General features: G+C 37.0%; 6 protein-coding genes and 2 long non-coding RNA genes across 10 annotated transcripts; 4 read left to right on the forward strand and 4 right to left on the reverse strand.

The window, feature by feature from the left end:
- Positions 1-851: 851 nt before the first annotated feature.
- LOC145627328 (trypsin inhibitor DE-3-like) lies at positions 852-1472 on the reverse strand. Its single transcript, XM_081679723.1, has one exon. The coding sequence runs from the start codon at positions 1470-1472 to the stop codon at positions 852-854; it is 621 nt and encodes a 206-aa protein (XP_081535849.1).
- Positions 1473-27952: 26480 nt separating this feature from the next.
- Positions 27953-41717, forward strand: LOC145641122 (uncharacterized). Of its 2 annotated transcripts, none has more exons than XR_014115193.1 (4): positions 27953-28276; positions 28568-28652; positions 28865-31692; positions 41105-41717. It is a non-coding gene; the product is annotated as an uncharacterized LOC145641122 (long non-coding RNA). The 2 variants fall into 2 exon arrangements; XR_014115199.1 differs by having other exon boundaries at positions 28865-29092.
- Positions 41718-54919: 13202 nt separating this feature from the next.
- Positions 54920-62358, reverse strand: LOC145639765 (protein DETOXIFICATION 29-like). 2 transcript variants are annotated; one of them, XM_081691172.1, is made up of 9 exons: positions 61918-62358; positions 59302-59497; positions 58778-59012; positions 58214-58300; positions 58053-58109; positions 57702-57940; positions 57137-57255; positions 55231-55317; positions 54920-55111 (listed from the first exon to the last, which is right to left on the reverse strand). In XM_081691172.1, the coding sequence occupies exons 1-9, from the start codon at positions 62293-62295 to the stop codon at positions 55061-55063; spliced, it is 1449 nt and encodes a 482-aa protein (XP_081547298.1). In that variant the 5' UTR covers positions 62296-62358; the 3' UTR covers positions 54920-55060. The 2 variants fall into 2 exon arrangements, with proteins under 2 accessions (XP_081547298.1, XP_081547252.1); XM_081691126.1 differs by having other exon boundaries at positions 58778-59123.
- A 21334-nt stretch (positions 62359-83692) lies between these two features.
- Positions 83693-92004, forward strand: LOC145641138 (amine oxidase [copper-containing] zeta, peroxisomal-like). The gene is made up of 12 exons (XM_081692256.1): positions 83693-84335; positions 85543-85652; positions 85768-86073; positions 87635-87747; positions 87863-88193; positions 88326-88541; positions 88663-88899; positions 89381-89566; positions 89868-90008; positions 90643-90911; positions 91152-91233; positions 91669-92004. Exons 1-12 carry the CDS (start codon positions 84122-84124, stop codon positions 91792-91794), a joined length of 2331 nt encoding a protein of 776 aa, XP_081548382.1. The 5' UTR covers positions 83693-84121; the 3' UTR covers positions 91795-92004.
- Positions 92005-114564: 22560 nt separating this feature from the next.
- Positions 114565-116840, forward strand: LOC145639880 (uncharacterized). The gene has a single exon (XM_081691220.1). The coding sequence runs from the start codon at positions 114667-114669 to the stop codon at positions 116587-116589; it is 1923 nt and encodes a 640-aa protein (XP_081547346.1). The 5' UTR covers positions 114565-114666; the 3' UTR covers positions 116590-116840.
- A 3114-nt stretch (positions 116841-119954) lies between these two features.
- Positions 119955-124542, forward strand: LOC145641170 (uncharacterized). Its single transcript, XM_081692258.1, has 4 exons — positions 119955-120089; positions 121093-121203; positions 122512-122779; positions 124098-124542. The coding sequence occupies exons 2-4, from the start codon at positions 121120-121122 to the stop codon at positions 124241-124243; spliced, it is 498 nt and encodes a 165-aa protein (XP_081548384.1). The 5' UTR covers positions 119955-120089; positions 121093-121119; the 3' UTR covers positions 124244-124542.
- Positions 124543-124667: 125 nt separating this feature from the next.
- On the reverse strand, positions 124668-129436 carry LOC145641154 (F-box protein At1g70590-like). Its single transcript, XM_081692257.1, has 4 exons — positions 128813-129436; positions 125885-126018; positions 125532-125714; positions 124668-125188 (listed from the first exon to the last, which is right to left on the reverse strand). Exons 1-4 carry the CDS (start codon positions 129360-129362, stop codon positions 125021-125023), a joined length of 1035 nt encoding a protein of 344 aa, XP_081548383.1. The 5' UTR covers positions 129363-129436; the 3' UTR covers positions 124668-125020.
- A 4338-nt stretch (positions 129437-133774) lies between these two features.
- LOC145639940 (uncharacterized) lies at positions 133775-134832 on the reverse strand. Its single transcript, XR_014114940.1, has 3 exons — positions 134564-134832; positions 134012-134089; positions 133775-133920 (listed from the first exon to the last, which is right to left on the reverse strand). It is a non-coding gene; the product is annotated as an uncharacterized LOC145639940 (long non-coding RNA).
- Positions 134833-144179: the final 9347 nt, after the last annotated feature.

Here is a 144179-nt window from a genome sequence, read left to right on the forward strand (position 1 = left end):
GCCTTAAAAACCTTGAACTTGTTTTCCGATTTACGGAGTCACCAAACCACCACTACCCACCCAGCGAAACCACCTTCTCCGACAAACGAACCACGAAGACGACTATCGATGATGGTTGCGAAATTCGTGTTCTCTGAAAAAATGAGATGCAGGTTCTGGGCTTGGAGAGGAAGAAAAGAGGAGACAGAAGAGAAAGGAAAGAATTAAAAAAAAAAATGTGGCAGTGTGGCTAGCTACATATTTGTACTTAATTACAATTATTACTCAAGCTTAATTATTTTTTATTAATATGCGCTAACAATATGTTGTTTACAATTGGATTATGCAACAACCATACTAGAAATTTAAGAAGAATTCATTCGTGATTTTCCATCCTTGGAATTTGATATTGCTCAACATAATTTTGCAATTACACTTATATTTTTCATCTCAATATGTAGTAAAGTGTGATTGTGGTGCATGCTCATCACTTACGTAAATATGTTACGAGCAACGTTTTGTCGAGCATGCGTGCTTATTTTGCGAATGGGTTTGGTACTATGGTACCCTTTGCAAGTTGTTCCATGTACATATCGTATAGATTATCTGATTAGAATTTGGGTTTAGATTTGGATCCTCATCTCCTAACCCAAAAATTATATTTATCGTCATAACATAAATAAATACGAAAAGAAAAAGAGTAATACGAAGTAATACATAATTAAAAGATAGAGAGTAGAATAATTCATAAACAACAGGAGGAATTTATTTATGCGTGGACTATATAATATATATATTATATAGCCACATAATACCACGTACACTTACACCGACACACAGTTACATCTTACACAAGTGCCAAATCAACTTAATCAAACATAAGAAGCTAACTTAGGATCAGCTTTGACGAAAGTAACAGGATAAGGAGAATCAGGGACGACTGCCAAAAGCTCGTTAACATATGAAACATCGTTACACTTCATTTCCGAAACTCTAAAAAATTTGGACTCGATTGTGTGACAAAACTTTATATTGTACACATACTTACCAGTTTTAGCTTCTTCAATTTTGAATGCATAAGTGTCCTTAAATTTACCATCAGCACCAACAACAACGTACGAGTTATGGTTTTCGTCTTCTTTGGCTACAAACCAACGTAACTCTTTGTTGCAAGTGGCGTACTCACGATTAAAGTAAAATTCAATTGGCATAGAGGTCATAAGAAACCCAATTTTCAAAGGGGAAGACATTAATACAGGTAAGCCGTTAGAGTAGAGTTTTTGGGTGATAAAAAGAGGGCATGGTGACGACGAGTTACCTTTTGTCAAGGCTAGGCCACCAACGCCTATTAAGCGTGGGATGATGTAGTAGCTTCCCCCGTTTTTGACTAGGTCGCCGTCCGTGTCTAGGATAGGGGCGGCGACACTAGAAACGGGGGACAGAACGAAAAGAACAAGAGTAACTGCAGCAACTGGGAGGAGAAATGAAGCCATTTCTCTATTTTGGTGAATCACTTTTGCTAGGGTTATATTGTTTTTTTTTTGTTGAGCTTTGTGGGTTGATGAGGAATTGAAATAGAAGGCTGCTATTTATAGAGAATTGTATTGAAAATACAGGTTTTTTTTATTTTTATTTTGGGTCCTTACAAATAAGCGTAACATTGCATGGTGTATGTGCATGAATATTACTCCTTCTGTTCCTAAATGTTTTTTTACGTTTTTATTTAGAGTTTTCCTTTTTATTCTTTATATTTAGTATCTTTCCTATTTTAGTCATAAATTTTGGATAAAATTACCCTTGTTTTACAATTTTTATATTCAAAAGTCCTTAATTTTCCATGTGATATTGTACTTTTTGTACTATTTTAATAGTTTTTCAACACTTATTATTACTTTCACTCTCCTCTCTCCTCTAATTTCTTCACCCCACATGCTCAACATTGATTTTTCATTGAAATATTCCAACATGCCTCTTCATACAATTTCTTAATAACCGTGCATAATTCCAAACGTAAAAGATAGATTCTCAATGTATAGTCTGTAATACAGTTGTTTTTTTTTTTTTTTTTTTTTTTTTTTTTTTTTTTGATGGAGTGTAATATAGTATTACTTTGGGTCCAACATTATTGGGAAAAGATAGTATAGTATGACATGAATCATGTCGACATAACTATAAATTTACAAGCATACATTTTGACATGATTTTTATAGTATTTTTTTTGTAGTACTGAAGTTGACAAAAGAGAAATTAATTACTTGGACCATTTGTGGTCGTTGAGAAAGTAAATTATAGCTACATGAAAAAAAACAAGTGTAAAACTATGACCACTAATATAAAATTGGCTCAAGAGACGCCTTTAGAGGCAGTCTTGTGTCTCTAGTTTAAGTTGTCTCTTCATTTGATGATGTGGCCTAACTAATTTCATAGAATCTGATACCTGTTATCTAAAATATGAGGTCTCCACCATTGACCAAATTTCTTGGCGTTAAACCACCTCAAAACACCCCTAAAATGTCAGTCTATTTTTAATCCAAAAACCAACACAACCTGTTTGAAACCGACTCCACAATGCTGAAACCGCCCCAAACCCAAAGCCGATCACCACCACTTATCCCAAAAATCACCATCTTGTAACTCGAAACTACTCCCACCAACGAGCCTACAATTGTATATCTTGGCATCCCCCAAAACGGTAGCGGTCGTGTTGTTAGTAGAACGGAAGAAAGTACAAATGCCCATTTTTTTGAGTCATGTCTTGAAAGCTGCGGAAAGATGATATCCTCTGGTAGAGAAAATTGCATATGTAGTGGTCATAGCTGCGCGAAAGTTGCGGCCTTACTTTGATGCACATACTATTGAAATCCTAAAAATCAGCCGTTACAAAAATTTCTACAAAAGATGGAAACTTCTGGGCGCTTGCTCAAATGGGCGATAGAGTAGGGCTGGCAATCGGATCAGACCAGGTCGAGTTCGTGTTCGGGTCAGCTGATTTCGGGTCACCTACCCCCTGACCTGAACCTGATCCATTTAACATTTTGGGTTGAAAACCTCAACCTGAACCTTTATTATTTCGGGTTCGGGTCAACCTGAAAATGACCTTATTTGATCTGATTTTTTGTTTGGGTTTAAATAAGGTTATTTCAACCTGAAATTAACCTAAATATGACCTGAAACTGACCTATACAAGTGAACAACCAAAAATTTCAAAGTTTCAAATCACAAACATTCAGTGCTTCAAACATTTAAACCAAACAAATAGTCCAAAATAAAACAGCATAATCTAAGTACGGTACCTAATTATCAATTACAAACCAAGAGTGTACTAACAAATTACAAACCAGACAAGTTCAAATATTCAAGTTCTCAAATAACATTAGAGGATTCAATAGGGCTTTCAAGTTTTTCAAAGTCGGGTGATGTATGTGGCGTATCATTCTTGTTCTCCATCTCCATACTTCACAAAGCATTTCCAATTGAGGATCCATAGAGTGGTGGACATAATTACTTCCTGCCAACACTCAACAGTCACAAATTGGCACGTTATTAATTTATTAGCAAAAATAAACAACAAAAATACATAAACTAGCAAAAAATCGATACTATGTATCATGAACAACAAAATTCCATAAATAAGCAACATAAATTCGTATACTTGTAAATAAACAACAAAAATCAACACAAAAATTCACATATTTACATAAACTAGCATGAATAATTCGCATAAATCCATAAATTAGCAAGATCTATTCGTATACTTGTAAATAAATTAAACAACAAAAAACAACACAAATTAGCAAGATAAATTCACATAATTACATAAACTAGCATGAAATTTCGCATAAATCCATAAATTAGCAAGAAATATTCGTATACTAACAAAATAACAAAATAATTCGCATAAATTCATAAATTATGAACAAAAAGCATGAAAAAAATTGTACAATACCGTATGAGAGTGAAAAGATAGTGAAGTAGTCAAATTCAACAATGGTTAAGAACTCTGATTCAACAATGGTCAAGGGATTTAGGGTTTTTGAGGAGAGAGAAAATTCAAAAGAGAGATTGAGAGAAGTAAGGGGAAAACGGCTGATGAAAAAAAATGAAGGGAACAATCATATTTTAGGGTTTTGTCATTAGAAGCCTCTTTAGGAATTGGGTTGGGCTAGGGGTAATTATAAGCCTTTTTACATTTTTTTTAAACTTAAACTAGCTCGGGTTATCAGGTCGGGTTCGGGGTGGCCCGACCTGATTTTGACCTGAATTTTTTTTCAGGTTAGGTGGATCATTTTCAGGTTGAGATTTTCAACCATAACCTAACCCATTTAATTTCGGGTTCGGGTTCTTGTCAACCCATTTAAGTTTTCGGGTTAAAAAACTCAACCCTAACCCGCTTTTTCGTGTCGGGTTCGGGTCGGGTTTTTGGGTCAAATCAATTTTTGCCATCCCTACGATAGAGTTATCGGAGTATGTAATCATCTACAAGCCGAGATATCCCCTCGGCGATGGTCTCGCCGGCGCAACGGAAGGAAAGTACTCGTAGAACCAGATCTACAAAGAGTTAAAAGCGTGAGTAAATGCTAACTAATATATAGGGCTAAACTTTATAGGGAATAATGTTTACCTCTACGACCTTCCAGAAAGCAGACAAAGCAACATTCGTCCTAAAGGACCGGTGTCGACACGAGTCCCTCAGCGCACGGACGAAATCATCGTAGGCCAAGCTGGCCCAGTCATAAGTCCCGATCCGCTGGAGATCACGGACAGCAGGGAGGTAGTAAAGCAATGCCCTACTACCCCTGTCAGGGGAGAATGTCCCTGACAACAACATCTGCACAAAGATGCGCACCCGCTGCTCTCGGGTGGTCACATCATCATCAAGAGCCGCTGCCAGCGTCGAGCGGCGAATCCCTATAGCACTGAACTGAGTCGTCTCGACCTCAGCTCGGGCCCAAACAGAAATCGGCCCCAACAACTCCTCGACCTCTGAAGAAAAGACGTCGATCCCACCGTCGAACAGCAGCGGCACGGAAGTGAACTCCAGTCCTGTGATGAGACTGAAGTCTGTAGGGGTGACCATCATCTCACCCCAGGGAAAATGGAAGGTGTTGGTGGTGTCCCAGAAGAACTCCACCAAAGCGCGTACTACGTGGTAACCCCCGCTGGAGGCGACCATAGCCTCGGAGGTGTCGAACAGAGTAACTAGGCCGTATGACTCCCATAGGAGTCTCGTCTCATGGTCTCTGGCGATGTGCATCCTATACAAATCGCCTAGACCATCACAGCCAGAGCCGTGATGCCGTGTCCTCCCGGGCTCGGTTCCCCGTCTCACCCTCTCAGAAATGTGGTGGACAGGGGCAAAGAACAAAGTCTGCTCGTCCCACTCCGGGAACCGACCAAGCGAATTGGACGGTGTGGCGTCGTCCTCCACGGGCTCATGCTCCCGTCTAGTGTTTCGGGACCGTGAACTTGAGCCTCGTTGTCTAGCCATGCTACATTGTGCAGAATCATCATGAATTAAGGTTCTATAGTATCTAAGGTTCGCCTAGCCGCATGATACTATGTTCGCAAAATACATAGTACGTAGTACTAAAACAGAGCACAAACTCAAATTGAGCATGACAACATTTTTCAAGCAATCAAACAATTTCTTGCAACACTATAGTGATTATTGTGACAAATTGAACAAGAATTGCTAGCAAAAACATCAAGAACAAGCCACATTGTTCTTCACGACCTTAAGAGGTCCAACAATGGCAGATTGCTCATTTCTTCACCAAATTGAGTCAAACAAGTCTCAAATTACTCCCAAGGCAATATACAAACATAAACAAGCAATTTCATGGCATAAAACTTGATAAACAAAGCAAATTGAGCATTATAAATTTCGAATTTCCATAAAATTTGTGAATAAACATGCCAAGAATTCATAAAAACCGGTGTGAGTTTGAGGAAAACTTACATAGATCGGGAATGTATATGAAAAGAGCTTTGATTTGCAACAAATTTGAGCGAATTCGATTGAGAAACGAGTGAGCAATGATCAATTAAAGCTTTCGGTTTCTTTGAGCAGCGTTCGCGATAAACAGAGCCAAGAAATGAACTGAAAACGGGAATTTAAAGAGATTCCCGTGCTGGCGCCAGTCCCTAGGCATTGGCGTCACTTTCTGGGCTTGGCGCCTGGCGCCAACGCCAGCGCCTGGCGCCAACGCCAGCGCCTGGCGCTAATGCTATCAGGCTGGCGCTGATGGATTTTCAGCGACGCCAAAGCAGCCAGCTACCTGTTGGGGTTGTGCTAGCCATCTGCAACATATTTTTGGGTTCCTTGGTACGACAGTTAGCCCCTCCAAGCAATTTGACGTGATTAAGTAATCGGCTTGATTACGTAAAGTGATCGACCTGATAAAAGATCGTCTCACTTAGCTTAAAGCGCCTAAGCATTGGCTCATTGGCAAAGGGCACCGACATATAGGTTCAAGAGCAAAAGGCGCCGACATACAGGTTCAAAGCAAAAGAGCGCCGACGTACAGGCTTAGCAAAGGCAAAGTTCAGGCGAACTTTCAAAGATCGACAGGCGTGGATCTTCGGTAATTTCCTTTGGAAAATTATCGCATCAAATGAGGATGACTTCAAAAGAAGATGTCTTCGACATCATTCCCTAGCTTGCGGAAAATTGTCACAAACAACTGAAGGTAATTTCAGGGCGAAATTGTCTTCGATCATAGTCCCTTAGGCATGGAAGATGATCAATGCGGATGAGAATTATTTCAAGAGAAATAATTTTCGATAGTATTCCCTTGGACGTGGAATATTATCAATGCGGATGAGAATTATTTCAAGAGAAATAATTTTCGATAGTATTCCCTTGGACGTGGAATATTATCAATGCTGATGAGAATTATTTCAAGAGAAATAATTTTCGATAGTGTTCCCTTGGACGTGGAATATTATCAATGCGGATGGGGATTGTTTCGAGAGAAATAATCTTCGATGATGTTCCCTTGGACGTGGAATGTTATCATAGCGGGGAGGATAGTTTCAGGCAAAGAGATCTTCTAATTTGGAAGCAGTTACAGGCGTAGCGGTTTTCAAGCGGGATGGCATTCTATAGCTTGCAGGAGGTCATCAAAACAACAGTACAGCAACAATCGGTTACTTTCAGAGACGTGTGCTCGACGGTGCAAGATACGCGTTTCTTAACTCTTTTATCTGTTTAACTAACGCTAGTTTTGCAGGTATCGGCGTTACAAGAGTGATTTAGGATCGCAGAACGTTCTGAATCATTCTCCGTCCCTATCAATACTTTGACTTTCGTTTTCGAAACTTGCGTTTCTCCAAACTCAGTCAAAGTGGGGGCTTCTGTAGACACCCATTTGTGTCTCCCCAAAACCAAACCCGGTGATGAGTGCCTTTCACGTCGAATCATAATCGAATGAAACGAAAGTGTGGAAAGGTCTAGTGTTGCGGAAAGTTTTATTTCTTTTCTTTTCTCCCCGATTTTAAAAACTTTATTTTAAGAAAACAGCCAATCCAGTTTGGTTGGTCCATGATATGGGTCCAATAGTGGTGTAGTTGGATGGGGCTTGCAAAGACCTTTCCAACGATATATTATAAGCCCAATTCCGTTGAATATTGAGGAAGTTATGGCCAATTTACTAAACTGGGCCCGGTTTGAGCTTTATGTGCGGCCCAATGATCTAGGGGAGGGCCTAATATGATTTATCATTCCTAATGCAATTAGGAATGGTTTTAGTCTTCTAGAATATTCTAGAAGGTTCTTTTCATTCCTAATTCAATTAGGACTTTTCAGAGTTTTAATCAAGATCAAATAGCATTTTCGAAGAAATTATATTATTTTATCTTCCAGTACGGGAAATTTATCAGATTTTCGAAAACGCGTTGAAATCCAATTTGGCGTCTAACCCCAGGCCTTGGCGCCAGGCGCTAGCCACTGGTGCCTGGCGCCAGCTAGCCAGGGTTGGCGCCAATCCTGTTTTGCGATCTTCAAACTCTGTTTTGTTAAATTATCTTTTTTGGATGATTTTCTCTATAAATATCGTATCAAAAACTCCGTTTTCATTCACCAAGATTCACCAATTTTTTACCATTCATCATCTACATTCACCAACTCTCTTCATTCTTCTTTCTTGCTTTTTCATACAAAATTCCGCATTCACAAGATCTAGAAACACCTAGCCATATTCGAAGTTGCCTTCGCCTTAGACGTGAAAGGTTTTAATTTCTGAGGGTTTGGTCCCAAATCTCTCTTTCAATTATTTAATTTAATTGCTTTGTTTATTATTTTCCTTGAAGTTACTAACGTGTGTATTTTGTTATTAGAAAGAGGTACGAAGCATCAAAGTAAGTACTTTAATTGATTTATTGATTTATGATGTAGAAATCACGTTTAATTGTTATTATGATATTCCTAGTATCATGTCTAGGGTAATTTTAATATTAAATATGATTGTTATGATGCCTTCTATGTTCTCTCTAATATTTATGATTGTTAGTATCATGTTAGGGTTAAAGATTTGATTTGTATTGCTTAGCGACATGCTAGGGTTTGTTATTAATCTTGTTAGTATCATGCCTAGGATCTTGCTATGCTTTAACATGATTATGCTTATGATTATGATTGATATTATTATTATTAATGATGTTGATTATTTATTATGTTGCTTGATATTTTATTTATTGCTTGATCACCTTTATTGTATGTTTAAAGGGAATTTGTACTTGTAACCACGCTTAATAAGATAATTAATAATCTTGTTAGGTTAATTGTGATTATTTGTGCATTAATGTTCAACCAACATAGATTAAACAGGTTTAAGGTTAATCCTAATGATTGTATGTTAGTCAGAAAGCGCACATGAATACGAGCATAATAAAGTAGAGGCCTATTATTAGGGCAGATTCAATCTCTTTTAGGTTGGATTTGTACCTTCATCCCCGAACCCTTATTTGGTTCATGACCTTATGGAGTTGATGATATCTTGGATCGTTAAGGGGTGTAACCTTCACCTCGTGAACGGTTTACAAGTTCCTTAAAAACTTGTTAGCGACTCTTTTGCTCTATCTTCTTCCCTTTTGGACGCCACCGTACTTTAGTGTATAATCACAGTGGGGTTCAAGCTAGTGGGATTTTTAAAGGCTTGAAACTATTCCATACACAACCGTTTTTAATATTTTCAACGACCGCAAGGAAAACGGTCGCAAAAATTAAAATTTACGACCGCTTTTATAAGCAGTCGCAATTTTAAGAATTAACGACGGCTAAAGGCGGTCGCTAAAAAGTTTAAAAAAAACAAAAAAAAAAAAAAGAAAAAAAAACCACCCACATCCTGTACCCCGCAACCAGTTATCCCACCACCCAAACCAAATGTACCCAACACTACTACCCACCACCATTAGTCCATCACTTCCCACCCAAACCACCACCACCACCACCACCCTAAAAAACAGACCCACCATCGCCGCCCACCCAAACAGCTACCACCGCCACTTCACCTCAACTCGAAACACCCTCAACACACAACCAATTGCCTCTCACCCGAAATACCCTCAACCCACAACCACCAACTGCCTCTCACCCGAAACCACCTTTACCCACCAAACACTTGATCTGACCCAAAACCACCCTTACCCAGTACCCACCACCACCGGCAACAAAATTATTAAAAATTGAAAAAAAAAAACCAGAAAATCAGAAATAAAACAATCAAAATACATAAAATTACCCATAAATTCGAAATTAAACAATTATACAAAATACAAAAGATTACCCATAAATTCGAAATTAAACAATTATACAAAATACAAAAGATTACCCATAAATTCGAAATGAAATAATATTGAAAATTTTTCAAAATTTATAAACAAAAATTACAATATAACAATTATACATAATCAGAAATAATTAGAAACAATAAAACTAGATCTACAATCTAACTAATTTAAATATCAGATCTAGAAAACCTTGACTTGTTTTAGGTTCGTTCTTGTGACGGTGGAGGTCGTGACGGTGGCTCGAGTGTGCCGTAGTGACGAGCAGCGCGGAGGTGATAGCAAGCGTCGGCATCAACACCAAGCAAATTTATCAACTTCTGATTCTTCAAATCTTAGGAAAGAGATGGAGGATGAGGAAAGAGAAAGGAAGTAGAGGAAAGAGAAAGAAGAGAGGAAAGAAATCAGAGATTTAGAGGAGAGAGGAAAGAAAATGGAAGAGGGGAGAGGAAAGAGAAAGAGGAGCGGCGTGAGGCCGGATACGGAGTAGTAAATTAGGGTTGGGTGAGATGGTGTCATTTTATACCTGAATTTTTTTAATAAAAAAATAAGCTTTTTGCGTCCGTCTTTGACGGTCGCAGATTATGATATTTACGACCGTCTCTATGACAGTCGCAGATTATGAATTTTACGACCATCTCTGACGGTCGCAGATTATGACATTTACGACCGTCTCTTTGACGGTCGCAGATTATGACATTTACGACCGTCTTTGACGGTCGCAAACTATTTATTTAAATTTAAAATTATTTTTAATTGTTCAAATGTCCTAGCGACCGTCTAAAAGGCTAAAAACGGTCGCAAAACTGTCGCAAATTTGCGACCATTGTCAAAGCAGTCGTAATATTGCGACCGCATAAAAAACGGTCGCAATATTCATATTTTGCGACCGTTTTTCAGACGGTCGTAAAAAAACGGTCGCAATTTAGCCGAATTTTAGTAGTGCTATACTGAAGAAGAAGAAGAAGAAGAAGAAGAAGATGTCGGAATATGGAAAGTCTCTGTTGACGGCTCTGCAGCATCAACAGGTTTAGGGGCCGGTATCATCATGGTCTCCCCGCAAGGAGACGTATTTGAATACGCCATCAAGTTCAAGTTCAAGGCCTCGAACAACGAGGCCGGGTATGAAGCAGCCCTGGCGGGAGTGCACTTGTGCATAGCTGCCGCGGCAAAGCGAATCGAGTTGTCAACGGACTCGCAATTAGTGGCAAATCACTTTAGCGGCAAATACGAGGCTCGAGAACAAACAATGATTGCGTATTTGGCCAAGTTAAAGGCCATAATGGCAAATTTGGAACATTTTGAAATCAACTTAGTTCCACGTGCTCAGAATGCATAAGCAGACGCATTAGCGAAGTTAGCTAGTTCAAGCTTCAACGATCTGGAACGCACGCACTGTAATAACGGTTGAAATTTTGGAACATAAGAGCATTGATGAGGAAGCTCCGAATGAGGCCAATTGTGTTAATGGAGGCCGAGAATTATTTGATAACATAGTGGCCTATAAGGTGCATAATGTTCTCCCCACAGACAAGGTTGAAGCACAAAAGGTCAAGAAAGATAACATCTGGTAATTTATCATGTTCCGAGGTATGCTATACAAACGAGGTTTCTCGTTACCGTTACAAAGGTGCATAACGGCCTATAAGTCTGCCAGGCTAGTGGAGGAAAATCATGAGGGTGATTGTGGAAATTACACGGGTGGACGGTCAATGTCCTTGGAGGCAATGAAAAGAGGATATTATTGGCCGACAATGAATGCAGATACCATGGATTATGCCAAAAAGTGCGACAAGGGCCAGGAGTTTGGGCCGGCAATAAACCAGCCACCAAACGATTTGACACCTATTCTTTACCCAATTCCTTTTACACAATAGGGAATGGACATTGTCGGACCTTTCACATCGGCTACAGGAGGACGAAAATTCCTAATAGTGGGGATATATTACTTCACTAAATGGAAAGAAGCAGAGCCTGTAGCGAAGATAACGACGAACAAAGTGAAGAAATTCATTTGGAAAAACATATTCACTCGTTTTGGATTGCTGGTAGCAATGGTATTTGATCATGGTTCCCATTTCGGGTGCAGCCCAGTCAAAAACTTCTTAAGTGTATACAAAGTAAAATTTGCATATGCAGCAGTGTGCCACCCGCAATTGAATGGACAGGTTGAAGCCGCTAACAAGCAGATTTTAGGCGCGTTAAAGAAGAAGGTAGAGGATGCCAAAGGCTTATGGGCCGATTTTACCTGAGATATCATGGGCAAACAGGACGACAACAATAGAAACTACAAGGGAATCGCCTTTTAACCTTGCTTTTGGTTCAGAAGCAGTCATCCCTACTGAATTCGGCCTTCCTACATTCCGTATTCAGCACTATTGTGAGGAGAAAAATGACCTATTGGTTAGGCAACAGTTGGACTTCTTACCTGAGATAAGGTTGAAAGCTGTCATTAAGTCTGCGGCATACAAGAATCGTATGAGTCAAGCATACATGAAACAAACGTGTTAACTATCGGCCTCTAGAGGACGGAGACTTGGTTCTGCAGAGAACTGCCGCAACCGGTAAAGGAAATGCAAATAATGGCAAGCTCACTACAAACTAGGAAAAGTCATACCAAATATACGAAACTCACCCGACAAGGGTCATATAGACTTATGACATTGGAGGGGGTGCCGTTGAAAAATGTTTGGAATGCTAGCTAGCGTTCTGAAGAAGTATTATGCTTAAAATGTTTGTTTAGTATCGGAATCACATGTGGTCATATGTTGTACACAATTGATTAATATTTGTTGCTGTAGTGTCGTACTTTGTAATACATTTTCCAGTTCGGCTAAGGCCGTTAATAAAGTATCAATGAATAACCAGAAATACAAAACCACCCCCTACTTTCGATATGACTTGATAACAACCTGGCTAGCTGTCTCACTCATTCAAGTAAGGAGGGAGGTTGGATAACAAATGGGCCTAAAGGCGAGTTGAAACGACGGTCTGATCCATTGTCTTTACTCGGCATGACAAAGGTTGCATACTCAATCTTGATATGAATTAATGATATTGAGAACGACGTCGATTAATACTAAAATTCCTTGCTAAACTAGGGGGCGTAAGTAATACATAAATAATGGCCTGAATGTCTCCCTATAAGGTCGGTATCAACCCTACAAAATTAAAGGACCGGATTTTACATTTTGGAAATCTTTTAAATATAAGTAAACGGTTATGCATACACAGGCATAAAGGGAAAAGGAGATATCAGCTACTGTAGAACAATATAATATAAAATATCAAATAGATAATGAAAGTTAAAAGTGTTCACAATTGAGCAAATTGTTAAAAGTGCAGACATAAAAACAACAGCCATCACCCAAAAAAGGACAAAGGGTCAGACTGGCTGAAACCCACAGCAGAAATACTTGTTTGACAAAACAAAAAATAAAGTAAATTGTTCAAACAGACAACCCTAACGACAATCAAAATAAAAAGAAGACCCACACGATTCTAGTGATGACTGCCAACCCCATTAATCTTTTTTCGGCTCAACTCCTTTCTCAGGAACCTCTCCCGAGTCCTTCTCGACTCGTTCCTCGTTGACAGGATGGCAAGGAGGGCATCGTCAAACTCCTCTTTCGGCAAATCGCGTGGGGTCCAGGTTGATCATTATCTCAAACGGAGATGGCTCGGCGAAATATTCCCCTTTATAGCTGGTAGAAAAGTGATGCTTTTCATCGCCATAGGCAGTCTCAGCAGCCTGCCATCTCTTCGAATCCTAGTCTTCAGCCTTGCAGACACAGCGATGTGCTGCTACCCAGTGTAGACGCCCATTTGTGTCTCCCCAAAACCAAACCCGGTGATGAGTACCTTTCACGTCGAATCATAATCGGGTGACACTACAAGAAAACAGCAAAATTGCGACGGAAAAAGTTCGTCGTAAACTATGTAAATTCCGTCGTAAAGATGGTTTACGACGGAATTCCGTCGTAAATGGTTGTCGGAAAACCCTTTGTAGGAAAATGGCCATTTTACGACGGAATTTCCGTCGTAAACCATCTTTACGAAGGAATTTACGACGGAAATAATATCGTCGGGCTTGGAATTGGCCTTTGCTGAAGATCCGTCGTAAACTTCCGACGGAAAACGTTCCGTCGCAAACCTTAGATTACGACGGAATTTTCCGTCGTAAAATATAATTTACGACGGAATTTTCTGTCGCAAAATATTATTTACGACGGAAAAGTCCCTCGCAAAATATTATTTACGACGGAAATTCCGTCGCAAGTTATTATTTACGACGGAAATTCCGTCGCAAGTTATTATTTACGACGGAATAATTCGTCGCAATGTATATATTTGCGACGGAAAAGTTCGTCGTAAATTATATTCTACGACGGAAAATTCCGTCGCAAATAATATTTTGCGACAGAAATTTCCGTCGCAAATTATATTTTACGACGGATATTTCCGTCGCAAATATGTACATTACGACGAATTATTCCGTCATAAATTGTATTTCTAGCCCAAAACAAATTTTTGTAATTTTCTGCATTTTCAAACCTGAATTTTTTTAATGATAAATCGACAAAAAAAAAGAAGCTAAATATTGAGTCCTAAAAATTGTTTTTTTAAAAAAATTAATTACCGACCTACGAAATTAGGGTTATGTACATATATATATAATAATTATGTCCTAGTACAAAAGATAGTCCACATTTTGGTATCCATACCAAACAAAAGCTAGGTTAGAGTGATTCTATGCTAGACTAAAGCTAAGCTACGCAATCGCCTGGAAATCCTGGCCTGCTCCACCACCACCCGGGTCGTTCCTAGGGTCTCGATGCTGAGGATGAATGGTGGAACATGAGTCGTTGTTGGTGAGACGACTCATCATCTCATCGAAACTCTCCTTGTATCTCCTCTCCATTTCAGCCATTCGGGCTTCCATTTGAGTTTGGAGAGTTTGCACCCTGTGTTCCATCTGGTCTTGCATTTGAGAAATGACAGACGGCGTGTATTGCTGTGAAGAACGGGAACCTCGACCCTGTTTGCCATAGTACAGCTCTGCACTTTGGCCAAGTCCCTTCACACGCCCCTTCTTATTGCGCCCACCCACCGACTCCCAGTACAACTCATTGGGACTCTTCTGAATCCCCTGACTCCTTGTTTCTTCGAGCTTCTTCTGGTAGGTGTCCTACAAAATATTGAAGATAAAAAAAATATTGTTAAAAAAACAACCAACAATATAAGGTAAGGTTTCTTTCTTCTAACATTCCAATATCAATTGCTTTTAAGTGCCTAAGGATAGAAATGAAGAGAAATAAGCACATAAGTCAATTTTCAACCCTAACTCATCCAAAATCATCCAAATTTGGCCTATATGGCTAAAACCATGCCTATTTTCTAAGTTTTCAAGAAAATGTAAGGTTTCTTTCTTCTAACATTCCAATATCAATTTCTTTTAAGTGCCTAAGGATAGAAATTAAGAGAAATAAGCACATATGTCAAATATCGACCCTAACTCATCCAAAATCATCCAACTTTGGCCTATATGGCTAAAACCATGCCTATTTTTTATGTTTTCAAGCAAATGTAAGGTTTCTTTCTTCTAACATTCCAATATCAATTGCTTTTAAGTGTAAGGATAGAAATTAAGAGAAATAAGCACATAAGTCAATTTTCAACCCTAACTCATCGAAAATCATCAAAATTTGGCCTATATGGCTAAAACCATGCCTATTTTCTAAGTTTTCAAGCAAATGGACTCGTTCTTTCTTATAACATTCCAATATCACATACTTTTAAGTGCCTAAGGATAGAAATTAAGATAAATAAGCACATATTTCAATGTTCGACCCTAACTCATCCAAAATCATCCAACTTTAGCCTATATGGCTAAAACCATGCCTATTTTCTATGTTTTCAAGCAAATGTAAGGTTTCTTTCTTCTAACATTCCAATATCAATTTCTTTTAAGTGCCTAAGGATAGAAATTAAGAGAAATAAGCACATAAGTCAATTTTGAACCCTAACTCATCCAAAATCATCCAAATTTGGCCTATATTGCTAAAACCATGCCTATTCTCTAAGTTTTCAAGCAAATGTAAGGTTTCTTTCTTCTAACATTCCAATATCAATTGCTTTTAAGTGCCTAAGGATATAAATTAAGAGAAATAAGCACATATGTCAAATATCAACCCTAACTCATCCAAAATCATCCAAATTTGGCCTATATGGCTAAAACCATGCCTATTTTCTAAGTTTTCAAGCAAATGTAAGGTTTCTTTCTTCTAACATTCCAATATCAATTTCTTTTAAGTGCCTAAGGATAGAAATGAAGAGAAATAAGCACATAAGTCAATTTTCAACCCTAACTCATCCAAAATCATCCAAATTTGGCCTATATGGCTAAAACCATGCCTATTTTCTAAGTTTTCAAGAAAATGTAAGGTTTCTTTCTTCTAACATTCCAATATCAATTGCTTTTAAGTGCCTAAGGATAGAAATTAAGAGAAATAAGCACATATGTCAAATATCGACCCTAACTCATCCAAAAACATCCAACTTTGGCCTATATGGCTAAAACCATGCCTATTTTCTATGTTTTCAAGCAAATGTAAGGTTTCTTTCTTCTAACATTCCAATATCAATTGCTTTTATGTGCCTAAGGATATAAATTAAGAGAAATAAGCACATATGTCAAATATCAACCCTAACTCATCCAAAATCATCCAAATTTGGCCTATATGGCTAAAACCATGCCTATTTTCTATGTTTTCAAGCAAATGTAAGGTTTCTTTCTTCTAACATTCCAATATCAATTGCTTTTAAGTGCCTAAGGATAGAAATTAAGAGAAATAAGCACATAAGTCAATTTTCAACCCTAACTCATCGAAAATCATCAAAATTTGGCCTATATGGCTAAAACCATGCCTATTTTCTAAGTTTTCAAGAAAATGGACTCGTTCTTGCTTATAACATTCCAATATCACATACTTTTAAGTGCCTAAGGATAGAAATTAAGAGAAATAAGCACATATGTCTATGTTCGACCCTAACTCATCCAAAATCATCCAAAATAAGCATATAATGAGTTATACTTTGCTAATTTGCCATATATCAACTCATATAGTAAGTGTTTACCGCAATCCTTTTTTCTTTGTTGTTGGCAGCCACTTGGCCTTTTCCAGGCACTTCCTTGAAGTGTGTCTTCAAGAAAAGATCATGGGCATTTGGTAATTGGCCTTGGTTTTTTGCATCCTTTATATGTACGTGCAGAAAATCAATGAAAACATGTTAGCCCACCAAAATTCATTAATAGACAAATGACATAATTGTTACTGGACATATTGTAGGAACCTTACCATCCTTTTAGCATGTTGTACAGATGACATTGAACCTTGAAAGTGGGTCGGTTCAACGACATTTTCCATGGATCCGCCTCTTCGGTTCTTCTTGTTTTGTTCTGACCGCTTCTTATATTTTAGATCGGTGGCAACAATTTTCATCATGCCTTCGTGGACATCCTTATTAAGCCATCTTGGTTTGCGACCATTCAGCCTGTGTGTGATGTTGTAGAACGTGTCATGTAGGCGATTTGCAAACTTTTCTTCGAAAGTGTCCTTCACTTGGTTGTTTAACTCAGGTGCCCACTTGAATTTTTTCTGCAAATCAAGAAAATGTCTTTATTACAAAATTCAACTCCATCAATATAATTTATAAAACATGTATTATGTTAGGTTAAAGTTATCATACGTTGAACAAGTTCCAAAAGTGCTCTCTCGAATCTTCATTAACCTCTCCATAATTCCTCCAAGGCTGAACATAGTAGCCGGTTAGCAAGTCGGAGAGCACATTCTTCACCGGGATATCATCAAACCTATAATAAAGGATAGACATTCATGTAAGTAGATAATCAACAAAAAGTGAACAAAACATGGTTAAAGTAATACAAATTCACTTTATCAAAGTAAATACGAATTTAAGGATATTTCATTATACAAATACATACGCACCAAAGTGTGGAAGGGTCCAACTCTAGCAAGTCATTAGGATGCGGGTCCTGTAGCACATGTTCCTGATGCTGCTGTTGCTCCTGTTGCCCTTGTACATTCCTGATGATTTCTTGAGAGGCCCCCAAATCATGTGCCTCCTCTTCCTCCATTGACTCATCCTCGTCAACACGTACAACCTGAGATTTCCCTTTAGACTTTCTCCTCTTGGACGTTTCTCCTTTATTTCCTCCTCCCATGATGACCACCTGAAAAAGTTGTTAGTACCATAATCGCACATTGTAAATTCATAAATTAGATCCATAAGACATTAAAATAATAAAATGAGACCAAAAATGTAATGTAATATTACAAGTCCGAGTAGTCATTAAAAACTAAACATTCGAAGACAATAGTTAAAGGAGTAACTACATATTCTCCTCTTCATTACTCTTATCACTACTACCAGGCCACTATCATTATTACTATCACTAGTGTCATCTAAAAATACATCGATGTCCTCTTCTTCGTCACTGTCACTGGAGCCAATGCTTTCTTCATCGCTTGAGATAATAAAGCCATCGTCATCATCATCATCACTATCAAGTTCATAGTCTGGAATGTCATTTGGTGGACAAAGCGTTGCATGTACTTGTGGTGAAGGACCCTACAAAAACTCTAAATCCACCGGAGCATCAATCACCGACCTTGCTTGAGTTCTAAATACAGCCCACCATTGAACCCGATCACGTTTAAGGCTAGGGTAAGATGCATAATACACTTGAGACACTTGGTAAGATAATACAAATGGATCATACTTGGGATACTTCTTAGTATGATTTACTTCGACAAGCTTGTATTGTTCATGAATGTTCATTCCTTTACCACAATCCATCCAACTACAACTAAACAAAATAGTCTTGTACTCTTTTTCGGGACCGGTGTAGACAAGTTCAATTATGTCGTTTAAAATGCCAAAGTACTCTCCACCATCCTCACTTGAGACACACACCCCGTAATTCATCGTAGATTTGTGTTTGCCATAGGACTGTGTGTGGAAATTAAAGCCACCGACAAATATCTGGTTCCAAGTTCGAACACGCTTGAAAGGCCTAATAGACAATGCTCGCAACACATCGGAACTTGGTTTTTGTTCTCTCACCTATAACCGTTACGAATACAAGCGTCACACTAATTGAAATGAAATATATTATATTATATTATCACAAATTAATCGAGATGCAATGTTCGAAAAGTATTATCACCTTGTGATGAAACCAATCAGGGAATTCACTTTCGCATTTCTCCATGACATCTTCTCGACGCAAATAAGTTCGAGTACTAAGAATGTAGTCCTCAAACTGCCTAATAGATTAATGACACATGGTTAATCATTGAAGCAATTATATTAATTTAAGGGATTTTCAAAAGTTTATCGTAAACATATATACCTTTCGTATTCACCAAGAATGCCGGTATTTCTTAAAACGAACAAATGAGCACGTTCGAGTTCCTTGTCATCTAAATACCGAGTTTTACCCAAATTTGACACACAACCCTTATCCACCGTGAACAGCTCTGGGATTTCATCGTTGTCAGCCGGGGATTCCACATCAGCATTCACATTTCGACCTAGATCTCGTGTTTTTGTGTCAACTGAGGGCTGAAAGTAATTGGAGCAGAAGTTTGATATCTCTTCAGTGAGATAAGCGTTGCATATGGAACCTTCAACACGAGCCTTATTACCAATTTTTCGTTTCAGGTGATTGAGGAACCTGTAATTATGTTTATGTAGCCGTAGAAGTATAAGTAACGGAAATCAATGAAAGAGATGAAAGTAAGAGTTGAGAAAGGACCTTTGATTTACCTTTCGAAAGGATACATCCACCGATATTGAACAGGTCCACATAACTTGCCCTCATATGGCAAATGAATTGGTAAATGCTCCATGGAGTTGAAGAAAGATGGGGGGAAAACCTTCCCAAGCTTGCACAGGATCTCAGCTATGTTTTTTTTCCAATCGCTCCATGTCGCTAACTGTAATTGTGTAGCAACATAAATCGCGAAAGAATTGGCTTATCTCTGTAATTGCATTCCATATATGGGTAGGGAGCAATTCTCTCAAAGCAGTGGGCAACAACCTCTCCATGAACACGTGACAATCATGACTTTTCATTCCATGTAACTTACATGATTGCAAATCAACGCATCAGCTCAAATTGGAAGCGTAACCATCAGGAAACCGCAGCTGTTTGACCCACTCACACAAAACCTCTCTCTGAGCCTTGTCAAGAGCAAATGGAGTCTTTGGCATGAATTCTTTTCCTCTATCATCCTCTTGAAGATGTAGCTGGGGCCGTTTACAGTATTTAGCAATGTCATTCCGAGCTGATGGCGTGTCACAAGATAGCTTTTTCACGTCCATTATAGTGTGAATCAACTGATCAAAATTTTTTTTTTCAACGTGCATGACATCTAAGTTGCGACGAACAAGCAGATGTTTCCAATATGGAAGGTCCCATAGAGTGCTTTGCTTGAACCACCCTTTTTTTGCATTCTTGAGACGTTTCAGTGCCTCGGGGCCATCTGTTGCTTTCGGGAGGTTTTTCACACATTCCCAAAGTTCCTCTCCTGACATGATGTGAGGTGGTGAACCTTTTTCGACTTTGTTTTTACAAAATGCATTTTTACTATTTCGAAAAGGATGATTTGTCGGAAGGAATTGACGATGGCAGTCAAACCAAGAAACCTTACCACCATTTTCGAGCCAAAATGCTTTGCTTTTCTCCATGCAATATGGACAAGCCTTCTTACCGGCTGTGGTCCAACCAGATAACATACCATAAGCCGGGAAGTCACTAACGGTCCATAGGATGGCTGCTCGAAGATTGAAATTTTGTTTTCTCGAAATATCGTAAGTATTTGCCCCAACTTCCCACAACTGTTTCAACTCGTGTATGAGCGCCTGCATGTAAACATCCAAGTTGCCCTTAGGGTTTTTAGGACCCGGAACGAGTAACGAAAGAAACATGAACTGTCTTTTCATACACATTGACGGAGGCAAGTTATACGGGGTCAAAATTACAGGCCAACATGAATACTGTCCCCCAAACTGACCATTTGGAGAAAATCCATCCGTACATAGGCCAAGTCAAACATTACGAGGTTCAGAGGAAAACTCAGGAAAGCAACTATCTAGGTGTTTCCACGCTTCACTATCGCTAGGGTGTGCCATTGTGCCTTGAACTCGAGGATTTTTAGCATGCCATGTCATTTCCTCAGAAATGTTTGTAGTTGCAAAAAGCCTTTGCAACCTAGGTGTGATAGGGAAATAAAATAGAACATTCAAAGGCACTAAGCTACCTTTAGAAGTCTTCTTGTATCGGTCGCTGCCACACACCCTACATGTAGATAATTGAGCATCATCTTTCCAAAACAACATACATCCTTTCGGGCATGCATGAATCTTTTCATGGGGCAGCTCTAACCCCTTAACAATTTTCTTGACCTCATAGAATGTCTCGGCCATGTGGTTGTTGTTAGGAATCGCTTCATTAACCAAAGAAGCAAATCCATCAACACATCTGTGCGGCAAATTATACTCACACTTTAGGCTAGTGATTCTAGAAGCCATCTCTAACACAGACAATGAACTCCCTTCGTATAACGGTTGTTCAGAAGCCCTTAACAAATCAAAAAATGGCTTGGCTTGTGCATTAGGCTCCTCCTCTAATGAAACAGGTGGCTCTTCGGAATGGCCTTGATCTTGAGACTGACCAAAGGCATCCAAAACCATTTCACGATATTCATTTGACTCCCTTCTACGAGTTCCTGGAAACCCTTCCCCATGACACATCCACTCGTAGTAATTAGGTAAAAAACCGCTGCGATACAAATGAAGTTTGACCGTATCTGGATCCCAGAGACGTTTGTTTTTGCATTTAAAACATGGACACCTAACTTCATTCGGGTTGCTACTCTCGGGATGATCTTCCACATATTTAAGGAATTCATCTACCCCCTTCAAGAACTCAGGATTAATAGAATTCCCAACCTTCCTTTCGTACATCCAGCTACGTTCTTTTCGTTTCATGATTACAAGTTCTACACAACTAACACATATGCCATTAATCACATTAGTCATAAAGCACAATATATATTCATTATAGATCAAACTGTTATGGAAATGCAAAGGAGAAGATAAATGATTTCCAAGGGTCCTTATCACTCCAACCTAACCCATCCTTGTACGTTCAATCTCACTAGTGAATGTATGCCAGAATTTCAATTCTATGGAAAATCCGGCAGCATCTCCCTACAGTTCCCCGAGTACACAATATAGGCGATTAGAAACACCTATATATGTACCTAGAGAACATTGTAGAGAAATGACAAGCAAGGATCTTCCTTAGAATTAAAACAAAGGAATACATTCACCACCTAAGTGAGAATAAACGTACAAGGACAGTCCCAACCGGGGACTATTCAAGACATACTCCTAATGTGTATGCCTTGAATGGGTATCTAGGCATATGATTATGCAAATGATTTTTAAAAAAATATATATACTTAACTAACATACATAATATTAAACAAATATATCAAGATTAAACTAAATAAGAGAAACAAATCAAACCAAACCAAAGTAAACTAATATATCATATTAAACTAAACCAAACCAAACTACCGTTTTATATATTAAATTAAACTAACATATTTCTAAAAAAACTAAACTAAATTAAGATACTTTATATTAAAATAAATTAAACTAAAACACATTATATTAACATAATATTAACTAAACTACATTATGTTAAACTAAACTAAACCAAACTAACATTGTTTTTTTTTTTTAAAGATCAAGGGAGCAATTAATTAATTATAAGATTAATTTTAAAAAATATATACTTAACTAACATACATAATATTAAACAAATATATCAAGATTAAACTAAACAAGAGAAACATATCATAACACCATACTATTAATATAAACCAAATCAAACCAAACCAAAGTAAACTAATATATCATATTAAACTAAACCAAACCAAACTACCGTTTTATATATTAAATTAAACTAACATAATTCTAAAAAAAACTAAACTAAATTAAGATACTTTATATTAACATAATTCTAAAAAAATTAAACTAAAACACATTGTAATGTAACTAACCTTTAGATCTGCACTTCTTTTTAACAATTAAACCAACAAAATTGTACAAATCCTACAAAAAATTAAAAATAAATAAAATAAGTAAGGGTTTATAAGTAAACAAAATTAAATTGAAAAAAAAGGGGGGAAGCAAAGGACAACTTACTGAATTTTCAGCCAATATCAATGTAGGTGCTTCAGTCACGGCGAGGGGACGGAGGAGCGGCGCAGAGGCTGCGTTGTGGTGGTTAAAGGTTAGCCGGTGGTGGTTTTTTTGCAAAATTAAAAAGAAAAATAAAAATAAAAAAAAAACCAAAATTTAGAGGGCAACACTTACCTAGACGCGGCAGTTGCGTCGCCGGAAACAACCACGGCCGTCAATCGGCGGAAACACTTCCTCGAAAGCTCTCTCTTCCTCCTTCTCTTTCTCTTTCTCTTTCTCGTTCTCTTTCTCCTCTCTCTTTCTTTCACCCTTCTTTCTCTGTTTCGTTCTCGGCGGCGGGTTTGCGTCGACGGCAGGCGTCACCGTCGCCGGTCACCGTCGCTGGAGATAACGCGCCGCCCTCTTTCTCTCTCTCCTTCTCTTTTTCTCTCTCCTTCTCTTTCTCTCTTTGCTGCTTCAATTGCGTCTTTCCCCCTTTTTTTAGGTCGAGCCAGATTTTTAATTTAATAAAAAAAACGCATAACTTGCGACGGAAATAAATTCCGTCGGAAATTTATTTTTACGACGGAATTTATTTCCGTCGGAAAATTTACGACGGATACAGCCTCGTAACTCAACTTTTCCGTCGCTAAATTGCGACGAAACATATTCCGTCGAAAAATGTGAACTTTGCGACGGAAAACGGGGTTCGTCGCAACAATTCCGTCGCTATTTAGCCTATTTCTAGTAGTGTGAAGTGAAAGTGTGGAAAGTCTAGTGTTGCGGATAGTTTTAATTTCTTTTCTCTTCTCTCTGTTTTTGAAAACCTATTTCTAAGAAAACAACCAATTCAGTTTGATTGGTCCATAATATGGGTCCAATAATGGTGTAGTTGGATGGGGCTTGAAAAGAGCTTTCCAACGGTATATTATAAGCCCAATTCCGATCCGATGAATAATGAGGAAGTTATGGCCAAATACTAAACTGGGCCTGGTTTGAACCTTATATGCGGCCCAATGATCTAGAGGAGGGCCTAATATGGATTTATCATTCGTAATGCAATTAGGATTGGTTTTAATCTTCTAGATTCTTCTAGAAGGTTCTTTTCATTCCTAATTCAACTAACATTGATAAATTGACTTTTGTTGACTTTTTAGAGTTTTAATTAGAATAAAAGAGTGTTTTTAAGGAAAATACGATTTTGCCCTCTGTACGGCCAAATTTTATCTGATTTTAGAAAACGCGTAAAAAATCTGATTAGCGGGCACCTAACGCCAGTCATTAGCGCCTGGCGCCCGGCGCTAGCGTTAGCGCTAATTTCATTTTTTCACGTCGAAACTCTGATTTGTTTTTCTATCTTTTTGGCTGATTTTCTCTATAAATAGCCTTCTGAAATCTCCGTTTTTTAATCATCTACAATCGACAATCACCAACTCTCATCAAGAATTTCTTGATTCTCTCTCTTTCTAAGCCTAGCTTTTTACAAACACAATTCCTCATACATTAGCACTAGACACACCTAGCCAAATTCGAAGTTGCATTCACCCTAGACGTGAAAAGGTTTAATTTATGAGGGTTTGGTCCCAAATCTCTCTTTTAATTATTTAATTTAATTGTCTGTTTATTATTTTCCTTGAAGTTACTAACGCGTGTATTTTGTTATTAGAAAGAGGTACGAGGCATGCATCCAAGTAAGTGCTTTAATTGTACTGGTTACATTGTTATTATGATATAGAAATCATGCTTAGATTGTTATTTTGATTCCTAGTATCATGTTAGGATGTTTTATTGCTTCCTAGTATCATGTTTAGGGTAAAGAATAAAATCCTATTTTCTTTCCTATTATTCATGTTAGTATCATGTTAGGGTTAAAGCTTTGATTTTTATTGCTTAGTGACATGCTAGGATTTATTATTAATCTTGTTAGTATCATGCCTAGGATCTTGCTATTATTATGTGTAGGCGTCGCTTGAAGTGCGCCTACGTAAAAAGCATGTGGTGAATATGCTTGGCACTCATAGGAAGTAGGAATTGACATAATACGATTAGGGACAAGGAAAGTAGGGAGCCGCCAACAAGTTTTTAAGGAACTTGTAAAACGTTCACGGATCATAAAAAGGCAACCACGATAAGGGACAACGATAGGCAACAAAGATTGACCCGTGAAGGTCACACCCCATTCATAATCCATGAGATTACTAACTCCATATGGTTCGGAACCACGAAAGGAGGATCGGGGATGATGGTACGAAGTGAGTCATGGAGTCACATTCGCCCGTATTGACCTCTACTCGATTCTTATAGTGAAAAGTGATTCATGTGATCTCAAAGGCATACAAACAATAATTCAATTCGCTCCAAACTATTATTTAACTAAATTGGTTTAATATTAATGCACACATAATTCTAAAATATTAGTGATCACTTGAATTAATAATAAGATTAAAAAGAACCTAAACCGGTTGTCCAAATTATCTTATTAGGCGTGATTTTCAATTGCATATTCCCTTTAAACATGCAATATGGTGATCAATAAAAAATATAATAGAATAAACATTAATATTGGAAGCAATTTAACAATAATAACGTGAGTCAAATCAAATAATAATAATAATAACAACCCTAATCATGATACTAGCAATATTAAAAATAAAATAAGAGTAATTAAATTAATTAATTACTCACATTCTGCAAATATAAAGTAAATGAAAATTAAATTAAATAAAAAGTAGAGTTGATTTGGTCCAAACCCTCAGTTATTTGTACCTTTCACGCCTTGGTTTAAGGACGGAACCTCGGGTTAAGTATAGACTCCTTGGAGTGCTTAGGGGAATTATTATGGAAGAATAAGGAGGCTAGAAATTAGGTTAAAGAGGGAGAAGAGGATAATTTTTGGTGCAAGGTGAGAGAGAATGATAGGGGGGTATTTATAGGGAAAATGAGCAGAGGGAACACACGGAACCCTAAAAAGATAAAAACCCTAAAAAAGGCTACCGCGACACGGTAGATTCTACCGCGACACGACAGATTCTACCGTGTCACGGGGGAAATTAGCGTGACGCGGGGAAAAATAGAGTGACGCGGGAAATATTTGACCTACGGGAATAAAAACGCGTGAAGGGATTACGCGGAAAAAACACGGAGTTGTCCCGTGTCACAGCACTGGCACCGTGACACGGCAGTAATTCCCGTAACGCGGCACAGTTCCCCGTGACGCGAGGAAGTTTTAAGCACCGTGACACGTCAGCAACCCATCGTGACACGGCAGAAAACGCCGTGACGCGGCAAAGTCCACCGTGTCACGGCATATGGCGCCGGGTCACGGTACTTATGCCAAGTCACGGGGCACTAAAAAACATGAAAATCCCCTCCAAATTACCGTGTCACGGGAATTTCTCCCGTGCCACGTCAGATCTTGCCGCGTCGCGGCATTTTAGCTGTTGCGCGGTAATTCCAGTTTTTTTACGCGTTTTTAAAATCATCATAACTTTTGATCCGTAACTCGAAATAAAGCATATAATATATCATTGAAAATCTTATCAAGTCTAATTTCCAACTCAATTAGAATCAGGTCAAAATAATTTGTAGATTTTAAGATATGGCCGTTTTAGTAGAAGGGTGCCGGTTTTGGGCCGAGTTTAGTGTTTTGCTCATATCTTTTTCGTTATAGCTCGGAATTGGGTTTATGATATATGGTTGGAAAGCTTATTGAAAGACCTATCCAACCAAATAATAATTGGATCAAAATTATATAGCCATAAAATCATTTCAGCTCGGTTTTGTAATGTGGATATGGAAAGTGGAAAGTAAGTTATGGTTTAGGGAAATGAGCTAGGAAATGGATTGGTTTATGAAATGTATTGGGTAGAAACATGGACTTAAGCACTCCAAAGATTAAATACTCAACTCGACCAATAATGGCGGTGAAAGGCGTTCATCAACGGGTTTGGTTTTGGGGAGACATTTTTAGGTGTCTACATTATGCTTTAACATGAACATTTTAGGTTGGATTTGTAACTTCATCCCCGAACTACCAGTCATGGTTCCAGACCTATTGGAGTTAACGATCTCTTGGATCGTTAAGGGATGTAACCTTCACCTCGTGAACGGTTTACAAGTTTCTAAAACTTGTTGGCGACTCTTTTGCTCTATCTTCTTTCCCTTTGGAAGCCACCATGCTTAAGTGTATGATCACAGTAGGGTTCAAGCTAGGGGTGATTCTTGAAATATTCCCTACACCCAGCCACCGGTATAACGGTCCACCAGTTTGTTCCGATAAAGATCAGACCGCAAGAATCGATTCACTGCCCGACGTCTTATACCGGGCTTGTCATGCTGTGCCTCCTCTAGTTTCTTTTCAAGCTTCGACTTGGCCTCCTTTTTTGTCTTTAAATTTTTCTCAAGGTGAGAAATCTTCTTCATCAGCTTCTCCTGATTGACAAGTTTTGCTTTTAGCTCTAAATGGTCAGCAACTTGCCTTTCTATAACTTTCATGTCAACCTTGAGCTTCTCACGCTCATTAATGGCAGCCTTGCACTCGTCATCGCACTTCTTGAACTTCGTCTTGGCCTTGTCAGTACAACATTGGTAATACTTGTACATGTGCACAACCTCGATGACAGAATTGACAGTCTTGAAAAGTAACACTACTAAAATATTTGAAAAAGGAATCGCAAATAAAAGACTTGTCATATCAACCAACATGTCTTTTTTATGTAAGAGATCTAATATTATAAATGACAAGTCTCTAACGTGTATTAGGCCCCACCACTACTGTGACAGTAAAAGAAGTAAGAGATCCATTGTCAAACCCAACCGGTCTCTAATGTGTAGTGGGGCCAAATACTTAGATGAAAGAATAAAAAAAGAAAAATATAACAAATCCGTTGTTGGACTTGAACGGCCTCTTAGGCTCTTACCTTGTTTTTTTTAACTTTATTTACTAACCTTTGATTCATTTCTCTCATTCTAGATCTTTCCTCTATCTTTTCTCTATCCTTCCTCATTATTTCCGCCGAACCTTTATCTTTCTCCATCTCACTCTATCCTCTCTTGGCTCTCCAATATAATTCGCCATTAAATTTGTGATTTGACTATTTGTGAAGAATTTTTGGCAAAAATCGTGGTTAGTGGTGGTAATGTTGTATATAAGTGAAGGCGGGTCAATTGTGGTGGTCGATTCAACAGCAAGAAGACTAGAAACAGTTACTAAAATCTAAATCTGATAAAGGTATGTGTTACAATTTTATTTTACAACTTTAATTTGCTGGATGAATTTGCTTTACTTTGTAATTAGGATTTAAGGGAATGATTTATTTATTTATTTTTTAAATTCATGTACACTGTAGAATACGAAGATATCAAAGGTTTTTTTTTTTTTTTTTTTTTTTTTTTTTTGGAATTGCTCATGATTTACAAAGTATAAATTTTCCAATTACCGTGGGATAATTTGCTGCTAAACTTTAGAAATTTTATTTTTAATTACTTATAGTTATAGATCTGAACTTTCTATGAATTACAGATTTTAAGTACGGAGTACTCTATTGGTTTGTTGTTGCAACTTGCAAGGTTAAGGTGCTGCACATCACTTGTTGGGAATTTCTAAGGTTAGCTATATATGCTTCTTGTTAGGAATTTCTAAGGTTAGCTATGATTAACATTGATAAGTTAGATCTTTCGATCTAGAGGGGCTTAGAGATGTCGGATAAGCTACTAATTCGTTTTTTTGTTACTTTACTGACTTGTTGTTTTGATAAATGTAATTTAGATTAATCTTAATAAAATTTTGTTACTAATAAAGTGTCAATTGAACTTGCAGATGATAATTGTAGGGAATATTTCAAGCGTTAATCCCCAAGCTTGAACCCCACTGTGATCATACACTAAAGTACGGTGGCGTCCAAAGGGAAAGAAGATAGAGCAAAAGAGTCGCCAACAATTTTTAAGAACTTGTAAACCGTTCATAGGGTGAAGGTTACACCCCTTAACGATCCAAGAGATCGTCAACTCCATAAGGTCTTGAACCAAATAGGGTTCGGGGATGAAGGTACAAATCCAACCTAAAAGAGATTAACCTGCCCTAATAATAGGCCTCTACTTTATTCTGATCGTATTCATGTGCGCTTTTTGACTAACATACAATCAATAGGATTAACCTTAAACTTGTTTATCTATGTTGGTTGAATATTAATGAACAAATAAATCTATTATTGGCGATCACTTGAATTATCATCATATTAACCCTAAACAAGATTTTTAAATTATCTTATTAAGCGTGATTACAAGTACTAATTCCCTTTAAACATGCATAAAAGGTGTGATCAAGCAATAAAAGAATAAATATCAAGCAACATAATAATCATAATAAAAATAATAATGATCATAATTATATTAAAGCATAATAATAACAAGATCCTAGGCATGGTACTAACAAGATTAATAACAAACCCTAGCATGTCACTAAACAATAAAGATCAAATATATAGCCCTAACATAATACTAACATAAATAAATATTAGGAACAACATAAAAGGAATCGTACTTTTAATCATACTTGATATTAAAATTACCCTAGACATGATACTAGGAATCAAAATAACAACCTAAGCATGAACTCTATATCGTAACATCAATAAAATCCATTAAAGTACTTACTTTGATGCCTCGTACCTCTTTCTAATAACAAAATACACACGTTAGTAACTTCGAGGAAAATAATAAAGCAAACAATTAAATTAAATCAAATAATTAAAAGAGAGATTTGGGACCAAACCCTCAGAAATTAAAACCTTTCACGTCTAGGGCGAAGGCAACTTCGAATATGGCTAGGTGTGTCTAGATCTAATGAATCCGGAATTTTGTATTTGAGAAACTAGTTTAGAAAAAGAGAGAGAGAGATGAGAGTTGGTAGATTGTAGAAAGAACTGGTTATTGATGAAAACTGGCTATCAAAAACGGAGTTTTTAGTACGTTATTTATAAAGAAAATCATCCAAAAAGATAAAATATCAAAACAGAGTCTGGCGCACAAAAAACTGGATTGACGCCACCATCAGCGCCAGGCGCCAAAGCTGGCGCTAGGCGCCAAGCGTAGCGCCAGGCGCTACAGCTGGCGTTTGGCGCTGATTCAGAAAATCACGCGTTTTCTTAAAATCAGATAAAAATTGCCTTACAGGAGGATAAAATCGTATCTTCTCCAAAAAATGCTCTTTGATTTTAATTAAAACTCTGAAAAGTCAGCAAAAGTCAATTTATCAATTGCTAATTGAATTAGGAATGAAAAAGAACCTTCTAGAAGAATCTAGAAAACTAAAACCATTCCTAATTGCATTAGGAATGATAAATCTATATTAGGCCCTCCCCTAGATCATTAGGCCGCACATAAGGCTCAAACCGGGCCCAGTTCAGTAATTTGGCCATAACTTCCTCAATATTCATCGGAATTGGGCTTATAATATATCGTTGGAAAGCTCTTGTCAAGCCCTATCCAACCACACTACTATTGGACCCATATCATGGACAAACTAAACTTGATTGACTGTTTTCTTAAAATAGGTTTTCAAAAACAGAGAGAAGAGAAAAGAAATTAAAACTTTCCGCAACACTAAACTTTCCACACTTTCACTTCATTCGATTATGATTCGACGTGAAAGGTACTCATCGCTGGGTTTTGTAGACACCTAAAAATGTCTCCCCAAAACCAAACCCGATGATGAACAACCTTTCACCGCCAGTATTGGTCGGGTTTAGTATTTAATCCCGAGAGTGCTTAAAAAATCGTATTTTATTAAATTCATATTTTTGAACAGTCCATGGATTAGTCTTGATGTTTGGTAAAAGCATAGTTTTAATTTCAACCCAAACTTATTAATTAATTTTTAGCCCAAACCTTTATTATTTTATTATTATTTATTTTTTGCCCAAACCCTTTATTTATTTTAATTTAATTATTTTCTTATTTTAGCCCGAATAATAAAAAGTCAGAAAAGGTCCGAAATTATCAATTGGCACTTAAAATGCCGAAGGAAATTAGGGTTCAAAATGTATTTAGACGGAAAAACAGGCTGGAATTTCCCGCGCCACGGCAGGTACCTACCGTGTCACGGGAATCCTTCCCGTCTGACGGTGGGATTTTCGCGTAAACCTTTAACGCGTTTTTTATCCCGTTTTCTGAAAATTTCCCACGTCACACCAAAAATGTACCGTGTCACGGGAAAGTGTACCGTCTGACGGTGGAGCTTCCCGTGTCACGGTACAGTTTGACCGTGTCACGGGATACTTTTTAGGTTTTTTTATCATTTTAGGGTTCCGTGTGCTCCCTCAGCACATTTTCCCTATAAATACCCCCTCTTTTCTGATGAACGGGGCACCGAGTAATTCTCTAATTTTATTCTCCTCTCTTCTATGCTTTAGCCTAAACACTAGCCTACCCCTTTTTATTTCAAAATTCCTTCTTCAAATACTCAAAGGAGTCCATACTTTACTCGTGGTTCTATCCTTAAGCCAAGGCGTGAAAGGTAGAATTGTTTGAGGGTTTGGCCCCAAAATCAATTTTACTTTATTTAATTTAATTTGATCATCGTTTTATTATTTCCTTGAAGTTACTAACTCGTTTATTATTTTGTAGTTGCAAACAAACAGAATCAAAGTAAGGATCATGCTCCTTTTATTTTTATTATTTTTCTAACGATTTTATGTTGTTGGAATTGTGATTAATTTGGTTTTAATATTAATGTTGTTCTACTATTTTTATTATGATCACCATATTGCATGTTTAAAGGGAATATGTAATTGAAAATCACGCCTAATAAGATAATTTGGACAACCGGTTTAGGGTCCTTTTAATCTTATTATTAATTGAAGTGATCACCAATATTTTAGAATTATGTGTGCATTAATATTAAACCAATTTAGTTAAATAATAGTTTGGAGCGAATTGAATTATTGTTTGTATGCCTTTGAGATCACATGAATGCTTTTCACTATAAGAATCGAGTAGAGGCCAATACGGGCGAATGTGACTCCATAACTCACTTCGTACCATCATCCCCGATCCTCCTTTCGTGGTTCCGAACCATATGGAGTTAGTAATCTCATGGATTATGAATGGGGTGTAACCTTCACGGGTCAATCGTTGATGCCTATCGTTGTCCCTTATCGTGGTTGCCTTTTATGATCCGTGAACGGTTTACAAGTTCCTTAAAAACTTGTTGGCGGCTCCCTACTTTCCTTGTTCCTAATCGTATATGTCAATTCCCACTTCCTATGAGTGCCAAGCATATTCACCACATGCTTTAACGTAGGCGCACTTCGAACGACGCCTACAGGTTTGGTTTTGGGGAGATACAAATGGGTGTCTACAAAAGCCCCCACTTTAACTGAGTTTGGAGAAACGCGAGTTTCGAAAACAATAGTCAAAGTATCGATAGGGACGAAGAATGATTCAGAACGTTCTGCGATCCTAAATCACTCTTGTAACGCCGATACCTGCAAACTAGCGTTAGTTAAACAGATAAAAGAGTTAAGAAACGCGTATCTTGCACCGTCGAGCACACGCCTCTAAAAGTAACCGATTTGATGCCGTTGTTGCCGTTGTTTTGATGACCTCCTGCAAGCTAGAGAATGCCATCCCGCTTGAAAACCGCTACGCTTGTAACTGCTTCCAATATAGAAGATTGCTTCGCCTGAAACGATCCTCCTCCGCTATGATAATATTCCTCATCCAAGGGAATACTATCGAAGATAACTTCACTTGAAATCATCCCCTTCCACTTTATGACCATCTTCCATGTCTAAGGGAACACGATCGAAGACAAATTCGCCTGAAATCACCTTCAGTTTCTTTTTGACAACTTTCCACAATCTATGGAACGCCATCTTGTTGTTTCAATGTTCACTCGTCTCTGAACAAAGAGCTTCCTTTTTTTTTTTGGATATGTTCACGCGCCTCTGAACAAAGAGTTTCTTCTTTTTTTTTTTTTGTTATGTCCACGCGTCTCTGAACAAAGAGCTTAAAATACATGTTCACGTGTCTCTGAACAATAGAGCTTTTGATGATATGATCTTCTGAATGATGTGTCCACGCGTCTCTGAACGAAGAGCTTGATAATAGGATGCCCACGCGTCTTTGAGCAAAAGAGCTTTGATGGAAATGTTCACGCGTCTCTGAACAAAAGAGCTTGAATAATATGCCCACGCGTCTCTGGAACAAAGAGCTTTGATTGATATGCCCACGCGTCTCTGGAACAAAGAGCTTTGATTGATATGCCCACGCGTCTCTGAACAAAAGAGCTTCGATACTTGAATGCTTGTTGCGATAATATTCTGAAGAAAATTTCTGCTTGCCGATCTCTAAAGCTTGCTTGAACTTTGCTTCCGCTAAAACCCGTATGTCGGTGTCTCCGTGATGAGCCAATTCTTAGGCGCTTTAAGCTAAGTGAGACGATCTTTCATCAGGTCTATCACTTATTGCGATTGTAATTAAACTGACTACTTAATCATGTCAAATTGCTTATATGGGCTAACTGGCGTACCAAGGAACCCGAAATTGATGTATGAGGTCGACATCACCTTTCTGAGAGGCTTCGAGCTCTGTCGTTGCTGAGATATCTCTGGCGCCAAGAATTGACTCTGCCGCCAGACACTAGGGAAGGGTCTTCCCTATTCTGCTGCACCTGTATTTATTTTTTACTATAGAACTTTGCTAATCTCTTTAATTATCTTAGGGTTGACTTAAGGTTTAACGTCGCTTGACTCATTGACTTGACACGACTCAAGGCATAAACTTGACTCGCTGTGATTGACTCGAGGTTGACTCGACTCGAAGTGAGATGACACATGTGACTCATGACCCGTGTGTGCATTATATTATGATTGTGCGCTCGAAAATGCAAAAAAAAACCAAAAATTTTCCGTCATTTTTTTAGAGGGTACCGACTTTCCCCCGAAAAAGAAAGACGCGAAAAAGAAAGAAGCGAAGTTTTTGCATGCATGTTGAATGAGCTTAGTCAAATGTTGTTTGATACCATCTCTCAAGGTGCAAGGATTAATCCATCCTAGGCTATCTCAATGGTTGAATCAAAGATGAAAGTATTTGGGTAACTTAGGCACGGAGGCTAAGCACTTCATACTTCGATGCAATGATGATTATGATTGATGAGTGATGTTACAAGGCATGCTTCAGCGTTAAGATTTCATGACAAAGGGTTCCTAAGGGAAAGTATATTTGGTCATGTATCTGTGATGTGTGTGATAGTGACACTAAAGTTAGGCCGCAAAGGCTAAGTGTGTGGAGAAAATATTATTTTTAGAAGAGTCAAATGATGGTAAGCTAATTATGTAGGGATCAAGCCCCCAAGTCTAGCTCTACATGAATAGGGATGAGCATAGGAGATCCCTTGATATGATCATGGTGTGAGTGTGTGAATGTGAATATGAATGCATGTTTATTACGGCCGCACCTCGATGTGAGGTTGCCTACGTATCTGTTAGGAATCAGGCCGAACGTAGCTCTAGCCGAACCTCACACAAGTATGTGTATACCTCAAAAAGGTCTTTTTAAGGGTTGTAACGTGGTTAGGCTAAAGGTTGAAGAAGAAGGGGATAAAAAAGCTCAAGACCCTACATAAGCCCCCAAGGTGTGCAACCTTGCTTTTGAGTCTTTATATTTTTATTCTTGAGTTTCTACTCTTTTTTAGTTCACTTTTATCTTTTGCTTTAACATCTATTTTATTTTTATAAGTGTGGGCAATCCCGATCATGCGGTCTATCACTCACTTGACATTCATGTTTCTCAGGCAAGGTACCGAGCACTCGACAGAGACGCAATCTGAGACGTGTTCATATCAAAGACATGTTCATGTCAAAGACATTGGAACACTTACCCTTTTGTACACTTTTATTATTTTTTTGTTTTTGATTATTTTTGCTATTTTAATCTTTTGAATTCACTCAAGCCTTTTGAGAATTGCATAAGTTACTCACCATCCCATCCCAAGGTTAGGTATATGTAGGTTGAAAAAAGAAAGGTTTATCGTTAGACGAGGCTCAAAGTGGTTTATGAAGAAAGGATTGTAAATTTGAAAGGTGAAAGGAGATATGATGTGGCTACAAGGGGTGCCTCAAATCATTGGTATACCTTGTGCTTAATTCAACATGGATTTTTTTTTTTAAATGTAATGAAATGATCATATGCAAGAAAATAAATGCTCATTTTATTAAAAAGGGGAAAAGAATGAATCTACAAAATTAATTTAAAGGAAAAGAAGGGTGCCTATGCTTGACTTATTGGGGAAAGGATAATAAAAAAGAAATAAAAAAGAGGTCACGAAATCTTGTCGTTGAAGCTCGCCTCTTGTCTTGTGTTGTTTCCTTTATCATCACTCGCTCTTCTTGTTAACTGGAGGTATGGGAAGCTTGTTATTATCAATCAAATGTTGGATAGCCTCCTTTAGCTTCCAACAGCTCTCAGTAGCATGACCCCTACCTTGACGGTACTTGCAGTGTTCGTTTGGGTTCCAAATAGGCAATCTCTTCTCAAGTGGGGGATCTCGAATAGGTCCAATAGGAGTAATGAGTCTTTTGGCATGGAGTCGATCGAAAGCATTATCATAGCTAATTCCAATAGGGGTGAAATCCTTTCTCAGTTGCTTTCTAAATCCTAAGATCTCATTAAGGTCGAAAGTACCAACACTGTTTCTAGAGTAGGTCTTTTCGGAAGAAGAAGGATAGTCGTTCTTTTTCCCTTTACAGCCACTATTACTATTGTTACTAATCTTGGCCTTCTTGTCGCGCGGAGGAACATGAAGAAGATTTGGATCAATGAGGTCTTGAACACGATCTTTGAGGGCGAGACACTTTTCGATAGTGTGACCGCGACCTCTATGGTATCGACAATAGAAATTTGGATCCCAATTGGGAAAACGTTTTTCAGGTGGAGGGTCTTGACCTTGATCGTGAAGACAGTCAAAAGCTTCATTGTAAGTCATTCCTATTGGTGTGTATTCTTCAATGGTCCGTCTTGCCTGTGGCTTAGGAGCATTGAGTTTTTCATTAAACCCTTGGCGAGAATTTTGTTCGATGGCCATTACCCGATTTGCTAATCCTTCTACCACATTCAAGAGCATGGCAATGACATCTTGCAGTTTTCGAACGTCCTCTTTTAGACTTGACGAGTCTTCCCTGGTATTATCTAAGAAAAGACTCTCATCCTCCCCAATCATGGCCACTTCATCGAGAGAGGTTATATAAGCTGTCTCGATCATGGGCTCTCCTACAGGTGTGATAAGAAGTGATGGATCAAAGGATGCTTGATCTTCTTCGATGGCCAGAACCTCGGAGGGTCCATTGTTATCGATCAGATCTTGAATAGCTTCTTTGAGCTTCCAACACTCCTCAGTGTCGTGACCCTTTCCTTGGTGATATTTGCAGTGCTTATTAGGGTCCCACTTGGGTGGCCTGGCTTCTGGAACTGGATCTTTGATGGGCCCTATGGGCATGACTAGTCCTTTGTGATGTAGCTTCTCGAAAGCTATTTCATAACTCATGCCAAGTGGGGTGAACACTCTTTTTGACCTTTGGATTCGCGCTTTAGAGGCGTTCGCGGCATGTACCTCATTAATGGGAGAGGAAGAAGAAGGATGGTCGTTCTTCTTTATTCTCGCACTATTATCTTCAGAAGATCATCTTCAATGTCAATGCCTATATTATACACAGCCTTGAAAGTATTCAAGTCGTGTTGGTACTTTAAGTGCTTTGAATACTTCCCTTGGAGATTCTTGATAAACATCCTCACAGAATCCTTTTCAGTGGGAGTCTTGATCATATTAGCAGAAGTTTCCCTCCATTTGTTGAAGAAAGAAGTGAACCCTTCGTTTTCTTTTTGTTTTAACATCTCAAGTTGTCTATGGTCTTTCTCGTCTTGGATGTTGCACTTATATCTATCTATGAAAGCGTTTGTTATCGACTCCCAGGAAGAGGTTTTCTCTTTCTCGAGAGAAAAGAACCATTGTTGACAAACGATTTCGAGAGATAGTGGGAACAGAGAGGGGAAAACCTTCTTATCGATACCCTTAATGCTCATTATAGTTTCAAAAGCTCTTAGATGGAAGTAAGGGTTATCCGTTTCCTTGAATTTAGGGATGTCAGTGGCGTTGAATTATGCGGAAGAAGTTCCTTGTCCAGCGAGACCCCTTGTGAACTCATGCCCTGAAATTTATAGTCACTAGATAGCTTGCTTAGACTCTCTTGCATGAGGTCCATCTGTTGTTGCTTCACGGGATCATCGATCTTGAGTGTAAGGAGCTTCAGTGTCTCAACCACGGTAACCAATTGGTTCCTAAGCTCATTGACTTCTTCTTGACTTGCCATTATCTTTTTAGCTTTCCTCTTTTGATGAATTGGTTTATCAAAAAGTGAAACTTGAATAAAAAGGTTGTCCTTGATTAATCGTCATTCTCTCCTCGACCAAGTACTATGCAAAAGGAATTTGGGGATATTCATCGTTAATTATTTGACTCAAACTTTATTCAACATGCAATGGATGGAGGAAGTGAAGAAAGATTGGAATAGAGTGTGAAAGAAGATTTAGATGGAGGGATGTGAAGAATTAAGAATAGAATGTACCCCCAACTCAAATGGCGGAAAAGACCGACTCATGCATGAACCTAAAACATGGTCATGGTGACATATACTCAAAGTGTGTGCTAAGACTAGTGAGTGTAGGTGGCATGTTAAGACTCGTGTCATGACCATGTGGCTAGACTATGTGACTAGACTCAATTAATGACTCGACAAGGTGTTATTGACAGCGAAATTTAACCGAATTAATTAGCAAACTGGTTAATTAGACACTAGGTGATGACTCAATCAATAATCTGAACTGTCGGCAAAACGACAGGACTGGTGTCGCACTGTGTAGTGTAGCGCCAGACGACAGAGCTATCGCCAGGCGCCACACTCCACAGAGTGGCGCTACAGCCCAGACTTTGGCGCCAATGCTGGATCTTCGATCTGGAACTGTTTTTGGTGTTATTAATCAACTGGGTATGCCTAAAGTCGTACTTAAAGCTGGGCATGGGCCGGGTCAGCACGCGGGCGGCCCGGGCACGGCACGGGGATGGCCCGGCACGGCCCGGCCCGACGGCAGGCCCGGCCCGGCACGATGGCACGCCCCTCGTGCCTCGTGCGGGCTGCGGTGAAAAAAAATCCAAAAGTGGCCCGGCACGGCACGAGCCCGGCCAATAGCCCGTGGCACGGCCCGCAGGCACGGCCCGCAGGCACGGCCCGCGGGCTAACGGCTATAAACTGGCGCTGCTCTTGTTTTTTCCCTCCAACGGCCATAAACGGCTATAAACGGCTCTATTTTCACTTATAAATACCACCCTCAACTTCCAATTCTTTCCACAACTCAATACTCATCTTCTCATCTCATTCTCTTACTCTCTTACTCTCTTATTCTCATATATTATAATTTATAAATTATAATCTCTTAATATTTCTTAATCTCTTATTCTATTATAAATTTTACATTTTTAATATTATTAGTCTACTACCAAAAAAAAAAAAAAAATTGTTATATTTACATTCGGGAAATTATAATTTCGGGAAATTATAAATTCGAGAAATTATAAATTTGGGAAAGCATTGAAGCGTCATTGTAAGATCTAACTCAACTTTATTTTAATTTGTTATTGTTATTGTTATTATTATTATTATTATTATTATTATTATTATTATTATTATTATTATTATTATTATTATTATTATTATTATTATTATTATTATTATTATTATTATTATTATTATTATTGTTGTTGTATACTTGGAACTACTTAATTACATAAAAACTACTTTCTATTTTAATTGTGGGTTATTTGGATTGTTGAAATCTGTCTAAGGCGGGATTTGGGCTCTGGACAACGTCGATCCTAACCATAACCTACCTGGGATCTCATTGATTTAGATAATCTACTATTATTATAATCATTTTTGAAAATTTATTAACTTACTAATTAAGTAATAATTAAGAAAAAAAACTTACTTATACTTGTTAATTGTTATAATTTGTTATAATTTGTTACTTTGTTAGTGTTATAAACTTATAATTGTTAATTTGTTATAATTGTTAATATTGTTTAATTATTATTTATTAGTTAATAATCTTAATTAATCATGGCATCAAACCCGAACCAATCCTCCTCTAAAAAAGCCAAATCTAAACGACCATTGGAAGGCTCTTCTATGCCCCCCCCCCCCTACAATGCAAATCCCTACTATGCAAATCCCTACAATGGCCAATCCCACCCACCCCGGGTTTTCTACCGGTTTTCCCACCGGATTAGATCAACAAGGGACATTCCAACCATGGCAAAGCACCCAATCTCCACCTTATTATGCCTCCGCACATGATATGCCTTTTGAATTTAACTATCAAACAAGTCAAGCAAGCAACACACAACCTGCCGGCTCTAGTGACCCATCCGTCCAAAATACTATTCCCCCATCTGATAACCCATTCATTGAATGGTACACCGAAGAAGAAATGACCCTTTTGAAAAACCGAAAGAGTAAATGTTGGCAATATTTCTTGTTAAGTAAAGATGGTGAAAAAGCCAAGTGTAAAACTTGTGGTAATATTTATTCGGCTCCAGCCAAAGGCGGTACGGGGCACCTAAACCGACACAGTGAAAAATGTGGTGCCCCTAGTACTGACCCAACTCAACCAAAAATTTCTCAATTTCATCCTTATGGCTTCACTTACAATTATGAGAGGGATAGGGATGAACTTGGGAGAATGATAGTCCAAGCCGAACAACCTTTTCTTTTTGCTGAAAGTGATCCGTTTAACAATTACATTAAACGAGCACTACAACCCCAACACAAAAAAATCTCCCGAAAAACCGTTAAAACAGCTGCCATGAAAACTTACTTAGAATACAAAATGAAATTAATTGAAGAACTTAAAACTCTTACTTCAAGAGTTTCTATAACTTCTGATGCATGGGATGGTGGTTATGGTTTACATTATTTGTGTGTTACTTGTCATTGGGTTGATAGTGAATGGTTATTGCAAAAACGTATTATTTATTTCAAATTGCTTGAATACCCCCATACGGCCTTTAATATTTCTAATTGTATTATGAGTGCTCTTGATGAATATTGTCTTAGGGACAAAATCATGTCCATGACGTTTGATAATGCAACATCCATGACAGCTAGTGCTAATCTAATTAAACCAAACTTGTATAATGTCATAATGGATGGAGATGCATTACATATTAGATGCATTTGTCATGTTTTAAACTTGTGTGTTAAGGATGGACAAGAAGCAATTGGTCCATACTATTCCAAAATTCGAAATGCTGTTTTGTCTATTATGTCTTCTAGCAGTAGGTATCAGGAATGGAGGCGATATCTTAAGCAAAATAAGATAAAGCCTATTAGAATTAAAACGGATTGTCCAACTAGGTGGAACTCCACCTATGACATGTTGAGTCAGGCACTTTCGTATAGAGTTTCATTTTCATTGTTTTACAATAATAAGTATCCACAATTCATGATAGCAGACTCCGATTGGGATAATTGTGAAAAATATATGCAATTTTTACAATTATTATATAGTATGACTCACTGTTTTTCTTCTGTTTATGTTCCTTGCATTCATTCTTTCCTTCAAAATGCATGTTTATTTGCTCAACTTCTTTATGAACATCGATCACAACAAGATTACAATGATTATGTTCCACAAATGGAGGCTAAATGGCGTAAATATTACACTAAGCTTCCTATGGTTTATATGTTTGCTTCTATTTTAGATCCTAGATCAAAGTATGATGGCACATTTATGCTAATTGATATTTACTATGAATGCATGCAACTCGGTGATGGTGTCGAACAATATAAAAATCATGTGAAAGATAAATTTTTTGAGTTATATAGAGTTTATGAATCTAAATATGGAACCGTCACTCATTTTGCCCCTTCTCAAACATCCAAAAGCGTAAGTAAAACGGGCAAAAGTTTGGCGGCCCAAGCTGCTAACATGTTATCTAAGTTTTCAGGTAGTGGATCATCATCAAGGCGAACACAAAGCGATGTTTCGGAGTTGCAAATGTACTTAAACTACGACTTCATGAAAGGCTTGGACGAAGATTCGAGGTTGGGGATGGACATCCTAGATTGGTGGAAATCCCAAAGCACAAAGCATCCAATTTTGGCGGCAATGGCACGTGATATTTTCAGCATCCAAGCCTCCTCCGTTGCCTCGGAACGAGCTTTTAGTGCTTCGGGAAGGGTTCTAGACGATAGAAGAACAAGTTTGAAGCCCGAAACACTAGAAATGTGTGTTTTCTTGAAGGATTGGATGGATGCCCAAGAACGCATCCAAGATCGTACTTTTACGGCCAACGACAACATCGATGGTTCCGATCGTTCTGGTTCAACTAGCTCCTCCGCATTAGCTAGTGAACATGAAGCCGAAAATGAAGACGAAGAAGATAATGAAGACCTTGATTGAAGATTACCAACAACTCGAGAATTAATATTAATTAGCGAAAATTCTAGTATTTCCTATGTACTCTATTAATTAGTGAAAATGTTAGTATTTCCTATGTTGGCTATGTACTCTATTAACATTAGCCGTATAATAAAATAACAAAATAAGTTATTCATCAATTATTGTTAGTTGTACACTTGTACTTCATATTATCTTTTACTTAATAAATTTTTATGAATGAATTTTTTCAACTTTTAATTTTATGGAATATGTTATATTGTTATTTAATTTTTGTCTAATACTTATATAGTTATATGAATAATATGATATATAGTAAATTATGAATGAACAATAAATATTAATATAATTTAAACAATATTTAATATAACTTAACTCCATAAAAAATTTAATAATTATTAAATTCAAATATTAAATTGTATAATTATTCAATTCAATTTTTTCTTTCATAAAAAAAATTCAAGTTTTTTTAAAGTTTTTTTTAATTTTTTTTTTTTAAAAAAAAAAAGAAAAAAGGGTAAGCCGTGGGCCGGCACGGTGGCCGGCACGGCCCGCCTCCACCGTGGGCCGGCACGGTGGCCGGCACGGCACGACCGGCACGGTGGGCCGTGCCGTGCCGTGGACAGGGAAACCTTGAAGGCCGGCACGGCACGGCACGGCCCGCCTCCACCGTGGGCCGGCACGGCCCGGCACGACACTGTTCATGGCCCGCCTAGGCACGGCCCACGGCAGGCCCGGCACGGCCCATGCCCACCACTAGTCGTACTAGGTCAATTCTGATTAAAATATTAGACTTTATTTACTCAAATTAATTAATTAATTAATTAATTAATTAGGCAAATTTCTTCAAGTCATTAATTTATTTAATCTCAACACAATTCAAACAAACAGTTAAGAAATCATAGAATATATGCACAACAAATAATGCACAATTAGTCAAGTAGGCACAATATGATGCAATGAGTTTGCAACCTAACCATGGCTCTAGTTCTCTAAAGTTCGGGATATGGTTTAGTCAATAGAGGGTCCATGGTTAATTGTCCGTATGCACCGCGCGGAAGCCTAACCGTGAAGGGTTAGCGCGAGTGGATGGGACACCGCGAATTTTAGAAAAACTCGCTTCCATGGTTTAGTGAATTCAACATTCTCGGATGTACCCTTTGTTGCTCAGAGCGTTCAATCAGGTAGATGGAGCATGAATTCCCGAGGGGTTATGTCCATATGTAGAACACATACGGGTTTCAGAAAAGTGAGAAAAAACTCAATCCGGAAGTAGGATCGAGCAAACAATACGAAAAACTGGTCGAAATTAGAACGCATATTTCTGGCTCGGTATTGGAGGAATTTGGCGCCAGCAAACAGAGCTTGGCGCCAGGTTTTAGCTGTAGCGCCTGGCGCCAATGCTGGCGTCTGGCGCTACAGTTAAAATTTTGGCGCCAATGCTCTGGCCTCTGGCGCTAATTCCTACATGCCTCAGCAGCTTTCTATGGTCGATAAAATTTTCCAGTTTCGCGCAGTGTTATTTCGGTCCTAGTTGTGAAGGATATTCCTCAAATTTCCTACGTGTAAAATCCTATGTTTTTAACTCATTACAGATGGTCTTTCCAATGAGATCTTTTTTATGCATATGACAATAATGTTAATCAAAATTACGCACATGAAATACTTATAATGTTTCGAGTCTCATCCGCTCATTCTAAATCATTGCCGAAACAAATTCAGGAATTAAAATAGAAATCCTCCCCAGTGGAGTCGCCAAAAACTGTAGGGAATATTTTCAAGCGCTAATCCCCTAGCTTGAACCCCACTGTGATCATACACTAAAGTACGGTGGCATCCAAAAGGGAAGAAGATAGAGCAAAAGAGTCGCCAACAACTTTTTTTAGGAACTTGTAAACCGTTCACGAGGTGAAGGTTACACCCCTTAACGATCCAAGAGATCGTCAACTCCATAAGGTCTTGAACCAAATAAGGGTTCGGGGATGAAGGTACAAATCCAACCTAAAAGAGATTGAACCTGCCCTAATAATAGGCCTCTACTTTATTCTGATCGTATTCATGTGCGCTTTCTGACTAACATGCAATCAATAGGATTAACCCTAAACCCGTTTATCTATGTTGGTTAAATATAATGCACAAATAAATCTATTATTGGCGATCACTTGAATTATAATCATATTAACCCTAAACAAGATTATTAATTATCTTATTAAGCGTGATTACAAGTACCAAAATTTCCTTTAAACATGCATAAAAAGTGTAATCAAGCAATAACAATAAATATATATCAAGCAACATAATAATAATCATAATCATAATGATCATAATCATCATAAATAATGATCAAAACAATAATCATCATAATAACAATTATAATAATCGTAATCATAATAACAATTATAATAAGTATTATAATCATAAAATCATAATCATAAATCATAATTAAAATAATCATATCAACGTTAAAGCATAATAATAGCAAGATCCTAGGCATGATACTAACAAGATTAATAACAAACCCTAGCATGTCACTAAGCAATAAAGATCAAATCTTTAACCCTAACATGATACTAACATAAATATTAGGAAGAGTAGGAAGCATCATACTTTTAATCATACTTAATATTAAAGTTACCCTAGACATGATACTAGGAATCAAAATAACAATCTAAGCATGAACTCTATATCATAACATCAATTAAACCATTAAAGTACTTACTTGGATACCTCGTACCTCTTTCTAATAACAAAATACACGCGTTAGTAACTTCAAGAAAAATAATAAACAACAATTAAATTAAATAATTGAAATAGAGATTTGGGACCAAATCCTCAGAAATTAAACCTTTCACGTCTAGGGCGAAGGCAACTTCGAATTATGCTAGGTATGTCTAGATCTAATGAATGCGGAATTTTGTATGTAAAAGCTAGTTTAGAAAAGAGAGAGAAAGAGATAAAGTAATCAAGAGAATCTTGATGAGAGTTGGCGAACGAATAAAAGAGAATGAGAATGAAAACTGGTTGTAGGTTAAAACTGGTTTTTTAGATGAAATCTGGTTATCGAAAACGGAGATTTTAATACGTTATTTATAGAGAAAATCAGCCAAAAAGATAAAATATCAAAACAGAGTCTGGCGCACCTAAAACAGAGTTGGCGCCAACGCTAGCTTATTGGCGCCAGGCGCCAACATTAGCGCCAGGCGCCAGGCTTTAATGTCTGACGTTAGGCGCTAATCCTGTTTTTGACGCGTTTTCTAAAATCAGATAAATTTTGCCGTACAGGAGGATAAAATCGTATCTTTTCCTCAAAAATGTTCTTTGATTCTAATTAAAACTCTGAAAAGTCAACAAAAGTCAATTTATCAATGCTAATTGAATTAGGAATGAAAAGAACCTTCTAGAAGAATCTAGAAGACTAAAACCATTCCTAATTGCATTAGGATTGATAAATCTATATTAGGCCCTCCCTAGATCATTGGGCCGCATATAAGGCTAAAACCGGGCCCAGTTTAGTAAATTGGTCATAACTTCCTCAATATTCATCGGAATTGGGCTTATAATATATCGTTGGAAAGCTCTTTTCATGCCCCATCCAACTACACTACTATTGGACCCATATCATGGACCAACCAAACTGGATTGGCTGTTTTTTTAAAATAAGTTTTCAAAAACAGAGAGAATAGAAAAGAAATTAAAACTATCCGCAACACTAGACTTTCCACACTTTCACTTCATTCGATTATGATTCGACGCGAAAGGTACTCATTACTGGGTTTGGTTTTGGGGAGACACAAATGGGTGTCTACAGCATGATTTCTACATAATAATATCAATAAAAACCATTAAAGTACTTACTTGGATGCCTCGTACCTCTTTCTAATAACAAAATACACACGTTAGTAACTTCAAGGAAAATAATAATTAAAACAATTAAATTAAACAATTGAAAGAGAGATTTGGGACCAAACCCTCAGAAATTAAAACCTTTCACATCTAGGGCGAAGGCAACTTCGAATATGGTTAGGTGTATCTAAGTCTTGTGAATGCGGAATTTTGTGTTTTGAGAAAAGCTAGTTTAGAAGAAAGAAAGAGAAAGTAATCAAGAGATTCTTGATGAGAGTTGGTGAGAATTGGTGAATGAAAACGGAGTTTTTAGAAGACTATTTATAGAGAAAATTAGCCAAAAAGATAAAAAAAAAAAAAAAAAAAAAAAAAATTCGAAATAGAGTTCTGACGCGTAAAACGAGGTTAGCGCCAGGCACCAAGCTTAGCGTCAGGCGCTAATGCTGGCGTTTGGCGCTGACTAAAATATTGACGCGTTTTCTAAAATCAGATAGAAATTGTCGTACAGGAGGATAAAATCGTATTTTCCTTAAAACATTCTTTTATTCTGATTAAAACTCTTAAAAGTCAACAAAAGTCAATTTATCAATGTTAATTGAATTAGGAATGAAAAGAACCTTCTAGAAGAATCTAGAAGACTAAAACCATTCCTAATTACATTAGGAATGATAAATCTATATTAGGCCCTCCTCTAGATCATTGGGCCGCACATAAGGCTCAAACCGAGCCCAATTTAGTAATTTGGCCATAACTTCCTCAATATTCATCGGAATCGGGCTTATAATATCTCTTCGGAAAGGTCTTTTCAAGCCCTATCCAACTACACTACTATTTGACACATATCATGGACCAACCAAAATGGATTGGCTATTTTCTTAAAATAGGTCTTCAAAAACAGAGAGAAGAGAAAAGAAATTAAAACTATCCGCAACACTAAACTTTCGACTCTTTCACTTTATTCGATTACGATTCGACGTGAAAGGTACTCATCACTGGTTTTGGTTTTGGGGATACACAAATGGGTGTCTACAACATGCATAGGGGATGTAGGTTCGATTCCTACATAGGTTATGTCTATAAAAAAAACTTTCGAAAGTAAACCATAATAACTTAATAGTAAAACATGAAAATCAATCAAATTATTTTTTCAACTTATGTTCTAAATTATTTTTCTTATGTTCTAAATTTTTTTTCTATGTTCCAAATTTTTTCTGTTTATGTTCTAAATTTTTTCCTATGTTCTAAAATTTTTTATATGTTTAAAATATAAACTCTTCAAAATTACAGAAATGCCATTATATATATATATATATATATATATATATATATATATATATATATATATATATATATATATGTATAATTTAATTTTAGTGGTAGCCAATTAAATACGAGATTATTAATTTCTTTTAGAATTAAATAATTCAAATGGCACGTAAGCAAAATTGCTGAATGAGATTTTCTAGTTTAAATTAATTAAATAAAAAATATTATCTTTTGATATCAGATATTTTATCTAAATATATAACAAATTTTAGCACAAAAAAATATACAAAAAAATTATTTCAAAAAATTCTAACAAACCGTGCATCGTACGGGCTTCATTTAGTAATTTTATAATCCTATATATACACTTACACATAGAATCATTATTAGAAAAAAAAATACTAAATTTTTGAACGCTTAACAAAATAGTAGCATGAAAGACCGATGGTGTTTAGAATTGACCATAGAGTCGAACAAAGCCCTAAAATATCCCGTTTGGATCCGAGCACATAGGCTTAGCTTGCTCGGCGAATACGTACCTACGTTGTATTGTCGTTTATTATCCCGGCTCTTCCGGCTGATAACATTACTCAAATAGCTTAGACAAGTGTGGTGGTACGAACCCAAATTGGAATTGAGAGTTTACCTATTGCATTAGCAAGAATTTGTTGTCAGAAAACCGAACCAAAGAGTACCTAATACTAATACATATATATTGTGCTACTTTTGGGGTTAATGACTAAAGATTGGTTGATTGGAAGCGTAATATCGTCGACGAAGAATATTGTTGCTAATAAATGTTGCTTCTTCCATCATCATCTAGAGTTATATCGTGTGACCAAGGACGGGCTACAAATGCAGCATGCGGGGTGGATCAACATCAGGACCAATATCTTCCCAGATCCCGATCTCGATTGTATGACTTGCGACTTTGCCAGGGATTGAGGATACAAAAGCATGCTAGTAAAGTAGCTAGGAGTTGCACCCAATGTATGATTTGCTTGGAGGGATGGAATACACATATACCCGAAGAGCAAAGTATCCAAGTTTAAAAGACATGTGGTCACAATTTTCACAAGGATTGCTGGCTTTCTTGTTGTAAAGAGGCCAACAAAATCTCTTGTCCTAGACCCGAACTCGGACATGACCCAACTTGCAAATGACCTGACCTGATAATAACCTACACATTATTGTCGTACCGAGGTGCATCAATCTGACATAGCCCGACCTTCTTTAGATTAAGGGTTATTAGCAGGCTAAGATTTAATTTGACGCAAAGAAGAATCAATTAATACTAGCTTATAAAGATAGTGATAGTGCAATTTCAACTCAACATGAGTATTTTAATCATGTATTAGTTGTGGATAGTTTATTCGGTTAATTAATAGATGTAGCTTTGCAATCACCATGTATTAGTTCGGGTAGTTTATCTAGTTGATAGACATATTGTTGCAGCACAATACACTATTGTTGGGTTTGAGAAGTGAGGAGAACGGTTCAAGGAGGCTAAGGGGGTGCATAGCTTAGGAGTTTACGCTATGGGCTATTGCTTGGTGTTAAGAAATGGTGGATGACAAAGGACTGACTTCAAATGCACATATCTCAAGATCTAAAAGTGATATTGAGATTATTCAAAATGGAGGTTATAGATCGTCTCAAGATCTTTCCAACAACTGGTCATAAGCTAAATTTGGCCAAGAAACGAGGAAGATATGGCTGTTTTACGAGACGTTTGGCAGGGGAAGTCGGAGCGACCGCTCCTCTCTAGAAAAGCGCCCGCCCCGGTCCATTGGAGCGCCTGCTCCTGTCCTTTGGAGCACTCACTCCACTGGGTTTCTCGGGGCTCTATTTTATCGCGCTTGAGCCTCGGTTTTACGGTCTTGATTTCTCCTTTGTTAGTAACTTATATTATTATCCCTATGATTATTTGCCTTGTATTGGAATATATATACTCTTGTATTGTCATTGTAAGGGAGAAATAAGATGAGGGAAAGATGTAGAGAGAGAAAGCCTCATGTAAACCCAAACACTTAGGGTTTGATTGTTTGAGAGGGTGAGTTTTGGATGGGAGCTTTCATGGTGATTGAAAGCTAGTAAACTACATAGTTCTTCATCAAATTACTCCATAGTGGATTGGTAGGTTTTTCTCCCGGTTCTCGAGCTTCCCACGGTAAATTCTCCATGTCTCATTTATTACTTGTTTTTCTGTCTTCGTTGTTGTTAATTGTTGTTAATCGCAAACTAGCTAGCACGTTCGTAATCCCTTTCAATTGGTATCAGAGCCAAGGTTGTTTTGGCTGTTTTTTAGGGTTAGATTGTATGGTATGCTTGTTGTTTGTGATTGGAAAGTCCAAAGATTGAATTTTTGGTGTTAAATTTCAATTTTGGTGTTGTGGGTGTTCAAAATTTGAGTCTTTGGTGTGGATTTCAATTGGTTGTTAATGGAATTGAAAAGTCTTGAATTTTGAGTTTGATTAACAATGGAAGATGGAGTAGGAGGATTTAAATCTATAAAGTGTTGATGTTGGAGTTGAAGGATATCAAGGATTTCCCCATCTTGATGTCCAGAAGTAAGCTCAACATTGATGGCTATATGTTCTGTGAGAGGGAGGACCATGGAGAAATTGTTGAGGGAACTCGGTTGAAGTTCATGGGACAATTGAGTGGTGCCTTGTAACCTTGGAAAACACATGAGTAGTCATGAGGGGTGTGTTCTTTGCGGAGGCATGGCTTGGTCGGATTGCAATTGAGGAAGAGTCATGGTTTTGGTGTTCCAATGGTGGAAGATGGCCGGGAAAAGCATGTCAAGTGAAGGGGTCTCACATGGGTGTTGTGAGGTTAAGTGAATCTTTGCGGTAGGCATTGTTGGTTGGATAGTCATTGGAGAGAAGCTATGGTGTTCGGTGTTTCAATGATAGAAGAAGACCGGAAAAGACGTGTCAAGTGAAGGTATATCATGAAGGCTCCCATGGTGGTTGTGAGTGGTTAATGCACATGTGGGTTTAGCATGTGTGAGAGGAAAGTATGGATGTTTGTTGAGGTGGGAGCATGGTAGGAGTGTTCCATCAACAAAAGAAAAATGCCCAAAAGGCTTGTGTTTGTCACGGAGGGTGAGTTCGTGTAGAGTGCGGTTGGAGTTCTCGGAGAACTAGAAAAATCCCTTGGATAACGTGATGTTTATCAAAGTTGGTATAGAATTTGATGTTTGCTTCCTTGTTGAGAGGAGGTGTCATTTCCTTGGTGTAGAGGAAATGGGTGTTTTGTCGGGTTTGGTTGAAATCTTGATGTTTGCATTGTCTTATTGGTGTGTAGAAGGTGGTGTGTTGAAGTTGGTGTAGACTCCGATTTTCTTCCTTGGTGTAGAGGAAGTGGTGCTTTATTGGTTGAGAGAAAGTGTTTTTATCAAGATTGGTGTCGATCTTTGTTAAATTGTGACTCGAAATCTAGTAGGGCTGACTTTGAACAATTATATCTCTCAAACTACAACTGATTTTGAGGTGATTCAAGTTGGAGGTAATAGCTTGGTTCAAGAGATTTCCAACGATAGGTCATATGCCCAATTCCGATAAGAAACGAGAAAGTTATGACCGTTTTACGAAAACCCGACGAAGATGGAAATTTGCAACGAGGCTGCGAGCTATAGCTCTATGCGAGTGAGCTATAGCTTGGCCTTATGAGGACTTGCGGCAGGCATGAGCTAGCTGCCGAGCTATAGCTCGATTGTTAGGTTATTCTGGGATAATTTATGAAATATTTCCTAAAATTATATCTTTTCTATGACGGCTATTTGAGTATACTTGGGGAACAATCTTAGGGTTTTATTAGGGTTTCCTTGTGTTATAAAAGGACCCTTTAGTCGATTAATTAGATCATACCTTATTGAGCCATTAGATTTAAGAATCCTTGTATTATTCTCTTGTTTCTTTCTCCATTGTAGTGAAGAAGCTCTCGAATCCCCCACCCATGGATGTAGGTCTATTTTGACCGAACCACGTAAATCCTTGTGTTATTTGTTTATCTTCTTTATTGTTTTTTTTCTCTGTTCTTAATTTCATTGACTTGTTCCGCATTAATCAAACATAATTACACCCTAATTTCATAACAAGTGGTATCTAGAGCCAAGGTTTTAAGGTCTTAAGATTTAGGTGTTTATAGATTAGTTTGATTAAATTATGCCAATGAAATTTGATATTGAGAAATTCGATAGGCAAGTGAACTTTGGCCTATGGCAATTGAAGATGAAAGCCATCTTGGTTCAAAGTGGCTGTCACAAGGCTCTTGAAGGTGTATCTAACAAGCCTTCGGGCATGACGGTGGATACGTGGGAGGAGATCGATTTGGAGACCCTTTCGGCAATTCAATTATGTCTCTCTGATGATGTTTTGAGAGAGGTTGCCAAGGAGACGACTTCTGCGGGTTTGTGGTTGAAGTTGGAGTCACTTTATATGACAAAGAGCGTGACCAACCGTCTGCTACTCAAATCTAGACTTCGTAATCTTCGTCTAGAAGAAGGTAAACCGCTTAAGTCTTATTTAGACGAATTCTTCTCTATTATTATGGATTTGCAAAACATCGATGTTGAGATCGATGATGAGGATATGGCTATTAGGTTGTTGTGTTCTTTACCACCTACGTATAAGCATTTTCGAGATACTTTATTGTATGGTAGAGATGATTCGAGTTTGGAGGATGTTAAGGATTCCTTAACTCAAAGAGATTTAATTGACAATAAATTGGTTAATAAATCTGATAATCCGGCTCAAAATAATGCTTTAGTTGCTCATGGTGGTAATAAGAATTTTGGTAAAGGAAAAGTTTGTAACTATTGTCATGTGAAGGGTCATATCAAAGCCGAGTGTTGGAAATTAAAGAAGAAGAATGAGGAGAAGTCCAATGAGGACAAATCCGCAAATATGGCCAACAACGATGATGATTATGATTATGCACTTTAGGGTTACGAGCTTTGGGGTTGCGGTTTCTACGATCTCTTCATGATAAGTTCCCCTTTGAGATCTCTCGGTAAAACGAGAAACCGTATGGATTTTTGGTATGGAGTCTATGATAGATTGCTTTTGATTTTCGTTTGTAATAAAGTAGCAATCTTGGTTATGCATTAGATTTTGTTCTAGTTATGCTATTTCTTATCTCAATTTTGGTACTTTTGTGATTTACTAAGTACAATTGCAATTTAGAAATTCTTGATGTAATTTTTTATTTTTCTAGAATTGCTTAAGTTTTTTAGTTTGATTTTTTTGAGATGGAGAAGTGTTTGAAAAGAGTTTGGTCAATTTTGATAAGCATGCTTGGCGTCGGGACATTATACTCTCAATCTAGGCCATGTGATGGTTTTGTGTACGGAATTTTGTGTTCGGAGACGCACCGGTTCACAAGTTATGGAAGATGTCCGTTTGGTGATAGCCTAATGTGAGTAGGCTTATGGAGTTTTGTTTAAGGTGGAGGTTTTATGTTTTATTATGAGCATTAATTCTTGTTTTTTGGTTCAAGGTGGAGTTACCTTGTTTTTGGTCGATTTCAAGTCAAGGTGTATATTGTTAAATTGTGACTCGAAATCTAGTAGGGTTGACTTTGAACGATTATATCTCTCAAACTACAACTGATTTTGAGGTGATTCAAGTTAGAGGTGATATCTTGGTTCAAGAGCTTTCCAACGATAGGTCATATGCCCAATTCCGATACGAAACGAGAAAGTTATGACCGTTTTACGAAAACCTGACGAAGCTGGAAATTTGCAACGAGGCTGCGAGCTATAGCTCTATGCGAGTGAGCTATAGCTCAGCCCTATGAGGACTTGCGGCAGGCATGAGCTAGCTGTCAAGCTATAGCTCGGTTGTTAGGTTATTCTAGGATAATTTATGAAATATTTCCTAAAATTATATCTTTTCTATGACGGCTATTTGAGTATACTTGGGGAACAATCTTAGGGTTTTATTAGGGTTTCCTTGTGTTATAAAAGGACCCTTTAGTCGATCAATTAGATCATACCTTATTGAGCCATTAGATTTAAGACTCCTTGTATTATTCTCTTGTTTCTTTCTCCATTATAGTGAAGAAGCTCTCGAATCCCCCACCCGTGGATGTAGGTCTATTTTGACCGAACCACGTAAATCCTTGTGTTGTTTGTTTATCTTCTTTATTGCTTTTTTTCTCTGTTCTTAATTTCATTGACTTGTTCCGCATTAATCAAACATAATTACACCCTAATTTCATAACAATCTTAATGTTTGGTCTCCTTTGTGTAGATGAGGTGGTGTTCCTTGGTGAAGAGGACATGTGTTGCACACATGGGCATTGTGCGTGGGAAAGCAAGTGGAGCAAAGGATGTTTTATTCGGGTGGGAGCATGGTGAGTTAATTGTACCGGGAGCATTATTGAATTCCTTTAGCTTGTGTGTTGCTTTAGGGGGTGTGTTCGGTTTAGAGCATGGTGAAGTGCTTGGAGAACATGGAAAAGTCCCTCGGTTGTGTGATGAGTTTGTCAAGGTTGGTGAAGACTTTGATGTCACTTCCTTGGTTAAGAGGAAGTGGGTTTGTTTTCTTGGTGTAGAGAAAACGGATCTTTGCTATGTTGATTAGCAAAGATGTTGATGACAATGGTTGGCTCATTGTGTTGATGTGATCTCTTGATGATAAGTCGATTTCCGAGTAGGGAGATTGTAAGACTTATGTAGACATGTTGGAGCACAATGAAGGAGCCATGAGAGTATATATGTAGTGTGTTTGTTCTCACACTTGAACCGATCTCCAGGTGGGAGATTGTTGGGTTTGAGAAGTGTGGAAAATGGTTCAAGGAGGCTAAGAGTTTAAGCTATGGGCTATTGCTTGGTGTTAAGCAATGGTGGATGACAAAGGGTTGACTTTAAATGGATATATCTCAAGATCTAAAAGTGATATTGAGATGATTCAAGTTGGAGGTGATTAGGGCTGTTCATCAATCCAAGACCGGACCGGACCGGACCGACCCGAATTGGACCGAAGACCGAAAATTAGAATTTTAAGAACCGAAGACCGGACCGATTAAGTCAGGACCGAACCCGGACCGGACCGAAAGAATCGGTCCAAAACCTGGAGCGGACCGATTAAATCAGGACCGAACCCGGACCGGACCGAAAGAATCGGTCCAAAACCTGGACCAGACCGCTTTGGACCGATTTAAGAATTTTTTTTAAAAAAAGAATACTAAGTTTTTTATAAAGTTTAGGAAAACACAAAAAAAAAAAGTATTGGAAAAACTATATTGTAATTTGTAACGTCATTTTTACGTCTTTTTTTGTATGTTTAGTGCAAAAAAGCTTATAAAGTTAAAATTTTCTAAGCTTATTAAGGATAATTCTAACCATTATTTAAAATTTCACACAAATTTTTAATAAAAAAATCGGTCTGGTCCAAAACCGGTTTTTATAGGGTTTTGGACCGGACCGAAGACTGGAAAAATGAATTTCAAGACCCAAAGACCGAACCGATTAATTCGGTCCGGTCCGGTCCGAATTCAGTCCAGGGTGGCCCGGTCTATTTTTTCGGTCCGGACTGATTTATGAACACCCCTAGAGGTGATATCTCGTCTCAAGAGCTTTCTAACGACAGGTCATAAGCTAAATTTGGCCAAGAAACGAGGAAGATATGGCTGTTTTACGAGAAGTTGTTCGGCAGGGGAAGTCGGAGCGGCCGCTCCTATATAGAGGAGCGTCCGCTCTTTCGAGGATCGTTTATGCTATTCTTCCAGTTTGTTGGAGCGTCCGCTCCTGTCCTTTGGTGCACCCGCTCCTGTGCTTTGGAGCGCCTGCTCCTGTCCTTTCTCGGGGCTTTGTTTTATCGCGCTTGAGCCTTGGTTTTACGGTCTTGATTTCTCCCTTGTTAGTAACTTATATTTAGAACTATATATACTCTTGTATTATCATTGTAAGGGAGAAATAAGAGGATGAGGGAAAGATGTAGAGAGAGAAAGGCTCATGTAAACCCAAACACTTAGGGTTTGAGTGTTTGAGAGGGTGAGTTTGGGGTGAGAGCTTTCATGGTAATTGAAAGCTTGTAAACTACATTGTTTTCATCAAATTATTACTACATAGTGGATTTGTGGGTTTTTCTCCTGGTTCTCGGGTTTCCCACGGTAAATTCTCCTTGTCTCGTTTATTGCTTGTTTTTCCATCTTCGTTGTTGTTAATTGTCGTTAATCGCAAACTTAGCTATCACATTCGGTAATCCCTTTCAACTACCTCAACTGTTTTTTTCCTGATTGATTGATTAAAATGCCTCAAAACTTTCAGATAAAAAAATTTTGGCAAAATTTGTGATGGGTAAAAAGTTGGGAAAAAAAAGAGCCAAAATCCATATCTCAACATCTTTGTATATGGTGTCACATTGTCACTATAATTAATTAATTATGTACGAGGTCCACCCCATTTTTTAATTCTTTCTCCAGCGATGGAAGCCTGTGTCAAAAAAAAAAAAAAAAAAGCCAGGCAATTAATCTTCAAATTAAAACAAAAATTCAACATGATAAATAATTACAGAGTAATTATAATTTTCTTTTCATAAAAATAAAAAATACCTCTTTATTCCAGTTGGTTTTGTAGACTATAAAAATTAGGATTATGGTTTGCACAGTTGTGCCAGATAACATCCCAAACCATATACCCTGCAATTAGATAGAATCTATTGATTATAAAGTTTTATATGTATTTTGAATTCAAATATACAGGCAATTTAAATCTTTACCTACTAAAACAACACATAACTAGTAGTCATACTCATATACTCATATTGTCACAACCCTCGACGATGAAGGGTACGTCTTTTTTTCAATTATATGCACTGGATTAAACTCCCTCCATCTTAAAATAAAAGTCATATTTGCTTTATAGGCTTGTGTTTAAATTAAAGGTAAATGAAAAGGCTAAGATGATGATTATGAAATTGCTGAGACTTTTTAATAAAGTGTGTTATGTTTACCTTAAAAATAAAATCAAGGCTAAATTTAATTAGGTTTAACCAGCTATGATTAGGTCTAATTAGGTATATCTGTGTATATATAAGATAAAATTAGTGCTAATGAAATTCAACATACAAAACGAATGCTTCGTAACCAAACCTTATGTTGAAGCTTGAAGTTTTGATGATGATAGACTTAAACTCAAGCAAACTTAACTAAAGGTTTCTTTTATTGCTTTACTAAGAACAGGTGAAGTAGACCTTGGTGGTGGAAGAGTAGCCTTAACTAAGAAGAACGTGAAGAAGAAGTCTTTAAGAAGGTTAATCAAGATAAAAGAAGAGTTCCCTAACAGGAACTTAGTTCTCTAACAAGAACTATTTCAGTTCCTTAACAGGAACGTTCCCTAATAGAAACTTGAAGACAGCAGGAACTTGGTCCTGGTATGCGTGAAGCCCAAGCAATCCTCGAGTGCAGAATAAATCGGCACAGCAACTTATTTAATTAAGATTTTATCTTCTAGATTGGTTGTTAAATATGTTAAGTAGGGTTTGCACGAAACCTATTAGAAGCGTGACAAGCTGCTTGGTAAATCTAATTAAAACGGAAAAGATAAAAGAAAGATTTTAAGTAAAGATTTTATAATTGATTTTATTTCTTAAAATTCGTTTAACAAAAAGAAATTATTCTTTTTGTTAAATTTTTCTTTATCTTATTTTTCCGAAAAGATTTTATTCTAAATGATTTACATGAAATCGTGTTTTGAGATTAAGTTAAATTAACTTATTTATCTTTTGAAAAACCCTACTTGCTATACAAGTAAATCTTGTATAAATAGTAGAGATCTCATTTCATAAGTTTTTTGTGAGTTTATGCGTGAAGAAATCTCATAGCTTAATTTGTGTAAGTGTGCCAAGCTTATAATCTTGTCATATTAGTTTCGGGTTTCGTGCATTGCTTGCCTAACATATTCTAAGTGTTTTATATTTTGTATTGGTTGGGTTCTTGGGTGAGTGTGTAATTCATACTTTGCATACAGTGAGCTAGCTTCTAGTGTGAGGCTGTAAGTGTACTTTGGGAGTACGAGTGAATCTAAGTTTGGGACTTAGATTGGGTAGGATAGGGCCCTACTGTGTAGCAAGTTCGTTGTGGAACTTGTGAGTAAAGGTCTGTTTATAATAGGTTGTAATTTGGTATTGCCCTATTATAGTGAAGTAACTTGGTTTTGGAAATCCCTTAGACAGGGTCGAGGTTTTACTTCCAGTTGGACCCTGAAAGGTTTCCTCGTAAAATTTGTGTGCATTTGCAAGTTCCTTTAAGTTTAATTAATTTCCGCAAAAAGTAGTAATGGAAACTCACCTAAAATTCACCCCCCATCTTGTAGTGCTCGTCTTAACTAACACCTTATGTTGTACTTCATGTTATGTAATGTCTTTATTTTTTTCGGACATTACATATTAGTGTATGGGATTGATAATTTTACGCAATAGAGCACGTTTAAATACAGTCCTAGAAGATTAAAGTTTACCTTGACTCCAAAATCAAGAGCATATCCCAGACTAAGGCCCAAGGGAATGCCCAATATGTAGTAACATCCCACGTTTATGTATGCAACAAAAGCTTGCCAACCTGCTCCAATTGCCACACCTGTGAACACCCTCACCAAAAAAAAAAAAAAAAAAAGTTATTTCTTTAATTGATCAATTATATGTTTCCTACTTTACTTTTGAATAAAGTACTTCAATTTCATAAAATAATAATAAAAAAAAATAAAAAAGTGTATGTTGTGAATTGTCTGAAAAAAGAAAGCTAAAAAAACAATCAACAACCACAAAAATGAAAGATAAGGGTCCAAACAAGCTAAGCTAAGGAGTATTAGTTTAGTGTAATCAAGATATGAATCATAAAAGGCGACGTGGATTTGGCCACACAATTGAAATCTTATTAGGCAAGGGCCAATGTAATACAAAGTATATCATTTCATCGATTCTATAAGTATAGTAATGACTTTCAAGCACACGTGTTTTTAAATTATGTTTTCAGTATGTTTGAAAAAGAAAGTACTCGTAAAACATTTATAAGTATGCACGTACCTGAAAGAACAGGTTGAATATTGTTGACCGCGATGCTAAGAGCCAGAAGAGGGGTGAGGTTGTACACAATGTCTTGTACCTCTTTACTGCTGGTAAATACTGCCGGATAATTGCTTCGGTAGATAATCAATACTAGTGACATAATTAAACCCACTAATAATGAAATTAATACGGACACTAAGACGGAGAATTTTGCTGCTCTTGGATGTGCTGCTCCAAGTTCATTTGACACCCTTACACTACACAATAATTATACAAATTAAACTCGATAAATTTTAAACTATAACCTCAACTAATGTACGTCTAATTAGTTATCGTAATGGTTTCAAATCATGTACGTAAATGGATTACCTTACTGCTGCATTGAATCCCAAAGCGACCATAACTGTCCATCCTAATATGTTAACACTGAAATTTGTTTCAAAGACAAGAAAAAAAATTCGTAATTAGATCACCATTATTATTCAATTTGAACTAAATTAATAGATTTGTATAGCCAAGGTTTTGCTTACCAGACAGATAATGCATCCACAGAAATTTCAGCATTCTTCAAATATCCGGCGAAAAGAATGAGAGCCATAAAATACCAAGTTTCTAAGCTGCACACAAATATATTTCAAGATCAATAATTTAGATAAATTATAAACCCTCCTTATGGCTCACAAATAATACCCTTTAGCTTTGTAACTAAAAGTTAACAGAGGTAGTACAGAGTATACAAACAACACAAATTCTTATATATGGCTGGCCACACAATGATTATAGGGGTTATTTTGTTAGTGTAATAGAGACTACTTAGTCAGTGTTAAAGGGGTATTCTCGAAGCGTTATAGGATTTGTTACTCGGTAAATGTTATAGGAGTTACTCGGTCAGTAATACAAAGATTACTTGATCGGTGTTATAGGGGTTACTGACTTACTGTATTTTATAAGTGCTCACATGGTGTGGCCAGTCACACACAAGACATTCTGATGTCGAATTGGTCACTAATGCAAATGTCTCATGGTATAATTGATAAGAATGATAAAGAATGCAAAGTACTCGTAGCTAGCTAGAAGTCATAAAAAAATATTACCATAACATCACTGCAGAGGCAACAGATAGCCTAACGAAGCCCCATAAATCTTGAAAAGCCTTCCAAGAGAACCCACTCCAAGCCTGCCCACACCTCCCACTGAAAATGTACACTAGCTCAGCCAACACTATGAACCACCATGAACCATTCAACACGATAGCTCCTCCAAAGAGGCCCCATCCAAGCTTGAGCATGAGCAACCATGAGAAGAACGCGTGTAGGACCAGTGACACCCCTGCAATCACTGCCATGGTCATCACCTTACGTTGTGCTTGTAGGAACTTTATTATAGGAAATACCATCGCGTATGCAAATAGTTGTGGGATCATCCATAACGCTAACCTGCCTATAAAAAACTTAATATTTGATTAGTGAAAATCAAAGTAGTTCGTATTTAAATTAGTTGATTAAAAATCTACGAACAATAAGTTATGATCAGTAACAAGTTTGCAAGGTATTTACATAAAATTAGGTAGGACGTAACAAGTTTAGTTACGTAAGTAAAAATTGTTACAGGGGCGTACCTGCTGCCTCGGAAATGGCAGAAGTCTCCCCAATAAGCCTCAAAATTTGGGTTGCAAAGATGTAGAGTAGGCTTAATAAGAGGGCTGTAGAATTGAGGATGACCCATGACCTTTGCATGTAGATTCCTAGCATCTCAACTTGCCCTGCTCCAAATGCTTGTCCACATAGTGTCTCTAATGCACTTCCCATTCCAAGCTTCAAATTTGACAAAATTGTGTTACGTCTTATGTGTATGCTTTTATTTGACTTGTCGAATAATCTATTAATCCGTAATTATGTGTACATGTCTAATTTCTTAAGAATAAAGTAAAATGTTGTAAAAAGAATTTCAATTAATGTCATTTCTTAAAAATTGTTTTTAAGTTATGCCAATTTAAAATAATCTCAAATTATATTTTGCATACTTGAATATCCATGCTCGATTTTTATGTCAACTTAAAATAATCTCAAATTTTATTTTACAGAAATGAATATCCATACTCGACATAGATACGTGTAACGAACGTGCCTACGTGTCTAAGTATATTTGGCTATTTATGATTTTATTAGTTTTAATCTATGATAAAGTGTGTAGTTTACTCATATTTAAGTGTCGACACGAAAACAGAAATTTGAATATGGAGTAACATAGATTTCAATTTTAAGGAATGGAATGTCTTATTACTCTATTAGGAATGTCTTATTTGAAGACAAAGTTATACGGAATATATTAGAATGTCACATTGAATGTTAATCATCCCGATCTAACGAGTAGATGGTGGTCTCTCTCAATGAGGTCACCAATTTGAATATTTTTTGTATTATACGGAGTAGTTAATTTCGGGAAAATACAAATCAAATCAATTATTAGCTTTATATTTACGACAACACAATTACCTCACGTCCTCACTACCTCAGACCTCAGACCTCAGACCTCAGTGCTCAGTTGCACACACGTGGAATCATTTTTGGCCAATAATTAATTATTGGAATAATAACTATTTACTAATTGATTAAAATAACTGATTAATTAATTGGAATTACCTTATCCTTTTGCTGTCACTCTTTAATTGTACCACCAAAATTCATTCTTTTGTGGTACTCCTAATTGGTGAAAGATTTTCTTACTTTTTACAAAGTAGGTGGCATAAATGATAATTGCATATACAGTCTTTGCCTTTTTTTAATCATTTTTTTTTTGTTTCATTAATTTGATTTTTTCATTTGTTTTATGTTTCTGTAATTATTCCGTAATTAGTAACATGATGCTACGTACCAAAAAGAACACAATTATATTTATTCTTTTTTTGAAAAAAAAAAAAGTAATGCTACACTCCCGTTTTTTTTTTTTTTTTTTTTTTTTTTTTTTTTTTTTTTTTTTTTTTTTAAGAAAAGTAGACGGTGTATTAATTAATGGACAAAGTGTCCGAGAGTACATAAGGTGAAATATTCGGGGGACAATGATCCACCCAAACTTGTTCTACACTGCTAGGAAAAAGCTTAGCTAACTGATGAGCAACGACGTTGCTACACTCCGTATTTTGTTAAACGAGAAATATGTTATTTGATTTTTAATTATTGACAAATTAAAAAAAAAAAATGTTTATGCTTTCAATTTATTTATCATAAATGTCAAAAGAAATATTGTTTTACATGAGCATTCCATTACATATGTACATTTTCAAGGACCAGCTCAGGGTTGGTTCTAATTTACTAAAAGGAGCTGAACTGAACTAATTGGAGGTGAATTGAAATTAATGTTTTGTGAGAGAAGAAAATTAGAAACTGAACTGAAAATAAGCTGAAAAGAACAGGCCCTCAATATAGTCTATTGGACACGTGATCAATAGTCGTCCATCAGGAGTCAAAAACCTCTCTTTATCAATTAATGAGTCATTATTTCATTAAACAAGGAAATAAATATCATTTGAGCCCTATCAATAACGATACATCCCTCGTTTCAAATTATATGAGACGCATTTAACAAAATATCTTTTTCAATAAATACAAAATATCAACTATCGTATCAATTTCAAAATATCGACTTTTATAATTTTTTACTTATTGATAATAATTACGATTGAATTTATGATTTGACAAACGTAATAAAGAGAGATGAAACGAATGAAACACATAATTAACTACTTTATAGAATTTGGGCCCGGACATGCCCGGAGTCATTACATGTAATTTGCAGTTATATATGAAGTATATGTTAAATTTATAAATCAATTTTCAGTTGATTAAATTTTACTTTTCACATTGTCAATTAGTGTACCACATTGTAAAATATTTTATGGCATAGCTTTAATTAAAGTTTGAGGTTGTGATTCAAAATTCAAATGTTGATAAACAACCACCTTTACGATTTCTTATTGTAATTTGTAAATTGATGAAATAAAATGAAACACAATGAATCACGTAGTACATGAACAATGAAAAACAAAATATGATAAAGAGTACCCATTTCACTTAATTATGACAGGGAATTTTATTGAGATTTGTGTCAATAAAACACAGACGCAAATAAAATAAATTTTAAATTCTTGCACAAAAATCAAAAATTATACCCAATATGATATTAGAGACAGAGGGAGTATATATATATATATATCGGACAGTGTAGTGGTACGTACCAGTGCACCAAAGGAGAAGCCGGCGATGACGGAGTTTTCGACGGACACGGCAGCAAGGTCGAGCGTACCAAGTTGGCCAGCCAAAGTTTGGGTGATAGCACCAAGGGAGTATTGACATATACCCATGAAAGTAGCAGGTGCTGCCAAATACATGGTTTTCTTAAACTCTATCCAAAACTCTCTAACAAAATCTTTTGGTGTTTTAATTGGTGGTATGTCATCCTCTTCATCTGCAACGAATGAATCGACATTACTAGGAAGATGAACATAGCCACCATCGCCGCCGCCTTTCGACGATGCTACTGGTAGACGATGGTGGTTATCGGTGGTGGTAGGTGGCAGCAGGGGCTGACGTTGATTTGTAGTGTTGTTTTCCATTTTACTTGTGAGAGGAGAATGAAGTTGTTTGGAAATTAATTAGGATGGGGTGGAGTAATGAGAATCAATGGTTTTTTTAGAGTAAAGGTAACAATAATAGATGTGGTGGGTACCAATGATCTAAAATCATTTATTTCTCTAACGGCGGCTACGATGTGTAAACTTTTGTGTGTATGTTTATAATATTATGGTGGATTTTAAATCGGTTTTAGTATTTTTTTTTTCAAAAGAGTAAATAAATTCAAGTTTATAACAAGGAAAATTTGTAAATTACCACCCAAAAAGGGGTCCTAATTTGAAATTACCACCCAATAAAAATTTTATTTTAAATTACCACCCATTTAAAATAAAATTCTTTCAGATTACCACCTTTTTATGTTTTCCGGTTGAAAATCCGACTGTGGGTCCCACCTTTTTAACTTCCCTTTTTTTTTCTTTTCTTCGACCTAATGTTCTAACTGTTGCATTAAACTCCATACTCTTCATCTCTCCTCAATTCCTTTTGTTAATCTAACAAAAAATCATCAATTTTAATTTTTCCCTCTTTCTTCCTTTAATTCTCTATATCATGTAGGTTACTTTTGCCTACTTCATATTCAAGGTCAACAACAACACTCATATACTTAAATCTGAAAATGTACTTATTCTCCTCCATTTTTGCAAGACATAATCCAAAAACAAACAAAAAGAACTAGCTTACAACTTCATGCATCAATGAATCATTCAAATCATTCAATCACAAAACACAGCACATAAGATACAATTATTCAGCATAATAAACAATTGAAGAACAAATTTGGACAACATCAACTTCAATTAGCAGAATTCTAACTAAATCGCACAATTAATTGCAAACAAATACCCTAATTGCAAAAAGCCCCAAATTTTATTGCCTCAGTAACCCTAATTACTAAATTAGGGAAAAAAAACCCTAATTTACGAAGTACTGAAATCATACCTTAGCTGCAAAATCAGAGTATGAAATTCAGTTTATATCTTCTTCTAACAATACAGTACAAGTTGAAATTTGAGGGATTTAGAATGAAATTTGGGGCAAAATTTTTAAAATTGAAGTTTGACAATTTATAAACAACAGAAATTGGGGAGAGAGAGTCAACGTAGCCGTTTATAGCCGTTATGTGGGGCCCTCAAACAGATTTTCCACCGGAAAACAAAAAAAAGGTGGTAATCTGAAAGAATTTTGTTTTTAATGGGTGGTAATTTAAAATAAATTTTTTATTGGGTGGTAATTTCAAAACAGCACCCCTTTTTGGGTGGTAATTTACAAATTTTCCTTATAACAATGATAATTAAACATACCATGTTTATTTAAGGGACGTATTTTCAAGTGAGCTGTCAGCTGCTATTTAGTCAACTTACTCCCTCCAAATACATAGAGGATTTAATGGACGTTAATAGGGTAATTGTTTCCTCTCTCTTTCGTTTTCATTTTTCTCCCTCTTCCCCAAAGGATCGGAGATTAGTATTATGGTGGATTTTAAATTGGTTTTAGTATTTTCGTTTTCATTTTTCTCTTTCATTTTCATTTAACTAGGTCCTATATATAATAAGAACTAGGTCCTATATATAGGACCAAGTTATAATGAGAACCAACACTAAAATAAGAACTAGGAACTAAGCTAGACCCTTAGATCATGTTAATCGGATGGCTCACACGCTTCCCGTGTCATTAATGGCATTTTTGTAATATTTTAACTTTATGAAGTAGTTTCCAGTTTTATTTCTCAAAAGTAAAAGAAAATTTAGTAAAAGTAAGGGTCTGTTCTGTTCACCTTATTTTCACTTATTTCAGGTTTAATAAGTTCAGATAAGTTCAATTGAGTTCAGATAAGGGTTAATAAGTTCAGATAAGCCCAGGGTTAATAAGTTCTAAATTAACGTTCTCCTCACTTTATTTCCACTAATTATATTTATATAGAGTTATTACTAATCAAGATTGCTTTTCACTTTTTTTTTTTTTTTTTTTTGTAAAATTTTATGTGTTTTATTATCATGATTTCATATAAGAATAAAGTAACATTTGCATAAAAAATAAAATTAAAGTAACGTTATACTCATAAGTTATGGTAAGACTAGATAAATTTTGCTTATATAAAAGTTAAGCAAATCAACAAGTTTATTATTTTTGTGAAAAAAACAAAGGGAAATTAATGAGAATGAAAGTCAGATCAACAACAAAACCAAAGGAGAATTTTAGAGTCCCTCGAGTAGGGTGAAATAGTTCTCTCTGGTCTAGGGCTCGTTTTTTTCGTTTTTTTCCCAATCTTCTGCGATCTCCTTCTAATCTTCCCCAATTTAATTGCAAATCAATAATTCTGAACTTTTTTTCTGCAATGGAGGACCAATTAGTGAAAGCTTGGGACAATTTGAAACTGACTGATGAGGAAAACCTTATCCTCGAAGGATCGAATTCGATGGTGAATGAGAACGAACCTGACAATCGTATTGCCCTGTGCTTGGTGGGGAAACTCCTCACAAAGAAAACTTTTAATGCCGAAGCGATGAAGCGTGTGTTGAAAAACCTTTGGCGTATTGATGACAATGTGGTTATCCGTTCTGTTGACACGAACCTTTTCGTGTTTCAATTCTTCAAAACAGAGGATAGGGAAAAGGTGTTGGATGGGAGACCGTGGGGTTTTGATAACCAAACTCTATTATTGAAAGAGATTTGTGCTGATGAACAGCCTTCTGATGTTTGTTTCGATACTTGCCCTTTCTGGATTCGTCTTCTTGATGTACCTTTTGGGAAACGAACCTCTCGATTTGCTAGGGAGGTGGGGGACTGCATTGGTGAATGTTTGGAGGTGGATGAGTCTGATCCGATTGGATGGGAGGAGTATATGAGGGTGAAGGTGTTAGTGAATATTACTAAACCCCTTCGAAGGGGATTGAAGGTGGCTATGGAATCGGGGGCTACCAAGTGGATTGGCCTCAAGTATGAAAGACTTGGTGAGTTTTGCTATTTCTGTGGTTTGATGGGGCATATGGATAAGGATTGTGTAGAGAAGGAGAAGTGTGATGATGAGTCGCCGTTAGTATTCCAATATGGCCCGTACCTAACTGCTTCACCTCACCGTCCAAAAATTTCTGCCATGGACCGTGAAAAAGAGAGAAAATGGGCTGAGAATTTGAGGTTGAAGAAGAGAATTCCGAGGGCTGACTATAGTGATCCTTCGGTGATCAGACTTGGTCCTCCGGGGGCTGCAAGAAAACTTCTATTCTCCTCCCCTGGTGGACACATTGTGACCACTCCAAAGCCGCGTTCTGTGGAGTTAGTTGCTGTAGCGGATAGTGGGGGGGTAAAATGGTTCTAAGACCGAGAGCATTGGTGGAGGAGAAGGGGGTACCTGCTGAAAACTCGATGTGTGTGGATGGGGATGTCTCTAGGATGCGTAATGGGGACGACAGTGTGAAGGGTGTTACAGATGCTGCTGGGAAGTCACTCAATGAAGGATCTAAAGCGCCTACTTGCTCTAAGAAGATGCTCAAGAATGAGAGAAGAGTTGGAGTGGTTAGTATGGACATTTCAGAAGCTGTGGGGATCTCACTGTCTCGAGGAAAAGAAGTGTGGAAGCTGTCATGGGTAATGATCTCAATGCTACTGCCAATTTTTTCTGATAAAAAGATGAAAGTGTGTGCTAGTGATAATTCTTTTGTTGTTCCTGTTAATGAAGTAGAGGGTCTTGGGAATGCCCAAGCCCTCGAAAAACAATGAAAATAATAAGCTGGAACTGCCACGGGCTTGGCAACCCGAGGCGAGTTCGTGCCCTCCAAGACAAATGTTGGAGGGAAAGGCCAAATTTTGTTTTTGTTATGGAGTCTATGATTGATAGTTCTACTTTAAATAAAATAAAAAACAGATGTGGTTTTTCTTATGGTTTGTGTGTTAGTAGTAATGGTAATTCTGGTGGTATGGGTTTTTGGTGGAAAGACATAAATGCAAATGTGGTCTCTTACTCTGATCATCACTTTGAGGTGGATGTTTTAGATGGTAATAACTCTCCTATTTGGAGAGCTATTGGAATTTATGGGTGGCCGGAACAAGCGCATAAACACAATACTTGGTCCTTGATGGTTTCTCTGAAGTCAAAAAGTAATTTGCCATGTGTTATGTTTGGTGATTTTAATGAAATCACCAGCTTGAGTGAGAAGGAAGGTGGTGTCCCTAGAAGTGAGAGGCTCATGGATGCATTTAGAGGTGCTATTGATGATTGTTGCTTGCGAGACCTGGGTTTTAGAGGATGCATTTTCACTTGGGAAAGAGGGAATTCCATGACGACTTATGTACGTGAACGTTTGGATAGGTTCCTTGCGGATGACGGATGGGTGTCCTTATTTCCAGATTATGAAGTGAGAAATTTCCCCATTTATAGCTCTGACCATGCTCCAATTATGGTGTCCATCAAGAAGAGAGATGATACTGCAGTAAATGGCAAGAGCTTTCGGTTCGAACCTCTTTGGCTCTCTCGGGAAGAATGTGGGGAGATTGTGGATAGAAGTTGGCATACGAGTTTAGCTATGGACATTAATCAGAAAATTGCTCGATGTGGTGAAGATTTAAGTTCATGGGCGGGGAAGACTTTTGGATCGATCAAAAAGAAAATAAAAAAGGCCGAACAACAGCTGTGTGAGTTGAAGGAAGGTGTAATGGATGGTCCGACCTTAGATTTGTGTAAGAGCTTATCCGAGGAGCTTGACTCTCTATATCTGCAGGAAGAATCTTTTTGGTTTGCTAGAGCCCGTGCAAATGAACTTAGAGATGGAGATAAAAATACAAAATATTTCCATCATAAAGCAAGCCAACGAAGTGCAAAAAATCGCATTTCTGGTTTAATGGACTCGAATGGTGTTGTGCTTCACCAACGTGTTGATTTGGAGCGTCTCATTGAGGCTTACTTTAATGATATCTTTGCAATGAGTTCGCCGACGGGCTTTCAAGGTGCATTGGAAGGAATAGAGGAGAGGGTGTCTGATGAGATGAATGGAGTGCTTGACGCCGATCCCACTGGTGAAGAAATCAAGGAAGCCTTGTTCCAAATGCATCCGAATAAAGCTCCCGGCCCCGATGGTATGCATGCTTTATTTTTTCAGAAATTTTGGCATATTATTGGTAATGATATCATTGGCTTTGTGAAGAAGTGGTGGAGGGGAGAGGCGGGTCTAAAAGAAATAAATAACACTTGTGTTGTACTTATCCCGAAGGTGGAAGATCCTAAATTAATCACTGAATTTAGGCCTATTAGTTGTTGCAATGTCATTTACAAAATTATTTCGAAGACTTTGGCCAATAAATTAAAGGGTTTTTTAGGTGATGTGATCTCCCAAAATCAGAGTGTGTTTGTGCCGAAGCGTCTCATTACTGATAATGCAATTGTTGCTTTTGAGATCTTTCATGCCATGAAGAGAGGTGGGCAAGGGAAGGATGGAAATATTGCTTTGAAGCTTGATATGAGTAAGGCATATGATCGGGTTGAATGGGTGTTCCTTGTGAAGGTGATGGAAAAGATGGGGTTCTCCGGGGCTTGGATTAATAGAATCAAGGATTGTCTTGAGAGTGTCAATTTTTCTTTTAAGATTAATGGACACATTTCGGGTTCTGTTACTCCTTCTAGAGGGTTGAGGCAAGGTGACCCTATTTCTCCGTATTTGTTTTTACTCTGTGCGGATGCCTTTTCTGGATTATTGAACAAAGTCACTTCTGATAAGCTCATTCATGGTGCGAGGATATGTAGGGGGGCCCCTGAGTCTCACATTTATTTTTTGCCGACGACAGTATACTTTTTGCTAGAGCAAATGTGCAAGAATGCTCCGTTATAGCTGACATCATCAGCAAGTATGAGAGGGCACCGGGTCAGAAAGTCAATCTAAGCAAGACCGAGGTTACTTTTAGCAAAAAAGTTAGTGCTGTTCGAAGGGGGGAAATTATTGAGATTTTAGGAGTACAGGAGGTTGAGCGACATGAAAAATATTTGGGGCTTCCTACAATTATTGGTAGATAAAAAAAGGTGATCTTTGCAGGGTTCAAGGAAAGACTGTGGAAGAAGCTACAAGGGTGGAAGGAGAAATTGCTCTCAAGACCGAGGAAAGAAATACTTATCAAAGCTGTGGCTCAAGCAATCCCTACCTACATGATGAGTATTTTCAAAATTCCTGATACTTTGATCGATGATTTTCACTCTTTGCTAGCTAAATTCTGGTGGGGCTCGAATGATACTACTAGGAAGATGCATTGGCAACGGTGGGATCTTCTTTGTCAACCAAAAGGAAATGGGGGTATGGGTTTCCGTGACCTTCGATGCTTTAATAGAGCCTTACTTGCGAAGCAATTTCGGAGGCTTCATCATAATGTGGGCTCCCTGCTACACTTGGTGCTGAAGGCGAAGTATTTTAAGAGCGGGGATGTGTTGAAGGCAGCCGTGGGTTTCAACCCTAGTTATGCTTGGCGTAGTATGTGGTGCGCCAAATCCTTGTTGCTTGATGGCCTCAAATGGAGGGTTGGTAATGGTAGTGAAATTAATGTTTGGTGTGATGCTTGGTTACCAGGTAATACATCATCTTTGGTTCCAACTCCTTCTGTTGATAGTAATATGGACCTTCGTGTAATTGATCTAATTGACCATTCTAGCAATTGTTGGGATGTGGAAGTTGTAAACAACACCTTTATTGCAGAAGAACGTGCCTTAGTGTTGTCTATTCCCCTGTCAATTAGACACCCGATTGATGCAATGTATTGGTGGCCGAATAAAAATGGGGAGTATAGTGTGCGTTCGGGGTATTGGTTATGTAAGAATGGGGGATACTTTGACACCGGAGATACTTGGGAAAAGGTGTGGAAAATAATCTGGAATTTGAATGCCCCGCCTAAGCTACGACACTTTCTATGGAGAGCTTGCAAAGGCTTTCTTGTTGTGCGTGAAAGGCTGGTATATCGCCATGTGATTGAAGATAAAACGTGTGCAATTTGTGGCCATGGTGATGAGTCTATCATCCACGCAATTTTCGAGTGTTCTGCAGCAAAGGATATATGGGCTTCTAGCTCTTTTAGGGGCTTAATTGCACAAGAACCTAGTGAGAGCTTCACTACCAGATTTCTATGGCTTTGTGACAGTGCTACGAAAGAGGAGCTCCCTACCATTGCAGCTCTCTGCTGGGCAGTATGGCATTGTAGGAATAAAGCTATTTTTGATGATGAGTCTTTCACTCCCTCCTTAGTGGCTATTGGGATGACTAGGATGGTCCATGATTATAATGCGTACACGATGAAGGTCTTCCCTCAGGTGGTTCGTGCTACACCATCAGTGAACAACTCGTGGCGATGCCCTGGTCCTGGCGTTATGAAGATAAATTGTGATGCTATGGTTGGTAGCGAAGTGCAATTGGGTGTAGTGGTGCGTGATGAAAGGGGGAAGGTGTGTGTTGCTGCAGTGAAAAGGGGTAGATTGGGATGGTCTGTTGGTGAGGCCGAGGCTGCTGCTGTGCTGTTTGGTGTGTGCATCGCAAGGCGTATGGGGTACTCTAGGGTGGAGATCGAAAGTGATGCTTTGAGCGTGGTTCAGGGAATCAAACACAAGGCTGCTGGGTTTTCCCCTTTTTTCCTTTTGATTGATGATGTTATTGCTAGCTCTTCTCATTTCAATTATTTTTCTGTTTCTCATGTAAATCGGGCAGGGAATACTTTATCTCACTTAGTAGCTAGGTGGGATACTAGGAATTGTGACGAATTTGTTTGTCTCCGTCCTTTTCCGCAAAGCTTATTAACTTTGGCGGAAATTGATTTAATTTAATAATATTCTCTGCCGGTTTTCAAAAAAAACCAAAGGAGAATTTTTACTATTTCTAAACTATAAAATAGTAGTGTTGCTATCAAATAATGTCTTATAAGTGTTAATAAAGTTTAATAAGGTCAAATAAGTGAAAATAAGTGTTAATAAGGTGTAATAAGTTCAGATAAGTTCAAATAAGTAAAAATCAGGTGAATAGAACACACCCTAAATGAAATCAGTCTTAAAGTAAATGAAATTGTCTTAAAAGTTAAAAAAAAAATTGAAGAAAAAAAAAATTTAAAAACAGCAAAATTACAAGAATGCCATTAATGAGAGCGGGTGCAATATAGTAACAGGAAAAAAAAAAAAAAAAAAAAAAAAAAAAAAAAGTGTTGCTCTAGACTATATAAGGCAACAGTTGCTTAAAGTGTTACATTTTTCTTGTCTAAGACAACAAACATAATAATTGTTGCATGAAGAGATAACAATAGCAAAACTATTGTTTGAAAATGTAACATTAATATCTATGTTGCCATCTATGGCAACATTTATATTAAAAAGACAACATAATTTAAGAAATAAATATTGTTGTGTTAGATATTAAGAGTAACATTTCTATAAGTCTTGCAATCTTAAGTGTTGCCTATTCTCATTTTTTTTTTTTTTGTGTAGTTTCCCATTGACATTGTTTCTCACCAAGGGCGGATCCAAAAAAATTTTATAGCCCGGGCCGAACTTATAAAGCATTTTAGATAATAAAAGCCATAAAGAGATATGAGTTTAAGAAACCCACACTAAAAAAAAAAAAAAAAAAAAATTGTACAAACAAGAGGAATTGAACCCTTGACCTTCCAAATCTATGGAACAAGTACTATAAAACTTAAATATTTGTACAAGTTTTTTTACTTATATAATACTAAAATCTGGGCATTGGGGGGCCAAGGCTCGGGTAGGCCCCCCCTTGGATCCGTCTATGTTTCTCACAGTTCATTTTTGCTTCGTCATTGTTAAAGGGGTGAAGGTGGATCAGATCTTCTTCTCTTTCTAATTGGCAAAAAAAAAAAAAAAAAGAAAAAAAAAAAAGAGAGAGAGAGATAATATTTCATAATTTTAAACACGATATCTGAGGCAGAGTATTTACAAAAGTGTCATTTGATAAACGAAAAACGTTAATCATTGTTATAAACCTGAGATCCCTCTTATTGAAGCTTTTATGTTATAATTTTGTGCTAAGTAGTGTTGAAATGTTTTGATTATCTTTTTATTATTAGAAGTGGTTTCAAACAAGTACATTGCACTGAGCTATTTCAAAAGTCATGAAACATGGTATTCAAATAAAATTTGAGATCGAATTCAAATAGAGTACATATAGAATAAATTTACATCCATTTATTAGATGGTATCTCTTTACGTTTTAGGTCTTAGGTGACAAGTTATGGATTCCATCAACTCTTGATAGACACATTGTATATGTAAGGAGGATCAATTGGAGGGGACAACATGATGTGATGTAATAGCATATGTTTTAGACTAATAAGTCTAGTTAAAATCGAGTCTCTATTGTGTATGTAAGGAGGATTGTTGTACATGCCAAAAGACTAGTTCATAATCACAAAACCCAACATCAATAGATTAGATTAGATCAAATTGGATAATAATAATAATAACAACAACAACAACAACAACAATAATTCAGAAGTTCTTGAAGACTCAAGATATTGGGACACGTGTTGCAGCTCATATCTTTACTAGGATCGGATTTTATATAGCTATAGGAGTGGGGGTTCATATTGTATCTTGGTTTTCAACTAATTTGCTGTAGGTTGTATGACTTTTGTTTTTGAGATATAATAATAATAATAATAATACACTCAATAATTCTCAAAACAAATACAGTTAATGGTTAAATGAACCAATTTGCATGCTCATTGACCTAACGTAATCTCTCTCATCTCTTCTCTCTTTCTCTTGAAAGCTAGCCTTCATTGTTGAATTTTGAAGAGGGTTATATTAGGTTAGTGGCAAGCTGAATTAAAAATGTTGTTTTAAGGAATTGTAAGAGAAGCGCATGTATCATGGAGAAGTAATTTATTCTTGGTGAGTATAGACGTATAGTGACAATGTGCATAAATAAATATGTAGGTCATTAGATCTGGATCGAGATTTTGTAGAGAAGCGTTTCATAGATTACTTTAGACCTGATTAAGATGGGTCCAATGGTCCAATTTTGGGCTAGCTATGGGCATGAAACTTGACCCAAAGTTTTTTGGGTCGGGCCTTGGACAAGCACACATTTTTAGTTGTTTTTCCCCGGCCAGCCCAAAAAACCCGCTAGGCTGGGTCAAATTTTACAGCATTGGGGAATCATATTCGGCCCAAACCTTGGCCCAATCCGATTTGATGGGCTGCTTTTTTAGGCTTAGGTCCGGCCCAACCTACCCACTGATCACCTATAGCTTAATTTTAAGATTTTTCTCTGATAATGACTTCTTGATGTTTTTGCTTTTTGCTATAGCTTAATTTTAAGGTTTCTCTCTTATAATGACTTCATGATGTTTTTGCTTCTTGCTTAAAAAATTTATTAACTTATTTTAAGGAGAAAATTTCAATATACTCTCAAGTATTCTAAGTATAGAAGAAATTTCCTATCAAAAAAAAAAAAAATGTATAGAAGAAAATGAAAATGAAAATTAAAATTGAGCCATAAATTAGATAGTGAATCTTTCATGTGATAGACCTGATAGTGGATAGTGGGTATATAATTAGCCATATCATCACAAGGAGTCATGGTAGTAAAAAGGTGACAGGGACGAATTGATGGTACCAAAAGTTGGTGGGGTGACATTGATAGGTTATTAGCACAAGTTTTTGTTGTGACCTAGCCCATGATTGATTTACTACTTAGGTCCCGTTTACTTCACTTTATTTTTGGTAAATTGAAATTATTTTTATCGAAACAAAATTATATTTGCTGAACTTAAATTATTTTTACTTAACTTAAATTAATTTTACTGAAATGAATTTATTTTTGCTAAAATGAAATATTTTTTTTACTGATTTTCTATTATAATTGTTCTTTAAGAAAACTGAATTTTACTAAACTGAACTTATTTTTACTAAACTGAAATTATTTTTACCGAACTGAACTTAATTTACTAAACTGAACTTATTTTTACTGAGCTGAAATTATTTTTTACATAATATTATTTTTTTAAGGTGAAGGGAACAAGGCATAAATTAAAGAAGAAATATAATAAAGAATCATTAAAAATAATTTCGGTTTAACAAAAATAATTTCAGTTCAGTAAAATTAATTTAGTTCAGTAAAAATAATTTAAGCTCGGCAAAAATAATTTCAATTCAATGGAAATAAAGTGAAATAAACGGGACCTTAAGGGAGAAGAGTAAAAGGAAAAATATAAGAAGTAGAGATGTTTATGCCCAAAATATTGTACTGGATAATTTTGGGGGCCAAAATAGAAAATGTAATTGGGTGGATAATATTTTATGGCTTAAAGTATGTGGGCAAAATATCTTTTATTAACTAGAAAAAAAAAATTCAAATAAGGCCCCGTTTACTTCACCTTATTTTTGCTTAACTGAAATTACTTTTACTAAACTGAAAGTATTTTTGCTGAACTTAAATTAATTTTATTGAACTAAAATTAATTTTACTAAACTTAATTATTTTTGTTGAACTGGAATTATTATAACTGATTCTCTTTTATATTTTCTTCTTAAAGGTACTGAATTTTACTCAACTAAAATTATTTTTACTAAATTAAACTTAGGGCCTGTTCTCATACGTTTATTTTCAGTTCAGTTCAATTCAATTCAGTTCAGTTCAGCTCCTAATTTCCTTCTCTTATAAAATATTCATTTTAGTTCAGCTCAGCTCAACTCAGTTCGTTCAGTTCAGTTCAGCTGATTTCAGTCTATTAGAACAAGCCCTTATTTTTACTGAATTGAAATTATTTTCACTAAACTGAAACTATTTTTATTGAACTAAAATTATTTTTACTGAATACTTTTTTTTTTTTTTAAGGTGAAGTGATAGGATCTAAGTTTGGAGCAATCAACTCCAACAATCTTTGTATCTTGCAAATAATTTCTTAATGGATAAAGAGAAGAAAAAAAAAGAATAGGCTATTAGAATTTACACATGTACATTATAAATAATTTTAAAGAGGGTATATATATATATATATATATATATATATATATATATATATATATATATATATATATATATATATATATATATATATATATATGTATATATATATTTTGAATAATCACACTAGCTTATACGCATTTTATAACTTCTACATGCATTGCATTCATAAAGAGTGAATACAATAATAGACATAATTCGACCACCTATACTTAGGGTTGGTGTAGGGAATATTTCAAGCATTACCCCTAGCTTGAACCCCACTGTAGACACTCATTTGTGTCTCCCCAAAACCAAACCCAGTGATGAGTACCTTTCACGTCGAATCATAATCGAATGAAACGAAAGTGTGGAAGGTCTAGTGTTGCGGAAAGTTTTTATTTCTTTTCTCTTCTCCCTGTTTTTGAAAACTTATTTTAAGAAAACAGTCAATCCAGTTTGGTTGGTCCATGATATGGGTCCAATAGTAGTGTAGTTGGATGGGGCTTGCAGAGACCTTTCCAACGATATATTATAAGTCCAATTCCGATGAATATTGAGGAAGTTATGGCCAATTTACCAAACTGGGCCCGGTTTGAGCCTAATATGCGGCCCAATGATCTAGAGGAGGGCCTATTATTAATTATCATTCCTAAAGATATTAGGATTGATTATAGTCTTCTAGAATACTCTATAAGGCTCTTTTAAATCCTAATGGAGTTAGGATTGATAATTATGTTTTAAAGAGTTTGAAATTGAATAAAACTACTTCTTTTAAGAATCCTTGTTTTGTACGAAGTGGAATATATTCAGATTTTATTTTCGTGCCTCATAATATTTATACAAATTTTATATGGTTGGATAGATCTTTAAATTATCTTTCCAATGATATATTATAATATTAAATCCGAGTTATAACGAAAAAGATATGAATGAGACATGAAACTTTATCCAAAACTGACACCCTTCCACTATTTTGGCCATATCTTTTTATCTATAAAATATTTTAATCTGATTCTAATTGGGTTGGAAATTATACTTTAAGAGCTTTCCAACGACATATTATATGCCTTATTTGAACTTCCGGATCAAAAGATATGATAAAAACAAAAACGCGTTAAAAACAGGCTTGGCGCCTGACTCTAGGCATTGGCGCCTGGAATCAGGCATGGCGCCTGGCGCCAACCTCGTTTTGCGTGCGCCAGACTCTGTTTTGTTAATTTTATCTTTTTGGCTGATTTTCTCTATAAATAACGTATTAAAACTCCGTTTTCGATAACCAGATTTCATCAATTCTTATTTCAATTCACCAACTCTCATTAAGATTTTCTTGATTATTCTTTCTCTCTCTTTTCTAAACTAGCCTTTTCTCAAATAAATAATTCCGCATTTGCAAGATCTAGAAACACCTAGCCATATTCGAAGTTGCCTTCACCCTAGACGTGAAAGGTTTTAATTTCTGAGGGTTTGGTCCCAAATCTCTCTTTCAATTATTTAATTTAATTGCTTTGATTATTATTTTTCCTTGAAGTTACTAACGTGTGTATTTTGTTATTAGAAAGAGGTACGAGGCATCAAAGTAAGTACTTTAATTGATTTATTGATGTTATGATGCTTAGATTGTTATTTTGATTCCTAGTATCATGTCTAGGGTATTTTTAATATTAAATATGATTGTTATGATGCTTCCTATGCTCTTCCTAATATTTATGATTGTTAGTATCATGTTAGGGGTGAAGATTTGATTTTTATTGCTTAGTGACATGCTAGGGTTTGTTATTAATCTTGTTAGTATCATGCCTAGGATCTTGCAATTATTATGCTTTAATATTAACATGAACATGATTATGATTATAATCGATAATTTATGATTATTATTATTATTATTATTATTATTATTATTATTATTATTATTATTATTATTATTATTATTATTATTATTATTATTATTATTATTATTATTATTATTTTGATGATGATTATTTTATTTATGATGATTATTGTTATGATTATAATTTTATTGTCATGATATTTATGATTATTATTAATATGATTATTATTATTTATTATTATGTTGTTTGATGCTATTTATTGTTATTGCTTGATCACACCTTTTATGCATGTTTAAAGGGAATTTAATACTTGTAATAACGCTTAATAAGATAATTAATAATCTTGTTAGGGTTAATGTGATTATAATTCAAGTGATCGCCATTAATAGTTTATTTGTGCATTAATATTCAACCAACATAGATTAAACAGGTTTAAGGTTAATCCTATTGATTGTATGTTAGTCAGGAAGCGCACATGAATACGAGCAGAATAAAGTAGAGGCCTATAATTAGGGCAGGTTCAATCTCTTTTAGGTTGGATTTGTACCTTCATCCCCGAATCCTTATTTGGTTCATGACCTTATGGAGTTGACGATCTCTTGGATCGTTAAGGGGTGTAACCTTCACCTCGTGAACGGTTTACAAGTTCCTTAAAAACTTGTTGGCGACTCTTTTGCTCTATCTTCTTCCCTTTTGGACGCCACCGTACTTTAGTGTATGATCACAGTGGGGTTCAAGCTAGTGGGATTTTAAAGGCTTGAAATTATTCCCTACACCCATAGTGATCATACACTAAAGTACGGTGGCGTCCAAAGGGAAAGAAGCTAGAGCAAAAGAGTCGTCAACAAGTTTTAGGAACTTGTAAACCGTTCATAGGGTGAAGGTTACACCCCTTAACGATCCAAAAGATCGTCAACTCCAATAGGTCTGGAACCATGACTGGTAGTTCGGGGATGAAGGTACAAATCCAACCTAAAAGAGATTGAAACTGCCCTAATAATAGACATCTACTTTATTTTGATCGTATTCATGTGCGCTTTCTGACTAACATGCAATCAATAGGATTAACCCTAAACCTGTTTATTCTATGTTGGTTGAATATTAATGCACAAATAAATCTATTATTGGTGATCACTTGAATTATAATCATATTAACCCTAAACAAGATTATTAATTATCTTATTAAGCGTGATTACAAGTACCAATTCCCTTTAAACATGCATAAAAGGTGTGATCAAGAAATAAATAATAAATATCAAGCAACATAATAATAATCATAATAATAATTATAACAATAATCATAATCATAAATCATAAAAATAATCATAATAATGTTAAAGCATAATAATAGCAAGATCCTAGGCATGAAACTAACAAGATTAATAACAGACCCTAGCATGTCACTAAACATTAATAATCAAAGTTTTAACCCTAACATGATACACTACAAAAATAAAAGCTTTTTAGCAACTAATTAAGTTTGGCAACAGATTTTTTTAATGTTGCTAAATAGCAACGAATATAATTTTTTTTCATTGCCTAATTAAAAGCGACATTTTATGCTTTAGTTTTTTAATAATTAATGGCTACATGTCTTTTATTTGTTGCTTTTTAAAACAAATTGTCTTACTATTTGTTACTAGATGACATCATATTTTTCTCTTGTTGCCATGTAGTAACAAACTATGACAACAAATATTTTATTTGTATTGATTTAGAAATAAACAAAGACAATGAATTTTTAAATTGTTGCCATTAGAAACAAGTCGTCTAAACTTTTGTTGCTCGATGTTAACGTATTTTTTTATTTGTTGCAATTTGAAACAAGTCAGTTTTTGCTATTATTTATAAAATTATTGTGACGACCCTCTTCTTATTATTTGTTGCTATAATGACTTCAAATAGAGACGGAATTCAATTTCGTCTCTAATTTGGAGACGGATTTTTGATTTTGTCCCTAATTTAGAGACAAAATTTTCAATTTCCTCTCTAATATTTCGTTCATTTATTATAAATTATATGTATAGAACTAAACAAATAATACTTTGAATAGTTGGTAAGAGATTCACCATGTGACTTTGAGGTCACAAGTTCGACTCCTACCAACTGCGATTCTTGAGACAGGGGATTCAAAGAGCCTTACATGCAAAGTCAAGCCAAGTTGACCTGACCTGAGTGAGATTTCAGATTAGTAAAGGTCGGGATCGGGTTGAACCGAATTGCTAATAGGGATTAGGTTTTTGTCTCGTAGTGCTGATAACAACTAATATTTATGATTTGTTGCTATTTTTATGAACCAACTTTAATAATTTGTTGCTATTTTTAGGAACCAACATTAATAATTTGTTGCTATTTTAGGAACTAATATTAATAATTTGTTGCTAATTTTAGCAACAACCAATGGTAATCTGTTGCCAAAGTTGGCAACAAATGTACCAAAAATAGCAACAATCATGGAAACTATATTTAAATGGATGCAATATTGCAACAAAATTGCTTTGCAACTGGTAGCCAAAATCCCATGTCAACAAGCCTTTTAGCAACAACAAATTTTCGTTTCCAACCTGTTGCTAAATAGAGTTGACAACAAATCTTTGATGAATAGCAACAAATTTTAGTTGATGCTATATTGACTTAATTTTGTAGTGATACTAACATGAATATTAGGGAAGAATATAGGAAGCATCATAGAAATCATAATTGACATTATATTCTTTTCTCTAAACATGATACTAGGAACTTATTGTTGTCATTCTAAACATCAAATTAAGAAAATCATCCTAACATGATACTATGAATCAAAATAACAACCTAGACATGATTTCTATATCATAATATCAATAAAGCAATTAAAGTACTTACTTGGATGTCTCGTATCTCTTTCTAATAACAAAATACACACGTTAGTAACTTCAAGGAAAATATAAAATAAAGAATTAAATTAAATAATTGAAAGAGAGATTGGGACCAAACCCTCAGAAATTAAAACCTTTCACGTCTAGGGCAAAGGCAACTTCGAATTATGCTAGGTGCTTCTTGATCTTGTGAATGCGGAATTTTGTATGCAAAAGGGTTGGTTTAGAAAAGAGAGAGAGAATAAGCTTTAGCTTAGAGAGGAGAATTAGAAAACCAGAGAGTTGATGATATTCGATGAGAATTGATGATTGAAAACGGAGGTTTTAGGAGGCTATTTATAGAGAAAATAAGCCAAACGGATAGAAAAACAAATCAAAGTTTCGACGAGGATAAAACAGGTTAGCGCCAGACGCTAAGCATTAGCGCCATGAGCTAATCCCTGTCGTCAGGCGCTAGAAATTATTTTCACGCGTTTTCTTAATTCTGATAAAATTTAGCCGTACAGAAGGGCAAAATCGTATTTTCCTTAAAAACACTCTTTTATTCTGATTAAAACTCTAAAAAGTCAACCAAAGTCAATTTATCAATGCTAATTGAATTAGGAACGAAAAGAACCTTCTAGAAGAATCTAGAAGACTAAAATCAATTCTAATTGCATTAGGAATGATAAATCCATATTAGGCCCTCCTCTAGATCATTGGGCCGCATATAAGTATCAAACCGGGCCCAGTTTAGTAATTTGGTCATAACTTCCTCATTATTCATCGGAATTGGGCTTATAATATATCGTTGGAAAGCTCTTTTCAAATCCCATCCAACTACACCCCATTATTGAACCCTTGTCATGGACCAAACCAAACTGGAATGACTGTTTCCTTAAAATAGGTTTTCAAAAACAGAGAGAAGAGAAAAGAAATTAAAACTATCCGCAACACTAGACTTTCCACACTTTCACCTCATTCGATTATGATTTGACGCGAAAGACACTCATCACCGGGTTTGGTTTTGGGAAGACACAAATGGGTGTCTACAGTTGGCAATTCGGGTCAGCAGGTCGGATTACGGGCCAATTTCGGGTTGCTTAGAAATTATCAAAAATAGTGAAAAACATAATATTATTACGAAATATGAAATTTGGGTCAAATCCGGGGTGAATTCGAGTTGTTCGGGTTTGGTTTGAGTTTCTCTCAGTAACTTCGGGTAAGGTTCGGGTCGTGGTTAGGGAAAAGAGTCTCTTACATTAATTTTTTGCCACTTCCGAGTTCATTTTGGTTCCTTAAGAACTAAAATGGCCCCTAAAACCTTTATGGAATATTTTTCAACACATAAATCGATGAAATAATTGAATTGTGTTGCAATTTACAATTTATTAGTACTTTTTGGGTTGTAATTTGCATTTTTTTTCTTTTAAATGGCTGAAATATGCAAAATACAAACTTTAAATGACTGCAATTGACAAATTTTTCAAGGTAAAGAGGAAGAAGTGGTGTCCACCTTAAATTTTTAATATGCCCTTATTATTTTACATAAATTACAATTATAGCCTTCAATTATCAACCAAAAGGTAAGTCGTGATACACAATTTTTTCTTAAAAATTAAATCTAAATACCTATACTAAAGTGAAGTATTTTTTAGAGGTATTTTTTCCTGCTAATAAACTTTTTTTTTTCTTTTCAAAATCATTCATTTACTTTTTTGATGCAATCAAATTCATTTACTTTTTTGATGCAATCAAAATCATTCATTTATCTATAAACTTAATCAACCCAAAAGTAAAACTAAGTTATAACAGAGTCTTCTATTAACATGGGCAACGGGCCGTGCCGTGCCTAATTTTGGCACACCCCAGCCCACGGCACGGCCCACGAGTCTGGCGGGCCGTGCCGTGCTGGGCCGCGGGCCAAACCGTGTCACTTTAATTAATTAATTTTTTTTTAAATAATAAATGTAAATAAAAAACGATATATATTTTTTAGTACAACTTAATTTTATATAAATAATGTCATTAATTTATGTATATGTTAATGTTAATATATTTTGTTTAGAACAACTTTATTTTAATTAAGGTTATATAAATTATTTATCTAATTATGTTTAAGTTTATATAAACAAATAAAAACAATTTTTCTAATTTAGCAAAAAACAACAATGCATATAATAATAATAAAAAAATAAAATTACGAGTGCGATAATCCGAAAACACAAAAAATTGAAGAATAACTTATTTTATTATATGCCGGGAGCCGGTACGATAAATCAATAATACAAATAATTAATGATAATTAAAAATCGTACAATATTTGGTGAATAACTTCATTTATTATACGGAACACGAAGTTCGATATTACAAAAATTGTACAATAGTGTATAATGGTGAGTAAATATGGGTCTCGTGTCGTGCCCGGCCGTGCCGGCCACTGTGCTGCCCATCGTGCCACGCGCTGTGCCCGTACCAAAACTGATTTTTTTGTTCACGGCACGGCCCACGGCCCGCAGGTGTGCCGGGCCGTGCCGGCGTCGTGCCGAGCCCGTGCCGCCCGCGTGCCGGCACGGCCCGTGCCCACCTTTAGTCTTCTACAATCACACTTGTTTTGTAGTTGTTTGAAAAAAAAAAAGGAATTCCAATAATTTGCTTATGCATTACAATTAAGCATACATCACTAATCTTTGTTAGAAAATTAAATTAAAATTGGAACCAACTTATCTAGAATTTACCGAAGATGTACCCACTGCCCTAAGAGCAAGTTTAGCCCCAAGTCTTAAGACTTGGATATGACATCATTTTTTGTGGTCCCCATTGAAAATGATGTCATCAAATTCTTGTTAAGACTCACTAAAACTTACACATATTTATCACTTTAGCCCTAAGACTTAAATATTTGACATATTATATGTAGAAAAGTGTAAGAAAAAAAAAAGGATAATAAAAATAAAAGTGAGGTGAGAGTAGTGGGTCTCAATCTCAAGTCTTAAGTTGAGACTCAACTTGAGACTTGCTTGAGAGTTTTGAAGAAAAATGGGAAAAGTCTTAAGCATAAGTCTTAAGACTTAAAATGATGATGTCACCCCAAGTCTTAAGACTTGGGGCTAAACTTGCTCTAAGTCCGAATAGACTGTGGGATCTAACTCCAGGGTTGATGTCTCCTCCTCTAACTTCAGTGCATTCTAAAGAGAGGAGTAGGAGTGTCTCTTTAAGAAGTATATGATATGAAATAGATCGTGAGGTAGAAAGAATTAGAGTATTAGTTCTTAGTGACTTTCATTGCTTCTTCTTAATGTAATATAAATAGGTAAAATTGATGTAATAATACCATAATTAGGCCCTGTTCACTTCCCCTTTAAAAAAAATAATATTCCGTTCATTAAAAATAATTTCAGTTCAGTAAAAATAATTCTATTTCAGCATAAATAATTTCAATTCAGCAAAAATAATTTCAGTTTAGTAAAAATTATTAAACATAAAGAAAACATATAATGGAAAATCAGCAAAAATAATTTCAGTTCAGTAAAATTAATTTCAGTTTAGTAAAAATAATTTAAGTTCAGTAGTTCAGCAAAAATAATGTGAAGTGAACGGGGCTTTAAGGGAGAAGAGTCAAGGAAACATACAAGGAACATAGATGTTTATGCCCAAATTATTATATAATGAATAATTTTGGGGGCTAAAATAGGAAATATAATTTGGTGGCCATGGTGGGTAATACTTCCTCCGTTCTATTAATATTGCAACAAAGAGGAAATTACTTAATTACGCATCCCAAAGCACATTTTATATGCTAAATATCTATAATTGTGTAAGAGTGAAAATTATAAAAAGTTGGTATTGTGAAAGTACTTTATGAGACGAATCCAATAAGATCTCACATGACTATATTTTGATCAACGTATAAATCTATATTATATGGTCAAACAAGAGTGATGAATAGTGCAAAAAGTCAATTGTTGCAATATTAATAGAATGGATGAAGTATCTATTTATATCTATACTAATCTATTAAAAGACGTTTCTAACAACGTTCATGTGTCACGTAAACTCTCCCCATTACGCCACGTCACCCATGCAACTACTCATAATACCATGTGGCTCTCCCTTCCTAATGTTTTCATTACATGTCAATTCATGCACTTATAATAATAATAAAAAAAAAATAGTTTACCACAAAATTTAAACTCACAACCTCTAATTTTAGAACTAATTGTCGTACCACCAAGCTATGTGATCTTTTGAATACAAAATATTAATATATAACAAATGACAATATGAACAACAAATTTAATTAGAAGAAAATTGAATCATAAATTACAACATATATTACGTACTGATCAGTTCCATGTAATAATTTGGGGCATCGTCCGGACCCAAAAATTAGTTTTATAGCTGAAAATATGTTGGGCAAAATATCTTTCATTAATTAGAAAAAATCAAATAAGTTTGGAGCAATCAACTCCAGAGAAGAAAAGAAGTACAGGCTATTAGAATTCACACTTTTTCATTATAAATAATTTTAAAAAGGACATATAATTTCTCTTATCACATAATTCACATTGAATAATCACACTCGCTTACACGCATTTTATCTTTTCTTATACATATAACATATTGCATTCATAAAGAGCGAAAATAGTGATAGACGTAATTGGACTACCTAAACCTCCATTCTAATGATTCTAATCAAAATGTTTACGTATCATATCATTTAATTGTCCTATCAAGATACCAAATACGGGGTGTACCGTGGTACTAGACACTACTTACACCTCACTTGTATTATTAGTATACCAAACCAAGTACAAGTATTAAAATAAACAACCACCAAAACCATCAAGATCAAAAACAAAGTTCCTTTTTGTGGTAAACTATCTTTGTTTTATCAACAAACCAATTTCAGAAAATTAAATTAAATTAAAATTAAAAAAATAACCACTAAAAAAAGCGCCATTACACGTGAAACCCCTTTCTCTCTCCTATAAATCCACCCACACCCTTTCCTCTTCCAGAGACTCCATTACAGCAACTCCACCACTCTCTAGAAGCTTCCTTCTCCGGCGGCGGAGTTCCGGCGATTCCGGCGGCGATTGCGGCGGCGAGTGGGCGGTGCAACCTACAGAGAGAGTGAAAGTGCTGCTGTATGTCAATTGTTGAGTACTTTGCTGACGATAATTACTATTACTATTACACTGGGATCTCTAATCCTCTTCAATGGCCTCAACTTCGCAAAAAACGACGTCTTCTTCTTCTTCTCCAATCTGCTGTAATTCCGGCGAGATCCGTGATTCTTCGCCGTCTTCCGTCGTCGTCGATCGGTCTCCGGTCACCGATGATCGGATTGTCGGTGAGAGACAGGCGAATTTGATTCATCCTGTTGAATCGCTTCCTGAAAGTCCTACCGTAACTGCTGCTTCCAAAGCTAAAGGTTGTTGCTCTCTCTTGTTGTTTCTAGAAGTTTCGTTGATTTTTAATTTGTGAATTGTGCGAATATAAGTTACGATTCTATGCATTTTGTTAATTTGTGCTAATTTCTTGATAAAAGATGTTGAAATCGATGATAATGATCATCATTATTGAAGCTTGTTTTTGTCGTACTATGGTGAAATTTAAATTTAATCATTTCGAAGTTTATCCGATTAGTTTTAATCAAATGGATTAGACTATGTTTATCAAAATGTTGAATTAATTATCGCAAAATCATCCGTAATTTTGTTTGATTTTGCAGTTGTTTTTTCAAATTTGATTTGTTGCATGGAAGCTAGTTTTCAAGACTGGGTCAATAAAATGTTAGAATTAAATATTATTGAGTTTTATTCGTGCATCAGACTAACTGTATAATGGTCTTCACCAAGTGGATTTGTAAATTCGTAATAGTTCTCAAAGTTTTGTGGATGATTCTAGATTTATGGGTTATACTTGAGCTTATCGATCAATGATTATTTGATTTACACTCAAACAGAGCTCACAGAGAAGCGCCATTTGTCCATCTTGAATAAAATTAAATAGGAAACTTCAATGGAGTTGTCAACAACAAATTATAATTAGAGGCCTTATTGAGTATAACTAAGAGTCTAGAAATGCATGAAAGTATGAGACATGTTGAGCTATTCTTTGTAATCCATATCATGTTGACAACCAGATTGTTGCATTAAAATCCAGGTTATCCAAGAAGTAAATTAAAATAATATGAAGTAACAAGTAGGTGATTATTTCGTTTACTCGATTTCTTATCAGAGATTCTTTAGGTCTTGCTAGAGAATGATTTCCAGCTATTAAGGTCTCTGGTTTTTGTTGACTTGTCTTCTTTTACCCACCATTGCAATAGTTCTTGCATCGTGTTTGACTAAGTGATGATGTTCTGGCTCCTCTGGGAGCTTTGAGTGAGTTTTTGTATTACGCGGAATGTTGGTTGCATCCATGAAAGAAACAGGCTTGTTTGAACGTGGATGATTGTAGTTTCCTGGTTTAATGAAATAACATATTCTTCTGTTATCAAGGAAGAATTTGTGACATTTTGAACTTAAGTAAATTTTGTATATTTGGTTAATGAAGGGGTCACATATGTCATTGTGATCCGTCCCCTTTTCTCCATCCTTGCGCTCTATTTGTCTCTAACTGTGCTACTTTGACAGGGGCCTCTTTGCCATGGAGGGGTCGAACAAGCCACCCATTGGATCCATTATCAGCTACTGAAATCAAGGTGGCAGTTGCTACTGTCAGAGCTGCAGGAGCAACTCCAGAGGTTTCTTTCTGTTTTACTTGGTTTTATTTTCTTGGGTTTGTGGTTGATTCATTAGAATAACCAATTATTTGATTCATTCATTTTTTTGGATCTCCTTCATGTTTTTTTTTTTTAGGAGAGAGATAGCATGCGGTTTATTGAGGTGGTTTTAGTGGAGCCAGAAAAGCTTGTCATTGCTATGGCAGATGCATATTTCTTTCCTCCTTTTCAACCCTCTTTGCTGCCCAGGGTAAAAGGCAGGCCTGTGATACCTTCTAAGCTTCCCCCGCGTCAGGCAAGACTCATTGTCTACAATAAAAAGTCAAATGAGACTAGCATATGGATTGTTGAACTCCTCGAAATTCATGCTACTACACGAGGGGGCCACCATAAGGGCAAAGTCATTTCGTCCAAAGTTGTTCCTGATGTTCAGCCTCCCATGGTATGTGCTGCAACAACATTTAGGATTATGATTTTTCCTTTCACGAGTCAAGTGAATAATGCTTTTATCTTGTGATGTATTTCTCCATGTACTTGGATATTCATCCTTCTCCATTATCAATGGATGTACCTTCTACTCAACATTTATGCGCGCATGTGTGTGTGTGGATGGGAGATTGGGATTTGGCCCCTCATGCTTCTTGTATAAAACAAGTAGTATCAGTGGGGTTGATGCTTTAGTCGGTATCTAGTATGATCTGGTCTTGTTCGCCATCAGTTTAAGTCCAGCACTCCAGCTTGATGGTGTGGAAAAAAGTCAAAACTTGATCATGGATATTTAGTTATTCTTACTCCGAAACACTTTGTTTACACAGTAGCATGAGTAATATTCTTTTGATGTTCTTTTCACTACCAAATTGGTATTATATACTCCTTTGTTCCTGAAATTTTAAATCACCATCTGTCGTTGGGTTTTTAGAAAATTTGACTCGCTCTTACTTCTATTCCATTTTTAGCAAGCCTCACTTACTACATTACCCTTTCTACCCCCAGACTTTTTAGCTCTTTTCACTCTCTCGCTTACTCTATCCACATTTTTTTTTATTACATCCGCCTTTGGCCCACCTATATCTCTCTTGCTTTATCCTCCGTATTCTCACAGTCAAACCTACTCTCTTTTCCTAACTTTTCTTGAAACAATAGTCTACATTAGCAATTTCATTTAGTCATTATATCTTTACAAAATATACATTAGTCAGTGACATAAATCATTTATATATAGTTACCAATGGGTATGGAAAGAAAGGGATTTGAATCATTGTTATGAATGATCTATTTCATGATTTCATATTGACCAAAGGCTGGGTTTAGATTGTTAACAGCCTCAATACCGCACATTTGTTATTATTTTCGGCCAAGTTGATTTTTTTTTGGTAGTTGTTATTGGACATTGTCCCTGAAAGGTTGTTTATACCATTCTAGAGTATTTGTGGAGACATGTTTGAAGGAGAAAAGAGAGAAAGGGGGGGGGGGGGGGGGTAGAGGGGATAGGGAGGAATATAAGCCCAAGTTTACACACCACAGTGAGGTCCAACTCCAAATTCAATTGGCAATGAATGTATTAGCCTGTTAATTTTTCGTATTAGAGTACTCTATAGTCTATAGGGAATCTCATTTTCCAATTTGGGATTTCAATATTTACCCAAAAAGTGCCCTTTTGTTTGTGAGCAATATAATGATTAGTGTCATGGCCTCATGGGATTACATCTTTTATGACTGGCTTCTAGAAAATGGCTAAGGCTCTGCTCTCTTCACCTTATATGGCCCAACTTTCTACTTTGACTTCAAAAATGTTCTCCTTAAGCTTCTCATTATTAAGTGATTCATATTAAAAAGCATTTCTCGTATCTCACGGCAAAGAGATTAACTATTTATTGGACAAAGATAGATCTTGTTACTTGTTGATAGCTATATCTGTGTTTTTTCATTCTCGTTGTTTGCTGTGTGCCCATAGTTGTCTATTTTCATTTAATATCTTCCTGTTTCTTTTAATAAAATTGCAGGACGCTGTAGAATATGCTGAATGTGAAGCAGTTGTGAAGGATTATCCACCATTCCGAGAGGCAATGAAAAAGAGGGGTATTGATGATATGGATCTTGTTATGGTAGATGCATGGTGAGTTACAGAAAATTAGTACTTGCTTTCAAGTTTAGCAGCTTTCTTTCGTCTGCTCATTTTCCTCTTTTTGATCTGTAAATGAATCACTATCATTAACATTACTGTTCTGCAGGTGCGTTGGTTATCACAGTGAGGCTGACTCTCCAAGCCGTAGGCTCGCTAAGCCCCTCATCTTCTGCAGAACTGAGAGTGATTGTCCAATGGAGAATGGTTATGCTCGTCCAGTTGAAGGAATCCATGTTCTGGTTGATATGCAAAATATGGTATTGGTTGAATTTGAGGACAAAAAATTTGTTCCTCTTCCACCTGCTGATCCTTTAAGAAATTACACACCTGGTGAAACAAGAGGAGGTGTTGATCGAAGTGATGTAAAACCATTGCATATTCTTCAGCCTGAAGGGCCCAGTTTTCGAGTGAAAGGCCATTTTGTTGAATGGCAAAAGGTGCTTTATTGCTTGTTTAAATTGCTTTGTAGCATAACCTTGCAAGTGCATCTATGTTTTTAAACTGTTATACTGAATCATACTTATTGTACTTAATTCTCTCTCTTATTTTGCTTTAAATTTGTTTGGCAGTGGAGTTTTCGTGTTGGATTTACTCCTCGGGAAGGATTGGTTATACATTCTGTTGCATATGTTGATGGAAGTAGAGGCCGCCGTTCTGTAGCTCAGAGGTTAAGCTTTGTTGAGATGGTGGTTCCTTATGGTGATCCAAATGAACCACACTACAGGAAGAACGCATTTGATGCTGGTGAAGATGGTCTGGGAAAGAATGCGCATTCTCTTAAAAAGGTTAATATCTGCCCATTGTTAGTCTGCTTTTCTGATTACTTGGGTAATCTCAAGCCAAATTCTTTGCTGCTTTTTGGATAGAATATGCAGTAACTATGTTGTTACATTTCCAATGCTGCAGGGTTGTGATTGTTTAGGTTCTATCAAATATTTTGATTCCCATTTTACAAACTTCACTGGAGGTGTTGAAACAATTGAAAATTGTGTCTGTTTGCACGAGGAAGACCATGGAATATTATGGAAGCATCAAGACTGGCGAACAGGGTTAGCTGAAGTGAGAAGATCTAGAAGGCTTACTGTTTCCTTCATCTGCACAGTGGCCAATTATGAGTATGGATTCTATTGGCACTTTTACCAGGCAAGTTTTTTTTTTTGGCCTGTTTCTGCAATGGGTCTATTTAGTGCTTATTTGGTTGACTAAAAAGATTCTGCAGATTGCACTTTCATGGCAGTACCAACTTTTGACTATGTGGTTAACAAAAATGCTGCAATTATACCTCAAAATAGGGAAATGTTCTTAGCTTGCCCTTGTAAGTTAGCCGAAACAAGATTTATCAAGCTGACAATTTAGGGTACATCACAGGATATTGCTTTCCTTGACATGTAACATTTCTTAAGAAATTAAGCTCCTAGATCCAATAAAGGAATCATTTTGTTTGGTTAGTAGACAAAATTTGAAACTTTGTGAGTGTTTGATGGTTGGATCATTAGTGATTGTTAATAGTTAGAAGCATAGCTCTGTAATCTGTTAGCTTTATGTGAAGTAGTTTCTGATTCTGTGTCTCCACATTTTACTTGCTCTTATATGGGAACCTAAACGTTTGAGTTTTGTCTTACAGGATGGCAAGATTGAGGCTGAAGTTAAACTCACTGGGATTCTCAGTGTTGGAGCACTACTGCCTGGTGAAGTACGAAAATATGGTACTACAATTGCTCCTGGGTTGTATGCACCTGTACATCAGCACTTCTTCGTTGCTCGTATGGACATGGCTGTTGATTGCAAGCCTGGCGAAGCTCTGAATCAGGTAATTCATGTGATTGCAAGTTATAGCAATATTTTATTTTTACATATATGCTCTTATGGATGCATTGGTTTTGCATCTTATATGGTAAAGTTTTATTACTTTAATAGTATCAGCTTTTGAGGTCAAGCAGTAAACTGTACACTGAATTTCCGAGGCTGTGTTGTGTAGTTGATACGGAGAAAATACAACTGCTGTATGCCTGTGACCTGGGTGCTGATATATATGTCTGACTGTCTTCTTAAGATTGGCAACTTGTTCTATTGCAACACTGTATCATTTAATGCTTATCTGCTCTCTGCAGGTTGTTGAGCTGAATGTCAAGGTAGAGGAACCTGGGAAAGACAATGTTCATAATAATGCATTCTATGCTGAGGAGAAGCTACTTAGATCCGAGTTACAGGCAGTGCGTGATTGTAATCCATTGACTGCCCGCCACTGGATTGTAAGATACTCTGACCCTTTGAAGCATCTCTTAACTGCTGATGACCCCCCTCCTCATATAAATTGAGGAGTTTACCAATGCTAGCTAGCTCTACTTTGGAATACGCACTTTAACCCTTACTATTCCCTCTCCTTTCTTCCTTCCTTTGGAGTATATTTTTACATTCTACAAAACATCTCTTTTTTACAATTTCAATTTTAGTAATTTCCAAATTGATTATTAAAGAAATTTCATATTTCTGAGAAGAAGAATGTTGACGTTGTTTATCGTCTGAAAGTTCTTTGATTATCATTTTGGAAATTACTAAAATTGAAATTGAAAAAAAGGAAGAGGTGTTAAGATATTTGTAGATTGTAAACATATACTCCAAAGGAAGGAAGGAAGGAAAGAGAGGGAATAGTAAAGGTTTAAGTGCGTATTCCAAAGTAGAGCTAGCTAGCATTGGTAAACTCCTCAATTTAATCCTCAGAACCTTGTTAGCAGCATTAACTCCTCAATTTATAGCTAGCATTGTTCATAATAATGCATTCTATGCTAGCTAGCAATTGTGCTTTTGAACCTTTATCTTTTATTTTGCTCCTTTCTTAACATTAGGCACTGATTGCAAATTTCTGAATTCAATTTCATAATCTAGGTCAGGAATACAAGAACAGTTAACCGTACTGGCCAGCTGACTGGTTACAAGCTTATGCCGGGGTCAAACTGTTTACCGTTAGCAGGTCCTGAGGCTAAATTCCTGAGAAGAGCTGCCTTCTTGAAGCATAACTTATGGGTTACACAATACGCTCCTAATGAGATGTTTCCTGGTGGAGAATTTCCAAATCAAAATCCACGTGCTGGGGAAGGGCTGGCTTCTTGGGTTAAACAAAATCGTTCTTTGGAGGAGGCTGATGTAGTTCTTTGGTAAGTTTTCTTTCTGTACAGCAGGAGTGCAAGTTCTCAATAGGCTGAATAACTGCAGTTGCACTTGCATGTGTTTATAAATAAACATGTCTCATTTTTTCGTTTTTAAACTCTTCTTTTGATTTCTCTAGTCTGGAAACTTTGTATGATATCACTCATGGCTAATCTTTATACATTTCCTAATTGCCAGTCAACTTTAATTTTTTCTTCTGCACCTACTCATGTTTCAAATTGCTGTAGGTATGTATTTGGGTTGACACACATACCGCGTCTGGAGGACTGGCCAGTCATGCCTGTCGAACATCTGGGCTTTACACTCATGGTAAGCTAATCCTTCTTTGTTGGATCAGCTCTGCTTCACCTATTATAAAGAAAGGGAAAATTCAGTGTATACTAAATTCTGGACCATTCTGTTAACTATAACAATTTGCTTTATTTCTGAAACTTTAGTTTAGTGTAAACTTTAGCTAATAGAATAAAAAGAGGTCATTAAAATTCTATCCTATGACTTCACAATTTCACATCTAGCTCCAGATCCAAGGGACAATCAGAAGATTCAGAACATAGACCGCTTAGCCAACTATCCTATGACTTCGATACAATGAATTGTTTGTGCGAAAAACATGCTGAGTCTTTTATCTGCTTCCTCTTATTGCTTAATGCTGATCACACATAGTATGTTTTTAGCCAGTTTCCCCTATCCGAATAGATACGATATACTCATGCTATCCATTTGTCTCTGCTTTGCATTTTGCAGCCCCACGGATTCTTCAATTGCTCACCTGCAGTTGATGTACCACCCAACACACATGAGTCTGATATGAAGGAAGCTAATGTTGTGGGTGCTAAGCCTATTCAAAATGCGATGATTGCCAAACTCTAAGGAAAAATATGTTTCTTGAGAATGTCTGTTTACTTGTAATTGCAGTGTCCATTAGCTTGAAATCTATCATTGGAGTTGCTCAATAATTTCTTGTTATAACGATCTCAATAGGTTGATCCCAATGTGAACCATAGTGTTTAGATTGAATATGGTTTATGATGGTACTTTTGACAAAGTGCAATATTGCAAATCAATTTGGGATATTTGAGATGAGACCAATTACTAACGTGAGAGTTTGATATGGTTTGCATGCGTCGTAGCATAACTTGACGCTTTGGACAGTTTTTTTTTTTTTTTTTAAATTTTTTTTTTTTTTTAGAGAAAACAAATGTGTTAATGTGATAAGCTCCGTATTTAAATATTTAAAATTAAACAAGACGACCAGGTAATGAAACATGAAGCAGAATTTAGTAACTAAGTAAGAAAAAACTTGAGAAATTGATTTCCTACAAAATATATTTGTGCTATGGTTGGCAATTTCATAGGAATTAAAACTTCCTACAAAAACCATAACTTAGGGCCTGTTCTCATTGACTAAAAGGTGAATTGAGTTGAACTGAAATGAAATGAATATTTTATAAAAGAAGGAAATTAGGAGCTGAACTGAGTTGAGCTGAACTGAACTGAACTGAATTTCAACATAAGAGAACAGGCCCTTACTAGTTACTACAAAATACGAACAATTTACATGAGTATGACTTATCCTAAAACATATTTAAATTTTTGTGTCTGAATACCATGGGAGTATTAGACATGTATTTTGATATCACAAAATTTCATGTGACTGGTCACAACGTGTGGTCGGTATTACTTATTTAGGGGTTACTTTGGACGGTCAAAGGTTATTCGATCGGGAGTTTCTTGATTAGGGGTTACTTGTTTAGTGTTTTGGTATGTGTCGGTTTTTTTTTTTTTTGAAAACACTTTTGGTATATGTCAGTTGATCACACGATATAACTAGCCACATAAACAGCGTTGTTTTATAATTTTGAGCTGTAACTTCTTGTCTCATATGGCAATCCTGAGAGAATGCAACCATACTTTGGTCTTGGTTTTATGCCCACAGAATACAGATATTGAAGTACATCAATCTGTTGGATAGTATGCATGGGCGCATGGCTTTTATAGTTCCACCTACTACAACCGTGCAAGCACCCCTTTTCCCCGGCCATTAATAATTACGGAGTGTACTGTAGACTTTAGCCCCAAAGAAGTACGTGATGTGTTTATTAGTTAGTTGAACACTGATTGATTTGTTTTTTTTTTTTTTTTTTTTTTTTTTTTTTTAACGAATGCAATATTTATGCGTAATCATAATTCCGAGCTTCGAGTGTGCGAAGAATAACAAGGCTATAAGCCTATAAGTCTAATCTCTTCAATGGTGAGACTCAAGTGAGTATTTTTAGGAGAGAGAGTATTTTGTGTAATGTATTTAATAATTTAAATTTTACTTTTTTTTTAATCTTATAATATTTGATATTAAAAAAGAAATGGATTTGATAGGCATAAATTAAAAGTGACATTTGTATATTTTAAGAGAGTCTCACTATTGAGAAATTAGACTTCACATGAGTTGCTAAATTGAAAATGGGTATAGAATCACCATTGGAGGAAAAAAAAAATAAAATCATTTTGTATTTCAATACTAAGGGACTGTTCTCATTGGTTGAAATGAACTGAACATATTAGAGCTGAACTGAACTGAACTTAGGGCCTGTTCTCATACGTTTATTTTCAGTTCAGTTTAGCTCTTAATTTCCTTCTCTTATAAAAAGTTCAGTTCAGCTGAGTTCAGTCAATGAGAACAGACCCTTATTAGAGTTGAACTGAGCTGAATTAAACTGAATATTTTATAAGAGAAGGAAATTAGGAGCTGAACTGAACTGAACTTAATAAAGCTAAGCTGAACTGAAAATAAACGTGTGAGAACAGACCCTAAAACTTGAGTCTCACCATTGGAGAGGGTCTAAGTGAATAACTATCAAACTACTCCCTTCTTTGTCCCTTTTTTTTGTCCCATTGTAAATATATTGGTCAAATTTATAAAACTTTGAATCTTTGACTATAAATTTCTCATTAATTTATACTGCAAGTAATAATATATTCATGTAGGATTTTGTAAGAATCATCTTATGGGGTAGAATTTTTATGTGTATAGAAATTGAGATATACTTCGTAATACAAAGTATATTTGAACACATATTTTGAAAATCGTGAAAAGTCAAATGAAACAAAATTAAGGGGGATATGGGGAGTATGAAGCTATTTGAGTAAAATTAATTTTCTAATGGGTACACATCTTTAATTTTAATTTTAATTTTAACTTGATGAAGCCCGTGCGATACACGGTTTGTTAGTATTTTTTTCAAAAAATATTTTCATATTTATGTGATTAAATTGTTATTATATTAGTTTTAAAATATTAGATAAAATTCCTAATCTCTAAAGATAATATTTTGTATTTAATTAATTTAAACTTTAAAATCTCATTCGTCAATTTTGCTTACGTGGCATTTGAATTATTTAATTGTAAAATAAATTAATAATTTCTTATTTACTTCGTAATTGGCTACAACTTAAATTTATAATCCTACATGGCGCGCTAAGAAAATTAAGTCCTACGTGGCTCTCTAAAAAACTCGGGAAAAAACTCCCCTTTATATATATAACTAGTTTTGTGTCCCGTGCGAATAGAATTTTAAAATTAACTTTTTTTTTTTTGATCTTATGAGGTCTATTTAAATCTATCCAACGTGGCGCGACACTTGGCGAAAAGTTAGAATGCCAAGTGTCGCAGCCTCGTGACCTGGCTAAAAGTTTAGCTTTATATATTAGTTATATGATATTAGATATATATTAGATTTTAATTTTAATTTTAATAATTAAATTTTTTCAATAAAAGACAAGCTCTTAACTAGATTGTCTTCATTACAGGGTTCAGAGGCGGCATGTTGTTCTGGATGGACAAATATCCACTACCTAATTAAATATTTAAATGATTGGATATTGGCTTACACCTACTTAATCAACTCATTTTCCATATCCAGTCTTTAGTTTTTTTAGCATTTTGACAATATATTATTCCATATACTCCCTTGGCTATAATACATTGTAATGTCTGTAGTTGTTAAATCGTATGAATTGTACCATAATGCATTTTGAATTATCATTCAAACAACTAATTAAAATTTAAAGGATGTTATTAATGATTGTACAAATAAAAATTTAAGGGTACATACCATACATGTTATACATTCAAAGTCTAAGCAGATTAGCCAATAACAATTTGACAATTTGAAAGTATTGCAAGAATTTGTGCATATAAACTAAATAATATTTTTGTTATTTTTTTTATTTTTTTTTGTCACATATCACTTAGAAGAAATAGCTTATACTCCGTAATAATAATTAGGGAAATTCTCAATGGTAGCCATATACTTTTGCTCATTCTCAATGGTAACAAAATATTTGACAAATTCTCCCAAATAGCATTATTTTTTAAAAGTTTCTCTAACTGTCTAACATAACAATATTTTTACAATTATTAACTAATTAACTTAATTAAACCAAAATTAAACTAATAAATAACAAAAAAAAAAATGCTTAATTAAAAAAAAAATGCCTTCCCCTTCCCTTCCCTTTCCACTTCCACCTCCATATATAATCAACCATGACTGCCGGACTACAACATCTGCCCACCTCCTCTTCCTCGTCCTTATGCCCTCTCAGTCAACCCCGCCTCAACCCCACCGGCTACACGAAACCCACAATATCCCACCCCTCAAAATAATGAAAATCAGGGTTTTAAGCTGAACCATGTAATTTCGGGAATCGGGGTGGGTTTTGAGATGGACATTGAGAGGGTTTCGGGGAGATTAAGGAGGTTATGGATGTGTTTCAGAGAGAATGGTGAGGTGGCTATGGGTGGGTTTCGCGGAGAACGAAGTTGTTTCGGGTGGGTTTTTGGGTGAACAAGGTGTTTTCGGGATAGCTATGCCGGGTATTTAGGTTTCCGGCGGTGGGCTAGCGGATGCCGTGGAGGTGGCTGCTTGGCGAAGGGTTTTAGTCCCATTTTTTAAAAATATCTTTTTTTCTTTTAATTATTAGGCTAATTCTTGTTTTTTTAAGCTAATTACTTGCAAATTATACAACTATTGCCATGTTAGGGAATCTTATAAAAAGTAATGCTATTTGGGAGAATTTGCAAAATATTTTGTTACCATTGAGAATGAGCAAAAGTACATAGCTACCATTGAGAATTTCCCTAATAATTATGAGGTATAAATAATATGAATCATTGAATTGATTCATAGTTGGTGACTATTCAAAAGAAAACAAATACTTCGTAGATAAATTATCATTGCATTTTGATTTTGTTCTCCAGTGATATCTATAGTGTTACCAATCAATAGTTTATTGATGCTTTGAACATAACCTAGCTACAAGGTTATCAAACAAAATATAGTTGAAAGACTTGAAACTAATCAAATTCAGGAGTTTACTACTATCGTCAATTATACTTAAAACAAGGACATGGGTAATTGGGTAGGATGCCAATGTTGAATTCATTTATAAAATAATCTTCAAACTCAACTTGCATTTAAAAAGGGGTGGTGTTTGGTTGTTAGACCTCTTAAATTTTAGAAAAAAAATTAGAAAATAACATCACAAATTTTGCAAAAAAATGGATTATATATTTATACCACAAAATCTAAATTTTTTATTATAACACCATATGCATAAAAAAATCCCAAAAACTGGATTTCATGCACCAGGCCACCAACTAACGATTTTTTAGATGGAATCCGTTAATGGGATCCACTATGGCCACATGTCAATATGACATTGGTTTTAAAAAAGAAAATTAAATTAAATACAAATTTTTTTTTTTAAAAAAAAAAGAGAAAAACCCTAAATCTAACCCTACCACCAGCCCACCACCGGCGGCCTAAACCCCACTACCGGCAACCTGCTCCCAGCCGCTGGGGACCGCCACCTAACCCTCATAGCTCAGTCGAACCCACCACTTAAACCCCATTGCTAACCAGCTGAACCCAATACAACCCCAAAACCACCACCTAACCTCCGATAAACCTAGGGGTGGCAATGGATCTGGACCCGACCCGGATCCGTGGATCCAGATCTGTTTTCACGGATTTGGGTCTTCAAATTTTGGACCCGACGGATCTGGATCCTGCTGACAAAAACGGATCTGGATCTGGGTCTGGGCCCTAGACCCGGATCCAGATCCGTGGACCCATTTTTTTTATTTTTCCTATTAAAAAAAACTAAAATTGTTTGTTTCTTAATTAAAAATGTTGATAATGTTAGTAATGATAAAGATTAACCCTTTCAAGAGATGAATTTTGGATGCTCATATTATATACATCATCGTTGTTTTTTCACTAGCTCATATGTAACATCGTATTTTTTTGTTGTTTATAATTTTAATTCAAAATATGAGTGTATAAGTTGGTTAATTTGGGGTTGAACTTAATAACCAACAACGTAAGTTTGAAATAATTTTTTTGACCCGAACATTACATTTATTGCAAAAAATTAGGCAAAATATATTGGACCCGTTTTGTACCCGGATCCGTTGGACCCAACGGATTTGGATTCGGGTCTTCATTTTCTAGACCCGACGGATCCGGGTCTTCATTTTCTAGACCCGACGGATCCGGGTCGGATCTGGATCCTATATACAAAACGGATCTGGATCCGGGTCCATCCGGACCCGGTCCAGATCCGACCCGTTGCCATCCCTAGATAAACCCCTTTGCCCACCAGTCGAAACCTACTACAACCTCTTAACCGCCAGCTAACTTCCGACAAACCCTTTCGCCCACCAACCAAACCAACCCACCACAGCCTCATCGCGAATCACACCATAACCATTAATTGCAACCCACCATATCTTCTCTGATTCCCAATTGCAAAAACCATAACGCACCCTCTTCTCGTTCTCTCTCTGACCGCGCGCTCTGACAACCCTTTTTATGGCTGTAGTCGGAGCTAGGGTTTTAATTACGAGGGGATGTGGACTTGTAGAGGGTGGGGCTGGTGGGCGATTAGGTTTGACGGGGGCTGGTGGTGATTTCGAAGGTGAAGGTGGAGGTTTTGGTGAGGGTGGTGACTAGGTGGGCTTGTCGGCAATAGGTTGTAGAGCTGCCAGAGGTGAGGGTGGTGGTTGGGTTAGGGTTTAAAGTTTATTTTTTCTTTTTCTTTTAATTTTTTTAATCCAATAAGGTCATGTTCTGTTCACCTTATTTTCACTTATTTTAGGGTTAATAAATTCAGATAATTTCAAATAAGGGTTAATAAGTTCATATAAGTTCAGATAAGTTGTGATAAGGGTTAATCAGGGCTACCCAAGTTTATTTTATAACTAAAATAAGTTCTAATAAGTTCAAATAAGATCAGATAAGTTCAGAAAAGTAAAAATCAGGTGAATAAAACACACCCTAATAGAATAGTGATACGTGTCCGTTCTAAGGCCCACTAACGGATTTTTTTGGATGATTTATGTTAAGTGGTGGTGAATTTCATTTTTTTGGTTTTAACGTGGTGTTATAATAAAAGTTGTAAATTTTGTGATGTTATCATCCAATTTTTGATAAATTTGTAGTTTTATTTTCTAATTTTTACTAAATTTTATTTCAATATACTAAACATTTACCATGGAACCTCAATTATGGGGAATTTAGTTGGCTCACTACTCGCTAGAAGTAGTTGGTCTCATGATTTCGTGAGACAGAGAGAGAAAAACAAAACTTCAGTCTCAAATTTGCGACTCATTATCACAAGTTGAACCTTCTCAATTTTCTGCCATTTGATACGGAGTAAATTCTTGGTGGATAAAAGTCATTATTTCTTGGTTTTTAGTTTTTTACAATCAAAATTGTCATTTCCGTATTGGTTTGAATTATTGGGTTTATTAAGAGCTAATTATACTGACGTCTTTCTTATAAAAAAAAAATAAATAAATTATATAGACGTCTTGTTTACTTCACCTATATATGTACTGTATTGTTTAGTTACTTTACTATATGTATTTTGTACTATGTATAAATGTATGAGTGTAACATTATTTTATAAAAAATTTTATGTACCACAAAGTCCACTGTGCGGTAATAATCATAACTAAGTTTTTTCTTAATTTTTTTTGAAAAGGTAAAAAGAAATAAATATTGAAAACCCTTCTCACAAACAAACTAGAGTTATTACGTATTTAGATTTATCAATATCAAATGGCTTATGCAATCCACTGCGCGATTTGTTTTTTGTTATATGGAGTATTTTTATTAGAAAAGACTAGAGTATATAGTGAAAGGATTTAACGAATGTGCTAGCTAAGTTTGCGATTAACGACAATTAACAACAATGAAGACGGAAAAACAAGTAATAAACGAGACAAAGGAGAATTACCGTGGGAAACCCGAGAACCGGGAGGAAAACCCACCAATCCACTATGGAGTAACAATTTGATGAAGAACAATGTAGATTACAAGCTTTAAACACCATTAAAGCTCCCACCCCAAACTCACCCTCTCAAACACTCAAACCCTAAGTGTTTGGGTTTACATGAGGCTTTCACTCTCTACATCTTTCCCCTTCACCTTATTTTCACTTACAATGACAAATCATGAGTATATATAGTGCTAATAATCCAAGGGCTAAGATTATAAGTAACTAGCAAAGGAGAAATCAAGACCGTAAAACCGAGGCTCAAACGCGAAAACAGAGCCCCGAGAAACCCAATGGAGCGGGCGCTCCAAGAGACAGAGCGGGCGCTCCAATGGACAGGAGCGGTCGCACCATTAAACTGGAAGAAAAGGCAAAACGAGCCTCTATGGAGCGGGCGCTCCCATAGAGAGGAGCGGGCGCTCCCACAAGAGGAGCGGCCGCTCCGCTTTCCCCTGCAAAACAGCTTCTCGTAAAACAGCCATATCTTCCTCGTTTCTTGGCCAAATTTAGCTTATGACCAGTCGTTGGAAAGCTCTTGAGACGAGCTATCACCTCCAACTTGAATCATCTCAATATCACTTTTAGATCTTGAGATATGGTCAATTGAAGTCAACCCTTTGTCGTCCACCATTGCTTAACACCAAGCAATAGCCCATAGCTTAAACTCCTAAGCTATGCACCCCTCTTTGCCTTCTTGAACCGTTCTCCACACTCTCAAACCCAACAATCTCCCACCTGGAGATCGGTTCAAGTGTGAGAACAAACACACTACACATATACTCTCATGGCTTCTCCATTGTGCACCAACATCTCTCCATAAGCCTCACAATCTCCCAACCCGGAAATCGACTTATCATCACAAGATCACACCAACACAATGAGCCAACCATTGTCATCAACATCTTTGCTAATCACCATAGCAAAGATCCGTTTTCTCTACACCAAGAAAACAAACCCACTTCCTCTAAACCAAGGAAGTGACATCAAGGTCTTCACAACAAACTCATCACATAACCAAGGGACTTTGCCATGTTCTCCAAGCACTTCACCGTGCTCTAAACCGAACACACCCTCCAAAGTGACACACAAGCCAAAGGAATTCAACACTGCTCCCGGAACAACTCACCATGCTCCCACCCGAACAAAACATCCTTTGCTCCACTTGCTTTTCCACACACAATACCCATGTGTGCAACACATGTCCTCTTCACCAAGGAACACCACCGAAGTCTACACCAACTTCGACACAACCATTTCCTATTCAACAAGGAAACACCATCTCCTCTACACCAAGGAGACCAACACAAATCCTCTACACCAAGGAGACCAAACATCAAGATCAACACCAATCTTGATAAACCACTTTCTCTCCACCAAGAAAGCACCACTTCCTCTACACCAAGGAAGCAAACCGGAGTCTACACCAACTCCAACACACTACCTTCTACGCACCAAGAAGGTAATGCAAACATTGAGATCTCAACCAACCTCAACAACACACCCATTTCCTCTACACCAAGGAAATGACACCTCCTCTCAACCGAGGAAGCAAACATCAAAGTCTACACCAACTTTGATAAACATCACGTTATCCAAGGGATTTTCCAAGTTCTCCGAGCACTCCAACCGCACTCCACACAAACTCACCCTCTGTGACAAACACAAGCCTTTGGGCATTTTTCTTTTGTTGATGGAACACTCCTACCATGCTCCCACCTCAACAAGCACCCATACTTGCCTTTCACACATGCTAAACCACATGTGCATTCACCACTCACAACCATCATGTGAGCCTTCATGATACACCTTCACTTGGCACGTCTTTCCGGTCTTCTTCTATCATTGAAACACCGAACACCACGGCTTCTCTCCAATGACAATCCAACCAACAATGCCTACCGCAAAGATTCACATCACCTCACAAAACCCATGTGAGACCCCTTCACTTGACATGCATTTCCCGGCCATCTTCCACCATTGAAACACCAAAACCATGGCTCTTCCTCAATGGCAATCCGACCAAGCCATGCCTCCGCAAAGAACACACCCCTCATGACTACCCATGTGTTTCCCAAGGTTACAAGGCACCACTCCATTGTCCCATGAACTTCAACCGAGTTCCCTCAACAATTTCTCCATGGCCCTCCCTCACACACACCATATAGCCACTAATGATGTTGAGTTTACTACCGGATATCAATATGGGGAAATTCTTGAAATCCTTCAACTCCAACATCAACACTCCATAGTTTCAAATCCTCCTATTCCGTCTTCCATTGTTAATCAAACACAAAATTCAAGACTTTTCAATTTCAATAACAACCAATTGAAATCCATACCAAAGACTCAAATTTTGAACACCCACAACACCAAAATTGAAAATTTAACACCAAAAATTCAATCTTTGGACTTTCCAATCACAAACAACAAGCATACCACACAAACTAAACCCAAAAAAACCGCCAAAACAACCTTGGCTCTGATACCAATTGAAAGGATTAACAAATGTGCTAGCTAAGTTTGCGATTAACGACAATTAACAACAATGAAGACGGAAAAACAAGTAATAAACGAGACAAAGGAGAATTACCGTGGGAAACCCGAGAACCGGGAGGAAAACCCACCAATCCACTATGGAGTAACAATTTGATGAAGAACAATGTAGATTACAAGCTTTAAACACCATTAAAGCTCCCACCCCAAACTCACCCTCTCAAACACTCAAACCCTAAGTGTTTGGGTTTACATGAGGCTTTCACTCTCTACATCTTTCCCCTTCACCTTATTTTCACTTACAATGACAAATCATGAGTATATATAGTGCTAATAATCCAAGGGCTAAGATTATAAGTAACTAGCAAAGGAGAAATCAAGACCGTAAAACCGAGGCTCAAACGCGAAAACAGAGCCCCGAGAAACCCAATGGAGCGGGCGCTCCAAGAGACAGAGCGGGCGCTCCAATGGACAGGAGCGGTCGCACCATTAAACTGGAAGAAAAGGCAAAACGAGCCTCTATGGAGCGGGCGCTCCCATAGAGAGGAGCGGGCGCTCCCACAAGAGGAGCGGCCGCTCCGCTTTCCCCTGCAAAACAGCTTCTCGTAAAACAGCCATATCTTCCTCGTTTCTTGGCCAAATTTAGCTTATGACCAGTCGTTGGAAAGCTCTTGAGACGAGCTATCACCTCCAACTTGAATCATCTCAATATCACTTTTAGATCTTGAGATATGGTCAATTGAAGTCAACCCTTTGTCGTCCACCATTGCTTAACACCAAGCAATAGCCCATAGCTTAAACTCCTAAGCTATGCACCCCTCTTTGCCTTCTTGAACCGTTCTCCACACTCTCAAACCCAACAATCTCCCACCTGGAGATCGGTTCAAGTGTGAGAACAAACACACTACACATATACTCTCATGGCTTCTCCATTGTGCACCAACATCTCTCCATAAGCCTCACAATCTCCCAACCCGGAAATCGACTTATCATCACAAGATCACACCAACACAATGAGCCAACCATTGTCATCAACATCTTTGCTAATCACCATAGCAAAGATCCGTTTTCTCTACACCAAGAAAACAAACCCACTTCCTCTAAACCAAGGAAGTGACATCAAGGTCTTCACAACAAACTCATCACATAACCAAGGGACTTTGCCATGTTCTCCAAGCACTTCACCGTGCTCTAAACCGAACACACCCTCCAAAGTGACACACAAGCCAAAGGAATTCAACACTGCTCCCGGAACAACTCACCATGCTCCCACCCGAACAAAACATCCTTTGCTCCACTTGCTTTTCCACACACAATACCCATGTGTGCAACACATGTCCTCTTCACCAAGGAACACCACCGAAGTCTACACCAACTTCGACACAACCATTTCCTATTCAACAAGGAAACACCATCTCCTCTACACCAAGGAGACCAACACAAATCCTCTACACCAAGGAGACCAAACATCAAGATCAACACCAATCTTGATAAACCACTTTCTCTCCACCAAGAAAGCACCACTTCCTCTACACCAAGGAAGCAAACCGGAGTCTACACCAACTCCAACACACTACCTTCTACGCACCAAGAAGGTAATGCAAACATTGAGATCTCAACCAACCTCAACAACACACCCATTTCCTCTACACCAAGGAAATGACACCTCCTCTCAACCGAGGAAGCAAACATCAAAGTCTACACCAACTTTGATAAACATCACGTTATCCAAGGGATTTTCCAAGTTCTCCGAGCACTCCAACCGCACTCCACACAAACTCACCCTCTGTGACAAACACAAGCCTTTGGGCATTTTTCTTTTGTTGATGGAACACTCCTACCATGCTCCCACCTCAACAAGCACCCATACTTGCCTTTCACACATGCTAAACCACATGTGCATTCACCACTCACAACCATCATGTGAGCCTTCATGATACACCTTCACTTGGCACGTCTTTCCGGTCTTCTTCTATCATTGAAACACCGAACACCACGGCTTCTCTCCAATGACAATCCAACCAACAATGCCTACCGCAAAGATTCACATCACCTCACAAAACCCATGTGAGACCCCTTCACTTGACATGCATTTCCCGGCCATCTTCCACCATTGAAACACCAAAACCATGGCTCTTCCTCAATGGCAATCCGACCAAGCCATGCCTCCGCAAAGAACACACCCCTCATGACTACCCATGTGTTTCCCAAGGTTACAAGGCACCACTCCATTGTCCCATGAACTTCAACCGAGTTCCCTCAACAATTTCTCCATGGCCCTCCCTCACACACACCATATAGCCACTAATGATGTTGAGTTTACTACCGGATATCAATATGGGGAAATTCTTGAAATCCTTCAACTCCAACATCAACACTCCATAGTTTCAAATCCTCCTATTCCGTCTTCCATTGTTAATCAAACACAAAATTCAAGACTTTTCAATTTCAATAACAACCAATTGAAATCCATACCAAAGACTCAAATTTTGAACACCCACAACACCAAAATTGAAAATTTAACACCAAAAATTCAATCTTTGGACTTTCCAATCACAAACAACAAGCATACCACACAAACTAAACCCAAAAAAACCGCCAAAACAACCTTGGCTCTGATACCAATTGAAAGGATTAACAAATGTGCTAGCTAAGTTTGCGATTAACGACAATTAACAACAATGAAGACGGAAAAACAAGTAATAAACGAGACAAAGGAGAATTACCGTGGGAAACCCGAGAACCGGGAGGAAAACCCACCAATCCACTATGGAGTAACAATTTGATGAAGAACAATGTAGATTACAAGCTTTAAACACCATTAAAGCTCCCACCCCAAACTCACCCTCTCAAACACTCAAACCCTAAGTGTTTGGGTTTACATGAGGCTTTCACTCTCTACATCTTTCCCCTTCACCTTATTTTCACTTACAATGACAAATCATGAGTATATATAGTGCTAATAATCCAAGGGCTAAGATTATAAGTAACTAGCAAAGGAGAAATCAAGACCGTAAAACCGAGGCTCAAACGCGAAAACAGAGCCCCGAGAAACCCAATGGAGCGGGCGCTCCAAGAGACAGAGCGGGCGCTCCAATGGACAGGAGCGGTCGCACCATTAAACTGGAAGAAAAGGCAAAACGAGCCTCTATGGAGCGGGCGCTCCCATAGAGAGGAGCGGGCGCTCCCACAAGAGGAGCGGCCGCTCCGCTTTCCCCTGCAAAACAGCTTCTCGTAAAACAGCCATATCTTCCTCGTTTCTTGGCCAAATTTAGCTTATGACCAGTCGTTGGAAAGCTCTTGAGACGAGCTATCACCTCCAACTTGAATCATCTCAATATCACTTTTAGATCTTGAGATATGGTCAATTGAAGTCAACCCTTTGTCGTCCACCATTGCTTAACACCAAGCAATAGCCCATAGCTTAAACTCCTAAGCTATGCACCCCTCTTTGCCTTCTTGAACCGTTCTCCACACTCTCAAACCCAACAATCTCCCACCTGGAGATCGGTTCAAGTGTGAGAACAAACACACTACACATATACTCTCATGGCTTCTCCATTGTGCACCAACATCTCTCCATAAGCCTCACAATCTCCCAACCCGGAAATCGACTTATCATCACAAGATCACACCAACACAATGAGCCAACCATTGTCATCAACATCTTTGCTAATCACCATAGCAAAGATCCGTTTTCTCTACACCAAGAAAACAAACCCACTTCCTCTAAACCAAGGAAGTGACATCAAGGTCTTCACAACAAACTCATCACATAACCAAGGGACTTTGCCATGTTCTCCAAGCACTTCACCGTGCTCTAAACCGAACACACCCTCCAAAGTGACACACAAGCCAAAGGAATTCAACACTGCTCCCGGAACAACTCACCATGCTCCCACCCGAACAAAACATCCTTTGCTCCACTTGCTTTTCCACACACAATACCCATGTGTGCAACACATGTCCTCTTCACCAAGGAACACCACCGAAGTCTACACCAACTTCGACACAACCATTTCCTATTCAACAAGGAAACACCATCTCCTCTACACCAAGGAGACCAACACAAATCCTCTACACCAAGGAGACCAAACATCAAGATCAACACCAATCTTGATAAACCACTTTCTCTCCACCAAGAAAGCACCACTTCCTCTACACCAAGGAAGCAAACCGGAGTCTACACCAACTCCAACACACTACCTTCTACGCACCAAGAAGGTAATGCAAACATTGAGATCTCAACCAACCTCAACAACACACCCATTTCCTCTACACCAAGGAAATGACACCTCCTCTCAACCGAGGAAGCAAACATCAAAGTCTACACCAACTTTGATAAACATCACGTTATCCAAGGGATTTTCCAAGTTCTCCGAGCACTCCAACCGCACTCCACACAAACTCACCCTCTGTGACAAACACAAGCCTTTGGGCATTTTTCTTTTGTTGATGGAACACTCCTACCATGCTCCCACCTCAACAAGCACCCATACTTGCCTTTCACACATGCTAAACCACATGTGCATTCACCACTCACAACCATCATGTGAGCCTTCATGATACACCTTCACTTGGCACGTCTTTCCGGTCTTCTTCTATCATTGAAACACCGAACACCACGGCTTCTCTCCAATGACAATCCAACCAACAATGCCTACCGCAAAGATTCACATCACCTCACAAAACCCATGTGAGACCCCTTCACTTGACATGCATTTCCCGGCCATCTTCCACCATTGAAACACCAAAACCATGGCTCTTCCTCAATGGCAATCCGACCAAGCCATGCCTCCGCAAAGAACACACCCCTCATGACTACCCATGTGTTTCCCAAGGTTACAAGGCACCACTCCATTGTCCCATGAACTTCAACCGAGTTCCCTCAACAATTTCTCCATGGCCCTCCCTCACACACACCATATAGCCACTAATGATGTTGAGTTTACTACCGGATATCAATATGGGGAAATTCTTGAAATCCTTCAACTCCAACATCAACACTCCATAGTTTCAAATCCTCCTATTCCGTCTTCCATTGTTAATCAAACACAAAATTCAAGACTTTTCAATTTCAATAACAACCAATTGAAATCCATACCAAAGACTCAAATTTTGAACACCCACAACACCAAAATTGAAAATTTAACACCAAAAATTCAATCTTTGGACTTTCCAATCACAAACAACAAGCATACCACACAAACTAAACCCAAAAAAACCGCCAAAACAACCTTGGCTCTGATACCAATTGAAAGGATTAACAAATGTGCTAGCTAAGTTTGCGATTAACGACAATTAACAACAATGAAGACGGAAAAACAAGTAATAAACGAGACAAAGGAGAATTACCGTGGGAAACCCGAGAACCGGGAGGAAAACCCACCAATCCACTATGGAGTAACAATTTGATGAAGAACAATGTAGATTACAAGCTTTAAACACCATTAAAGCTCCCACCCCAAACTCACCCTCTCAAACACTCAAACCCTAAGTGTTTGGGTTTACATGAGGCTTTCACTCTCTACATCTTTCCCCTTCACCTTATTTTCACTTACAATGACAAATCATGAGTATATATAGTGCTAATAATCCAAGGGCTAAGATTATAAGTAACTAGCAAAGGAGAAATCAAGACCGTAAAACCGAGGCTCAAACGCGAAAACAGAGCCCCGAGAAACCCAATGGAGCGGGCGCTCCAAGAGACAGAGCGGGCGCTCCAATGGACAGGAGCGGTCGCACCATTAAACTGGAAGAAAAGGCAAAACGAGCCTCTATGGAGCGGGCGCTCCCATAGAGAGGAGCGGGCGCTCCCACAAGAGGAGCGGCCGCTCCGCTTTCCCCTGCAAAACAGCTTCTCGTAAAACAGCCATATCTTCCTCGTTTCTTGGCCAAATTTAGCTTATGACCAGTCGTTGGAAAGCTCTTGAGACGAGCTATCACCTCCAACTTGAATCATCTCAATATCACTTTTAGATCTTGAGATATGGTCAATTGAAGTCAACCCTTTGTCGTCCACCATTGCTTAACACCAAGCAATAGCCCATAGCTTAAACTCCTAAGCTATGCACCCCTCTTTGCCTTCTTGAACCGTTCTCCACACTCTCAAACCCAACAATCTCCCACCTGGAGATCGGTTCAAGTGTGAGAACAAACACACTACACATATACTCTCATGGCTTCTCCATTGTGCACCAACATCTCTCCATAAGCCTCACAATCTCCCAACCCGGAAATCGACTTATCATCACAAGATCACACCAACACAATGAGCCAACCATTGTCATCAACATCTTTGCTAATCACCATAGCAAAGATCCGTTTTCTCTACACCAAGAAAACAAACCCACTTCCTCTAAACCAAGGAAGTGACATCAAGGTCTTCACAACAAACTCATCACATAACCAAGGGACTTTGCCATGTTCTCCAAGCACTTCACCGTGCTCTAAACCGAACACACCCTCCAAAGTGACACACAAGCCAAAGGAATTCAACACTGCTCCCGGAACAACTCACCATGCTCCCACCCGAACAAAACATCCTTTGCTCCACTTGCTTTTCCACACACAATACCCATGTGTGCAACACATGTCCTCTTCACCAAGGAACACCACCGAAGTCTACACCAACTTCGACACAACCATTTCCTATTCAACAAGGAAACACCATCTCCTCTACACCAAGGAGACCAACACAAATCCTCTACACCAAGGAGACCAAACATCAAGATCAACACCAATCTTGATAAACCACTTTCTCTCCACCAAGAAAGCACCACTTCCTCTACACCAAGGAAGCAAACCGGAGTCTACACCAACTCCAACACACTACCTTCTACGCACCAAGAAGGTAATGCAAACATTGAGATCTCAACCAACCTCAACAACACACCCATTTCCTCTACACCAAGGAAATGACACCTCCTCTCAACCGAGGAAGCAAACATCAAAGTCTACACCAACTTTGATAAACATCACGTTATCCAAGGGATTTTCCAAGTTCTCCGAGCACTCCAACCGCACTCCACACAAACTCACCCTCTGTGACAAACACAAGCCTTTGGGCATTTTTCTTTTGTTGATGGAACACTCCTACCATGCTCCCACCTCAACAAGCACCCATACTTGCCTTTCACACATGCTAAACCACATGTGCATTCACCACTCACAACCATCATGTGAGCCTTCATGATACACCTTCACTTGGCACGTCTTTCCGGTCTTCTTCTATCATTGAAACACCGAACACCACGGCTTCTCTCCAATGACAATCCAACCAACAATGCCTACCGCAAAGATTCACATCACCTCACAAAACCCATGTGAGACCCCTTCACTTGACATGCATTTCCCGGCCATCTTCCACCATTGAAACACCAAAACCATGGCTCTTCCTCAATGGCAATCCGACCAAGCCATGCCTCCGCAAAGAACACACCCCTCATGACTACCCATGTGTTTCCCAAGGTTACAAGGCACCACTCCATTGTCCCATGAACTTCAACCGAGTTCCCTCAACAATTTCTCCATGGCCCTCCCTCACACACACCATATAGCCACTAATGATGTTGAGTTTACTACCGGATATCAATATGGGGAAATTCTTGAAATCCTTCAACTCCAACATCAACACTCCATAGTTTCAAATCCTCCTATTCCGTCTTCCATTGTTAATCAAACACAAAATTCAAGACTTTTCAATTTCAATAACAACCAATTGAAATCCATACCAAAGACTCAAATTTTGAACACCCACAACACCAAAATTGAAAATTTAACACCAAAAATTCAATCTTTGGACTTTCCAATCACAAACAACAAGCATACCACACAAACTAAACCCAAAAAAACCGCCAAAACAACCTTGGCTCTGATACCAATTGAAAGGATTAACAAATGTGCTAGCTAAGTTTGCGATTAACGACAATTAACAACAATGAAGACGGAAAAACAAGTAATAAACGAGACAAAGGAGAATTACCGTGGGAAACCCGAGAACCGGGAGGAAAACCCACCAATCCACTATGGAGTAACAATTTGATGAAGAACAATGTAGATTACAAGCTTTAAACACCATTAAAGCTCCCACCCCAAACTCACCCTCTCAAACACTCAAACCCTAAGTGTTTGGGTTTACATGAGGCTTTCACTCTCTACATCTTTCCCCTTCACCTTATTTTCACTTACAATGACAAATCATGAGTATATATAGTGCTAATAATCCAAGGGCTAAGATTATAAGTAACTAGCAAAGGAGAAATCAAGACCGTAAAACCGAGGCTCAAACGCGAAAACAGAGCCCCGAGAAACCCAATGGAGCGGGCGCTCCAAGAGACAGAGCGGGCGCTCCAATGGACAGGAGCGGTCGCACCATTAAACTGGAAGAAAAGGCAAAACGAGCCTCTATGGAGCGGGCGCTCCCATAGAGAGGAGCGGGCGCTCCCACAAGAGGAGCGGCCGCTCCGCTTTCCCCTGCAAAACAGCTTCTCGTAAAACAGCCATATCTTCCTCGTTTCTTGGCCAAATTTAGCTTATGACCAGTCGTTGGAAAGCTCTTGAGACGAGCTATCACCTCCAACTTGAATCATCTCAATATCACTTTTAGATCTTGAGATATGGTCAATTGAAGTCAACCCTTTGTCTTCCACCATTGCTTAACACCAAGCAATAGCCCATAGCTTAAACTCCTAAGCTATGCACCCCTCTTTGCCTTCTTGAACCGTTCTCCACACTCTCAAACCCAACAATCTCCCACCTGGAGATCGGTTCAAGTGTGAGAACAAACACACTACACATATACTCTCATGGCTTCTCCATTGTGCACCAACATCTCTCCATAAGCCTCACAATCTCCCAACCCGGAAATCGACTTATCATCACAAGATCACACCAACACAATGAGCCAACCATTGTCATCAACATCTTTGCTAATCACCATAGCAAAGATCCGTTTTCTCTACACCAAGAAAACAAACCCACTTCCTCTAAACCAAGGAAGTGACATCAAGGTCTTCACAACAAACTCATCACATAACCAAGGGACTTTGCCATGTTCTCCAAGCACTTCACCGTGCTCTAAACCGAACACACCCTCCAAAGTGACACACAAGCCAAAGGAATTCAACACTGCTCCCGGAACAACTCACCATGCTCCCACCCGAACAAAACATCCTTTGCTCCACTTGCTTTTCCACACACAATACCCATGTGTGCAACACATGTCCTCTTCACCAAGGAACACCACCGAAGTCTACACCAACTTCGACACAACCATTTCCTATTCAACAAGGAAACACCATCTCCTCTACACCAAGGAGACCAACACAAATCCTCTACACCAAGGAGACCAAACATCAAGATCAACACCAATCTTGATAAACCACTTTCTCTCCACCAAGAAAGCACCACTTCCTCTACACCAAGGAAGCAAACCGGAGTCTACACCAACTCCAACACACTACCTTCTACGCACCAAGAAGGTAATGCAAACATTGAGATCTCAACCAACCTCAACAACACACCCATTTCCTCTACACCAAGGAAATGACACCTCCTCTCAACCGAGGAAGCAAACATCAAAGTCTACACCAACTTTGATAAACATCACGTTATCCAAGGGATTTTCCAAGTTCTCCGAGCACTCCAACCGCACTCCACACAAACTCACCCTCTGTGACAAACACAAGCCTTTGGGCATTTTTCTTTTGTTGATGGAACACTCCTACCATGCTCCCACCTCAACAAGCACCCATACTTGCCTTTCACACATGCTAAACCACATGTGCATTCACCACTCACAACCATCATGTGAGCCTTCATGATACACCTTCACTTGGCACGTCTTTCCGGTCTTCTTCTATCATTGAAACACCGAACACCACGGCTTCTCTCCAATGACAATCCAACCAACAATGCCTACCGCAAAGATTCACATCACCTCACAAAACCCATGTGAGACCCCTTCACTTGACATGCATTTCCCGGCCATCTTCCACCATTGAAACACCAAAACCATGGCTCTTCCTCAATGGCAATCCGACCAAGCCATGCCTCCGCAAAGAACACACCCCTCATGACTACCCATGTGTTTCCCAAGGTTACAAGGCACCACTCCATTGTCCCATGAACTTCAACCGAGTTCCCTCAACAATTTCTCCATGGCCCTCCCTCACACACACCATATAGCCACTAATGATGTTGAGTTTACTACCGGATATCAATATGGGGAAATTCTTGAAATCCTTCAACTCCAACATCAACACTCCATAGTTTCAAATCCTCCTATTCCGTCTTCCATTGTTAATCAAACACAAAATTCAAGACTTTTCAATTTCAATAACAACCAATTGAAATCCATACCAAAGACTCAAATTTTGAACACCCACAACACCAAAATTGAAAATTTAACACCAAAAATTCAATCTTTGGACTTTCCAATCACAAACAACAAGCATACCACACAAACTAAACCCAAAAAAACCGCCAAAACAACCTTGGCTCTGATACCAATTGAAAGGATTAACAAATGTGCTAGCTAAGTTTGCGATTAACGACAATTAACAACAATGAAGACGGAAAAACAAGTAATAAACGAGACAAAGGAGAATTACCGTGGGAAACCCGAGAACCGGGAGGAAAACCCACCAATCCACTATGGAGTAACAATTTGATGAAGAACAATGTAGATTACAAGCTTTAAACACCATTAAAGCTCCCACCCCAAACTCACCCTCTCAAACACTCAAACCCTAAGTGTTTGGGTTTACATGAGGCTTTCACTCTCTACATCTTTCCCCTTCACCTTATTTTCACTTACAATGACAAATCATGAGTATATATAGTGCTAATAATCCAAGGGCTAAGATTATAAGTAACTAGCAAAGGAGAAATCAAGACCGTAAAACCGAGGCTCAAACGCGAAAACAGAGCCCCGAGAAACCCAATGGAGCGGGCGCTCCAAGAGACAGAGCGGGCGCTCCAATGGACAGGAGCGGTCGCACCATTAAACTGGAAGAAAAGGCAAAACGAGCCTCTATGGAGCGGGCGCTCCCATAGAGAGGAGCGGGCGCTCCCACAAGAGGAGCGGCCGCTCCGCTTTCCCCTGCAAAACAGCTTCTCGTAAAACAGCCATATCTTCCTCGTTTCTTGGCCAAATTTAGCTTATGACCAGTCGTTGGAAAGCTCTTGAGACGAGCTATCACCTCCAACTTGAATCATCTCAATATCACTTTTAGATCTTGAGATATGGTCAATTGAAGTCAACCCTTTGTCGTCCACCATTGCTTAACACCAAGCAATAGCCCATAGCTTAAACTCCTAAGCTATGCACCCCTCTTTGCCTTCTTGAACCGTTCTCCACACTCTCAAACCCAACATATAGGACGGAGAAGAATACAGTATTATGGAACATTAGTCCATTTTAAAAGAGATAATTCATCTATTAAAGACAATGTATGTCCCCTAATACGGTAATACTCATGCAACTAGGAATTTAGGAAGCATTGATATTGTATAAAATTTTTGGGGAAGCAATAAAAAGTTTAACAGACATTCTGATCCGTGAATGTGGTTAGCTTCATTATTTTATCACTTCGATTTTTTAAGTATAGTTTAGCAAATACGGAGTGGACTTACTTTAATTAAGCAATAAATAGATGTGAATGTGAGTATATGTGACACCTGAAAATACTCCTCTTAGGCTATTGCTACTTCGTATTTTAATAGTACTCGTAAGTTTTAACAACCCTTGCATATTTTATACGAAGTACTTAATTCTCTGCCACGATATTCATAAATCTATTGAGCTAATGAGTTTGAAATGAAATTTATTTGATTAAAGGTTTATTGATTGCTGATGTGTTACTTAGACGAAAAAAAAAAATCCTTATAAACAGTTTTGATATAAATAAGAAAAAATATATTCATATGAAATCATATTAGATGGATTATTATTAATGTATCGATTTTGATGATCAAAATTTTTAAAATTGCTACTGTATAATGCGTAGTTGAAGATATCTATATCTATATCTAGTCAAACCAATATCACCACATGTCACACTTCCCTTTAATTTGTTTATTTTTATTTATTTATTTATTTTATCTAATTTTACAAAACACTTACGAAATCATGTTATGGACAACTTTGAAATAAACGAAGGTAGTATATTAAAATAAGTAGTCTTAAAGTTAATTCAATATAAACATTATGAAAGCAATCAAAGTTCACCGATTCCTCTCCCTTTCGATTTTTATATACTTGTATGTTGAATAAGATTAACATATAATAAACAAAAACGTATTTTTTAAATGTAAATAATCCGTACATCGCACAAGCTAAAGAGTTTAATATTTAAATATAATATTAAAATAAATAGTAATGAAATAAAGGAAGTACTACTATATTTTAATTTTGTCGTAATGCATGTAAAGCTACAATGCGTGTTAAGACCATCAACCCTGAGTAAACTATGGCGGATTGGTGGTAGTGGCAGTTATGAGTAATTGGACTATAGGAGTATTAATCTTGGATTAAACAGTTAGGTGAGATGGTATGAAATATGAATATATTATAGTTAGCTTAATCCATTTTAATACGAAGTAACATATAAATACTACTCTTAAAATAATTAATCCTACTTATATTTTTTTTTCTCTAATTCTCTCTCAATTAGCTCATTTAATAACAAAAATCATCACAATCAATAAATAATCCAAAATCAAAAAACCAAAAACAAAAAGCAGAAAACAAAAGGAGTACCAAAATATTGAAACTGACATCCGAAGACTCATAAATTGACTCTTACAAAATAAATCTTCCCTTTCATTTCCTTTTCCCTCAAAATAAAAAATAATAATTCAAAAAAATCTTCCTCAATTTCCGACGCTTTTAATTTCTTTCCCCATAAAATGACGAAACTTCCGACGCCGGCGACTGTAATCCCGGCGACGCTAATCGACGACGAAAAACCCCTCGAAGAACAACTCTCTGAACCAATTGTACTCGCTGAACGAGTTCGCGAGTTAGCCAACGAGTCAACCTCCTTCATACAAGACTGCTATGAACTCGCTAAATACGTCGACCGTCTCGCCCACATGCTCCGCTCACTCGTCCGCTTCACCACCGCTAACTCCTCCGCAATCTACGACCGCCCTCTCCGTCGCATCTCCGCCGAAGTTTCTCGAACCCTTCATCGGGCCCACACCCTCGTCCGCAAATGCCGCCGTCGTAGCACCTTCTTCCACCGCCTCGTCAAACTCATCACCGCCGCTGATTTCCGGAAGCTTCTCTCTCTCCTCGACAACTCCGCCGCCGACTTACGCTGGCTTATTTCCGTCTTCCATGTCGACGCAAACGACGATAACGTCAATAACGACGACGTCGTTTTGTCTCTTCCACCAATCGCAAGCAACGACCCGATTTTGGCGTGGGTTTGGTCTTATACCGCGACTGTTCAAATGGGTTCTTCTCTACCCGCCCGAATCGAGGCGGGTCATGAGATCGGGTTTTTGGCCCGAGACAATGATCGTAACAAGAAGATAATTGTTGAAGAAGGTGGGGTTCCGCCATTGTTGAGATTATTGAAGGAAATGAACTCCGCCGAAGCTCAGATTACGGCGGCAACAGCGTTGTATAATGTTGCTAATGATGGAGATAGAGTTAGGGTTATTGTAGATTGTTTGGGTGTTCCTTTGATTGTTCAAGTTTTGGGGGATTCTCCTATGAGAGTTCAGGTTAAGATGGCGGAATTGGTTGCAAGGATGGCTGAATTTGATGGTGGTGTTGCTAGGGAGGAGTTTGGGAGGGAGAATGTGATTCGTCCCTTGGTGTCATTGCTTTCGTTCGAGATGTTGGAAGACGAACCCGAATTAATGAAGAAGAATCATCATAGTATTCACTCTATTGTTCAGATTAATAGGGAGAAAGAGAGGGAAAAGGAGAGGCTAGGAGGAGAGTCATGGAAACCGAAGCTGAATTCGAGTTATTCGTCGTTTTCATCGTTGTATTCGGATGTTGGGGTTAGTAAAGGAGGGCAGACTAGGAAGGGAAGAGGGAATGAGAGTGCTGAGGTTAAGATGGAGCTTAAGATTAGCTGTGCTAAGGCACTTTGGATGCTTTCTAAGGATAGTGTTATAAACAGTCATAGGATTACTGAGACAAAAGGGTTGCTTAGTTTGGCTAAGTTGATTGAGAGGGAAACAGGAGAGTTGAGGAAGAATTGTGTAATGGCTGTAATGGAGATCACATTGGCTGCTGAGTCGAATGCTGACCTTCGCAGGTCGGCTTTCAAGACGAGCTCCCCTGCTGGTAAGGCAGTGGTGGTGCAGCTTTTGAGGGTGATCAAAGAGTCTAGTGATCCTGTTTTGCAAATTGCTGCTATAAAATCGATTGGGTGTCTGTCTAGGACATTCTCTGCTAAAGAGACTCGAGTAATCGGGCCTTTGGTTGAGCAGCTTAGCAGTAATAATCATGAGGTTGGTACTGAGGCTGCTGTTGCTCTAGCAAAGTTTGTTGATCCGGAGAATTTCCTGTGTCATGAACATTCTAAGGCGATCATCGAGTTTGATGGGGTAGTTCCTTTGTTGAGATTGCTTAGGGAAAGCGAGAGGGCTCAAGTAAATGGATTGGTTCTCCTTTGTCACCTTGCTATAAACGCTGGCAACAGCGAGGCATTAGAACGAGCTAGGCTTCTGACCGCCCTTGAGGGGACTGATCGAAATCTTACTGCTCAGTATCCTCAGTTGAGAGAATTGATTGTCAAGGCTATGTACCATCTTGGTCTCTACCATGGAGATGCTCATCCTCTTAGACAATCTTCGATGCGTGTTTAGATAGAAAAAAAGGACTTTTTCGTGTAATGTAAATAGACATTCTGGAAAAATAGTTTTGTAATTAGTGTGCAGAGGGAAAGGAATGAGAGAATTGAATACATTTTTTTTTTTTTTTGAAAGCAGAGAATTGAATACATGTTCACTCCATTTTAAATAATTGTCCATGAATTTTTGTAACTGGTCACCTTGTAAATGGAGTAAATTTATTGCTGATTTTTATTGAACAAAATAGACCATGATTATTTCTTGCTTCTGTAATGCTAGGTTGAAACTAGATTATTCTTATCTATGTAAAAACAGATTATGCAATTATGCCTTTATGTCAATTATAAACTTGAGTATGATTATTATTGACGACAAGATATCACTGAATGATTCAAAATCATTAAGCATTGCTGAACTCAGGCTGATCATTAGGGGTTCGACATTCTGAATTTTCTTGTAGATGACATTAGAGAAAGATTGATAGGCACTTCTTTGAAACTCGTCTTTGTCTGTTTAGTGGGCGATGATGAAATTGGCTTTACAGCTTCAAAGTGTTAAATCTCGGTATTTTTTCTACATATCTCCCATGCTATATAATGAATTGACAGCCTAACTAGCAAACAGGCAGCAACATTACAAATTATCATGTATTTAAACAGTGTGCTTCTAGCTTCCAATTTGTATTTTTGCTCTATAATAAAAGCCTTTACTTTGGGAAGGTAGTGCCATGTATGCTTGAAGAACAAAACAAGCCTCATGGACCACTGTCAACTTGGAGTAGCCCGGTTGCAAATTGCAATTGCCACAAAATCAGTGAACAACTCAGCACATGATCAAAGGAAATATCAAATTTGTATACCAATAGTTTTACATTTGTTGTTTTCTAGGATGATTTTTGGAGTGTAGAGTTGGCCAATTCATAACTTTTATTCAATTTTATTACAACAATCGTAATACAAGCCTAATAAGTTATAAGTTAATGAATAGGACAGTGTTCTATTCATTTCATCGTCTTCTAATACATGTTAAATTTTGAATTTAATAAAATCAAAATAACTAAGCAAAATCGAGTTTCTAATTGAAGTTAAGTGTACGAAATTGATTGTTCGGAAAGTTAGAAACAACAAAGTCTTAGCACAATCAAATAAATTAAGAAGCAATAACAACCAAAATACCAAAACACAATAAATCGTTATTTAAAACCATTACAAGGCAAAATTTTAAATCTTCTAAAGCTAAATCCAAATTTTCTTCTAAAAAAATTACGGACTAAGTCGTGAGTATAAAATCTAATCTTAACATGATGTAACTCTACAAGGTAGGGAGTAGAATTTAAATTGTCTCAAGAGTCTCAGCCCTTTATTTTGAGTCATTAGTCATTTTATTTCACCCAATTTTATTTTTAAGGTTTCCTATATATTAGAAGAATCTTGCTAACGAATATACCAGGGGCCGTTGGATAATCCCTTAAAATAGTTTATAAAATGGTACTGTATTAGTTTGGAAATACATGTCAAAATCATGCGTTGATGTAATTAATGTTTATTTTAAGTTAATTATTTAAGTTTTAATTATCTTATCCAAAGCTCGGGGCGTTTGTTAACGACTTAGGGCCTGTTTTCTTCACCTTAGTTTCAGTTCAGTTCCTAATTTTCTTTTCTCATAAACAATTCAATTCAGTTTAGCTTAGTTCAATAAATTAGAACGAGTTCTTAACGTGTAATATCTACGGCCAATTGACCATATTGGTATATAAGTTAACATCCTTATGACATATTGGTATATAAGTAATAAGTTATTGCCGGCGATATATTGATATAAAAATTAACATGTGGCGACATATTGGTATATAAATTAACAAATTGTGACATTTACCCCTATTTTTTCTTCGGATGAAAGAGCGTGTTGTATACTTCAAAAATTTGTTTTAATTACTTTTGCAATCTTATTTATTATCATAATATACTTATTCAGCACCAAATAATATTTTTTTCCCTCTTCCCTTCCAATACAATAACTTTGATTAATCAATCAAACGGTAAAACCCAAAAGAACTAATAAACAAAATCTCAATATTAGTTATTTAATTTCAAAACCAATTACTAGTAGACGCTAACTTTCATTATTACTTCATTTGTTTAATTATACCCACAACTTTGTAAATCAACAATATAATAAGAATATATATATATATATATATATATATATATATATGAGTGTTTATATATATATATATATATATATATATATATATATATATATATATATATATATATATATATATATATATATATATATATATATATATATATATATATATTATGAGTGTTTTTTTTAAAAAAAAAAAAAAAAAAAAAAAAAAAAAAAAAAAAAAAGAAGAAGAATCTACCCTAGTGATGCTTCAATGACCAACGCCCTCAATACATTCAAGCTTATATCCCTTTGCTCAAGCTTTCCTATTCGTTTTCCCCTAGCTTCTTTCTCATCACTTTTGGGCTTTCAACTTCTTTTTTTTTTTTTTTTTTTTTTTTTTTGGATTTTTACTTCATAATTTTTTAGAATTAATATAAAAAGTAGAGAAAAGTACAAAAAAAACAAAATGTCAAATAAAAGTTAGGGAATTTTGACAATTACCACCTTCTGTTATGTCCATTTTAGCAATTACCACCTTCTATTTTTTTTTTTGAAAATTACCACCTTTTACTTTCAAAAACATCAAAAGTTACCACCTTCTTGTCCCTCCCAACTACCACATGACGTCATTTTGGGCCCATTCTTTCCCTTCCCTCCTTATATCCCTCACATTTCTCATTCCTATTTGGATTCTCATCTCCCCTTTCACTTTTTCCCCCAAATCACCAATAATTGTTCGTCAATTTTGATTTGGAGGAGTGAATTGAAGTGTTTTTGATTGTTTGGGGGAAAAAAGTGAAAGGGGGGATGAGAATCGAGTTAGGAATGAGAAATGTGAGGGAAATAGGGAGGAAAGGGAAAGAATGAGCCCAAAATGACGCCATGTGGTAGTTGGGAGGCAAGAAGGTGGTAACTTTTGATGTTTTTGAAAATAGAAGGTGGTAATTTTCAAATAAAAAAATAGAAGATGGTAATTGCTAAAATGGACTAAACAGAAGGTGGTAATTGTCAAAATTTCCTAAAAGTTATTAGCACTAAAATTAAGCACGTGTACCATACACATATCCTCCGATGAGAAAATAGGGGTAAATGTTGCAATTTGTTGACTTATATACCAATATGTCGCCACATGTTAATTTTTATACCAATATGTCGCCGATAAGAACTTTTATACCAATCTGTGTGTTAACTTTTATACCAATATGGTCAATTGGCCCGGGACGAGCAAATAAAACCGAGGGAGTACCGCATAACCGCAAATAACAAGGCCGAAGTCAGAACACGAAGCCTGTTACACCGTTCAGCTGCCTCCGTCAACAATCAACCTCCATTGACAGAGTCACAGAGAAAGCACTCAACTCTCATATTTCCCAACTTCTCAGGTACTCTTTTTCCCTCTAATTCATACCTTTTACCCCTATTTTCTTCTAATTCTTGCCCCTAATTCATATTTGGTGGTATTGATTTTTGCCTTCTTTCAATTTTTCGCTAATTTGTTTATTATTAATTACTTTGCATTTGTTATTATACAACTTCATATACTCGGAAAATCGGTTCATATAGTTTCAAATTTAATGTTTAATCAAGAAGAAATAAGTTCTGGGCATTGCTATGCTAAATGCTAATCGAAAAACTCCTTGCTTTTTCCTATTTGGAATTATGCCGACCACCTGTTCGATGAAATGACGATTGAATTGGAAGATGAAATGGCTATTAGATTTAGACTAATTATGGATTTTGATTTTATATGCTAGAATTGGGAGAGGATAAATGGAAGAATACTTTTGGAAGTCACAAAGATCTTGGGGAACTATCCATGATGTTAGTTCTAACCGAGAAACACAATTCATATAAACTATTTTACCTGCTTTTAAAAACTAGCCGTGATTCTTCCTGTTGCAACTGCAAGTGTGGAAAGAGTTTTTTTTTTTTTTCCCTCGATGACAATTTTGAAAAATAAATTGCAGAATAACATGATGGACCAGTTTTTGAATGGTTGTTTAGTTATATTTATTGAGAGGGACTTGTTTTTGCAAGTTAATGCTGAATGCTGATGATGACGATGTAATTAACCTATTCCAAATGTGAAAACTCGTCGTGTGCAATTGTAAAATTTTATTTGAAACTTAAGTACTTTCTCTCTTAGTTATATGTAATGTAATACGAACTATGTAATTTTTAATTTTTTTTTAATATTGAACTTTTTTTTTCTTCATTGAATAATTATACAAGTAATATTTTTAATTGAGTTCATACCCCCATTCCCCAAATCCTGAGATTTACCACTGTTTTGGCCTTTTGGGGCCAGTAATTTTGTATCCCACATTTATTAATCTTTATTTTATGCTATACTAAATTTCTTTTCTTATATTTGAATTTTTTTAGGTTGCTCTTTGAAGAAATAGAAAGAATATGAATGAAAATGTAACACAAGTCCAGCAACAACTCACTGAGCTTGAGATTGAAGCTGAACATCTGATTTTGGCACGGCTTCAGGTCAGTATTATGTCTAAGCTTTGTTTTTCTATTCCATTTGTTAGTTTTAAGCTTTATATGCCTGGTCATATAATTTATTTTTAGCATTCTTGCTGTTTGATTGTATTGTCAATGTTTTTGTGCTAGTTGTAAGGCGCGAATGTGATAATTTATGGTTGATCCATGTTTTAATGCCTTGTTATGTTGTCGCTTTCTATTTTATATTGATGAAATTTGTTATGGGGGTAATTTGGACAAAGTTTAATGGTGATGAGTTCACTACTTTATTTTTGTGATCTGTAATTAATGGGGGTGCTTTTTACTGCAACAAGTGCATCATTCATTGTGTTTGCATTATGATTACGCCATGTTTGTGGTCTTTTACAAATTGATCTTGTATCTGAAGCCTTGTTACCATTTGTCTTTTATGGAGTGTGATTGTGGTTGTTTGAGATCATCTTCAGATAGCTGATCTGTTTTGGAGTATTGTTGAGCTCACACTGTCAGGTTTGTTTGATGATAACAATGGGTTTATGAATGACCAAGCTGATTTGTGAAAAAGCATGGTCTGTTGTCTGTGTTTAAGGTAGTACTTTACCCGACTCCATGTGTTATCTTTTTGCATTGGTTCTGTCCAGGTTACTTAACTAACTGGGATGCTTAAGTTTGATGGTCATGTTATTAGGAAATATTGTTGTCAATGTTTACATGGATTATTTTATTTTCATATTGGATATAGGGTCAATTGGAAAGTAGAAAAATCTGTCATCTTAATTATTAGGCTGCATCTGAGATCAACCCTACCACCACCAACCCTACCCCCCCAACACACACACACACACACAAAAAGGTGAAATTGTGGACCCTTTGGAAGCATTGGGGTAATGTGTTGGTGGTAATGCTGTACCGTCTTGATTTTCAAGATACTTATTTAGTACAGAGTAGTAGTCCCTGTGCATGACCATTGGATTTTTTTTTTTAACCCCTACTTTATTTTATCTTTTTTGACATGAAAGAATGCCTGTTCGTGTAATTTTGTTGAAGTGGTAAATCTTGAAATGGTATTAAAAGTTGTTTCTTGATTAAAACAGATGTTAAATCTGAGATTTTTATTTGATTTTTACACTTTTTTGTAAAAACTTATGCTACTTACTTTTGCAATCCAAAATTTCAGCTTGATTAGTTAGTAGTGTGCTAGGTGTCCATAAGAGTTGTTCCAGTTGGAATTTGCACCACTTTATGAAATTTATTAGAGTAAAGCTAGTTACATAATACCTCAACCCCCATCCCCAAGAAAAAGGAGTTTGTTTTCTCATTGTGAAGATGTAGGTTGTAGAAAATGACAGGTTAAGGAATGGGAACAGGGAGGCATTAACAGCACTTAGGAAGAAGGCACGTACAACAAAAACTAGTGTTCCTTCTCCATTTGAGTCTATTATGAAGGAGATTGGAGGGCATGGTTCCAAGACATTAGTTCAAGAAGTTTGTCCAACCTGTGGAAATCAGGATGCGACTGAAAATATGTGGATGATGTTCCCTGGAACAGATGTCTTTGCTCAGGTTCCATTTCATGCTGCTCATACCATATTAGAGGAAGGTGTGTTATTGCATTCTCTTCTATTGACATTATTAGTCTTCTTGTTCTGTTTACATGTTAAAGTGACTAAGTGAAATCTATCTGATAAGGTTAGGTTGGGATAATATTAACTCGTAGCTGTCTAGTATAAATCCTTGAACTCTTGCACTAATTTGCATAAAATGGCTGACTGTGAACTCTAGAATCTTATCAACTGAAAGCTTGCTAATCATTTGCAACCCTGAAGTCTTGAGTTGCCTGGGAAATTTTCTGGGCTAGTTATTTATCTATGCTACTTAGATTCAGGCACTTGTGTCTGACACAGGTACAAAACCAAGTGCCAGACAAGACATGATAATCAGTAGTATTAGATCTGATCACTAGCTTCCTTTAATGTTCTGAATGCATTACTTATTATGATCACAATAAATAAATAAAAAGTATTTATGTCTCTCTATCTCTTCACCTCCTCACAGATTACGAAAGTTCTAGCATAGGCAACCAAAGGCTGAATCTATGTTCGGGCATTGATAATCTGCACCATACCATCTTACTCCACTACATTCTTTGCCCTTGCCCTAATAGCTCAGTAAAAAAGCTTCCAATTGTATACTTAGGCCCTGATCTCCTATATAACCTTGCCAAGCCAAGCTCGGGTCATGCTTAGTTTTACAAATGCACTTCTAGGCCAACTAGAGCTAATAGAGAAATTTGACAAAGAATGAACTCAATGAAGTGCCCATATCCATGTCTGAATGCTTAGGATCTGACTTGAATTCTTAAGGTGGATTGAAAAGTTTTGAGCAACATAGCTTTGAATTTGGCCTTACTCCTGGTGAATTCATCTAGTAATGGCTCAATACAAGTTGGGAAATTCGACAGAGACTCGCTGACCTATTTTATATCATATGTTTTAGAAAATTTCTTTCATCATGTGCTATGTGAAAATAAGGATTTACTTTTGTCGTCTATGGTACTCTTGTACTTCAAAAGAAGGTAACAACATACAAGAGACCACTATATTATTATAATCAACATGTTATAAGCTTATAACATGTTTATGCTATTAGGTTTTAGTGTCAACCTTGCTGAAACAGACTTACAAATTACAATTATATATCATAAAACTGGGGTGGAGTGACTTTTATTTTGAGGGTGAATGTGGAACCTTATAGAATATAAGGAACTTTTAATGCCTCACAGTAAGTCACTATATAATTCTACCACACCAATTGTTTTTATTTTACAGCAGCTAAGCTGTAATGCTATTTGAAAGATAAGCTAGGACATTGTTGATGGATTAATGTCTAATTTGATTATTTTGTTATTGTTGTTGCAGATCAAGAAAGGCTCGACTCTGAAATGAATGAGCTGCAGACTCTTGTCAAAGAGAAGTCTCTAATAATCTCAGACAAGGGTGCTATTGCCGACAAGATTAGCCCAGGGATACTTAGGTCTTTAGTGACATTAACAGACAAAAAATAAACATTTGTGACAAAATTAACTAGTTTTTATCCTATATTCTGCATAATCTGATTTTGTATATCTAATTATCTATCCAACAGTATTCAAAGTGGTTTTAGTTCACAAAAGGAGGCCCTCTACTGTTTTTGCAGCCTAATGAGTGTCGCAATTTTAGGGTCTTTTTTTAATTTTTTTATTTTTAATAAATTGCAATTTTAGGTTTTTGTTGATTAAAAAATTACTTTAACCTATAATAATCAGAAAAGTTATCAAAAGTTGCTATATTGTTATCTTTTTTTTTTTTTTTTTTCTTTTTTGTTTTTTTTTTGGCGTTGCTGTACAATCCAATCTAATTTCTGAGCAAACTATTACATATACTGTAAAAAAATTTGTTTGCGCAAGATCCATCCAATTAACATTAATCTGAAAAGAATTAGACAAAATCTGAACGAATAGTTTGCTATTAGAAAATTAATCTGAAAGAATAGTTGCTGCATTACCGTGAACATTTGGGCTTAAAGTTAAGCTTGTGAGATCCACTTTCAAGCAATGGTACAAAGTTCTTAGATTTTAGAAGGAAAGGCCAAAGGGTTGATATAATACAGCCTCTTATATCACTTGGGGAGTTGAGGCACATTTTATGAATAAACATGCACTAGTATTTGAGTTGTAACTTACTGCTTACATGATTTACCTCAAATGACCAAGTGTGAATAATGAGGCATAGCTCCTCCGCAGAAGGGAGCAAATCGGAGACAGGGGAGGGGGATTTTACAAAAAGTCTTCCATAAATTCTGGTCAGCGCGATGAAGGCAATGCACGCCAATTTTCAGCAAGACGCATAGCACGATCACGTGAATTAACTGATAGTTGTTGCACAATGACATCCTTCACATGAGAGGCACCAGTCTCCCCTGCACGGCTAGCAAGTTCTAGATAGACAACAGCTTTTGGCAACTCCCCTTCCTGCCAAAGGAGCAGCAGAAGAATTCTCAAACTAAATCCTAATGCAGACTTTGGCTAAAGATAAAGCAATAAGATATAAGAATACACACGAGAATCATGGTTAGTTGATGTGGGAGCACGCTCGTCATCCACCCTTGATGTGTGTTTTTGGCTTCTTTTTTTTTTTTTTTTTTTTGGGGGGGGGGGGGGGGGGGGGTGAGTATTGTAGGCAGGGGGTTATCAGCGGCTGAATGAGATGGGGTTGTAATTAATTTAAATTGGTGGCCCAGCCCAAGGCCCATGGGTACAAGTAAAAAAAACACAATTAAACACACAAGTTTTTGCGAAGGGAGATGCTACATACCGAGAAAAGATTAAGTCCATGCTCAAATTGTGCTTTACTATGACCATGATCAGCAGCCCGCTTCATCCATTTCTTCGCTTGTGGATGACTTTTGGCAAACCCTTCACCAACTGAATAACAGAGTGACACATTGTACATAGCTCGAACATATCCACCCTCTGCAGCCCTGAGGTACCACTTCGCCTACTCAAAATAAATTATAAAGATCAATCATGTGCTGTGTCTTGTAACTAACAACCTCGAACTGCATCTCAGAAGTTTTGCCAACACAATACTATTTCTTTAGGTTAACACCAGTTGTACTGCAAGAAGTAATAAATCGAAAGTTTAAAAACGGTAAAATAAATCCGTACAGCTTCTGGTAGATTTCGCTCGATCCCACGCCCATGATGCAAACACAGTGCTAGTTGGTACTGAGCACGGACATGTCCAGCAGAGGCAGATTGCAACAACCACTTGACAGCTTCCTTAGGATTTGCAAAGTCAGCTACATATACACAAGCATGCATATAAATGAATTAATGCAAAATACCTGAGGATAATGACATAGCAAGTATTTGTACTACAAATTTACATTGCAGAAGCCAGAGGACAAAGTATGTTGATCACTTGATCCTATTTGGAGATATGAGACCATATTTGAACCACAGAACTCAAATCTCTGGTAAGCGGTAACTAGGTCTTAGCATTTGTGTTATGAACTGATTTTCTGATTGTAAATATTATATTACCAAGGATTAATAAAGGTGAAAGCTTTAAATTTTGATTGATAATGGAGAAAGGATTACAAAAGATAGGTTTAATAGCTTAAGGCTATCACTCTCCAACAGTGAGTTTAGCTCACAGCTCTCTAACAATGGCTTTAGGCCATAACCCTCTTGAAGGTTCACACCAAATTTCTGCCAATTCTCTTCTCCTTCTCTCTCCCTATTTATTTATATTTTCTAAGATGATTCTAGATGGTTTTTCATTTTTTGTGCCCATGTGGCATCTATTGGTTCCTTGCATGATTTCCCTTATGTAATACATTTGATGACTACTAACATACTAAAATACCCATAAATACCTCTTTTCCTAAGTCAGTTCACTACAATTTGCAAACAAATAATAAAGTGCATCTTCAATAAGGCCCTGTACTTTTAGACTGAATAAAGCTGAGCTAGAAATAACTGAAACTTCATCAAGCTTTAAAAATTAAAAGGGTGAATCTATACCCTCTATGGCTCTATCCTAAAAAGACCAAAAGATAACTTTAAAGTTTAAACCAAGAGTTCAGCTTAAAATATTTTCGAAACAAAATGGGACTTCTTACTCCCTTTGAAATGAATGATGCTTTGACAGTCACTTTCAACCACAAAACTATTGTATCCACACTCCGCCATAAGCTTCAAATTACAAAGCACCGCTTTAGCTTCAGCCTCTATAATTTCTAATTCTCTTGCATTACATCACTGCAATATGCACATAATAATGATATACTTGGATCGCACAATCACCCTCATTCCCATGCCACAATCTCCCAATCTGCCTGCACCAACTTCAAACTTTACAAAGCCAGGAAGCAGTCGTGACTTCCAGCTCTGGCCCTGGGCTTGAAAATGCCTATGGTCAACATAGCCCCTCTTTCTCTCACAGCTCTGCACATGTTTATTACCATAAACAACTCTTTGCAACAGATCATACACCACTTCAAATATTTAATATTAAATATATCGTATAAGCACCCATATTCCCCTGACAAGTAGCTAACAGCCACATCTCAAAGATTTAAACAGATATTCAAATTATTCTCTTGCTCGCCTAGTCATTTTTACAATTCAAACTAACGCAACTAACCCTCCACACTTCCTTAATAAATCAAGCTCCCTAAGTCCATGAATTACCGACTTCTCCATCAAACCACACACACTACAAACACATCTCATGCTTAGAATTCTCTTGCACAACCGAAAACCTCTCCTTTGTAAGGAGTGAATAATGACAAACTAACACACAAAAAGATTAATTCTTAGAATCAAATCCAAAAGTCAAATCTAGCTTCTCCTTATCATAACCAAATACCCCATAGTACTGTTATCAGGAAACACTGAAATACACAAAATTAAGGAACATTCCTCACATTTAACCCCAACAACCATTCTTACAATCCTCCATTTAATACCAAACTTGAAATTTTGTAACAAATAAACCCTACACCAGATGCATTCTATATCTTCACCTGTCAAAGCTCCAAAAACCACTAAATTTCACTCCTTTCTCACACTTTCACTTTCCTAATTTGAAAATGTGAAGATCACCTAGCTTAGTTGTTTTAAACGGCTTGGGATGGCATCTAGGACCAGATATTGAATCATGTCTACATTAATACCTTTTGTGGCTCTCTATACACCAGAATTAAACTAAAATTGTATAATATGAAATATAATAAAATAAACAAATTGGACAGGGTAATGACTCAGCTTAACATAGTCTCCCTTTCTCTCACAGTTCCAGCTTATTAGACTTATTACCATAGACAACTGTTTGCTACGGGGCACACACTAACCTTTCGAATATTTAACAGTTCCAAGCCCCCAAATTACCCTAGAAGTGGCTAAAAACCACAACGCCAAGCTCCTCCAAACAGATACCCATCCAAATCCAATCCCTTGCCTCCCCTAGATCATGTTTTGTATCCAAACTCAACCACTGAAGCTCCAAACTTCCTCTACAACAACTAACTCCCTAAGCTTTAGCTCAACCCCTCCTTTGTAAAGAGACCCTTATGACAACCTATCCACACAATAAGCTTAATTTATGTAATCACATCCAAAACCCAAACCTTGATTCTCCTTATCTTAGGCAATGAACCCCACAATTTTGTTAACCTTGTAAAACATAAAACGTTAGAAATAAAGACACTTTCCTCCCATATAACTCCAGTAACCAATCTTTTACCACCCTACCATCAATACTCTTATGTAGTTTTGTTACTTTTGCACAATGTAACTCCTACACCAATGCATTTCTGCACTCACTTATCACAGCTCCACAAAACCACCATTTGTTTCAAAGCAATTTACATTCTACCCTCACACTTAAACCATCCTATTTTAGAAACATGAATATCAACTAGCTTAATTGTTTAAGAATTGGGTGTTGGGGTAGTACGTAAGACCCGAGATCGAATCCCGCCTACATCATTACACTTCGCGACTCACTCTAGTACAGCAAAACAAACAAAACAATGCAAATTAAGAAACTAAAACAACAAAACTGATAGAAATTAGGGAGTTAATCACCTTGTAAGTAAGCAATAGCCAAATTACACTGACCAGAAGGATCACCAAGCTCAGCAGCTCTTTTATATAAAGCAATCCCATCTTGTTTTCGACCCATTTCCCAATAAACCAAACCCGCATCCACCATAGCAAGACTCGACCCACGGGCCACCCCTTTCAAGAAAGACTCCAACGCCTTCTCCATGTCGACCCGAACTCCGGCCCGCCCATGTTTAAACCGCTTACCCCACCTCAACAACAACATCGCCTCTCTCAACGGCTTCAACCCGTCGTTCCATGACTTACACACCAAAGACGCTGCGTTTAAGTCTCGGTGAGAAAACCCAGATGCTATCTTGTTGAGAAGATCGTACGGAAGAGATGAGAAGTCACGGTGGTGATGATCGGACGGTGAGGAGGTGATTCGGGCCTTGATCGGACGGTCGAGAGAGTGGGATTTGGAGAAATGGTGGTTTGCTGAAAATTGTTTGGAGATTGGATGGTTTTTTGCAAGGGGAAGAGCGGTGAATGGAGAACCGTCGGATCGAAATGGCCATGTTTTTTGCTTCATTTTTGCAGGAATTTCAGGGGTTGGATTTGATGGGGCAGGTGAAATTGGCTGGTTGTGAATTTGTGAGTGAAGAATACAACTGAAGAAGATGAACAATTTCCAATTTTTTTTTTTTTTTAATGTATATACGAGTATATATTAAACAATTTGCATCACATTGAATACGACAATTTAATTTTGTTGTACATGTAACTTCTAATAGAGAGTAATATTCGGGTTTACTATGCAATAGAGAGTAATTTTGGTCAAATAAGGCTCTAGGCCTTGGTCCAATAATAGTAGTTTTTATGGGCTGATCCAGAATGCTCAATTTAGATGAGGAACTTTCATAATTTAGGTTTTGGACTTGAGATTAGTTGGGATTGTTATTTTGGATCGGGATTGAAATCAGGGCATCTTCATATTTATTGAACTGATTGGAGCTGAACTGAATATTTAATAAGAGACAGAAATTAGGAACTAAATTGAACTGTGCAGAATTTATTGAAACTGAATTGAACTGTAATTAAGCTAAAGTGAACAGGCCCTTAGTCCAACCGATTCCTTGAATTTTAAATGGAACTTGGAATCGTTGCCGGATTTATATACAATTGTAAGGTTTTTTTCTTTTTTTTTTCATTTCATTTTTAAGCTTCTAGTACTTAATTTTTTATATGTATAGTTATATTTTATTAATTTTGATCTTCTAATACATTCAAATAAATACTCCGTCCTTTTTAAATATTTGTTTTATTTTTACTTTTTGCACTATTTATTTATCCTACTTTGATTATTAATGTTTGTGATTTGTATATAAGAAAAAATATATTCTTGTGGGTACTTGTTGGAATCATCTCAGATGTTATTGATCAAAGATTAACATCAACATACGTACCCAAGAGAAATGGAGCAAGTATTTAAAAGCGAATGGAGCACTCTGTAATTATATTTGTCAGATAACCAATACCCAATTCAGTCTTAATTTATTACCTAGAATTAAAACAACAAGACCCAATTTCAATTGTAAAACTGTTTGCTTCTAATCATTCCAATTTTCCTACTCGGGATTTTTACTCACCCCTAATTAGCAAATTTAATTCAAGCGCAAACAAAAAGGCATTGTGTTACAGAAGTGGCAGTTTTGCAACACCCATGCCTTGTTTGGTTGTACCAAATTTATGTAGGCACTCAAAATTCCTAGGAAATGTACTATTGGTGTGTCGTTTGGTTAACAAAAAAAATGCAAAGTGAAGGAAATAAAATTTCCTAGGAATTTCAATTTCCTACATAATGTGGGAATTCATTTATCCACCTCCCCCTTAGTGACTCAAATTTCCTAGGAACTAGGAATTGTAATTTCCTTAATTTCCAAGCAAACAAAATAAAGAAATTTCCTAGGAATTTGAAGAGGGAAATAATTTCCCATTATTTGCAAATTATCATGGAAAGTTAATTCCCATTGCAACCGAGAGTTGGTACACATACAACCATTGTATGTTGTCCCTACATACAACACCATTAGAAATTTGACACATCAACGGAAAATGGGAGAAAATTAGGAGTCAAATATAAATTGAATTTAATGGAACTTGTGCCTATTATTTTAGCCAATAGAAACATGACAAATGAGAGTTGTATGTAGGGGCCACATACAACAATTGTATGTGTAGCCTTTGTGATTGCAACCAAATGAGCTCTCATATTCATACTACTACATGAATGTCAATTATCTCAAATGATTAAAGTATCCATTTGTGTAGCATATCTTAATTTACATAATTACATATGGGTAATGATACTCTTGAAAATTTTATAAAATTAGGCATTTATGACAAAAATACGCATAAATCAGTGTAATTAGTGTTTATATTTTCATGATTTTAATATATATAGGCCTAAGGATTATGTATAATATTTTTCATTAAATATTATTCGCTAACTAAAAACCTATAGATAAAGAAGTAAACATGAGATGGTGATTGTAGACACCTAAAAATGTCTCCCCAAAACCAAACCCGTTGATGAACACCTTTCACCGCCATTATTGGTCGAGTTGAGTATTTAATCTTTGGAGTACTTAAGTCCATGTTCTATCCAATATATTTCATGAACCAATCCAATTTCTAGCTCATTTCCCTAAACCATAACCTATTTTCCACTTTTCGTGTCCACATCGCAAAACTGAGAGAAACTGATTTTATGGCTATACAATTTTGATCCAATTATTATTCTTTTGGATAGGCCTTTAAATAATCTTTCCAACCATATATCATAAGCCCAATTCCGGGCTATAACGAAAAAGATATGAGTAAAACACTAAACTCGGCCTAAAACCGATGCCCTTCCACTAAAACGATCATATCTTAAAATCTACATATTATTTTGACTTGATTCTAATTGGGTTGGAAAGTAGACTTGATAAGCTTTCCAATGATATATTATATGCCTTATTCCGAGTTACGGATCAAAAGTTATGATTATTTTAAAAACGGGTAAAAAACTGAAATTACCACGCAGCAGCAAAAATGCCGCGACGCGGCAAAAGCTGACGTGTCACGGGACTTATTCCCGTGACACGGTGCCCATTTTTGTAATTTTGCTCAATTTTCTCTCGTGTCACGGGATTTTGCACCGTGTCATAGTGCAATTTCCCGTGTCACGGTGCCCATTCCGTGACACGGGGATATTTCGTGTAATTTCCGCGTACTTTTTACACCGTGACACGGCATACTGCACTGTGCCACGGTGGACAATGTCGTGTCACGGAATTTCTTCCCGTGTCACGGTGCACATCCCGTGCCACGGGATTGCTCCGTGTTTTCTCCGCGTAATCCCTAAACGCGTTTTCACTTCCCGTAACCTAAATATTTCCCGTGTCACGCAAATTTGTACCGTGTCACGGGAAAGTTTCCCGTCTGATGGTTGGATTTCCCGTGTCACGGTACACTTTGCCGTGTCGCGGGATACTTTTTTAGGGTTTTTATCATTTTAGGGTTCCGTGTGCTCCCTCAGCACATTTTCCCTATAAATAGGACCCCCCCTTTCTGCAGTTTGAGGCACCAATAATCATTCTCTCTCACCTTACACCAATAATTATTCTCTTCTCCCTCTTTAACCTAATTTCTAGCCTCCTTATTCTTCCATAACAATTCCCCTAAGCACTCCAAGGAGTCTATACTTAACCCGAGGTTCCGTCCTTAAACCAAGGCGTGAAAGGTACAAATAACTGAGGCTTTGGACCAAATCAATTCTACTTTTTATTTAATTTAATTTTCATTTACTTTTTATTTTTTATTGAAGTTACTAACAATTTATTCATGATGTAGCAATTTTAAGGAACGCGCGGAATGTGAGTAATTAATTAATTTAATTACTCTTATTTTATTTTTAATATTGCTAGTATCATGATTAGGTTTATTATTATTTGATTTGGCTAACGCTATTATTGTTGAATTGCTTCCAATATTAATGAGAATTCTATTATATTTTTTACTGATCACTATATTGCATGTTTAAAGGGAATATGTAATTGAAAATCACGCCTAATAAGATAATTTGGACAACCGGCTTAGGTTCCTTTTTAATCTTGCTATTAAATCAAGTGATCACAATATTTTAAGAATAATGTGTTGCATTAATATTAAACCAATTTAGCTTAATAATAGTTTGGAGCAAATTGGATTTTTGTTTGTATGCCTTTGAGATCACAGGAATCACTTTTCACTATAAGAATCGAGTAGAGGCCAATACGGGCGAATGTGACTCCATGACTCACTTCGTACCATCATCCCCGATCCTCCTTTCGTGGTTTCGAACCATATGGAGTTAGTAATCTCATGGATTAAGAATGGGGTGTAACCTTCACGGGTCAATCGTTGTTGCCTTCGTTGTCCCTTTATCGTGGTTGCCTTTTATGATCTGTGAACGGTTTCACTACTACAAAAATGGGCAAAGAAACCCGTTGAAATATGCTTGAAAGACCACCTTTGGACGGGTCTCTATCTCAGGGGTCTCTTTGATTAAGAGACCCTTTCTCATTAGGGGTCTGTTTGTGCGGACAAAGAGACCCGTTGTCACTGTTATTTACGCAATGAGATTGATAGTTTCGAAGTGAAAGAGACCCGTCGTTTGATATAAGGGATCTGTTTAACTGGTATGAAATAGATCTGTCAGGTCAAATAACGGGTCTCTTTGTTCTTTATATTTAAAAAAAAAAAATCTTTTTTTTTTTTTTTTTTTTTTTTTTTTTTTTTTTTGCGGTTTACATTTTAATTAATTTTTTTTTTTGCGGTTTATATTTTAATTAATTTTGTTTTTATGTTGTATACAAATCGGAAGAATTGAGGACTAAATGATAAATTGGTATTAGTAATTTGTATACTTAATTTGTACACTTAATTTGTTTGTAACATGCAAATTATACTTCAAATTGATGAGATGAAAAAAAAAATCAATAAACATAAAATCCCAACAAAAAGGTTGTTTGAATTTATTGAAATTTACAATTACAATTACATAATTAGACTTGAGTGCTCCATTTGATATCTTCTTTGTTTGATTGTAACCACATCAAGCAGATCTGAAAAACAAAATTAAAATAACGAATGTTATAATTGAGAATTCCATATAAACAAATTAAAAAGAAAAATAAAAGACAAAACTAGGCTTACGTCGATAGATATCTTCGGTGAGCAAATTGAATTGCTTGAATGCAATTCCCTTACAAATGAGCAGACCTATAAAATAGCCTGTTCAAGTAGAAAATGAATAAATACTCATGAATAATGGAACTATAATTCCAAAAAAAAAAATTTTAAAAAAAGAATAGAAAAGCCCCAAATTAAATTTATTTAATCATGAATTTTGTATCCTCAATTTGTTTGGATCTAGAAGTTCATGCAAAAGAGAGGGTATCGAGGCCGAAAGTAAAGAAAAATATCACAGCAAGGAAATTAGAGAAACAATTGATTCGATTGAGGATTTCGATTGATATATTAGGAAAAAAAATGAACAAACTTAATAAGGAGATTACTATAAATTGACAAGAAAAGTAAGGAAATTTACACAATTTGAAGCCCAATTCGCTGAATTAAAAAAAATATATCAGAAAAAAAAAATCAAAATAAAAAACCTTAATATCAAAATCTACAGAGAAGAGAATACCGAAGAACAATTACAATTAATACCAAATAAGATCTGAAATTATTTTTAGAGGAGGACACCTTACACCACCACACAACCAGCGAGAAGCCGCAGAACGCCGAATCAAAAGGAGGAATGAGAAATCGAGAAAGGGAAGGACCGAATGAGCAGTTTCAGAAGAGAGAGAAAGCGGATCTAGGATTGTAATGGAGAACCCATTGTTGTAGAGAGCTTTTATCATTTTCCCTCTCTTGAGAGTTGAGACTTGATTTATTAGAAGATATTTCTTCAAAGAGAAGGAGGATGAATAGTGATGGAGGATGAAAGCGGCGTGAAGGAGGGTAATTGAAATGGGGAATATGAAGAGAAGAAATAGGGTTTTTGTTATCATTCCTTTAAGTGGTGGGTCCTTGCACATATAAGAGACCTGTTAAGTCAATTACGGGTCTCTTTTTTTTTTTTCCTCTATCTTTTGGTGGGCCCTTTGATACATAAGAGACCCGTTATCTCTAATATCAGATCTATTATATTAAAGAGAGCCGTTGAAATAATCAACGGGTCTTTTATTATAGGTTCCTTTGACCATTTTTGTAGTAGTGTTTACAAGTTCCTTAAAAACTTGTTGGCGGCTCCCTACTTTCCTTGTCCCTAATCGTATTATGTCAATTCCCACTTCCTATAAGTGCCAAGCATATTCACAAAATGCTTTTAACGTATGCGCACTTCGAGCGACGCCTACAATTTGGCGACTCCACTGGGGAGGATTCTTGATTATTTATCGATTTGAGTGATCGGTATTTAATTAAGATGAGTGGATGAGACTTGAAAGATTCTTGAAAAAATATTCCTGTGATTAATTTGGCATTTTTGCATATGCATAGAAGTTTTAACGTCGCATTTAGGTCTGTCCCGTAGGAAAAATTGAATAACTTGATTACGTACGAAGGAAAACAGGGCACCAGTCAGATTTTCTGACTGCCGTGTCACGGTACAGTGCACCGTCTGACGGTGTGCAGTACCGTGGCATGGGAATTTTTGCCGTGTCACGGCAGTCCTAAAATCAGTCCGGTGGCTTATTTTCTCTTCTCACAGTCAACTTCCTTCGATTTTCCTGAAAAAACGTATGTGTTCTACATACGTCTTAGCCCCGGGGGATTTAAGCTCTATCAACCCAAAAACGCTCATGGCAATAAGGGTTCATCCGAGTTATTAAATCCACCCAAACCATGGAGTCGAGTTCGATTTCATCACGAACTCGCGGAACCGCCCGTTGGCATACACCCTCAAGGGAGGCTGCCTTGCTAACACGTCCAAACTCTTAACCATGGTACCCTATTGACACCAAATAAACTTGATCATAGTCGAACATAGAACTTGACCTTAGGTTGCGAACTATTCTTTGCATCATTGTGCCTACATGTTTTATGTTTGGTCGTTTTGATCCTAACCTTAACGATCTTTCTTTGTCTATGGTGGATTATTTTATGACTAACGATTGCCAATGGACCGTACTCACTTAGTAATTAGGAAAAAAAAAAAGGGGAGGGTTGCCGCGACACGGGACTGTCCACCGTGTCACGGCATAGTCCACCGTGGCGCGGTGGACCTGCAGCAAAAAAAAAAATCCCGTGCCACGTCAGCATCCACCGTGGCACGGGAAAGTTCACCGTGTCACGGCAATTTCCACCGTGACACGGTGGATTTTCCAAAAAAAAAAAAGTCGTGTTAGTCAAGTCTTCCGTGTTAATTTGGTCCTCGCGTCAGTCATTTTGGTTATTGTTCACATGTCTAGCCATACGATCATACCACGAGTCTTATAACATCACTTAGTCACTCACGAGTCAAGTATAGTCCACACACTTTCTTTATGTTCCGATTCGAGTCGTGCACCAGGTCGTTTATGATCGTATATTAGGTTCATGCACCCTTTTTTCGTCATAATAAAAAAATGAGTGGAGTTTTCTCACCTGTTTTCAAATGTCTATTTTTTTTCCTTCCTTTCCTATCTTGAGCAATGAGTCAAACAATTAAGTGAATTATTTTATTTCACAGTACTTGGTCAAGAAACAGGGATAGATTAATACAGTTTGAGTCATTACCGCAACAATCTCTCAGATCTAATAGGCGTTCAAAGAGAACTTTGCCATCTCCATTACTCATCACCTTACAATGGCCACTAAAGAAGATATTGAGAACATCAACAAATCCATCGAGGCACTGTCTTCCATGATGCAAACCCTTACCACTAGGGTCACTACCATGGAACAAAACAAGGTCACTGTTTCCACCCTTGACAAACTGAAGGAACAAATGAGTAAGATTTCTGAGGATTTCACTTATGTGGAACAGCCTCCCACTCCTTTGGATGTGAAAGACAGACTCCCTGAAAAGTTCTCCACTGCTGATATTCCAAAGTTCAAGCCTACTGACAATCCAATATTCCATTTGAAGGCGTTCTCTGCAACCATGGCTCTTAAGGGATTGGACGTAACACTCTTCCCTACGGTGTTCCCTCTCTTCTTAGAACATGCTTGCCAACAATGGTTCTATTCCCTAGATGCCAAGCGTACTGCGACTTGGCAAGATGTCACCGAAAGTTTCATGAATCGTTACAAGTGTAACATTCAAACTAAAACTTCTGAACGTGAACTCTCCATTCTCAAACAGAAAGAGAATGAAGGCTTCACCGCTTATCTGAACAGGTGGAGGGAAACGACTTCACTCTTGGTAGATCCTCCCAAAGAAAGAGAGATGGTTCGCCTCTTTCAAAATCTGACTCACAAGTATAGGGAACATCTCAAATTTCTTCCACTGAACACTTTCGAAGCTGTATACGACATCGGCATCAATATCGAGGATGAGCTAATAAAGACTGCTGGTAGTAACAATAATAACACTTGGAAAAACAAGAAGAACGACCATCCTTCTTCTTCGTCTTCTAAGCACGAAAATACTACCAACAATATAAGCCAAGTTGATATCAATGAAGTGTTAGCTCTTGATGCTCCATTGCCCAAGAAGAAAAGAACTTACACTCCTTTAGGAATGACTTATGATGCGGCCTTTGATCGCCTTTACGGTCAAGGCTTGATCACACCTATTGGGCCATTTCCAGAGCCAAAACCTGAAGAAAGGAGCGCCAAATGGAATCCCAATGCCCATTGCAAGTACCATCAAGGAAGGGGCCACACTACTGAGCAATGTTGGAATTTGAAGGACGTTATTCAAGACTTGGTGGATGCAAACAAACTTCCTGTCCCTCCAGGCGGCAAGAAGTAATGAACACAAGGCGCACAACAGATCCTTTGTGCAAGATTTCATGATTTCTTTTTTGTCATTCATCTCCATTCCCCCATTCATGTCTAGCATAGATTTTCCATTTCAAATTTTTATATGTCTCATGTATTTCGTTCACCTTTTCCATTAATAAAAACGAGCAAATTTCCTTTACATCTCGATCATAGCATTTTTCATTCACTCATTCTCAAAAAAAAAAAAAAATCAATTACCGAACTAAACACAAGGTACACCAATGACTTGAGGCACCTTTGCAACCCTGTCATTCCCTGTTAACCATTCAATCACATTCCATTTCTTCATCAACCACTTTGAGCCTCGTCTAACGTTTGACCTTCATTTCTTCAGCCCACATTCACTTAACCCTGGGATTGAAAGATGTGTAATTGTATAACATTCAAAAAGAAAGTAAAAAAAAAGCAGCAAAGCAACAATAAAACAATGTCTAAAGGCAAATGTTCCAATGTCTTTGATATGAACATGTCTCAAATTGCGTCTCTCATCGAGTGCTTGGTATCGTGCCTGAGAAACATGAATGCTAAGTGAGTGATGGACCGCATGATCTGAGATTTCCTACATTGATTCAAAAGAATGAAAAAAAAGAGAAGAAAAAAAAATATATATTGAAAATAAACTTGCAAAATTCAAAATTTTCAAATTCAAAATTACACATCTTGGGGGCTTCTCTCGGGTCTTGAGCCTTTTACCCCTTTCTCCCTTAAACCATCAACTTAACCACATTACAACCCTTGAAAGACCTCTTTGAGGTGTACATACACTTGTGCAAAGTTTGGTTAGAGCTACGTTTGGCCTGATTCCTAACGGATACGTAGGCAACCTCACATCGAGGTGCGGCCACATTCATATTCATATCTATACATGATCGATTCAAAGAATATCCAATTCTTATCTCTATATCCCTACCCATTTAGAGCTAGACTTGGGGGCTTGAACCCAAATCACATTAGCTTACCCAGCCTGAAGAGTCATCATCTTTAACTCTTCTCACATCTCTTTCCATCGCCATAACCCTTGCAGCCAGCCTTAGTATCACATTCACACACTTCACTCACACATCCATATCCATATCAATCATCCTTCCCTTTAAGAGCCCTTTATCATGAAATCTTGTTTCAACACTGTGCATGTTTCATCATATTTAAAGACAACATTCATTAGAAGAAACATTGTATACTTTCTTAGCTTCCTGACCTGAGCAATGTTCATTGTTTCATGCATCGCATAATGTGCTAAGAAACATTTATATATCAATGATTTTCAATCATACAATGCATATCGTGCTTAGCTCCTTGACCTAAGCAACACTTCATCTTTATACGTGCTTAGCTTCCAGACCTAAGTGACGTTCAAGATCGCTTCTTTACACCATATATGATGCTTAGCTCCATGACTTAAGTTCATTCATCTATCGTGTCACATGATGTAATTGTCCTTAGCCTCCTGGCCTAAGAACATGCATCATGCATACATTATTTTCAGGACAAGCAATTCAATCCATACGATTCATTTCGTCTTGCTCAAGGAGGAAGTTCAAAACTTCTTTCCTTTTTCATTATTTTATTTTAGGGAAGTTCAAAAACTTTTTCCAAGTTTTTATCGAGGGAAGTTCGAAAATAAAATTTCATTTTCACGTCTTTCTTTTTCGGGAGAAAGTCGGTACCCTCCACTCGTCTCATGACAAAAATGATGGAATTTTTTTTTTCTTTTGCATTTTCGGTTGCTTGTGTCTGCATACACACAAACACTCAAACTATACACACACAATCACAAGTCATACTCATGTCATGTCATGTCGTGTCAAGTCAAACTTGGTCAAGTCAGTTGGTCAAGTCAATCATAGTCTATACGAGTCCCCTGGCAAATTTTATTTTGCAGGTCTCAATTACAGCCCACGTCCGGGGACAAGCGGACCATCTACATCCCACGTCCGGGGACAAGCGGACCATCTACAGCCCACGTCCGGGGACAAGCGGACCATCTACAACCCACGTTCGGGGACAATAGAACCACCATCATTTCACGACGCAAGGTTCTCGATACACAGAGACTTGCAATCTCATCATCTGTCGGCTTTCCTCAGGCTTGGAAAGTGTTATCGGTGGATTTTTCTTCAAGTATAGAAAACCGCCAAGTCGGCTTTCCTCAAGCTTGGAAAACGTTATCGGTGGATTTTTCTTCAAGTATAGAAAACCGCCAAGTCGACTTTCCTCAAGCATGGAAAGCATCATCGGTGGATTTCTTCAAGCATAGAATGACACCAAATTCATACGTCGACTTTCCTCAAGCATGGAAAGTATTATCCGGTAGGTTTCTTCAGACTTAGAAAACTACCAAACTCCTCAGTTGGCTTTCCTCAAGCATGGAAAGCGTTTCAACAGACGTCATCCGGTGGATTCCTTCAAGCATAGGAAGCTACCAAGCTCATTTGCCAACAATACACTAGTGTTGTTAGATAAGCATTCTATCCCTTTACTCTTTTCTCTATAGAACTAACATTTTTCTGCAGGTATCGGCGTATACAGAATGATTTAGGATCGCAGAACGTCTTAAATAATTCTCCGTCCCTATCGGCTACTTTGACTATCGTTTTCGAAACTGACGTTTCTACAAACTCAGTCAAAGTGGGGGCTTCTGTAGACACCTAAAAATGTCTCCCCAAAACCAAACCCGTTGATGAACACCTTTCACCGCCATTATTGTTCGAGTTGAGTATTTAATCTTTGAAAAGCTTAAATCCATGTTCTATCCAATATATTTCATGAACCAATCCAATTTCTAGCTCATTTCCTTAAACCATAACCTATTTTCCACTTTTCGTGTCCACATTGCAAAACTGAGAGAAACTGATTTTATGGATATACAATTTTGATCCAATTATTATTCTTTTGGATAGGCCTTTAAATAAGATTTCAAACCATATATCATAAGCCCAATTCCGAGCTATAACGAAAAAGATATGAGCAAAACACTAAACTCGGCCTAAAACCGACGCCCTTCCACTAAAACGACAATATCTTAAAATATATATATCATTTTGACTTGATTCTAATTGGGTTGGAAAGTAGACTTGATAAGCTTTCCAATGATATATTATATGCCTTATTCCGAGTTACGGATCAAAAGTTATGATTATTTTAAAAACGGGTAAAAAACTGAAATTACCGCGCAGCAGCAAAAATGCCGCGAAGCGGCAAAAGCTAACGTGTCACGGGACTTATTCCCGTGACACGGTGCCCATTTTTGTAATTTTGCTCAATTTTCTCCCGTGTCACGGAATTTTGCACCATGTCATGGTGCAATTTCCCGTGTCACGGTGCCCATTCCGTGACACGGGGATATTCCGTGTAATTTCCGCGTACTTTTTACACCGTGACACGGCATACTGCACTGTGCCACGGTGGACAATGTCGTGTCACAGAATTTCTTCCCGTGTCACGATGCACATCCCGTGCCACGGGATTGCTCCGTGTTTTCTCCGCGTAATCCCTAAACGCGTTTTCACTTCCCGTAACCTAAATATTTCCCGTGTCACGCAAATTTGTACCGTGTCACGGGAAAGTTTACCGTCTGACGGTGGGATTTCCCGTGTCACGGTACACTTTTCCGTGTCGCGGGATACTTTTTTAGGGTTTTTATCATTTTAGGGTTCCGTATGCTCCCTCAGCACATTTTCCTTATAAAATAGGACCCCCCTTTCTGCAGTTTGAGGCACCAATAATCATTCTCTCTCACCTTACACCAATAATTATTCTCTTCTCCCTCTTTAACCTAATTTCTAGCCTCCTTATTCTTCCATAACAATTCCCCTAAGCACTCCAAGGAGTCTATACTTAACCCGAGGTTCCGTCCTTAAACCAAGGCATGAAAGGTACAAATAACTGAGGCTTTGGACCAAATCAATTCTACTTTTTATTTAATTTAATTTTCATTTACTTTTTATTTTTTATTGAAGTTACTAACAATTTATTCATGATGTAGCAATTTTAAGGAACGCGCGGAATGTGAGTAATTAATTAATTTAATTACTCTTATTTTATTTTTAATATTTCTAGTATCATGATTAGGTTTATTATTATTTGATTTGGCTAACGCTATTATTGTTGAATTGCTTCCAATATTAATGAGAATTCTATTATATTTTTTACTGATCACTATATTGCATGTTTAAAGGGAATATGTAATTGAAAATCACGCCTAATAAGATACTTTGGACAACCGGCTTAGGTTCCTTTTTAATCTTGCTATTAAATCAAGTGATCACAATATTTTAAGAATAATGTGTTGCATTAATATTAAACCAATTTAGCTTAATAATAGTTTGGAGCAAATTGGATTTTTGTTTGTATGCCTTTGAGATCACAGGAATCACTTTTCACTATAAGAATCAAGTAGAGGCTAATACGGGCGAATGTGACTCCATGGCTCACTTCGTACCATCATCCCCGATCCTCCTTTCGTGGTTCTGAACCATATGGAGTTAGTAATCTCATGGATTATGAATGGGGTGTAACCTTCACGGGTCAATCGTTGTTGCCTTCGTTGTCCCTTTATCGTGGTTGCCTTTTATGATCCGTGAACGGTTTACAAGTTCCTTAAAAACTTGTTGGCGGCTCCCTACTTTCCTTGTCCCTAATCGTATTATGTCAATTTCCACTTCCTATGAGTGTCAAGCATATTCACAACATGCTTTTAACGTAGGCGCACTTCGAGCGACGCCTACAGTGATCAACCCTAAAGAAACATCTATAATCTTCCTTATTTCTATTCTATGAAAAGATTCTGATTTGATTTGTTAGAATAATTATACTTCCTCCGTTCTTTTATTATTGCACCACTTGTCTTTTTAGGAAGTTTCACAAATATTGCATCATTTCCTCTTTAGGAAAAAAATTATTTGTGTTCATACTACAAATACCCAACATACCCTTGCTTTTCTCACACTTATTTTTTAGTTTATCAATATGTCACATGGGTAATTTTGTATTTTAACCTTTCTCTCTCTTACTTTTTTCCACTACCAAAATATTTGTACTCAATTCCTATGGTGCAATAATAAAAAAACGGATGAAGTATTAATAAAGAATCTTTAAGTGTTGACGTGTGATAATGGGCACACGTTGGAAAATCCCTCTAATACTGTAATTAATACAGATTCATAAGAGTTAAGACTTAAGACTTAAGATGTGAAATGAATGCTTTTTATAATAAATGTTTCCAAACCCATGGAATTTAGATTACAAAGTAGGTATTTATAGGACCCCAAAAGGTTAGTACTCGTATTACGTTGTGATAGACCTGACATGAGCCACGAGAAAAAGGTAGCTAGCCACATGGCAACCTTTTAGGAACAATGCCAGTGCATTTTGAATTTTTGACAATCGTAATCGTATGATATACAGATTAGTATACCAAACTACAAACTAATTTAGAAAAACGATCTTATTAGCTTGAAAGTAAGTATGACATTTCCGAAACCAAATTACATACGAGTATGTAAATATGGAGTACAATTCATTACCATTCCCATAATTTAAAACCGTTTACCAAACAAGATCGAGCCATATATACAGGGTTGGAACTTGGAAGAGGATCCATATGTAAGAAAAGGCAAAATCTGACAAGAATAGTAGTAGTCTGAAACAAGAATAGATCGATGGAAGTAGCAAGCATTGGAATGGGAATAATCAGGTAAATAGTAATGAGTTATCTATCACATCCAAACCAGTCATACAACTATACAAGCCCAGTTCATTTAAATTCCAACCGTTTTTATACACATGTTTATCTCATCTATTTTGTGCCAATTTCTGCAACTTGGTATGGTTGATGGGCTCCACCTCCACCGACTATTCTTGATGGAGCTTTGACTATAGTGGGTCCCTTTATTCTTCATATTATATTCCATTTTAATACTTGATTAGTCAAGACTCAAGAAAGATAGGCATACAATTTTGAACTCAGTATTTTTGTGGTAATTTCCTACAATTACTTGTTAGGCTTTTTTAGTTTTACTGAATTGAGTTAAATTGAAATGAACTAAACTGGTTGTAGCTGAATTGAAGTGAATAGAGTTGAAATGAATTGTTTATGAGAGAAAGAAATTATAAAGTGAACAAAATTAAGTTGAACAGAACAAGCCCTTAGTTCTAAACTCCCAATCTAAGTAAGGTTTTATAGTCCATAATAGTTTATGTTAAATATAATTGAAATATAAATGGGGTATTTAAAAGAAAAGCTACTAATTAAAATTAAGTTGTGTCATCATGATAACAATTTAATAAAGTGTAAGCATAGCTTGAATATATGATATATCTATCAAGTATATGAAAAGGTTTTCTTTGAATATTGACTACGTTGGTAGTCTTTTATGCATAAAGA

The sequence above is a fragment of the Chenopodium album genome, chromosome 1 (assembly GCF_948465745.1).
Source record: "Chenopodium album chromosome 1, dcCheAlbu1.1, whole genome shotgun sequence".
Lineage (NCBI taxonomy): Eukaryota > Viridiplantae > Streptophyta > Magnoliopsida > Caryophyllales > Amaranthaceae > Chenopodium > Chenopodium album.

What these genes read in the sequence shown, in the direction of transcription:
- LOC145641154 (XM_081692257.1), bottom strand. Translation starts at nt 129,362, where the DNA reads ATGAAGCAAAAAACATGGCCATTTCGATCCGACGGTTCTCCATTCACC. An exon ending in AGCGAAATCTACCAGAAGCT is followed by an intron (nt 125,715 to 125,884) that starts GTACGGATTTAT and finishes TATTTTGAGTAG; the next exon opens with GCGAAGTGGTACCTCAGGGC. An exon ending in ATGGACTTAATCTTTTCTCG is followed by an intron (nt 125,189 to 125,531) that starts GTATGTAGCATC and finishes CTCCTTTGGCAG; the next exon opens with GAAGGGGAGTTGCCAAAAGC.
- LOC145641170 (XM_081692258.1), top strand. Translation starts at nt 121,120, where the DNA reads ATGAATGAAAATGTAACACAAGTCCAGCAACAACTCACTGAGCTTGAG. An exon ending in TGATTTTGGCACGGCTTCAG is followed by an intron (nt 121,204 to 122,511) that starts GTCAGTATTATG and finishes GTGAAGATGTAG; the next exon opens with GTTGTAGAAAATGACAGGTT. An exon ending in TCATACCATATTAGAGGAAG is followed by an intron (nt 122,780 to 124,097) that starts GTGTGTTATTGC and finishes TTGTTGTTGCAG; the next exon opens with ATCAAGAAAGGCTCGACTCT.
- LOC145627328 (XM_081679723.1), bottom strand. Translation starts at nt 1,472, where the DNA reads ATGGCTTCATTTCTCCTCCCAGTTGCTGCAGTTACTCTTGTTCTTTTC.
- LOC145639765 (XM_081691126.1), bottom strand. Translation starts at nt 62,295, where the DNA reads ATGGAAAACAACACTACAAATCAACGTCAGCCCCTGCTGCCACCTACC. An exon ending in GCTTCTCCTTTGGTGCACTG is followed by an intron (nt 59,498 to 61,917) that starts GTACGTACCACT and finishes TCAAATTTGAAG; the next exon opens with CTTGGAATGGGAAGTGCATT. An exon ending in GGATTCAATGCAGCAGTAAG is followed by an intron (nt 57,941 to 58,052) that starts GTAATCCATTTA and finishes ATTATTGTGTAG; the next exon opens with TGTAAGGGTGTCAAATGAAC.
- LOC145639880 (XM_081691220.1), top strand. Translation starts at nt 114,667, where the DNA reads ATGACGAAACTTCCGACGCCGGCGACTGTAATCCCGGCGACGCTAATC.
- LOC145641138 (XM_081692256.1), top strand. Translation starts at nt 84,122, where the DNA reads ATGGCCTCAACTTCGCAAAAAACGACGTCTTCTTCTTCTTCTCCAATC. An exon ending in CTGCAGGAGCAACTCCAGAG is followed by an intron (nt 85,653 to 85,767) that starts GTTTCTTTCTGT and finishes TTTTTTTTTTAG; the next exon opens with GAGAGAGATAGCATGCGGTT. An exon ending in CTGATGTTCAGCCTCCCATG is followed by an intron (nt 86,074 to 87,634) that starts GTATGTGCTGCA and finishes ATAAAATTGCAG; the next exon opens with GACGCTGTAGAATATGCTGA.